This window comes from Aythya ferina, assembly GCF_964211825.1.
Source record: "Aythya ferina genome assembly, chromosome: 6".
Taxonomy (NCBI): domain Eukaryota; kingdom Metazoa; phylum Chordata; class Aves; order Anseriformes; family Anatidae; genus Aythya; species Aythya ferina.
This window is the reverse complement of record NC_140303.1, coordinates 16,935,229-17,079,407: the sequence shown is the minus strand read 5'-3', so window position 1 is coordinate 17,079,407 and position 144,179 is coordinate 16,935,229. Positions and strand designations below refer to the sequence as shown.

The 144,179-nt window shown below is 37.7% G+C and overlaps 3 protein-coding genes across 5 annotated transcripts; 1 reads left to right on the top strand and 2 right to left on the bottom strand.

The window, feature by feature from the left end:
- Positions 1-33,857: 33,857 nt before the first annotated feature.
- On the top strand, positions 33,858-71,221 carry ITGA4 (integrin subunit alpha 4). The gene is made up of 28 exons (XM_084524825.1): positions 33,858-34,285; positions 34,371-34,492; positions 41,405-41,511; positions 41,606-41,735; positions 42,976-43,043; positions 43,721-43,850; positions 46,578-46,663; positions 46,982-47,041; positions 47,133-47,270; positions 47,761-47,872; positions 50,046-50,140; positions 50,507-50,597; positions 51,917-51,962; positions 52,327-52,481; positions 54,146-54,300; positions 56,935-57,084; positions 58,258-58,334; positions 61,061-61,211; positions 61,816-61,914; positions 62,347-62,426; positions 62,733-62,819; positions 63,950-64,040; positions 64,739-64,846; positions 65,597-65,716; positions 67,101-67,220; positions 67,728-67,826; positions 68,025-68,144; positions 68,930-71,221. Exons 1-28 carry the CDS (start codon positions 34,095-34,097, stop codon positions 69,020-69,022), a joined length of 3,081 nt encoding a protein of 1,026 aa, XP_084380951.1. The 5' UTR covers positions 33,858-34,094; the 3' UTR covers positions 69,023-71,221.
- A 1,095-nt stretch (positions 71,222-72,316) lies between these two features.
- CERKL (CERK like autophagy regulator) lies at positions 72,317-129,402 on the bottom strand (the record flags this gene model as incomplete). 3 transcript variants are annotated; one of them, XM_084524843.1, is made up of 13 exons in its annotated part: positions 72,317-73,078; positions 73,837-74,012; positions 75,283-75,379; positions 78,518-78,626; positions 78,709-78,737; positions 79,126-79,194; positions 79,420-79,597; positions 81,191-81,265; positions 86,343-86,485; positions 90,431-90,494; positions 96,228-96,359; positions 102,123-102,365; positions 129,221-129,402. In XM_084524843.1, the coding sequence occupies 12 exons, from the start codon at positions 102,319-102,321 to the stop codon at positions 72,997-72,999; spliced, it is 1,353 nt and encodes a 450-aa protein (XP_084380969.1). In that variant the 3' UTR covers positions 72,317-72,996. The 3 variants fall into 3 exon arrangements, with proteins under 3 accessions (XP_084380969.1, XP_084380967.1, XP_084380968.1); XM_084524841.1 differs by lacking the exon at positions 129,221-129,402 and adding an exon at positions 125,124-125,343; XM_084524842.1 differs by lacking the exon at positions 129,221-129,402 and adding an exon at positions 113,211-113,235.
- Positions 129,403-133,372: 3,970 nt separating this feature from the next.
- On the bottom strand, positions 133,373-136,187 carry NEUROD1 (neuronal differentiation 1). Its single transcript, XM_084524586.1, has 2 exons — positions 136,123-136,187; positions 133,373-135,732 (listed from the first exon to the last, which is right to left on the bottom strand). Exon 2 carries the CDS (start codon positions 135,717-135,719, stop codon positions 134,640-134,642), a length of 1,080 nt encoding a protein of 359 aa, XP_084380712.1. The 5' UTR covers positions 135,720-135,732; positions 136,123-136,187; the 3' UTR covers positions 133,373-134,639.
- Positions 136,188-144,179: the final 7,992 nt, after the last annotated feature.

The following is a 144,179-nucleotide window of genomic DNA, read 5'->3' as shown; positions in this document are numbered from 1 at the left end:
TTACTTTCTGGAGATTGGACTGTCTTAGAAAATAAAGGAAAATAAAACTTTCATATTCATAAAATAATCAGGTTGTAGTAGAAGGATAAATGCTTGGAGTTGATCAGTTCTGCCCTCACCAGCAGAGCTGATAATAATCAGTCACTTATGTGCTATTTCACAGCTGATACCTCCTCCAAAAAAAATTAATTGCAAAAGTTTCACAGATGTCTGCAGCAGTTGACCAGAGCTCTTGGGTTATTGCTTGTCAGACTATTAATGGGTTTGGCTAACCATGACAGTCATTACTTTCCCCCTCCTGTGAGCTACTTTCTGTGTAATTTATGCATAGGTTTTGCCAAGATTTGACAACTTTCAGGATATTAACATAAAATTAGACTGCAGAGCTGAACAATGGGTGGCATTAAAATTAGCAGCAGTGGAAAACAATCAAAGAGAATTGGTTTCTCTCCTGCTTTGCTTTTAAGTGAATATTTTTTATTTATTTTATCTTATTTCATTGTAATTTTAGAAGGAGAGGTAAAAGAATAAATGCTAAAAGCAGTTTTGTTTTCCTGGGGAATCTTCAGAATGGTGGAGAAATTTCAATGAGACAAAATGCCTGACAGCATCTTAAACAAGAGCTATCCTGAAATCAATCACAGAGGACAAAAAGTTAGAAGTTTGTTGTTGTTGTTGTTATTGTTTGGTGCATTTTCTGTTGTGTTTTTTTTTTTGTTTTGTTTTTTGTTTTTTTTTGAGAGAGAGTAGGCCTTTAAACAGAGCAGAGTCTGCTCCACACAGATTGTTTAGTGAATGCCATTACAGAATGCGATGTGTGTGTTAATAAGTAAGGACATCTGGTAACCAGCTTTTTTCTGATTCATTAACTGACTCTGCTTCTGTGGCCACAGGGCTTGATAGGGAAGGCTGCAGGACTTTTGCTCCTAGAAAATGGGACTTTGATGTATGCTTCATTTCTTTGACCCAACCATATCCTTTACATTTCCTTTTATGCCTGCATTATAAATATTTAAATTTTAAGTCTTGCTGGAAACACTCAAAATCCTAGAAGAAGACATCCTCCTATTTAACTGTACAAAGTAAGAAGTTGTATTTAAGATTCCTTCATCATTCCTTTATAACAACTCCTCCCACCAACACACATCAGTAAGTGATGTTCTTTACATGTTAGCATTTACCATGGCTACATTTAATTTTTAAGTTATTCTCCTCTTTCTCAATGTTTACACTTCTTCAACCATGATTCATGACAATAGAAGGAATCTTTCTGGAAAAAAAAAAAGACTTTGAACTGATTCCTTTTTTTTTTTTTTTTTTTGAAGACTAAAATTTGTGCCAAACTGGTAGCATTTTTTTAAACACTCCATGAGATTAATGAGCTTGGACAGAGAAAGTAAAAGCATCACAATGCTCATATCAAGTGCTGTTTTTCTTCATATAATACAAGTGAAACAGCTCCAAATGCTCTAGAGAGAATGATTGAGCAAAAGAAATCTAACTTGATAGTACATGTTGAGGGATGAAATGGACAATGAAGTTTCCATATGTTGTTTTTACGCAGTAATTAGAAACTGTCACACACCGTTTCATTTTTTAGTTTCCTTGGGCTTATTTGCATGTATGAGGCTTTCCTTAGAGCAGAATTGTAAGCATCAAACTGGCACCCAGTTGAAATCTGAGGCAGTGACACGTGGGCTTCTTCCACCTCATGGACAAGAAGCCAGCGGCAGGTACTGTGATGGCCCAGAGCACTGCTCAGCAGAAGCCAGCTGCAGCCTCACTTACCTCTCTGCCTGTGCCAAATTTTCCTTTCCAGGTTGAAGCAGTGGCCGTTCCTGTGGTGTGAGTCTGTACACACTTGGATAGGCAGTCTATCTTTCATTTACAATAGATAGAAGGATTTAGGCATATTAACCTGCATGTGTGCTCAGTGGGAGTTTGGTTCCTCATTCTTTCAGTTCCTTTGAAAATCCTTGCACAGTTTCTCAGGAACAAGACAGGAAAAATGCTCTCGTTCTCAGTTTATTCTTCAACTTTTCTCATGTATGCAGACAATTGCCCACATGGCTTTGACACATCTTTCCAGCTCTTTAGTAGTGACTTCTTTCCATAGCTCAACAAACAGCTGGTTCTCTTAAAACATCTGAATCTGGCCTTCAGAATCACACAAGAGCAGAATGACCAGTAAAATAAATAAATAAATAAATAAATAGATAATGATTTGACTTTTATCTTCATTATTCTGATGGCATTCTGATGATCAAGGACTTTGTAATAATTGATTTGTTGTTGTTGTTGTTGTTAAATGAAGGCTATACGTGTACATTTTCAATGTCTGCTAAGGAACTAAGTCAGTCTGTATGTGTGTTTTCAAGTGGGCTGATGTTTTCCATCTTTGAACTGTTTTCCAAGCCTGTGTAAAATACCAGAAAGCTGGATGCATATATCTCTTGTCTATGCATGGTAAGTTAGCTCTCTGGATTGTTGTCTAATTAAAGCTCTTAAATGACCTATAACCCCAACAAGCATGCCTCTGAAAACCATCAAAAGGCATGACTACATTCACAATTACAACCAAGAAGCATATTTCCAAGATCTACTGCAAAACTACTTTTTTGTTGTTTTTGGTTTTGGTTCTGTTTGAACACTGGAACAGATCCTTGATGTTACTGATCCCCTTTTGTTCAGTCTTGGCTAAGGCAATATTGTCTTTGTTTAAAAAAAGGCTGAATAAACATTCACTGTAATCAGTAATTGTTTGTAATGCCATAGCACTGAAACACTCCCCTGTGCCAGCTACTGTACAACTTCCTAGAGACCTTCATCTTCACACTTGATCCATAGAGACGGCTCCAACATCTAATTCATCCATGCAAGAGAGTCTTTGAGGAGAATAGGTCATGACATCCTTCTGCTTACTGATAGACACTTTAAAGTATATAATATAGATCTTTGCTTTTATGTGTATTTACTGAATTTTGTTAGTTATTTAAACTATATTCAAACTGTAATTAGAGGTTGATTTTTTTTATTATTATTTCTTCATTTTTTTTCTGAATACAAGAGCAAATTCTCAGGAAGCAATGAAGATAAGTTGTTGGTTTATACCAGGAAAAAACATGGACATTATAATTTACAGAAACTTTCAAAGGCAGTTATAGTACCTTACTTTATTTTTGTGATTGGAAATATAATGAAAGAAATGAAGAGAAGAAAATGCTCATATGGAAAATGATATACAGCTAGATTGAGAGATAGAGGTGTTATTGGTCAACACAGTGGAAGGCATGTCATTGGTTATAGCACAGCTGCTGGAGGTGACTGTGTTGGTATCTGTAGCATGTTGATGTGTGAAGTGCAAAAATGAATCTTATTCCTCAGGAGAGTCCTGCATATGTCAAGTATATTGTCTCATTAAGCCAATCCATTTATCAACCCACTGAATGCCAATTAAATTGCACAGGATGGTGCAGGTATATGGTGGGCTGATGGTGCCAAACTTTATTACAGCTGAGCTTTTCTGGCTCAGTACATTCCTGCATAGCAAAATGGCAGACATATCAAAGCCAAATTAAATGTTCTTGAAATAATGCCTTTAAAGAGGAAGAAATGCCACAGTCTGGCACAAAAGAGTATGAAATGTAATGTCACTTCTTAGTGTACTTTTAGTTCCAATGAAGATGTCACGGCTCAGATCCAGCCAGTGCCAAATGTCTTCACAGCGTGCAAATTAGATCAGTGTAATTTCATCAGGATGATGATCAGATTCTGTTGTAGTTATATGGCTGCATACACAGCTTCTGCTGACTGCTGCAGTCAGACTGGCACAGCTGAGCTAATGCTGCCATCCTCAGAAAGAGACAGAAGTTGATTTTATAGCATTCTCCTGATGCCAGAGTCCAAAGGACATTTCTAGATCCCGGGAATATATTGCATTAGTATCTACTCCAAAGAGTAGATTCAAATAATTTCCCTTTAGCAACAGTAACATGAGCATCTTTTTCTAAATACATTATTGTTACATATTTTCAGATGATCAGATTTTGATTGAAGGTTTTTAATCTGTTAAAATGTGAATAATAACAATCTAGAAAATAATTTTACTCTTCCTTTCTGCTCCAATACACTGTCCAGTTCTGGGCAGTAGAAAAGACCTACTGCCTTAGCTACTTCAGCATAAAGTCTATCATAGGAACACAAACTTATCTTCTTTGGCAGTAGTGACTAAGGATTCTAACAGATGTTCTCTGTTGGATTTAGTATTAGCCACTAAAACATTATTGCTCTGGCTGTCCACCTCACCCCTTTGCTGGAGGTTGCAGACTGCATAGCAGTGGTGGGAGAAGTAAACATTTCCCATCTTCTTCAGTTCACAATTCACAATTCACAATAGTAGCTTGAATTAACTGCTAAAGCCAGTGTCTCTGGCCTGCTGAGTCTTAGAATACCAAACCCTCTTCTAGAACGGCTGGTGCATGACCGTGTTTTTGGTTTGCTGATGGGTCTGGTCACCACCAGCACCATGGAAAGACAGATGGTAGAAGAAATACTGTCCTAAAAGGTTTAGCCTGCCTGCTGCCTTTTTGTATGCTTAGTCTCCAGGCATGCAAAATGGGCTTGCCTCTTAGAAATGCCACTATGGTGCAGAAAGATTAAATCTACTAAGTCAACAAATTGCTGACAAATGCATTCAGAAGCAGGAACATGCTGTTTAATACTAGATTTCAGCACCAGGTAAGAGGCATACATATGATGTATTGAAGGTTTGGTTTCACTTAGTTTTTTGCATGGAGGATTTTATATGTTAAATTGTTAGATTTGGTGATTTTTTTCTCCCTAAAGCATTTGGTAAAGAGCAATTACTTACACATATAACAGCTAAAATCCCTAAACACCATGGCACACAGCCATTTGAGGCAAGTTGCCAAGTCCGTAGCTTCAATTAACCTTCATATATCCCCCCCCAAACTTGGAACACTATCAGAAGGCTATTATGTTCAAGCCTTACTCATGTGGTGAGCACTTAGACACTGAAGTTGAAATCAATAGGACTGGTGGATACATGACTGCTCATGTATTCGGGCTTGCACAAGCAGACTTGAATTTGTGGCAGTCTCTTCCAGATCAAAGCAGGGAGACATAGAAACTTGCAGACACAGCCATTTCTGGATTTTGCCACAAAGATCAAGTCCTTTGTCTCTCATACAGCATCTGTCCATCACCAAGCCTATTTTGGCTCTGATAGCAGCTACTGAAGGTGGCCTGCAGTTAAAGGGAAGGGAACACAGCAAGATTCAGACATCCCATTAAGCCTGTGAAGTAGCCACTGCTTCCAGTAATAGCTGTATGTTCATCAGAGGTACCGTGCAAACGAGTTGCTCTCTCTGGAGACTGAAGCAGAGTCTCTATGCATCCCAGATGTTCCTAAGTGATTTACTTACCCTCCCTTGTGTGCATTTAATTCTCAAGATGGATGGAAATGGAGCAGAAATGGGAAATGAAATAAAAAGTCAGTTTTGGCTCTAAACTGAAAATGTTACTTATGCTCACATTGAAAATGTAAAGCTTCACTAAAAGCAGATAAACACAGTTTTTATGTGGGGGCAGACAAAGGGCTAGATGCCCAGCTGGTATAAACTGGCATAGCTTCACACTGAAGTTGATTAAGCATAGTGAGGTTTGTGCCAGCTGAAGATCTGGCTTACAGTTACTGTTCAGTATCCCTATTGTGTGGGTGACATCCTATCTGTCTAGGACATAATAATGCATCCAGCAATGAATATCTTAGGTACAAAGGCTACACACACCTCATAAGATTATCTGAAAACTTACACAGTTTTTGTACCTTATAAATACTACTACCAATTGCTAGAAAATGCAAAAATGTACTACTAAACAGAGCCTGAAATCCTGGAAGAGCTTCTATCAATAGAGTAAATGAAAATTGTATTTAATATATCTATACAACTTTATATTTTGTGAGAAATATTTACACTGTGGTGCTTCTGCTCAACCATTTCACATTTGCAGTCTACAGGATCTGCAGTCTGAAGCAAATTAGATCTTTCAGCTGAAACAAGAAGCAATTCTTTCTGTGTGTGCACCTACCCCGATGATGGGGATAGCACCCCGGGCTGTTCCTGGGGTGTGCCAGGACCCAGATGCCAACCTTGGGAAGGCTCTAGCAGCAACATCTGGCTGCACGGCAAGGTCTGAAGGCACTTGTGCTGACAGATCTGGAATAGCCTCTAGGTTTGGGCTTGCTTGCACTCTCCTAGGATACGTTTTCCTTCTGCTCACCTTTGTTTTGTCCAATGCACAGGATTTTCATTTATTACACACTAGGGTAATATGGAAAGACTTCATATACTATCAGCAAGAATTTTTTGTATACCTCTTATTCTCCACCAAATCCTTGCTTCATTATCTATAACCTATACAAGTTCATACTACTTGATTTTTTGCCTCTTTCATTTTTATAATGAAACTCTTTTTAAGATCTGATTGCTGATTGGAAAATTATAACAAGAATCTTTCATCTTATTTTTAAGCAAAAAAAAGGGTGTTTTTTTCATTTTGTTTTGTTTTTTAAATCCATTTGCTAAACGTATCAGGTATACTAATTATCTTCTGTTTACACTAGGGTCAATTTGCTGGTGAATTTCTTCAAATTGCTTCTAGTAACACAAAACCACAAAAAAAAAAAAAAAAAAGGACATGAAGTTTTAAGAGTCCCTACAACATTTGAGAATTAAACTCTTTCATATTATTTTTCTGTCTTTAAGCCTTTATTGTACATTGTATGTGCAATGCAAAACTTATCATAAAACAGATCCTTGCATCATTAAACTGATGAAACCTACTGGAAACATTGTTCAAAGACCATGAATTCTATTGCATCAAGAATTGCATGCTTTCAGAAATAGAGAGGTTTCTTTGTGTCCTTTATTTTAAAACAAAAAGTTAATGAACTTGGCAAACTATTTTAAAATACCGTCAACTTGGTTTAAATAGATCACAGTTTAGGAAGTCACGGGGTAAATACCATCTTGAAAACAGAACACTAGTATTTGGCCCTGAACTAGAAAGAGTCATTGTGCATCTATTATTCACTATCATTTAATAAATGAATTTGAACAGAAAGATATTTTTTGTCCGTGGCAAGAGTGTAAAAAGAAAGATTATGAGATGGAATTACACTAGTCAGTGTGCGCTGTACGTTGCTAAAGGTGTTCAACCAATTTTTATACAAGATGAATTTTTGTTATACACTTCTACAAAGCAAATAGATAAATAAACGTTAGAAAAATAATGCACTAAGCATTCTAGGTGTTTAATGGCAAAAATTTGTTTTTGTCTGGTTTGTTTTTCTGGCTTCATGGGAATGAAATTACTGCAACAACTACAATCCTGTGGAACTAAGGAAAATCTTGTTCTTCAGGGATTAAAAAAAATCACTCAAGAAAGGATAAATCCAGAAAATATAATCCAAAGAAATCCAAAAGGACATGCAGATTAGTACAGAGAAAAAAATAATTGGAGCATTAAATGTTAAAGAAAGCATGAAATGTAAAAAGGAGGGACTCTAATTTATATGTTGCTCAGGGATTTATGTGTGACTCTGCTTAACTGCAGACCAATTCATGGGTTTCTTTTGAGTTTAATCTAATGCCACATTTAAGAACTCATACTAGGGTTACAGCAAATGTGAAGTATAAGAGAGCTGGCTGAAGCAGTACATTTAAAGGACTGTGGAATTGATGATAGAGATGATGCAGCAATAACCAGTGCCATGATATTACACTGTATTTGAAACTGTCTCATGGAAACTCAGTTGACCATGCCAAACTCACTTATTCAGATTTACATCAGAGCTAATTAATAATCACAAGTGAGTTATCACTAAAGCCAACTCGGGAAAGACTGAAAAAGAGTTACTGATAGTCTGTAAACCATATTTACACTCACAAATCAGGACCTTGGGAAGGTACTCATTAACATCCGAGTTACTACAGATCCCCAACTATTGTTCCCCTGCATCACAAGAAGGAATGTAGCCTGCTGTTCATAGTCTCCTAGTACATCATATACTAAGCTTTTCTATTTTTTGTATGCATCTGTGGGTGGGTAGAAGGCTGAGAGAAGCCATTCCTTCTAAATTAATTCAAAATGACTGAAGCTAACTTCATAGGGAAATGAGCTGTGGAAAAGAATTTTGGCAGCAAAAAAATGGTAAAATATGTCTGACAGATTTTTCTTTAATGTCCAACCACAGCTGAATTATAATAGGGTGAGCGATTAACTATGATTAAGAGGTGATGTCATTAATTTTTTTAGCATATAGGAAAAAACACATTTACTCAAGGCAAAGGAATTTATAACTGACTGACTGTTAGAGTCTTGCCTGTCCTCTGCTGCAGAAAAAGCATCGAAATAACTCCAAAAGTGGAAGAATAATGATGAACAGTCTACCCTAAAGGAGATTTCACACCATTGTCCCTTGATGAGAGAAAGCTTACTCTCAACATGTAACTTGTTTCTCTTCCAGGAAAAACAATGAAAGCCATTAGCCTAATGTCCCTTCTGTGACATATTGAAGAAACAGGGCACCATCCCCAGGGGCCCAGCCCCAGGGAGACAAGAACAGGCAGCCCCACTCCCTGTGGATCAAGAGTGTTTAAATCTGCCTCTTGTCATTATCAGTGGCATCATCTAGGAAATAATAGATAAGAGCTCTGTAAAATAATATCACCTCACTCCCTGTTCTCCATATTGCTAAACATTATTTTTTTTTAATAATATATTCCAATCACAGGAATTTATCCAAGTCTCTTTGGAGAACAGTGCCTAGTTGTTGGCATTGCCATAAGCTCAAAAAGGGCAAGTAGTCACGTTTTCTTTGCTGGAAGCCAAGGATCAAATAAATACATTATCTGGCCCATAGCTTCTTTTCTTCTTCTATAAAGATGACACACCTATCCCAGCTTGCATGTGTTGAGTGGCAGGGGTAGGGACAGAGTCCAGGATCACCCGTAGACACAAGAGCCTCATGTTCTTAAGAGATCACTGCCTCTAAACTTCATAACGAGGACACACAGCAAAGTCCTACTTCAACTTTTAGCATGTCTGGATTGTTTAATTTCACTTTAGGAAGCAAAGGATAAAATAATGTATTCCCTAGCCCTTGATTATTATTATACTTCTACTATTCTTCTCACTCCTCCTATTACTTCTAACAGCAGAATGTGGCCTGATTTTTTGAAGTTAAAAGAGTTTCAGTAGATCATAAGACTAATGAAGACATGAGCAAAGCCTGTCCAACTTGACAAGCATGGATCCTGTATCTATAGCTTAGGCACATCACAGATTTACATGGCTGGAGCTAAGAGGGCACCATTTCTGCCTTTGATGTGACTGCTCAGGGAATCACCTGAGAGCACAATCCAGGCAATTCTGGAGAATCTGTCACAAAATCTTTCTTCTTCCCAGCCACACATTTTCCCAAAAGTTACATTTTATTTTTTTTCCCAAGAAGTTACAGTTTTTGAGCTTTCTTACCTTTTATCAAATACAATAGATACATTTCTCCTAAAAAATCAGGCTATAGCATTTGTAGCAGAACACTGCTTAATTAATACGTAGAGTGAATTAATATAGTTCACTGACTGACATGCACCTTTTGATAACAAATTCTATATTTACAGTCTTACATTTGCTAACAGGAGTGACCTCACTGATTCATCTGGCCTTTTATTATTGTTTTGTTATATGAGTACCATTCAAGTTGCAAATTACTCTGGAATGTTACATCATGTTCATCTTTTCTAAATTAACGTCCTTCAGTATGGTTCTTTGGTTAATGCAAGGAAAGCATGGATTACAGTCTTTCCCATTGAGTATAACAAGGGGAATACTCCATCATAAAATATCAGTCTGGAATGTATTTGGCAGATTTATGGCAAAGGCTTTGGAAAATACTGGTTTAGAAAAGTCATTTCTAGCATGTCCTTTAATTCAAGCAGCTTGGCTGCTCCTGGGAATTTCCTTGTTAGTACTAGTCTTGACTGTATGAGCTACAGGGAACTTGGAGCAAATTCTTGGATATACAAAAGTGAGGTTTCACAAAGGCCGTATAAAACAAGCTATTGACACTTTGTGATTGTAAGTAATGGCATCAGATTTCATATTTATTAAATATGCTAGATCCAGGGGAACTACAAATAAAACATCCTTGAGGTTGAGTAAGAGGACAACTTTGCTCTTTCTTTACCTCAAGGCCGATTTACACAGGCTCTATCTATGTGACAATTTATTCAAACTTGATGGCCAAGAACATCAGCACTGTGGCAGTAATAACACAACTATCATTGCTAAATGCTTTTTTTCCTCAGGCATTGCAGCCTGGGTGGATGAAGAAATTTAAACAAAAATGCTGACTTCTTGACTTTCCAACAGCACTTGGGTTCAGGTCAAGAAAGGAAACGCTGGAACAACAAAAATGCTGCATCAGACAATGATCCCCTTAAGCAGAAATGGTAATTTAAGCCTACACTGATGCTAGCCTGCAGAACCGAAAGAAGCAGAACGTGTTGCATTAGTTAAGACAAGACTTTGAGCTTATCTGTTTAAAATATGTAACTGATATCTGAAATTGTTTTGAATCATGCAAACCAAAACTTTTCCATGGCACAGCTAACTCTGCTGGGAACTAAACCTTGTTTGGAATTACTAAATTAACCAAGCTGATTCTTTAAAAATACATATATTGTTTATAGAGACTTGAGTGTCATATTTGGTTACTCTTAAGTTTAAAGACAATCTGCAGAGGCTTACCACTGCAGTTCTGTCTGGGGTTAACAGAAGTCTGTGTGGTTAAGTATCATTCATTGCTTTGACAACATATAATGCCCTTAATTCTTCATACACAGATCAGATGTTGGTAGTGGAAAACATCTGTTTCTGCTCATATATTATAAGAGAAAACAACACAAAACAAAAAAGACAACAATGAAGATTAGAGATGGGTAGCACAGTTGCAAAATTCTGGCTCAGAATTTATGCAACGATAATGTCAGGGGACACTCCTTTCCTGTGTTGCCCATGCTTTATACATTTTTTTAATATTTTAATACTGATCTATTGTTTAATTCTCTTTTATTAAGCACAAAAAGTTTTCCATGGTAGTACTGAATAATACATATTTTTTGGTGGAATTGTTTGAAACTTTGAACAGGAAAATAAAATAATTGAAAGTCATGGAAGTCTTCATGATGTGGGGGGGATAAGCTGCCATAAGGGCTGAGGTGCATGTCGCTAGGGCAGCCCTTGCCCTACACCAGCTCCACAGAGTGATCACAGGCAAAGATTCACAAGTCCAAGGAACTGTATCTTTGATTTTGATCTCCACGGTGAAAATAATCATGAATGCTAAAAATTGTATTCCACTTGACTGAATTAAATTTTACTTTTTAGCAGAAAAGGATTCTGATGGAAAATTTCTGGTCAGATCCAGAAATTTCTGTTTGTTACTAGGACAGTTTTTCTTTCTAGCTTTTCCATGTGACTTCTGAATTCCTTTTTTTATTAAGTTCTTCCTTATATCAGAGTAAAATTACTCTCACAACAGCATTAGTTTCATATTACATTCTTCTCCACATGCCTGTCATGGATACAGATTTTCTAAATTAAGCTTTTTCAGTTATAGACTAGTCTCTTTTGAATGGGAAAACTCCAGTCTTACCATCACTATGTACGTGGATTTTTTAAACAATTCAAATCTTACTACTATATAATATATGTCCTATTTACCACAAATGGTGGTAATTTAATTTAATACAGTAGCTATCCAGTTTGTGTATTTTTATAAATATTTAAAAACTTAACTTCACAAAACTGTTGACACTGTTTGTTCTCATGAATGTTTCATCATTACAAAACTGTTAATGAACATAACAAAACAATTGTTGTTATAATAAGCAAGAAATTAAACATATTTTATTACAAGTATCTTCTGAGAGTAAATCACATATTACCTCCTAGATAGTAATTTGTTTGTGGATAAAACACTTTCCTGTGAAACCTTTATTCATTTTTCAACCTAATGCTACTGTGTAGTACTTCCAGGAAGAAAAAAACCTGCAAAAAATAATTAAAGGAAATAGTGGATCAACCTCAATATTTTCTGACCTTTTTCTTTGTCTGCGTTCAACTCAGTACTAGAGTCATATTTACAGCAGATGTCATCTGGACATTTTTCATGTAAGGGAGAAGGTTATCATGTAGATAAGCCCAATTATGTGTAATAATGCACATACCTCAAATTATTGCTTATATAATGAATTGACTTCAGAGAGAAAATGGTAATTTTCATAATTGGTAATATCTCCTGGATAAATAAGCTGCATTCTTTTATTCTAGTTCAAAACCAAAACGATCTGCAATAGCTTTAAATTTCGTACTCATACATATTGATAACTCCATGCATTTTGGAGGGCTGCTAGTACTGAAGGCTAATCAGGCTAATTTCACCTTGTTCCATTTCTAACATGGCGGTATGTGACATGACCACACCTTTGGGTTAGAAAATCATTCCTGACTTTTTTAGACCATGTAATTTATAGCCTTGTTCATACTTATTTCTGTTGATAGATAGCATCCATAATCATATCAAATATCAACTTTAACATAACCTCTGAAAACACCAGAAAAAGACATTATATACCAGAGATTCCGAATCTCTACCTCATTCTCCCACTTATTGTGTACTCTGTCCTTCAGAGATCAGCCTGCTTTAACATTTATATATAATAGTCTCTTTGTTCTTCACATACATGACTTTGCATATAATTTTCATTTATAACTATTATTCCTGCTTAGTACTATCTAAAAGATTGTAAGCCTGCTTTTCCCCATGCTCAGCAGGAAATAATTTTTGTACCAATTAAGATATATCCTCAATACTTTTATGTTCTTATCCAAGACCAATAAACAGCGTAGTGGTTACATTTCTTTTTTCTTTCTGTGTGATAAGAGAATAATCCTTCAGAAACTTCTAGTAAAAGTTTCCAAAACATATGTTTGTGTGCTATTATAAAGTTTTCTTAACATGTAAATTACACTATAGATACAGCAAAGAGTATATTAAACACAAGATTTTCAAAACCACTCAAGGGAAACTAGGCTGTATCTCTAAAAAGCTTACAAGACCTGAAGTGGTGTAAAACAAGTTAGGAAATTTTACCCTAAGTGTGTAACTAGAAAGTAATTGTCCTTATGAGTTGGAATATGATATAAGATAGCAGAATTCTTCCTGTTATACAAAATTAAATAAATATAAGTAATAGAACTTAATTGTCTTCCTGAAATGCTCTAACCTTTTCCAACAGCCTTTCTTTGTCTGTCAGAATCCAACAAAGTATTTAAATGAAGACCGTCACAAAGCTCTTCCCCTTTTGGGTTTTGTTTACATCTTCTGGTTAACAGAATCTCAATGGAACAGTTTTGCGCAAAGCACTGCTGTTGGGCTGTGAAAGAGAACTCTGCAATTGCATTAAACTGATACTAATATAAAATATAAAGAGAAACAACCAAAGGAGAAAGAAACATACCTTGAATTTATCTACTTACATGGACTAGATTTTATACTAAAATATTCTTGTGAATTCAATGAAAAAATTCAACTAAAATAAGATATGCAACTAAATTTCTACTCATCTTAGCTCTCCTAGGCCCATTTGGAGTTTATGTTCCAGAGAATATCAAAATAAAATTAAAATCTGGTAAAAATATTTATTTCCTAACAAGCCACCCAGATTTATTGCAATTTCATACAACCAAAACCTCTAGAGTTCTCAGTTACATTCAGGTGCCTTGCCTTCAGGAAATTTTATCCCACTCTTGAGGTGTATAGGAATGAGAATGCTACCAATCTCAATCCTCCAAATCTCCCAGGCATCATGGAACAGTGAAATGATATTTTTTCCCTGGATTTTCTCAAGAAGAACTCAGCTATGCACACTATGGCACAGCACAGTTTAGACTATCTCAGGTCATAGTTTAAGGTAAGTGAGAAGATGGTAGGAACAAAGAGTTGCTAATAAGAAAGGTGAAGAACTAGTAAAATTGATCTGCAAAAGGACATACCATCGCTTCTACTCCTTTCCCTTTGAAAATGACTATAAAACTGGAAATATAACTTTTTTTTTTTAACAAAGACATTTTGAAAAAGATGGAAAATGAAAATGATGTTGTATTGTTTGAAAACAGCAATACTCCTATTGTATAAATATTGCTATGCTCCTATATGCAAATTTTGCTGAAATTTACAAATATAACTTAATTCAGTAAATTCCTTGTTTTGGTTCTGTTGTTTTAAATCTACTTTGTTTAATAATTTTTGAGAAAAATATTGCATGTACCAAACAGAAGATACAAGCTCATCTTTCCTTATTCTGAGCCATCGAACTGCTGAAGCCCGAGCTAAGATAATAAATCCTTTTATATTTCCCATACGCATAAGATTTATTTATTGTTGTAGCTAGCTTATGAAAATTCCAAAATGCCTTACCTACCTGGTGTTGCTGTTTTATGCTGTATGGTATTGAGTGCAATTATGATACAATTCTGTTATCAGGGAAAAAAGAACATTTGCAGCAAAGAATGTATCTCATAAATGTAATAAAGAGGAAAACTGCTTTGTTTTCTGTTTCATACTGTACTTTAAGATCAAGAATTTCCTGCATTGAAAAAAGATCACAAAATTGAGGACTGTTTTAGTATAGATCAATGGTTTAACAGAAAACACTCAGTATCTGAAGCGGTGCTTTTAGCTTTCAAAGGAACTTTCTTAAATTTGTTCCACTAAAAATTTGTATCAGGTGCACTAGATTATAAAAATCAGTATATAAAAAAAAAAAAAAAATGGTCAGAACTGGGATAGAAAAGTGTATTAATTCTGAATTTCTTAAATCTCAGGAGACGCTGCTTAAAGAATGACAGACATTTTGGAGTGTTCTCCAGTTTACCTTACTCATGAAAACAGAAACTTTTGGGAGATGAAGAGTGGAACCATAGTGGAACTTACAAGAAAAGCAAACAGTAAAATATTATGCATCCATCTTTTTTGTTTTGGTTTGGTTTTTGTTTTTCATAATAACATCATCAAAGAATGCTTTATTGTACACGCAGCTAGAGTTGCGTGGAGCACATTCCTGACTTGTTACCCATGAGTTATTCACAATATATAAATGAATTGCTGAAAATGAGAATAGAAATCTTACCATTTTTTCCTCGAGAAGCCTTTCAATAGAATTGGATGAACCATTCAATATTAGCACTGTTTGCTACATGTCATTTTCCTTGTTAGAACTGAACCACAAACCACTGATCTTGCAGAACTTTGTTATTATTCATCACTGTTCAGTGACACTTGTCCAAATTACTGCCTATCAATTATGGAAGGTTATTATTTGCTTATAATGATAAGTGATAGATCATTCAAGTCACGTGTTATTTAGATATTAAATATTTAAGAAGAAGAAGAAGAAGAAGAAGAAGAAGAAGAAGAAGAAGAAGAAGAAGAAGAAGAAGAAGAAATATAAAAAATGTATCTGGTTTTTACTAGTCTAGGATTTTCCAATGGCTGAGGCCCAGAGTCCTGCTGGATCCTTGGGAATACCAGACAGTAGATATCAATCTCTTTTGCTGCCAGTGAAAACATCAGGACAAAAGAAGGGGAAAACCTAGGTAAGATTCAGCTTTAAGATTCTCTCTATAACAAAATAATATCCCCAAGCTTGGTTTTAGTGATGAATGGCTGAAGACTTTTCAGTGACTATTTCCTGTTTTCAGCTATCACCTTGAGGATGGGGTTTTATTTTGGAGCTGCTACACAGATCTGAAAGGGTTACATAGGATTTTCCCTTGGAGTTCCTCACAGCTGTTGGACATTATATTTATTTTAAAATTACTGTAAGCAGTCTGTTTCATTAGGCATTTTGTCCTGCTCTGTTCAACTTCCATCAGTTCATGCAAAATACTTACTTGAGTCAATGATACTTTTGTGGAAGAACTAAAAGTATGAGCCCAACATGTGGTTTGATGAAATTAGACTTTCTTCCAGTATGTTACAATGGTGTATCTATACTGCAGATGTAAAAGAAACACAGTTTTCTTTCTTCTTGTTATGAAGAAAATAGAAGTCACTTTGTAAAGTTCCTTAATATAAAATAATGCAGGCCAAACCCTAGTACTTAAATGACTACGTCATTTAAATCTTTTACAACCTTATACATAGAGTTGATGTGATATTCACAATCTTTCCAACATGATTTATATTAGAAGTATTCTGATTGAAATCTTTAGATTTTGATATATTTCTTTAAGTATCCTCTCTCTCTAATGTTTCTTCTTTGCAAGATAAAAGATTCAGCTGCATGCTGTGGGCATTTCCTCTGATTTTTCACTATCCTTTCCAATGCTATATGATTATTACATTTGTATGGGATAGTGATTATAGCAAAGTGATTACTGAAATACAATTATTTTTAGACTTTAGGGAGTTGTACATTGTTCCTGAATGCATCTGTTAAGACCCTGTAAAAACTGAGCCAGATGCTGCGTGGTATGCAAACACTCTCAGTTGTAGAGATCATATGTACAAAGACTATAAAAATACTCTCTATAAAGTAACTGTGATTATGATCACATAGCTGATAGGCAGCTAAAATTGAATTATGTCCATTTAAATTCCATAATCCACACAAATTTATGGGAAAACTTCAGCTGTCAATGAAACTGGCCTTACTTGTGGCAAAATTGCTGTAAAATATCTAACGTCAGCACCCACTGCTGAACAGAGGCAAGAGGAGAGGAAAATATTTTAGAAAGATAAAAATACCTATCTACTGCTCAAGGAGCGATTGGAAACAATTCACCCCACCAGATTCTCAACTAGCATAAATCAGTGTAATTCTACTGACCTCTCATTCCCCATCATCCCTCAGGTATATACTATTCAGCTTTCAGACATGGAATAAGAATCTACAATCTCCCTAAAAAACCTGCATTGCTACATCTTAGAGCTTTTAATATATCATCTGCATGATTTGCTATTATATTTTTCTCTACAAGTCACAGCTCATTGGAAGTTCTATTGTCAGTTACAACCTAAGATGGTAAAGAGTTACTTATGCCTACACAAGCATCTATTGAAGTCAGATCCTGTACTCAGCTGATTAGATACAGAGCTGCAGTTTTTATCCAAGTGCAGGAACTATGCACTACACTTCCCTTGTACTCATGAATCTTTCCTTCAGATATCAACCCAGACTTAAACAGGCCTTTTCCCACTCCTAAATAGTGCAGTGTTTTCCTGCATTCCATCTTTTCAGGGATTAACTGCTACTTGAAATACACAGTTTTATTGTGTCATAGATTTTAAAAGATGTATAGGCACCTTTGAAAGGTCTGTATTTTCTCTCTCAGGGTGGGGTGGAAGGTTGTGTATATATCTGTATCTATAGCTACATCTATATTTACATCAACATCTGTCTTCCTGTATTTAAAACAGTGATTACAGTAACAGATCACAAAGAATTAATGTTTGTAAATGCTTTTTTGCTTTTGTTTCTAGATGTCATCAATTTTATTGCTCTAAAATTTTAATGCACTTTGCTTTGACTCATCTTATGTACAAATTAACATAAAAACTGAGGGAAAAACAATATCCCTTGTGAATAATCACCTCTTGCATATACTGAACAGCTAGCAGGCATAAGCTAATATTAATAGGGGAAAAAAAAAAGTTCAGAAAGCAATATTTAGAAGAGTAAACCAATAAGGCAAGTTTTGTGGAACACTAGCTTTTGCACAGGGTTTTCCATCAGTCAACTTGTTCCTTTAAACATGAAAACACTTCAAAAGCTACAATTCTTTTCCCTTGTGGAAGTCAGCTTTCTACTACTGCTAACTTTTGGGATTGTTCCGTTCTTTTCTACTCATCTACCAAAAGTTTTAAGTCTAACAATCATTGCAGTCTCCTAATGATTTCAGAAGAAATGGATCAACTTATCTGTGGAAAAGTCTCATGAAGATTTCTCAAAAAATATATATATTTGGCATTTTATGGACATATCAATGAGAATGACCACAAACATTGGACCTGAGTATCTTTTTTGAAAAGGAACTCTACTACTGGTCTGAAATAGCTTCCTAAATTTCAAAACATAAAAAATATAAAAATATTTATATATATATATATACACGCACAGGCCCCTTGGCAATACATAAAACCAGAACTATTTGATCTCAGTCTTCATAAATTGCATGTAATGACATTTTCAAGACCTTAAATGTGAAAGATGAACGAACAGGCAACACAATGTGAATATTCAAAAAAATTTTGAAAAATTAGATGACACAGGTCTAGGTTTGGGGTATATGATTTCAAAAGTAGATGTTACTGGCCTTGAGAACTACAAGTAAATATAAAACTGGATCTAGACAAGAAGAAGAAGATGTAAATAAGAAAGATGGAATACTCAAACTTTATTCATGCAGAGATATACCCTATTCATAAGCTTTCTGATGCATAAAAATCTGATTGATTGCCAGGTTTGCTTATGTAAGCCTTATTTACAGTTCCAAGTAAGCTATAACTGAAAATGGTTAAGTGGCAAAATGCTCAAAATGGTCTTGAACAGATAAAATTACACAAGCAAATCCATCCTTTATCTTATTTTTGAAAACATTTTTAACTCTATATTTTAACTTTTTAACTCTGTATTTTCATACATTTTATGCTTTTAAAAACATTTACTCTTGACTTTGAAAGTTTTGCTGTCAACACATGGCTATTAATCACTGGGACAGGAGGGGAGCTGTTTACTGACTTGTTCCTCATGGTAATTGTTGTACATATATGGCAGAAAAAAGAAATACTCAGAAAAAAAAATACAATATTGTACTTAATTCTAAGTTAATTACTTAATTCTAAGTAATTAACAAGATGAAAAAATGCAAATTCTGTTTACAAAACAGGAGGTTGATAATAGTGATCTGATAAAGTAAAGACATCCTGACACACTATATTACTTCAGAATAGAAAGATCTTGGGCAAAGTCAATTAAATAGATAATCTATTTTTCATATATTTTGCCAAGTTTTTATGTAATAGTATTTTAAGTAAATATATCAGAATACTTGTATGGGTTTTAATTAGAAGATCAGTTTTCATTACCCAGAAAAACTGAAGAATGTCCACTGCAAAGCACATTATTCTGATTCAACGTAATGATTACACTTCAGCCTCCATGCAGTCCCAGACAAATACACAGATGGGCAATGACTGAAAGATTATGGCCCAGATGAAAACAATGGAAAAATTCCATTAACTATTAAAAGAGCTAGAATTTCAAACTGAATTTAGCCTTAAATCTCTAATAGTATAAGCAATTCTCTCCACTTTATGAAGTGAAATGCCAAACAGCTTTCATGAACGTTGAATGTTACAGAGACGTGGCCCATTGCTGAAGATGTTTAGAATTTAGTAGCTCTGTATCAGAACTTAATTTTCTAAGAAACATAAAATTTTGTCTTAGCTACACAAAATACATATTCAGCATCTTACTTCTACCCATCTGTGATGACACTTAAATTCTGTTTTAGTTTTCTCTGAGCTGCCTTCTGTGATCTCAGTAAGCACACACACACACAAAAAAAAATAATTAAAAAAAATAGATAAGCAACATAACCATTTTGCAAAACAGATATTATGTCTTATTATCCCACAGGCATGTCTATGATGTAAACTGCATGCTCATTTGTGGGCCGTTTGTGTACATGAAATAGTCTTGACAGTGAGAATAAAGAGAAAACTGTGGTTCAGATAGATGTGTCACAAGAAAGAAAATAGCTCAGTTATTTTTGTTCTCATCTTATGTAGTTAGTTAAAACCAATATCACTTTATATATAATTTTAAGTGCTATCACATATGGCTTATAATGATACTTAAATATACGTGTTTTGTGTGTTTGTTTGTTTGTTTTTTTCTATTAGTATATCTTTTCTCTTACTCTAAAGTTATAACAGACCATAAAAAGAAAATTGTACTCTGCCCAAAATAATGCAATCCTTTTGTTCTTAAAATTGTTATTCATTTTTATTTCTCTACTCATTATGTAATAAATACTGTTTTGTGGTTCTGGTAAGTCAGTAGATTCTTCATTCACTTTATCTAATACAGATGCAAATTAAAATATTTAGGACGAGATCCCTTTATGAATTCTTCAATCATACAGAAGTCCTCTGTCCAGCCCAGGAAGGATTCTCATGGGGTAGGAAAGGGTTATCAGAGGAAAGATCACAAACTATAATGTTGATTTTTTAATAGATGTAAACCCTAGGGATGTAGGGAGATACTTGTGTAAGCAAGAATTGTGCCCCTTACATACAGTATGAGAAATTCCAACTCACTTTTAAGCCTGGAAAAAGTAAATAATGTGTAGTTTCTTACCCCATTGTTATGAAGAACTTGACTCTTCTGCAGGTACTAGATGTTGATTAAGCCTCCTTTCCTCATAGTTCTTAAGAAAAAGAAAAAAAAAAAAAAAAACGAGAGAGAGAGAAATCAAGTTTTAGGAAACAGGAAGAGATAAAGAGAGAACAATTTAATGATATTATCTAAACCCATGATTCACTTATACCTTGAATATTGCCCTGAATATTGACTATACCTTGAATTTTACAGCCCGTATCCCCTTACACCACAAATGGTACGGTGACATTGGAAAATGTCTAAACCTTAGCAGTGGGTTAACCTTGGCAGGCTTCTAGACGCCCATTCAGCTGCTCTCTCACTCTCCCTCCTGAAGTAGAACAGGGGTAAAATAAGATGAAAAAGCTTGTAGGTCAAGATAAAAACTGGGGGATCAATTACTAGTTATCATCTTGGGCAAAACAGACTTGATGAGGAAAAATAATTTATTGCCATATTGCCAGTTAAAATAGATTTGGAGTAAGTGACAGACAAATTAAAACACCACCTTCACCACCACCAATGTCTTTTTCCCAGGCTTAACTCATCCCTTCATACCCAGCTCCTCTATCTCCCTCCACTTCCTTCTCCTCTTCACCCCTTCCCCCCCCCACCCCACCCCCCCATGCCCATGTAGTGCAAGGGAGAATGGAGGGTTACAGTGGGTGTATGTAAGTTCCTCTCTGCCTCTCCTTCCTACTCACATTTTTCTCCTGCTCCAGTGTGGGTCCTTTTCATGGGCTGGAGTATTCCAAGAAAGATGTGCTCCAGCAAGAGTTGTCCATGGTCTACGGTTATTGTCAGGAAAACATGCGCCAGTGTAGGTTCTCCACAGACCGCAGCCACATCAATAAAAATCTGATCTAGCATGAACTCTTCATGCCACAGTTCCTGTCAAGAGAATTTGTTTGATCTTGTTTGGGCCCTTCAGGGCCACAGTCCCTGTTAGGAGAACCTACTCCACTGTGGACACTCAACAGGTCTCAGTTTAATCAAAAGAGATAATGCCACAGTATGGATCTTCTTCATCCACAGCTCCTGTCAGGAAAAAAACTGCTCCAATTGTCCAGGGCTGCATTTACTCTCAGGAGAACTGACACCAGCATAGGATATCCATGGGCCACGGTTCATATTAGGAAAATTCTGTTCTGGCATATGTTCTTCAGGGCCAAGGTTCCTGTAAGAGGAATCTATGACATTGTGGGTCCACTCCATGGCCACAGTTTCTGTCAGGAGAACTTGAACTGATGTGGGCTCTCCATGGGCCACAGAAATGTCTGATCCAGCCTCAGCTTTCCATGGCTGCACATTCTGTCAGGAAACTCCTGTTCAACCAGGGCTTCTCCAAAGCCAAAAGTTCCTGTCAGGGAATGTCTGATCCAGCCTCGGCTTTCCATGGCTGCACTTTCTGTCAGGAGAAGTCTGTTCTCCTAAGGACCCTCCAAAGCCAAAAGTGTCTGTCAGGAAATGTCTGCTCAAGCCTCGGCTTTCCATGGCTTTCCATGGCTGCACTTTCTGTCAGGAAAAGCCTGCTCAACTGGGGCTTCTCCAAAGCCAAAGTTCCTGTCAGGAAATGTCTGATCCAGCCTCGGCTTTCCATGGCTGCAAATTCTGTCAGGAAAAGCCTGTTCAACTGGGGCTTCTCCAAAGCCAAAAGTTCCTCTCAGGAGAACCTGCTTCAGTATGTGTTCTTCCTGACCTTTAACTGGTTCTGGTCTTTCATTGGCTTTCTGTGTGTGCCAGTGTGGATATCTGCTCTACCATTTTCCTCTCCAAAAGCTGCAGAGAAGCTTTTCCTCTCAAAAGCTGCATCTTCTCCATGGTGTCTGCAGAGAAATCTGCTCCAGTTCCTGGGGCACCTTCACCTTTCCTCCTCTGGCTGTTGTGCTCACAGTGCTGCCCCTCACTCTTTTTTCCGTCACTGCCTGTGCAGCATTTCCCCTTTGTTAGATGTCTACAACGAGGCACCATGAGCTGCGCTGATTGGCCCGCCGTGCTGGGGGTCCGTTAGAACCATCTGGAACCATCTGGAAATGGCTGGAAGTGGCTGAGCCTGGCACAGGGTTGCCCCTGAGAAGCCACCCTGTTTTGTTGTGTATTTTTTGTTTGTTTGTTAGAAATTAAAAAGGAATACATTTCAGTTCATAAATTAGCCAATACTCCCAGTGTTTTCTGTGAAATTCTCTAACCAATACCAACTTAGCCAGTGAGTCTCTGATCGATATATTCAGTTATGAACTAATTTTAAGTTCACTAAAATTCAAGGCTTTGCTGAATCTGAACACATGCTTCCATAGACTTTTGGGACACAAGTAACTTTCTGAATCCTTTGTGTTAAGGGGGTTATTAAATAATCGTTTACACTGTCCATTCTGCTCTTATATAAATATTTATGCATTTTGCGTAAGATAACTGATACATGTGTCTTTACAGTCCTCTCCCACAAAGAAAAAGATTAGCTTGTTTAGTTGGAGGCAAACCACAAATATGTGGAGACAGACACATGGCCTTTCCTTGACTTTTGGAAGTACTGTCTCATTAAAAAGGGAAAAAAAAAAAAAAAAAATAAAGGTAGATGCTATTCCTTTCTTATTAAAGTGCTGATGTTTTACTACTATAATATACCACTGTTTGTATAAGAAGACACTTTGGAGAATCTTTCCTTTGTTAAAGCATCCTGTTTCTGGTATTGTAACACTCAATGGCTTTGCAAATTATATATTATAGTAACAAATAGTTGAATATCAATATTCTTTGATAACAGCAGGAGTACTGGAGTCAGTATTTTCTCAGTACAGGCTGTACTGTCAGGCACCTGCTCATGTACGATAAGTGCTCAATGAAAAAGAACTTTTTCATACACTATTCCTACATATACAGGCTGTGTAAATTTTTCAATAAGTTAATGAAAAAGTATAACAGTATGCTACGCAATATCTGTGCCCATTATGCAACAGAAGACATACCTATGTGAATATGGGATTAAAATATGTTAATACATAGTTCATATGTGTATATTGGGTGTTGAGTCTGTAGAATTTCCAATTGCCCAGGAGTTTACATACATCTCAAGTACATCAAGCTATGATTACACCATTTAAGAAAAAAAAAAAAAAAGAGAGAGAGAGAGAGAATTACAACACATCAAAATCAAAGTTCTTATAGAAACAAGTTGCAACTAATTGCTTATGGTGCATATTATGTAGATCACTACACAGAAAAAGACCTACTTCAGCAGAAGAAAAAAAGACTACTTCAGCAAAACCCAGGAACAAGGACAGATATGTGATATGTTTACCTTTAAGTGGATGAATTCTTAGTAGTATATTCTCAATTTATTCTGTTTTCTGTCTAGTTTGAATATTCCTTGTATAGCTGTAACTTTAAAAACCTCTCTTCCAGACTACATGATGATGAGACTCAAACTGGACATGTTTTTGCAAGCTCTACGTCTATATTTCTAAAGAAGTTCTTTAAATTTAAAATCAGAGGGTCTCAGATTTTATTGGACCTGATTGCTTTGAAATCATAGATATACAGGTAGCAAATAACTAATTACAGAGGTTATGTCAGTACCAATGACATTTTAAGTCAATATTTTAACAATAAGAGCTCTGAGAGACTGCAAGAAAGTTTTTATTTTCCCATTTTTTTAAAAAGGCTAATAAATCCATGAAGATATATTGTGAGGAATGTATGTTTTTTCTATTCATGCTAAGAGCATACATGGAGGGAGCACTAGAATAATATTAATAGGTACATAAAAAGGTAGAACAATCTTATTTCTTTCTCTCCTCTGAAAAAGTCCAAAAGTCTCAGATTGCACATAGCTGTACCAAATCACAGAATTTTCACTGCCTTCTACCGTAATTCTTTCTTATCTTAATTCTGTCCTGGATTTAGCTGTGGCTTGTCTTTGCAACTCTGCTGACATCTCAGAGCTGATTCTGGTTAGAGATGTCTGGTCCCACCCTCACATAAGTTCAGAGTTTGTGAAGTAATCATTTTTGTGTGTATCTAGGATTCCATTCTAGCATCAAAATAATGATACAATTTCTCATGAATGGATGAAAAATATTCCTGATTTACTCAGTCAGGAAGCAGAAACAGACATAACAATTACCATGCTTCATAAAGGTGACCTGGAGTCCATATTCAGAGGTATGATCTCATTGTCATGTTGTCTGATGAAGCACGGTATCAGATCCTGGAAGATGTAAGTTATGGTATTCTGAAGACAAGACTGAAATTGGAGTGGCATTTCCTCCAGATGTTTTCCTTCAACAGCTCTCTTCCAACAACTGATTTATTTTGTTTTAGAAAGAAGGGGGTCTTATGAGTTCGTTTCCTATCTGAAACACAGCCGTTGTCACTGCTAAAAGAATACGCTCCAATTGACAGCAGACACACAACCAAAACCTTCATAATCTGGGGGCTGTTTTCTTGTGCTCACATTTCCTGTGAAGCCAAAGGCTTTCAGCCTCAGCATTATTTGACCTACAGACTCAGAACTATTAATTGTCCAGCTGTTGCCAATCATTTATCATGCCTATTTTTTTGTCACAAATAAGAGGGAGGGAGGGAGGCAGGGAGAGACCAAAAGACACCTCCACTCTCCACAAAATCTTTAGTCATTTGCGTGTCCTTGAATAGACACCTTTGGAAAACAGCAACTATTACAGTGGTCTTGTGTAATATGACAGTCTTACTGTACTGACATATGCATGTATTCAAAAGCTGATACAATTGGAATCTTTGATGTATCCAAGTCATTTTGGTCTAGTGATGATAAATGTTGCATAAATTCATATCTGAGCATCTGTAATACAGAATTGATATTTCCTGCCAGCAAAACTAATATCTCATTTGGCTAAATACCCAAAGCTTATGCTTTTTGTGTTCACTGGTTTTTCTTGCCCCGCAGAAGAAACAGACTGTTATTTAACTTAAACCTGCATTGCAGCCAGCAAAGTTCTTTTGAATTCAGTCCTTTCACATTGCACACAATTTTGTCATCAGACACTGCATAAGAACAGAAACAAGTGAAAAACAGAAGTCTGCAATATCAAGAGATGGTTGGGAATTTTTCTGTTGAGAGATTGGAATGGAAATGGAAATTAATTTGCATGAAAGAGTTGAATTAAAGAAATTATTCATTTTGAAAAAGAATGAAAACTAAATAATACTTCACATTGAAAATCCGTGAACAAAAATATTTACTTTTCATGCCAAAATAACAGTGTCAAACCTAAAATACTTGCTTTAAAATGTGAAAATAATGAAAAATGCTACAGCTGTGATGACCCACACTTTTGCAATGGAAAACACAGAGGTAGTACATGAAAATGCTCTTTGTTTGAATTTGGGATAGGAAAGTTTCAAAAGCTCAGCAGTTCCTCTAGGATGGGAAAAGGGGTTACTGCCCAGCTCTACTCAAAAGTAATTACTTATGCTTGGCCCTGATTTTGCAACTCAGAAGTCTTAGAAAAAATATTAAGGAAGAAATTTGATATACAATGCATTTATCACACACATATATATTATTATTTTCCAATCTTATGTATCTTATCACTGTAAATCAGAATGTAGTCAGTCCTACCTGATTCTGGTTATAATGATCTATTATTTGATTATTCTGATTATATATAAAAATATATTAAAATATACTTTTATATAACTATACAATAATATATTTAAAATATACCAATATATTTTCTATTATTATATAATTTGTATATTTTATTTTGATTATCTATTATAATGACCTATTCTCCTATGAAGAAAGGCTGAGAGAGTTGGGAATGTTCAGCCTGGAGAAGAGAAGGCCCCGGACGAGACCTCATTGCAGCTTTTCAAAATCTAAAGGGGGCTAATAAAAAAGATGAAGAGCAACTTTTTGCTCGAACAGATAATGATAATAAAAGGGGGGATGGTTTTAAACTGAAAGAGTGGAGATTTAGATTAGATGTGGGTAGGAAATTCTTCACTCAGAGGATGGGGAAGCACTGGAACAAGTTGTCCAGAGAGGTTGTGGATGCCCCATCTCTGGAGGTGGTCAAGGCCAGGTTGGACAAGGCCCTGGGCAACCTGATCTAGAGGGTGGCATCTCTGCCTATGGCAGGGGGTTGGAACTAGATGATTTTTAAGGTCTCTTCCAACCTATGCTGTTCTATGATTCTATGATTCCATGATTGTTTGTTTCTTGTAGTCAGGATGCCACAGACATTATCTGTATTACACCATTATAAGCTTAAATATTGGAAAGATCATTTAGAAAACTTGTCTTATACTTCACCAACACAACTGTTCATGAAAAAACTTCTTTGAAATATTCACTGAAAAGACATAATATGAGCTTGAAAACACTATTTGTCAATTAAGTGAAAAGTTTCTTCTTTAATTGATTCTAAATGAAATTCTCTAGAGAGAACAAAAGGATGATAAAAATTAAGACCCTTGCTAATATTAAGTTTTTTTGTTACCTCAGACATCTGTGCTTAATTCTGCTTGTCAGTGGACAATATATTCTATTTGTGCAAGCTCAGATATAACTTTCTGCAGAGGAAAGATGAAGTTTCTTGATGAGAATCTTAGTGGTAAGTGTAACAGTATATTTGCCTTCTATAATTTCTCAAGTGACAGCATATGAATAATTGATTTTTTTGGTCCAATGCAATTGTTAAAAAAAAAAAAAAAGTTAAATATAGAAAAACAAGATACATTTCTGATCTGACCAAAACCCTAACTTTTCCTAGTTTCAGTGAATTATAAAGGTTTAGAAAATTTCAATGTGAAATACCAATGTTTAAATACTTTGACAATTTCAAACTGAAACTATCAAACTTTTCTAGTTTGGAAGAGGAAATAAAATGTTAATCATTTTTATTTCTAATTGAGATTTGATCTGGTGACACTCCTCCATGGGCAGAGTCAGGTTCACATGAAACAGGAGAGCAGCTACAGACACAGCTGGAAGCAGGCATATTCATGAAGATTTTTAGGAATGTGTGCTTTCCCCTGTATTTGCAACACAGTGAAAAAATTCATGTGACCAGTTATCCAAGTTCAGCCCATACATGGGACTTAATTTAAACCAAATGCCTTCCAAGTTAGGGAATCAAAAAGTGAGTAGTACAGGTTACACAAAAGAAAGCTAATGACAGACTTTCAGAATGAATATGTTCTTCCTACAGCATTTTTCTCTCTTCTCACTAGCAGTGGGATGCATTACACAAAAGCAATGTTGACAGAATGATTAAAGACACAAAATATCATTGCTTTTCTCAAATTGAACAGCTTAGGGGAAGACAAGATTTATTTATTTTTTTCAGTGACCTCCTTTCAAACCCCTTCAAAATGCAATGAAGTAAGAGATGAAAATCTTTGCAATACTATCTCAATACTCTTCTCCTGATATAGACCCCAAGTCTTCTCATTGCTTGTTTCCTCTAACAACTCATGAAATTAGGATATATGCATCTGGAAAAATGAAATCATCTCCATATTTTCTGATGAAAGATACTCACATGTTGGCAGACATTTCCTACTGGAGGTTTCTCAGTTCTCTCCCCGGCACACACAGCCAAAAAATATGCAGGGTGCTGATTGTGTGAAGTCTTATCTGCTGATTTCCTATGGTTCAGGCTTCAAAACCCACAACAGCTACTCTGTGGAACAACTTTCAAGTTTCCAAAGTTCTCCAAAAATCATTATAGTGTTAAGAAGGCAGATCATTGTAAGGAAATTGAATTTTTCATTATACATGTGAAAAAAAAAAATAATAATAATAATTCAAAGAGATGTACTTCAGTATTTCTGTATCTAAACCACTCTAAATTCATACATGCTAAAAGAGTATTGAAAATGGAAATTTCTGTAAGCTGCAATGTCTCTCTCTCTCCTCCCCGGATGACCAGCATGACCACCTAATCCTAAAGGCTTGGTCAAAAATCCATTTGAAAACTATCTATCCATTTGAAACTGGATTCAGATCAGTATCTCTTTAAACAGGTCACAAAACCTAATTGTCAGGCAGTATTAGCCTTGTCTTGGATAGTTATCAGGATGTAAAATGCCCCATATAATCCTCGGCAACTTAACAGACCTCCTAGACATCTCCTATAACATAAATTCTTTGTTAAGATGGGTATTTGCCTGCCATGGACAGTACAAATGTAACTGCGAAGTTCAAAACTAGCAATGTGTAGTGAAACGGCCTCAAGTTATGCCAGGGGAGGTTTAAATTTGACATTAGAAAGAATTTGTTCATGGAGAGGGTGGTCAAACACTGGAATGGGCTGCCCAGGGAAGTGGTGGAATCCCCATCCCTGAAGGGGTTCCAGAGACGTGTTGATGTAAGGGACATGGTTTAGTGATGGGACTCAGTAAGCCAGGTGGATGGTTGGACTTGATTATAAGAGTCTTTTCCAACCTGGATAATTCTATGATTCTGTGACCATTTCCTGGCTGCTAAAAGTTTACTGGAGACTTGGTGGGACTAAAGAAAATCATGGTATTCATATGAACTGAGTTCCTACTTTTGGCTGATGCTGAAGCTATCCAGCTAGTTCAATTATGGAAAATTTTCCATGTTTTAACACATAGATATATTTTTCCTACATTACTAAATTAGCTATTAATGTGCCATCAGGCACTGTCTGTGTCATTTGTTAGGCACTGAAACTACCATGTGTCCTCATATTTCTGTAGGAGAGACAACTATACCACAGGTATAAAGATTAAATATATTTAAGCTTTAGAAATTACTCTGTCAAAAAAGCTCTACATTTTTAATACATGATGCAATTGGGTATTAAGTCAGAGAGTAAACATTTAAAGAAGAAAAACGATGAAAGAAATTTAAAACAGCATCAGAAAAACAGTAAAAGTAGAATCATGGGACTTGTAGCCCAATCTGTAATTTATTATATTAATAGACATGAGGGTTCTGAGCTATGCCGGTGAAACACAAGTCTTTGTAATAGATTTTTAATAAGTTCTCTTGCAAAGACAAGCCAAAATACCACATTCATAGACTGATGGAGGAAAGAGAAGAAATACTAGTGACTAATGCTATGTTACACAATACCTTCTGGAGAGACACAAGCAGCTGAGACATGTTGATAATTAGACAGTTAACATCATGGAGACTTGTCACAAGCGCTGCCTCTAGCATATGATTTCTTATATGCTGCTATTTATGCATGTTCTTATCAAAAAGACTTTCTTTTTACAGATTTAGGCATTTATGCCTTAATGTACTTTAGTCTACTATGCCTTTAGCTGTCTGTATCGCGATTTTGAGCCTGTTAATAGACTATTATAGTCACAGTATAGCCCTGATACTCATAGCACCTTGTGAGAACAAGGCTTGCAAGACAGAGAAATTACATTTTGTAGACTTAGTACACCTGGAAAAAGCAGATAGGATTTCAGTAATCCAGGCTTTCTTCAGGACTGGAATGGAATTTCAAAAGTAAATTCAAGATGAGGAAAACTGCAGTTTAATGAGCAGGAAATCATCAGGGAGAAAGATAGCTGGTACCTGTGGATTAGAAGAGCTCTTACTGTAGAGGAGAGAGAAAATGCATTATATGTTGAAAGTCAGGCTAATTATTTACAGCTTGTGGAACCTGGGGGGCTGGGGAATGAAGAGGTTCTAAGATTACATAATACACATATTTTCCATTAAAAGTTGTATTTTTTATTGTCCAGTTGGATTATGAACATAATTCCCAAATTTGTTTTCCAAAGGTACACCAGAGGTCTCCTTGGCATTAGGGGTTTAAAGCCTAGAAGCAGAGTGCCAGAAGTTGTTGCCAAGGTTATATGGCTTCTTCTGGTTATGCTTACATTCTTCTCACTCTGCCCCGACAAACTTCTCCATAAATATCCAGTGTTCATAATTGCATTAGGAATATTAAATCTTGAAGAACCATATATAATCTTATTTAGAAACTGATGGTTACTGTGATCGCGTGATGTTGTATGTTGACATTTATGGCATCAGTAAATCAGATTTATTCTAATATAACTTCTTTTAAGCTGGATGCCTCAGGGCATAGGCAGAAGAGTGTTTGGGCCAAGATACCTGAGCTCCAGCAGGAGGTCAATGCTGGGGAAGTGGACTTCTATTTCCATTTTAAAGTACATATGTAGGCTTTAACCTTTCAGATTCTTGCCACTTCCTTCTTAAGGCTGTAGTCTTAAAAAGCCCTTACAGCTGCAGCACTGGCCGAAACTACCCTACTAATACAACTCACCCAACTGGGCAGCCACATAATACATGCACTGATCTAGATCTGTGGGGGTGGCTGGGTTATTTTTAACCCAGATCACTTCTCTCATCAGGTTCACTGCTCAGTCACATAACAGTACCAGTGTAAGAGACAGCAGTATGATTCAAGCATGAGCAGTGAGAGATGAGGACAATCAGATGAAGTGCATGCATCTGCCATAAAACATGCTTGCCAAGCTCTGGCCTAATATACTTTCTCACGTAACAAACCATCCCAACAGCTTCTTTGAAATTGCCTTAGATGGTGAACCAACATCAAGCAGAAAAGCAAGTCACCGTGATATTTTGCTTTAGCGTTATTAACTCACAGAGAACTATGGGAGATAGCTTGTCCAGATAGCATAGTGGCAAGATTATTTTGGGAAGGATTTATTTTCATTATTTCAGGATAGTTTCAGTATCCATATTTGTGAAGTAAATACAAATGTGTATTTTCTTTGTAAATACCAATACTTGGCTTCCAGTGTTAGTTGCACCTTTTCTGCAAGTTTTCTGAATCCTTGAAACTCAAATTCTCTCTTACACCATTTTGTTAGTTTTGCATTGATGTTTTATTGCTTCTGCCTGGCCCTGCACCTGACCGATACTGAAAACCTCAAGTATTTCTCAAATTACTGTTTTCTCACAGTCCAGGAGATTTACCTTCCACAGACTTCCTTGATATTTGGTGAATCCTGACTGCATCTACTCTAACACAGTCTAGGAAAAAACAGATATCTCTTTCTGATAAGCAAGGTACAGTAAGTTTCTCATCTGCACCAAGTACACAGCTGTTTATGTACTAACAGCTGAATCCCATGGCTTTAGGATCCACCTCTTCTTGTCATGTAGCAACTGTGCTGCCAGTTCCATGCCCTCTTTCTCTTTAGCAGCCACTAGACTGGAGGTTCTACAAAGTCACTGTAACTTTCAGCTGCACATCTCTCTTTCCCTAAACTCTCAGCCACACCAGTCTCAAGAGACTAACTTGTCTCTGGTTACCACAAACAGCTTGTGTACATTTATCCCTTTTCTATGACACCGGTTGATAAGACGCAATACCTAGTGTGAGGAACAAATCACATATTCAAGGGTTAGGGTGGGGTCCCCCCAAATGTTTAGAAACACAGCTGCAAAGAGATTGCTTGGTTGCATTCATGTTTTCTGCATCAGCTATATTCAAAATGATAGACATAAAATTGGTCATGAGAGAGAGCAGAAAGGACAGAAATTCCTAGACCATAAAATTGCCAGGGTAAAGGAGGCTGAGAGATGGCTCTTCCCCTCTCTGATTTTCAAGGGATAGAGCTTTGTGTCCTTTTTTGTGAACAAGAAACAAACCCAAGAATTGTAATGATTTCTTGGAGAAATGCCTGGAAGTCCCCAAAACCAGACTAAGTGGTCAGAATAGTGGTGAAATGGTGGTTCAATTAAACCACAATTTAGCTTTTCAGATTTGAATCATGCCTGTTCTGCTGCTTTCAGAATGACAGTGAAAACCTGCCTAGTAGAAATGCAGATTCACAGCTGCTGTTGATTGTCATAACTCCTTTGATGTCAGTAGTTGGAAGGAAGATGAAGGGCTGCTGAGGGGCTGTTTAGCTCCTTTACATGAAACAGCCACTGCTCCACACCCGTGCTATCCAGGGAAGCCCTCTGATGGTTCTAGACATGAGTACTTCAAAAAAAGACACGGTGCTGACTGACTGACCGCCTGTCAGACCTTGCAATGCACTAATCCCATTACAGGCATTATACACCTGAATGCTCTTAGAAGGACAAGATGTATCACTCAGTGTCCCACTCTGGTAGTTGCTCTGCATTTAGCAGAAGTGTTATTTTTTCCACACTTTGATTAACTGACTGGAAATGAGAGGGGTTTTTTTTATTCCAAGAAGCTTAAAATGCCATGTTCTGAATTTCTATTTGGGGTTGGTACTCTACCATCTCACAGTTATTTCTAATGCGTGTAATATTCAGCAGTTGAAATGACAGTGGATGTCTCCCAGCTACAGTAAATAGTCTTTGCAACTAATTTTTCCTCTTTGAAGAACTGCTTATGCTCTTGTACCTGTAACTGAAACTACCATAGCGCGTAGCTGTGCTACTGTAGTACTGCAGCAGTGGGGAAGCCCTGCTATTCAAGGGACTTCAGCAAGGCAAGGTTTATCTGTGGAGTAACAGCCTTGATTTCAACACACACCCAACCCAATGTGAGCTAAATCGAGACTCAGTGACTGACTCTGGAAACACACAGAACCAAGCTCCTTACTAAGATCAAGGGAGCCTTTTACAGGGCCTGCTAAGCATCAGGTCTCCTGCATGATGTTCAAGTTTTTCTTTATTCCTGTGCAGTCCAGCAGACCGGATGGTAACTTTACCAGCTACTCAGCTGGAATGCAAAACTGAACAGGAATGTGAAATTTCATTTTCAAATGTGAAAAAAGTGCCAGGGGTTGTTCTGATTCCGTCCCACAGGGAAGGAAGTCATCGGCAGGGAGTGGTCCTGTGCAACACGGGCGGGATGGGGCTCAGGACCGTCCTCGGCCGTTAGGACGCTGTTTTTGGGGCTCTGGTACCTCTGGTACCTCCCCACCGAGAGGGGGGCCCGGGAGTACCCCCCAGTGCAACGGCCGAGGGGCAGGAAGGCTAGCAGCACAGACACGAGGACTTTTTCAACTTCCAAAAGGAAGGCACAAATCTGACCGCAGTTTCCCTCCCTGAGGACGGACCCGGGCTTGGCTGGATTTCCACGCCGGGACTCGGGGCAGACGCGCTCAGGGGAGCGGGAAATCCAACGCGCCAGGGCGAGGAAGCCGGCGAGGACATTTTGGGAACAGCCTCCCTCTATCTCCCAACCCCATCCCCAACCCGAACACCGGGCAAGGGGCTCCCGGGGGCCGCGGGGAGGCCCGAGGGGGAGGCTCGGAGGCCGTGCCCCGTCCTGCAGCACCCCTGTGCGCGGGCGGGGCGGGGAGAAACCCGATCTCCGCCGCCTGAGGAGGGCGAGGGGCTGCCGCGGCACGGGAGGAGGCGGCGGCACGGCCGAGCGGTCCCCCCCCTCCCCTCCGCAGGGGACACCCCGCACGGCTGCGGGGACTGAGGGAGGGAGCCGCCCGGCCCGGCTCGGCTCGGCCCGGCGGGGAGCAGGGCGCGGGCTGCCCGGTGCCGGGGCAGGGCAGGGCAGGGCAAGGCAGGGCGGGGGCGGCGCTGCCCCTCGCCGAGCAGAGCGGAGCGGAGCGGGGAGGCGGGCGGCCGGGTGCCTGCGGCCGGCAGGAGCCATGCGGAGTTGCGGGAGGGCTGCGGGCCGCGCCGCCCCGTTGCTGCTGCCGCTGCTGCTGCTGCTGGGGCAGCGCCTGCCGACGGCGCGGCCCTACAACCTGGACACCCGGTACCCGCTGCTGTTCCGCGGGGGCACCGGCACCTTCTTCGGGTACTCGGTGCTGCTGCACAGCCACGGCGAGGAGCGATGGTGAGTCTCGGACGGGGCTGCCGGGGGGGGAGCCGGAGCCTGCAGCCCCCCCGCGGCCCCTCACGCCGCCGTCTGTGCCCCGCAGGCTGGTGGCGGGCGCCCCGCGGGCCAGCTGGCCGGCCAACAGCTCGGTGGACAGCCCCGGGGCCATTTTCCGGTGCCGGATCGGGAGCAACCCTCACGGGCAGTGCGAGCAGCTCCAGCTGGGTGAGTGAGGGATGGAGGGAGGAAGGGAGGGAGTGGGCGGCGGGCGGTCTGTCGGTCTGTCTGTCTGTGCCTCCGCTGCCGCTCTGAGAGCAACCGGCGACCACCATGGGACCAAAGGCGAGCCCGGTGCGGCTGCCCCATCGGGCCGGACCGTAGGGGAGTCCCGCACCTCCCAGAGCCTCGCTGGGGAGTCGGTGCCTCCCCTCACGGCTCTACGTTAAGCGGCCGCAGCTGGCAGAGGGGGCTGGGGCTGGCACCATGTGCCCGGCCATCCCTGCGCGAAGCCGCCCTGTGGGAGCCCGGGTGGGCGCAACCCGCTGGGTAAATCCTCTTTCTGGGCACCAAAACTACTCGTGACCCAGGCAGTTTTTCCAGCTCCTGTGTTAACCCAACTGCTCTCTGCTGCCACAGTCCCAGAAGGTGTAACTGGATGTGTTTTTCTGGTACTTGCTCAAAATGAGCACGCTTTGCGATGGGTTACCGTGAATATGCCTGAATTGCCTTGGGGTCTGTTCTTGTCCTCCTTGCATATGGTACCTTCACTCTACCTCCACGCTGCATGTTAAAAGTTTCCTGAACTTTCTCTCCCGCTGTAACCAAAACTATCTAAGCCGTTAAAACCATGAACTTGCTGCCCAGTGAGGATAAGAAGCGCGGGAAAGAGTTTTCAAAATATTTGAAACCAGTGGAAATGATAACGCACCATGAACTGATGTGCTTTGAGGACAGAATGCAGGATTCTGTTACAAAAAAAAAAGTTACAACAGTAATTTCTCTAGAAAATTAGAATTGGTGGGTTCTATCAACTTTTTTTCTACAGACGGAAGCAAGAGTTATATTTTGTAACTGAACTACAGAAAACTAAGATACAAGCAGTTGCTCGTGGAAACTGCAATTAAAGTTATTCCAGCCCAAACCTCTTTTTTTTTTTTTTTTTTTTTTTTCCTGAGTGATTTCATTCCAACATCAGATCTATTGGAAAAATAATATATAAGAAAGAGCTTTCTTCTCCAATTGCTTGTTTAAGAGGCTTGGAAAAGCCAAAGAAGTGACTAAATGGGTAAAAGAGTATATGCTAAAAAGGCATTAAGGCCCTACTGGATTGGAGGCTAAAACAGCCCCTCACTGTGATGAGGCAAAGGGTAGTAAGGTTTTAACTTCTTTGAAAGCTGCAATACCTCTGCAGTACTTGACTTATTCATTTAGCCAGTGGAGAGACAAAAGCCTCTAACAAAGGAAATTGGTAGGCTTTTCTTCAGTAGCTTAGGGGTTTCTAAATGAAACGGTGCAACAGGTGAACGAAAATGTTTATGTGGTACCAAGGGCTTAGTTTAACACCACTTCCGTCCCTGGATTTAGAGGTTGTAGGTTGCGCAACAATGTTTACTCTCTTGTCCTGCACTTCTAAAAACAGTAATACCACAAGACGTTTTTTCAAAATGTTTGTTTTCATTAGTGATAGGTGACATCTTTATAACACTAAGGTACATCAACAGTATTTCTGAAATCACATGGGTCCTTCAAAAGTATTTCTGAAGTTGCATAGGTACTTCAGAGAAGTGTTCCACTAAAACAAGAAGTAAGGTCAATAAAGAAGCCAAACCATACTGTGGTGCATGAGATGTAAATGAAGTAGATTAGTATCTGAGCTTCGTTATGTTTCTGTCATCCTGCTGAGCGGTCACAGAAATACACAAGGGAATTTGCAATTGCAAAGCTGAACTTAATTATCTCCTGTCTAACTCATTCAGGCTGTCAGCAACTTTGGGACATAATGGTTTTATCAACACCATGTCTTTCTGTCAGTGACCTCCTTGTTCTTTTTTCTGCTTGGATTCTTGCCAAGTTTGGATTCTGAGCTCGTAGAAAAGGATATTTTTCTGTGAAAAATGTGCAGGGATATATTACACTGCTGGGACAGGCAAACTGAGAAATAGCCATTTTTATCTTTCTCTTAAATACCTGGATTCACATTTCTTTCAGTAAAAGAATCTCTGAGGTAATAAGTTTCTGATCCTCTGTCATAGAAATATAGAGCTGACAACAGGCAACAGAAGTCTTATTTGTTTTTTTCCTTCTTCTGAATGTCAGAACTCTGTAATAAACAGATTTGAAGTACTTAGACATAAACATGTTAAAACACTTTGTTGCCATTTTTCACTAAAGTAGCCTTGAAACTGGCTTAACTAATTAATGAAGGATTCATGCACAATTAAGAAGCCTCTGATCACATAAAACTGTTATTATGTTTTCTATGTCACACGTTTCTATGTGATTGCTCAATAGAGAAAGACTTGGTTGGAACAGTCTTATGCTACAGTCATCCAAGCATCCGAAAATAACTCATCTAGGCATACTTTAGAGAATTTTACTGTTGTTCAGAGTGTCACAGGGATGTGGGCTGGTTTAAGAACCAAGGGGAGTCATGAGATACACTAGTAAATGTTTGTCTTCACAGACCCTCATTGAAACTTTTAAATCTCACTGTGATGGTTGAACAGTGGAGCGAAGTTTTCAGTTGCTTTTCTAGTTCTAGTACTTCTGTCAGTGGTTTCAAATATTCAAGTCTACTGATTTATTCATAATTGGAGTATTTTTCGGTGATGGCTTATGTTAGATGCAGAGGCTTGTAATCCATCTGTAGGCACAAATACAACATAGAATGCCTCAGGTATGTTACTCAGAACACCATCAGTCTGCTAGCTTGTGTTTCAATTTCAAGGCCTTGTCCAGGTCAGTTTGGGGGTAGTAATACATTACTGCAAGGGGACTTGCGCAATGTTCTTCAGATGTTTTGACCTGTTACATTTTGGACTTGCAAAATGTTACAGAAATTCTTCAAGAAAATTGCTCTCGTATTTGTAACTGAGAATGATTAACTGGACAGCAAACTAGTTACAAAAATTGCCATCAAGTGTAAACAAAACAAAACAAAAAGTTTCAACTACAAATACATACAGTAAACGCAGTGCATGTTTTTTTAAAATCAGGCCAGCAAGCTCTGCCCACAGTATCAGCCTTCCACCCTTCCAAGAAGTCCCAGCTGCAATTAACCTATGAACAAATTGCCCTCTAGCTCCCCCAGCTGAATCGTTACAATGGAAAAGTGAGCAGTTAATGGCTTTCTCCAAAAGGCAGACCTGTGTTTCTTCAGCTTTGATTTCAGTAAGTTTTGCCTTTGATACTTTGGCTTTTTGATCTCACTTGCATCGATTATACTCTGCCAGTGATCTACTTGGAAATGTCCTTACTGTGGAAGGAGGACAGGACATTCTGGGCCTCAGCCTGTTACAGAGTAATAGAAGCAGTTCTCATGTAGCTGGTGTGTTTTGGTGGAAGTGGTTCTGGGGGCATTGGAAGAATAAGACTTAGCAAATCGCTGAAAAGAGAGAAGATTGCCTTGGGCAAATGAAAAGAGTCTGGTGAGGCCCTGACACCTAGGAGCAGGACATCAGGAGGCCTGTCATCTTTGCAGTAGACTTTGTAGTTTAATCAGTTAGCATTAAAGGAGTTCTGGGAGGATAAAAAGGATCATGGGAGGCTGTTTGGCATGGAAGGCACTGGAGCGAGTTATATAAACCTGGTTTCTCAGATGACATTGCAGACATCTGTATTAGAGTCCTTGAGGCCAGAGCTAGAAGTGGCTTTTCAAGTTCTGACCTTATTTGTATGCGATTATGCTGTTTCTGTGGATGCGTGCAGCAGGGATTATAGCAGAAGTGTATCTTCCAGCTGTGTAATGTACACAGACTGGGCAATTACTTATCTCTCAGTGACTTTATGACAACGCGTGCTCCTTTTCCCTGAGGCGATCAAGCTGCTGTGTCCTTCTGAGCTTATGCAGTGCTGCTCTGTTGCTTGTGCAGAATGCAGTGTTTTCTCTTCTCATTAGATAAAGCCTTTGCAATGTCCTACACGGAGCAGGGGCTCATCACCATGTTGAAGATGCCAGGCTCACCCTTCTCTTGCCCATAAAGGCCTAACATTTTTAAGGTGTTTGAATACTTGCCAGGCAGAGGAAGAGAGGAAACATAAGGCAGCAGATCAGCTGAGGTCCAAAGGGAACCTGCATCAAGAACATGTGGTGGAGCCCAGGGAAAAGGGAATATAACCCAATGAGCAAGAGTGAATGGTGGTGCTTTTTTTGTTACGGGCCTCTGAAATGCATATGGGAATGCATCGGACACTGGATCAAGCAAAGCTTCCTTCTGTCTTCGACGTTAGCTGGTTTTGCTTGACTTTCTGACAAGAAGGCTCATAAACCCTCCAGAGATCTAAACTTATGACACTGGTCTGCTTTCATTTTTCATTTCCTACAAACTCAAATACACTATAAAACAAATCCCAAGTAAGTCCTTGTCATAAGAGGACAGAAAGTATTGCTGGAAAGGGAGTTGCCAGAAGGGGCTTTTCTGATTTAAGGGTATATTAATTCCTGCATGTGGGAATGTAATGGAATTTTGTTTTCTGAGGAGACTTCATTTAGATTAACATGCTTTGTAATTCATGGAAACCATGGAAGTCACCTCCCTTAGGAAGTGAAGTATTCTAAATGAAAATACCAAAATTAAATTCCCAAACTAAATTCCAAAATTGTCTCAAAATTGCTGCAGGATGGGAGGGTAGAGATGTATTCAGTATATGGAAATTCATGTCCCTGATGTTAGCAGTGTGGGAGAATTCAGAAGCTTATCACTCAAACCTCAGTAACTGATGGCCTGCGGAAAAATCAACTTCTTTGTAGTAGATGCTTAAAGTAAGGCATTTTACTTCATGCTTGTTTTGAGTAAGAGCCCACATGTTAGTTACCATTGCTCAGGTGACCTACAGATATTCATTGAAGTCCAGCAACGTAAGTTCTCTTGGCCCAAAGACAATTGAATGTGATGTCATTGTAAGTGCTGAGCTTGGTTCCTATTTACAGGGACTTCACATATGTATATCCTCGGTGTTGTGGGGAAAAGCACATGGGGGAGGAGGAAGTGGTAAAGAGGAGATGAAGAAGGGTCAGGTGCCTCTTCATCCTGTGAAGGGAAGTGTTTTAGGAAGAAGGTAGAGCACAGTTGTGTTGGTCAGTGTGCATCGTCCTCACTGCGGTGTGATGCAAGATTTCTGACTGCTCTGCTTTGGTCTTTCCACCAAAACAGGGTGAAAAAACAGTATTTGGAAAATGAAGTAGAGTAGAAGTAGCATGGAAGAAGAAAAACTCCTTGCAACAGTTTCTTCACACAGCTGTTCAATGCTAGGCCTGTCACAAAACTGTAGGGAACAAGCTCCGAGAGAAGGATGACTGTTGGCTTTTATTCCTGCAGCTGCTTCTCTCCTGAGTGTTTTGTTTTGGTTTTGTATTTATTTATTTTTTACTGTGATAAAGAATTGTCTTGATACCATGAATGGGGTATTTTTGGTTTTAAAAAACAAAAAAAAAAAAAAAACAAAAAAAACACACAAACACACTCTGCGACATCCTGGTACAAAATTATTTAAAACAGTGTTAATTTTAAGGATGTGTACAGCAAAGTCATTCATCTGTCCGCTGGTCACTGAATAGACTAGATAGATGCTTTGTTCTGTTTCCATACTTACTCAATATTGGCAGTTGTGTCTCCTCCAAAAGAATTTCAACAAATCCACTAAATTAGGACTGCATTTATTTAAAGTGTCAAATGACAATAATAAATTTCAGCTCTGATGGCAGTGCAGTTTGGGGGATGGAGGTGGATTTTTTTCCCCTCTCAATGTCACCTGTAGCATTGGTCCTCTGATCTGTATTGGCGCCATCTTCTGGGTAACTGCAACAAAAACTTCAAAAGTTACGGTTCATCACTAGCTGTATTGAGTCTAGGAAAGTCTTAAAAGTTGTACAGAACAACTTGTTCAAATGACATTATGTGTTTCCTTATTTTATAAGCATTTTTTTCATAAGCTGTGTCATGGAGATGCATAAAAAATACCGTTCAGTGTGTTTATTCTCCTGAGCATGTAGTAGGTACTACTAAGAATGAAAAGCTTTCTTTATATAACATAAAATACTTTTACATGTGTAGCTTTGTCTTACCATAGGTAGTCCTGATGCATTCTAGGAGGAAGCAAATATTTACTAGCTTGGTAGTACTGTAATCTTTTGGGGGAGTTCGAAGAAATTTCACTATGTTCTCTAGGGTTTTAAAAATTGACTCTCCTTAAGAAGAAGAAGAAAAAAAAAAAAAAAAAAAAAAAAACTATAAAACTAGCAAATAAAAACTACTAAAAATACAAAAGAAAGAGCTACTGCTAAATAAATGCAGCAGTGCAAGGTGTACACAGGGCAAGTAGACACAGTGATTTTATATCCCCTGTAAAGACTGCAGTGGTATTACAGCACTTTACTTGATAGCCATTTGCGGTAGAGATAATTTTAAGATCTGCTACCAATTGATACATAGTTTAGAAAGAAGTTGAAGAAATGTTTGTTTTAGGCTAGTTTTTAGGGGTACTCAGGGGTACTACTTCTGTTTATAAGAAACCTTTAGGCTGAAGAACACTTGAGAAAACAACCCTAGGATAGTCTCATTATTACATAATGAATATTTCATTATGATATAATTTATGAAAGAGAGGCTACGTAAGAAAAAAAAAAATTCTTAATCAGATTGAGTGTAACATCATTTTCTATCTTCGTTTCAATAATGACAGAGAAGCCAGTCCTCACTTCCTAACCTGCCCTGTTCAGAACCAGCACGCTCCCTTTGGCTTCATGCAACCCTACCTTTGCTCAAGCATGTGAAAAGTATATGCAACCAATGCAAGACAGAGATGGGGTCAGGTCCACCAAACTGGGACTGCCTGAGTCTCCCCATAGAGCTCTCCTGTTAGCCACCACGTGGCCTTTCAGCTCATCCTCTGTTCAGCACATTGGTCTTTGTGTCGTAGGCAACCCCAACGGAGAGCGCTGTGGGAAGACCTGTGTGGAAGAGCGCGATAATCAGTGGCTGGGCGTCAGCTTATCAAGGCAGCCAAAAGAGAACGGATCTATTGTTGTATGTATTAACCGTTGGAGCTGCGAGTCCATTTGTCAGACCACCTTCATAACTGTTATGCTTGTGTGTCAAACGTCATGTTTTTTATCCATAGGCTTGTGGACACAGATGGAAAAATATCTTTTACATAAAAAATGAACACAAACTGCCGTACGGTATTTGTTTTGCTATCTCTTCTGATTTTCGAACTGAACTGAGCAGAAGAATATGCCCGTGCTATATAGGTAAGCAGAATGCTTGGGTCCATTCTAGGGAAGGAAAAGATACAAAACTAAGAGGTGCAGATTTGTGAGAAGCCTGTGTTACTCTGGGCAGCATTTCTGCAGCCAAAGGCTTGAAGACAGTGTACTGATGTTATAAACCCAACCTGTGATATAACTTTGATAGTAAGATGTTTATCACTTTTAGGAAAAATTGCTTTCAACAGGCAAAACAAATAGTTTAAATCAAGCATCAGAATACTTGCTGATGAATACTTGTGGTTCCTCAGCACAACACCGTGTCCCGTGTCCAACACTGTGCATCCCTGTTCCTACATCTCCTCCTGCCAAGGCTACTGCCATGGCACAAGACCTTAGGCAGTCCTTCCTCAGAGGACTGCAGGAGCAGAATAAAAGTCAAAACCATAAACTTTCAAACAAGGCCATCCCTGCCTTCCCTTGCATGCATCCCTCCCATCCAGGAGAACAGTCTTGTGACCCTGTCCCTTGCCAAGGCAAGAGAGAGCTGACAATCTGCCTTCTTCATGCAGACCAGTAGAGTAATGCCATCAGACATCCCGCTGCTGGCTTTGTGGACTGCTCGGCATGTTGGTGAAATCATGTTTTTCTCTTCAGCAGTGCTCAGGTGAACAGATCTAGGGATGAGACAAAGGGAATCCTGATGGAGGCAGTTAGCAAGGAGAAGAAGGAAAACAGAGCTGGGCATGTTGGATGTAAAAACAGCTACTGAGGATATTAGGTGCCAATGTTTCTAAGATATCCATATTACAAGCCCTTCAAAATCTTAATGGAGCACTGGGGCAATTTCCATCAAGACACGTAAGCCTGTCAATCAGATTGCCTGGATTATACACTGAGTGGAAGAGAGGAGTTGAGTTTATCCATCTGTGCTGCTCAATTTATACTGTTTCACTTGGTGTATTACTTACTTGGAATCATTTAAAAAGAAAACTATAATCTTTCACAAGATTTCAAAGGCAGCTGTGATCAAGTGATACATGGTGCTTTGCATTTGTTACAATAGGGTATTGAAGCTAAAGGCTATACCAGGGAAAACAGTATTTTTACTTTTATTACAGAACTGAAAACTGATTTTTTGTTGTTGTTGTTGTTGTTGTTTTTTTTTTTTTTTTTTTTTTGGTTGAGTTTGGTTAAACTTGTCTCAACTTCTCTTTAAGACTTAGTACTAAATTCTGAAACTGCATGTTTCTCATCCTCTTTAATATTTCTTGCCCATACCCAGATCATGTGCGAAAGTTTGGAGAAAACCATGGGTCATGCCAGGCTGGAATATCTAGTTTTTACATTGGGGTGTGTATTGAAGATACAAAATTTCTCACAGATGTATGTAAATATACACATATGTTAAAGTTGTATGTGAACACAAACATTAGCACTGCCTTTGTTGTTGTTGAAGAAATAAGATTCATCTCATTTCTTTTTAATGGAATCTTAATAATACTTGCATGATAATTCCCAAACTAACCAAGAATACTTTTATATTCAAAATTACTTTTATTCTGGAATTAAAAGTCAAAATTACCTTTCAGGGGTAAAAAGCATGCATATAACAGAGTATGAGGTTTTATTGTTCTCTTTAATCTATTTCATATAACAGTAATGCTAATAAGGCTTACCTTCTTGCTTTGCAAAGTAATATTCTGTATTTAATCAATGCTGCACTCTAAGCACTCTAAGTTTATGATTTCTAAAAAAAAAAAAATAAATCATTTTGAGATGAAACTGTACAGTTTGATGCTCTCTTTCAAAATGTTCCCAGATCAACGTTTTTCAAGAAGCATATTTTTAGAAAGTCTGAAAAATGGTGTCTGTGATCTGGTGGTAATCTTGGAGCACTGAGCTATATACATCTCCAGTATCGTTTCACTGAGTTCACAGGAGATCTAAAGAGAAGCATTTGACTTGTTTTGCTATCTTCATGAATACTTAAACGTGAATAACATAGCTATGTTTTATTTTTCTTTTAGGACTTAATTATAATGGGAGCCCCTGGATCATTTTATTGGACTGGTTCTGTTTTTGTATACAATACAACTGCAAATACAATCCATGCTTATACAGATTCAAATAACCAAGTGAAATTTGGCAGTTATCTAGGTACTTCAAACATTTAATACTTTATAAATATATAAATCAAAGTCTAAGCTAAATAGTTGATCTTGAAGTCAGTGCACAGTATTTCTCAGTATTTGTTATGTTAATCCCAGGAGTGACATTTCTATAGACATGCTCTGATTTTTGTTAAATATTGTAAGGCTTCTTCTGTTATTTTCACATGGAAGCTTTTCAAACATTGTTTCTGTCTCTATCATCTCTGCACTGACTTTCCATCATTTCTTGCTATAGAAGGGGGAGAGATGCTTCTGATTAGTAGCAGTTTGCACTTGGCTCTTAAGTCTGAAATACTTAAATGTTTTTATAGCAAAAGATGTGCTTTCACATGTAACAGAAATGTAAAAAGTTTATTACAGTGAAGGCTGAAAGGAAACAAGACCTAATTATATTTTCAATAAGGGGGAAGCATGCTATGATCTTAAGAGACTGACTTGCCTCCAATCATAATTTATTTTTTTATTCCTGCCATATCTTGGTCTGGATACATGGGAATGCAAACCTCACATACAAACATTTACAATGAAGGCCACACAGCTCCTATACATGTTCCTTTAACCCAGTGGTTAGCTGGATTTAGTGCTAGAATTTGTAGGGTTGTATGCCAGAACCATCAACAACTTTAGTTTTCACACTACGCGCTAAGACTATCTGTCCTTCTTGAACTGTTAAGGAAGACTGCTTTTGCCTGTGGCCTTTTTTCTTTTTTTTCTTTTTTTTTTTTTTTGCGTTTTCCCGTTCATAGATCTAGTTCATGTGGATAAACATTCCTTTTTTTTAGTCTTTTGGCAATAGGAAGCAGGCATAAATTATGAAATAAATATTGGGAAATATAAAATGTCTAACATTTTAGAAGTCAGTACTGAGCCTTGCAAAAGCTGCAGCTGGGCTCTGAGGAAAACTCAAGCAAAAGATGCTGGGTGTAAAAGGTGATTAGATACCCAGATCAATAAAGTTAATCAGTAATGTTTCTAACCTTTCATAGGACAAATTAAAAATTTTAGAGGGTGCCTACCACTAACATTTAGTGGCAAAATATTGCACCTGTCTGGGAAAAAGCTTATCCAGATTTCTCTCCTGCAAATATAAGGGTGAGAATCTCTGTAATGAATGAATAAACTCTTTGACAGCCAAAAACCAAATATAGGCAAGTGGTTAAAAGCTTGTATAAGAACTTTTCTGGGGAGCAAGTGGGGAGAGGATTAGATAAGTTGGTTTTACAAATCAGCTGGGCCTGATGTAAGAGTAACCTGAGATACTTAACAAAATCCTGTAAAGAAATCACAAAATAATTGATAGTTTCTTTTAGGAATCTGAGAAAACTGAGAAGTCAATATAATATCTATCATTAAAAAGGGAGGCAATGAAAAGCCAGAGGATTTTAAGGTAGTAAGCCAATCTTTAGTAATGCAGAAGAGGAGATAATACTGGGGTTGGAAATAAAATCTTGTTGGATTATGCCTTTAAATTTAAAGGGTCAATTACGTGATTTCCCCTCCTCCCCCTAACGTTTGAATGCCACAATAGAAATCTGTGTGCTCTGATGACGACAGTTTCTTTTGGTGACTTTATTTTTTTAAAAGTTCATTTATCAATAACAATTATAAATATTTACACTTCAGTAAAACCAAAATAACTATAAAATAAAGATCAGAGGAGGTAAACGAAGGTTCATCTAGTCAAGCTTAATTTTTTGGTTGAGTATGTAAAAACTAGGTATTGACCTCTAAATGATAAATTGTCTTGTTTGCATATTTTAGCTTAAAATATGAAAATAAAAAGCTGGCCTTAAGAAAGCTTGAATTCTAGACAGCTGTCTTCACAGATGAAGGATTTAAGGCCCGTTCTTATCTGATCTGATATGATTTATCCATTTTCTCTGTGTGCTGTGAAAATCAACAGAAATTCAGTAAATGCGAGAGTAGCAGAATATGTTAACTGTCTTTTCTGTTTCAAATTAGCCTTAACACATTTTGGAAAGAGTAACAATGACTGGTGTGGCTACAGATTAAGGCGTCAGCCTTCAGTTTGCAATTCTGTGGCTGGACAACTGAACCAAAATATGGTCCCGGTTGTCAAGCGCTGTCTCTACGCAGACAAATACTTTATGTGGATCCAGTTAAAAAAGCTGATGCAATGTTTTCTTATTACATAATTAGACTTTGCTGGAGACATATTAATATGTGAATAAAGACAATAAGCTGTGTTTGTATATATATACATATACACATACACATACAGGTGTATGTATATGTGGACACATAAGTACCCCCGCATTTCACCTCCTTGCAGTCCGGTTATAAGAATAATTGAGTGAGAATTGAATAAAGTGCATCCCTATTGCACTGTATGGACATGTGATAGTTTTTATTTGTATTGCAGTATGAATAATCACCGAATGATTGTAGAATATGAATTAACAAAAGATGTTTGCAATTTATTTTGGAGACTTTTAAAGTATAGCAGATAATTTAGATCCTGGGAAGAAATAAGTGTTTCTGACACTTGTTTCTGCTTGCTGGAACTTACTGTTTGTATTGACCTTTTGTTTATATTTAAAAATGTTCCTTTCTGTTTTCATTGCTAACTTGCATGAGTTCTGAATGTCAGACTTGCAATAATTTGTGGTGTTGACAGCTTTTATACGTCATGTTCCCATTTTTTTCTTTGTATGGTATTGACAGTATTGAATGGTGCATTTGTAATTTACAGGATACTCTGTTGGTGCTGGACATTTTCTGACATCAGACAGTACAGAAGTAATTGGAGGGGCTCCCCAACAGGAGCAGACTGGTAAAGTAAGAGATTGTTTATAGTGTTGTTCAACATTCTTCCATATACTCACACATGTTTTTTCAATCTAAATTAGCATAATAAAGGCAAGTGTCAGGTAATGTGGTTTTCTCCCAGGGAGAAAAGTCGAAGGAAGGAAGGAGGGAATATAGTCTAGATAACACTGCTGTGAACTATGGTGTTAAAGAATGGGAACAGATGGGAAAAGCAAGTAGTGGTACCTTGTGATAGCTGATTCTGTAGCACATACTGTAGAGAAAGCACAGGACTGTATTTCATGTTACTGTTTGCTGAAGGAAGCTTTTGTTTTCTTTTCATTTTAGGCATACATTTTTAGCATTGAGAAGGACCTAAATATTCTATTTGAACTAAGGGGTAAAAAAGTAAGTCTTTCTTGCTACTTTTCTGCACCTTAGAACTTCTAGCATGTCTTCCCCAAAGTCTGAAATAACAGGATTTCTTGTTTGCACACAGCTTGGTTCTTACTTTGGAGCTGCAGTTTGTGCTGTGGACCTGAATGCAGATGGCCTCTCAGACTTGTTAGTTGGTGCTCCAATGCTAAGTACCATCAGAGAGGAAGGACGAGTTTATGTCTATATCAATTCAGGTTCTGTAAGTATTTTCTCTTAAAAAATAAAAAAGAAATAAAATCATAATAACACAGTTATTATAGTGTAACAAGCTAAAAGAAGAGATTTCTTCTCTCTTATACAGTATTTCAGAATAAAGCAAAAACGTTAGAACCACAGTGACAATCTCAGCAGGACTGTGTAGCGCAGCTGCAAAGGGTAGCTCAATGAACCTCAGTGCACACAGGTTTCTCAGAGCAGTAAGCCCTTCTACTCTGATACAGGCCTGCTGCTGTTTGTAGCTGTTTGCTATGGGAACACATTGCTATTCTCATTCTCAAAGAACAATTTTCTTATTCTTTCTTGTTCTTAGGCTAAATATTGTTAGAACTCTTTGATAATGCTGACTTCTTCGCTACAGTGTTGATTAGGAATACACGCTAGCATTCAAGATAGTTCTAACATTTTGAGCAGTGTTGCAGGTCACCTGGAAGAGCCTCTGTTAATTTGCCATTGACTCTGTTTTCCTTCAGGAGGCAAAGATGGTAGAACTGGACATAGAGCTCAGTGGGAGTGACTCATATGCAGCCAGGTTTGGAGAGTCCATAGCCAATCTAGGAGACATTGATAATGATGGTTTTGAAGGTAAATATAAAAATTAAACACTTGGTTTTAATTCTTGCTGAGATGTGGACCGTCACTATAAACAAGTGGATTATTGAAGGCTAAAAAGACTGAATTGCTGACTTGACCATTCCTTTCTAGGCCACTGACTTGAAATACAGTTGGGTAACAGTCACTGATGTGTAATAACAAAAGATTAGCTTTTGTCTCTTTAGTATAGGTGATAATTTATTCTACAAATTTGGGTACTAGTAGAATCCCTAATGCAGGATCAGGCCCAATGTTTTTATCCATTTTGTCATGGTTTCACACAAATAAGAAACGGTCAGTTTGTTTGGAAATGCAGCATGTATTCCCCTCCAGCAGAGGTGCAGGCACAAAAAGGCTGTGCAGGGACAAGATAAAAATACAGCCGGCATTGTCTGCTGTTCAGAAATTCATAAATGGTTTCATTTTTTCCATCAAAAATTGGACTGGATGCAGGGAGCTATTATCCTGTGTGCAAAAACTGTCAGCTTTTACAGGGCTGTGTCTTTACCAAGTTCACGTCTTTCTTCACGTTTATGAATAACCCTTTATATTTTCAGTTATCATCCAGGGTTCTTCTTTCACTCTTCACTTTGTCTTGTGTTCTTGATCCCACTCTGGAATCTGCAAAGCTTGTAACAGTCATTTTCTTCTTATCTGGTCTCCTTTTCTCTAACAGAGTCCACTTTCTCCTTTAGAATCTGTTTCTTTATCTCTTGCTAGAATCCCTATCTCCTGTTTTACAGTTATCTTGACAGTTTTACACACAAGTTTTGGGATTTGCCCCCCCCCAAATATTTACAAACTGTAAAGGAAAGTAGTAGCCAACAGTATGACTGGGGAACAGAGAAGTAAAATCAAATTAATAGCAGCATATAACAAAGTAGATGTATGAGAGAATATAATGTAAAAGGGGCATCGTAAAACTGCAGGGGCAGTCGAAGCAAGTGGATTAGCTTTTGAAGAAAGCTAAACATTGAAAAGAATAAGTGGAAGCGATATTGAGAGTGGCAGTAGGAAAAGAAATTTCCATGTAAGAAAAACAGCTGGAAGCAAAACATAAAGAGAAATCGGGTGCTAGAAACCATTTGTCTATAGTAAGTAATAGAAAAGCACAGCAGAGCTTCAGTGATGTAAGCCTTTTGTATCAGCCCTGTGAAGATAATGGCGTGCATGTTGGTGTAGAATCTGACCACCCCCAAGAACATATGTTTAGTTTTAATTAGACAGCACAACTTGGCTGTCCTATTTTCATCTCACCAGTGGAGAGACATATTTTGTGTGTTTTAGTCACCCAAGTTGTGGAATCAGTCAATGTGGATTCAATCAGAGAGCTGTTCAGCTAAACCAAATCATCAGAGCTTTGCTTTTCTCGTGATTTTGGTTTGGTGCTCTGTATGGAGTATTTATTTGTAGATAGTTCTGTTTTATTTGTAAATGAAACTTCACAATTACTGATTCATATGGGTGAATTTTAAGATGTAATAACGCATTTCCCCCTGCTTTCTGGTGAATGTACTATGGCTATTTGAAACCTGAAGCTTTTTGAAGTTTTCGCAAGGACTATTACAAGCACTTTTTTGCATATTTGTATGTTGACACACTCTGCAGGTATTAGATCATCTAAGCATAAAACATACTCCTTTGTACAAATGGACCACCTTCATTTCCATGTTAAATGCCCGTTCAAGCCTGTTATCAGCTGTTAAGGACATTTCAGAGAAAAATAAATGGTTCATTTTAGTTAATGTAATAAGAGCACTTCTATTCTTCTAAACTTCAGTGTTTAGTCAATTTGGGAATAGCAGAATGCAGGAAAATCGTCATAGTTTCAAGAATAAAAGGCAATTGTTTTTCAAGACCACAGTTGTTTTAGCTACTCTCCATGATAGCCTCTTAAGGGTCATATTCAGAATTTATAGGAACAGACTTTTTATTGCAGAAAATTAGTGGCACAGGATCAGTTAGCACTTACTCTCCAGAAACACAGTACTCCAGGCAGTCAAATTATTTAGTTGATCTGTATTGTTTTAGATTTCCTTAATGTTTAGCACTTGCTTTTGAATTCAGTCAAATGAGTTTGGTCTGGTATGGTGTGCATTGTGATTTGGATTTCTTTAACTGCACCTTGTTCAACTGTTTACTGTAAAATTGGTTTTTTCCACAGATGTAGCAATTGGGGCTCCACAAGAAGATAATCTAAAAGGAGTTATTTATATATACAATGGTAGGAAAGATGGAATAACCCCAACATTTTCACAGGTATGCTTTTTCAGTGGAAAACAACCAATTCAGAAAAACCTTAAGTTTAGATTGAAGAGGGTTTTCCCTTAATTTAGCATTCAGACCATTGGATTTTAAAAGACTTCAGAAATTTTTACACAGTCTGTGATTTCAGTCCTAATATAATCTTTAATAGAAAAATAAAATGTTTTAGAGGCCTCAGACAGGGCTTCTGGGATATAGTGTTTAAAATTCTGGAGGAATATTACTTTCAGAGGTATACTTTCACAGGTAGGCATGTGATTGCCTGCAGAAGCAGGATGTTTACACTACCATTTTTCATTGGATATTGTAGCTGAAAGATTAACTTTACAAGAATAATTTTATCTTTTTTTTCCTCCGTAGAGAATACAAGGACATCAAGTCAGTAATTCTTTAAGCATGTTTGGACAATCCATAGCAAGTGGCATTGACGCAGATAACAATGGTTATCAAGGTGAATTAAACAATTGTGATTATTTTTAATTTTTAGAGGAGTATAAATTCACAGGGAACAATGTCATGGTGCTACTTATTACTCTTAATGGAATAAAATCTGTTATTAAGATGATGTGTCTTGCAGTTTGGGAAGGAAAAAAAGGTAAAGTTCAGGTGAGCATTTTTTTTTTTACAGTCATGTACCTATTACTGAAGGACTCAGAGAGATGTAATAGCAAGATTATAGTGCTGAAGTGGAAGAAAAATGTACTTTTTTTTTTTTTTTTTTTGTGGTGGCCATCTCATTTGGTAGTGTCACAGTGAGCTTATTTGGGCATTTAAAGCATGCTTACTGTCCAGACTAGTATGCTAAGCTAAAAATCTCACAGGTCTTCATGTAAGTCTGGATCTTGCGAGGAGTCAGTGAGCTCAGCAGCCCTCACGGTCTGTGTGAATGGTATGTTAACCTGCCTCACAGCTCATGAAAGTGGATTAAGACTCTTGTGGAGTGCTTTTGGGCATGGCAGAGAAGTGCTCATTTGTTGTAAAGTGGCTTAGCTGGTTCTAAAAACATACTCAAATGTTTTGCTGTTGTACAGAAAAGGATTATGTCAGATCATACTTGTGTTAAAGCATAACGTTACCATTAACTTCATGTTGTAGGCTCTGGCTGTGTCCATAGAAATCTCATCTGGGTTGAACCCATTAGGCTGGGTTAAGAGATAGTGTATAGGTAGTCTGCTCTTCGGTCACCTGCTCTTTACTGTTTAGGGAGTCGCATCCTCTGACCATTATACCATTGAGACTTATCTGACAGATTTACTTTTGCTACCTCATTTGAGGGGTACATTTCTTTCCTTACTGCATCAGTAGTTTTCAGATAATTTGGAATAAAACATTTTTTCTGTCTGTTTCTTCCTGTCTCTATGTATAATGTGATACATGTAATACATATAATTGTTTTTTATATACACATACATTTGTGTGCATAGCAGAGCAAAATCAAATATCTGGGTTTAAAAGAATGCCCGTACCCTCCATTTAGCTGAATTGTATTTCAGTGTCCTTTGCTTAAACTTGTAACAGAAATCAGATCATCATGTTACTAATATCTGCAAATCTAGCAAATTAGTGTGTGGTATTAATGGACAGGGGACAACAATTTAAGGAATCATCTGTATGGAGAAGTGCACCTCTGAATATTAACATATACCTTTTAACAAATAAAGGGCATGTAGTGGTTTAATGATGCCAAAAGGTGAATATGTTGCAAAATGCTTGTACCTGAAGTAATTCCTGTTGACAAATTATGCGTATTGATCTGTTTTTTTCATACAGATGTAGCAATTGGTGCATTTCTGTCTGATTCTGCTGTGGTGCTGAGGTGAGGTTGCTACATTTCAGTACTTTTAAAGACCATCCAGTTTAACTGTACTTTTAAAAATGTAATTTAAAAAAAAAAAAAAAGTGTACTTTAACCTCATGATAATCTTCTTGGGTGTTTTGAGCTTTCACTCACTTGTTTCCAGAATGCTCTACACCTGAAACATTTAAGTAAATACCTTGAAGAAAAAGAAAATACCCTTCTGAAATTTTTTGAGGCAACAAAAATATTGCATTGAACTACTTGGATTCTTGAAAATGCAGATAACCTAAGAATGATAATACTAATATAAAAATAGATTGTTAGAGATTCTGTAAGTTATTTCTGAATCACTTTGTGAACACTGACTCTTTTATATTCTTAGAACAAAACCAGTAATAATTGTTGAAGCTTCTTTAAAACATCCTAATTCAATAAATCGAACTAATTTAAACTGCATGGAAAATGACCAGCCTGCCATCTGTATGAATTTGAAGATATGCTTTACCTATACAGGACGAGAGGTACCTGATTATATTGGTAAGCTACTTCCATTATATGTATTCATTTGAAATGCACACATTTGCAAAATAAAGCTATTGGTGTTTAACAAGTAGTTGAGTTCACCAAAATGAAAATGAGTTTAGTATAAAATAAAAAATTAAGACATACGGATACCTTTTTTTTGAGCTCCTGCAACATTGAGCCATTACACTTCTATTTAATTTAGAATAAATGCACATCCCAGCTAGGACTAAGTGAGTTATATGTCATGCAAAAGGTAGTGATGTTAAACAGGTGAAAAGGCATTGTGGTTAGGATGGCACCCTTGTAGATTCGCTATTTCCAGTACCTGAATTAGTTTAGATAATAGTAGCGTCATAAAATTCACTCATAGCTTCAGATGGTCCCTTTCATAGCATCATAATAACTTAATATATAATTTTAATACATTTTTAATTAGATAGTATGTCACAAGGGATCACAAAAAATACAGTGCACTTATTCTATGAACACTTTCTTTTTTCTTTATTTCCCCCAAAGATTATATTCAGTTTTGCAGAGGATTGTCTGTCAAGTTTGTCTGAACTTTCCACATGCAAATATGTCTGAGCCGTTGCTTTGCAAATAGAGAGGGAATTAATGATGGATGAATGTCTTTTCTTAATGTAGAATCAAACAGATTATTCAGCATGATATTCAGATGTCTTCTAAAAGCAATCCTCCTAGACCAAGACTGCTTTAGCCTGAAGTCTTCCACTTCACAATAAAAAAGATGTTTCTTTTATAAAGCTGCTCAAGTACCTGATTGTAACACTATACCATTATGTGAAAGAGAGGGAGTCCCATAAAAAATACTGAAAAATACATCTTGTAGCTATCTTGTACATAATGAATATTTTGCTTTTGGCAAAAACTTACTTTGCTTGAAGGAATATCTATGGGAGGGAATATATTCAAAATAATTCACTGACTATATTATAAAAGTAAATTGTTTAAATATTTTCTATGTGAATATATGCTGTCCTTTAGGAACACATTACCGAGAACACATGTAAATGGAAAACTAATGTTCCAAGTTCAGATCTTCCGAAATTCATATTTGAAATGAAAGATGAGCAGTCAAATTGGACTACCCTTGCTGAATTTGGACATATTACTTGTCAACTTAGATAGAAGAGAGTAGAGGAAATTCTAGGTATTCTAACTTTTGGAAGAAATGAGGAAGGAAAGTAATAGGTCGGTAATGCTTTGAGATGTTTTTGCAATTTGTTATCATAGCAGTTCATGCTTTCCAACTTACATAAAAAATAATTAAAAAAAAAAAAAAAACAACACTGAAGTGAAGCTGTATTTGTCAATGTCTGGTGACTTCATTGTTTCTTGAAATTTAATGTCAGCCCAATGAGGAACTGAAGAAGATTTTCTGTAAACAGATTCTGGTAGAAAACTGTAACTTGACAAAACTATCACTGATGTAAAAGCATGTATCAGGGATCAGTCACTATGCAATTATTTTCAGAGGTCTAGAAGCTTTTCAGGTATGGACTTGTACCAGAGACTTTTTAAGTGGAGCATTTTGAGACTGATATTATGGAACATAATTAAGGGAATGAGTCAAAAGATAGATAGGATTTCTATCATTAATTCATGAAAATTATTATACTTTTTATAACTCATTTTCCTTGGTTTTTATTTTGCAGTATTGTTTTATAATCTTAGTGTCGATGTGAATAGAAAAATGGATATGCCAGCAAGATTTTACTTTTCTGTCAATGGAACATCTGACACAACCTCTGGAAATATTAAGATTAACAGCAAGAGCATTGCCTGCAATGACCATCCAGCATTTATGAGGGTAATGTAATTTTCAACATGTATTGCTCTGTAAATCCGTTGTTCTCCTTTGAAAGCACACCTGCTGCAAAATAACTTGTTTTGTTTACAGTTGCATCACATAATTTCTGAAGTAAAATATTTGTGTTCATAACTTCTACAATTAATACCTTGTAGTTCTGATGCCAATTTAGCTTTCTCTGGGGAAGTCGGTGGGCCTGCCATCTCTTCTGTCAGAGAAAATGTGCATAACAATAATAATCACAGTGATAAAGTAGGACATGAGCATATTTTGACTTCTTTTTTCACTTTGTTATGGATGACATCATAGACTGAAGCTTAATCCTGGACCAGATAAGTAGTGAATGTAGTTTCCATTCTGTCCGTGAAGGTACAGAAACAACTTTGTTGTGGAATTTTTTTTTTCCACAACAACTTCGTGGTAGAATTGCTTTGCAGGAGATGGCACAGAGGTAGCGGTGCTGCCAGCAGAAGCGGGTGTTCAGCAGCAGGTTATTGGAGACCTGTGAGCTGTCAGCCAGGCAGGGAGACATGTACCAACATCAGTAGTAGAGATGACGCCAGCCACTCTGCATCAGGAAGTCAGCTGTTGGTTTCCCAGAAGTAGAGTTTGATCCAACAGCAGCCATCCTTTGAATTTAAGGATGGTTCTGACTTGGAAATAGGTTAGTAAAAATGTAGTCAGTGAGATCCTAACTCCAATAGTAGCCTTTAAGTCACCTAGAGCAAGTGAAATGCAGTATTCATGCTTGTTGTATCCCTCTAAAGGATGAATGAAGGACTTGTCTTGAACATAAAAATAGATGCTGTCTGGACAGAGATAATAAGACCATTTACTGAACAAGAAAGAATAAAGTGATTTAATATATCAAACATCTTAGAAACCCACCTATTCCGCAAAAAAAAAAAAAAAAAAAAAAAAAAGGAGAATAAATTAGAAGAACTTGAAGTCCTAAAATACAATCGAATGAAACCTAGCGGACAGAGAAGAATCACCTTTTATTAAACTCAGGAAAAAAAATAGATTTATCTCCTGTAAGGCATTATCTAAGGAGGAAAAGAATTCTTTAAAGAAATTCTAAGGACAGGGAATATGAAGTAGAAAAGAGGGTAATAAAACAATGTGTTAGCTTGCCTGTCCCTTTTTTAAAAATCTTCAAGTAGCAATTCTGTGACTTTTTAGAACAAACATCTATTAGGATAACTGGTGCAATTGATCCTGAGCAGAGGCTGGGAAATAGATGTAATCTTCTACAGCTAGAAAGAAACAGCAGGGAAGAAGTCTTCCATGTATTTTCTTCCTTTCCTTTACTTCTGTTTTGCTTATGACATCATCAGAAGCCAATTCTTCAAGATAAAGCTTTGGGTTAGAATGGAAAGCCTGTGTTACCTCCTGGAAAATTGCCCAAATGCATCTCAATTGGTAGTTGCACCTAAGTGAATGTTACTTAAAGGAGCAATGGCAAATTGCCCACTTCTTTACAAGAGTTGTGTAAGCTAAGAGAGGTCTGACTGACAGCTGACCTTGTACAGATTGCCATAGCAGCATCAGCATGCATTTGTGTAAGAGGAAAGATATGATTTGGCACATCATCTCCTATAGTCTATCATTACTATTTTTACTTCCATATAGCTCAATTTTATTTGTAATTGTTAATTAACAACAGTATAAGCATCTTCTTCAACCCACTGAGGTTTCTGTATGAAAGCTTGTATGAAGCTCCTAAAGCTAAGTGTAAATGTTGAATACAATCCTTACGAAAAAAAAGCATGTACGTTTTATGTATTTTAAGTAAATAGTAATTAATGGCTAATTAGTATAGTGAAAATAATATAAAGCAGATGCAGAGAAGACCTTGTGGAAAATTATGAATTACATTACACGTGATTTGGTCAAAGCACACTTGCAGATAAGAATTAGAACAGTGGCCACGTGGAGGGACAATCAGTGAATTGTACAGTGAATCTGTCGTACATTCTTAGGGAATAATTCAGTCAGGTTTGCTATTGTTAGTGCGCAGTGCTTCAAGCTGTTCAGATTTCACAAACAAATAGTTTGGGCTTTGAGCTCCCACACAAGTCAAGGTTTCATATCAAAATGGTCACTTATTGAATTTAATCTTAATACAGAATTAGAAGTACTCAAAGGCAGAAGAGTAAAATGCCATCATGGAAAGATTTAGTAGTACCGTGTGAAAACTCCTTTTAATTTGATATAGGGAAAAACCCATTGTTTTTGTTTGGAATTATCCCACTGTTCAACTTTTTACCCTTTTAGCCTACTTTTGCCTATTTTTGTAATTGGGCAGTACAACATTTCATAGGCATGTTAGGGCAGTATTTTGGATGGAAGTAATATAGATCACTATCCAATCAAACATTATTAATAAAAGAATTTGTTACAAAATTCCTGATGTTGTCACTAAATGTATTACGATTTTCTGCATTTCTGATTACCTCTTTCAGTAACAAAGATGTCTGGAAAAATATATGAACCATATGGCATAGGAAATTATTTTATATTAAAAAAAAAGTTTCTGTTTAACGTAGTTCTAGGGCTCCTCGTAATTTTTAAGACATATGCATACATGTCTTGTCTTATATGATTAACTCATTAGGTTTCCAATTTTCATAGAAAGATGTAAGGGATATCTTGACTCCTATACATGTTGAAGCAAGTTATCATCTGGGGCAACATATTCTACAGAAAAGAAACACTCAAGAATTTTCTCCACTTCAACCAGTTCTTCAAAGGAGGAAAGAAAAAGATGTTATAAAAAGCAAGGTTAGTGTATGATTTCTTCTTTCAAATGTAGTAAGTAAGTATTCACTTTTGAATCTTTAGTTTCAAAAAAAAGCTTCCCACAACAATAGCTTATGAAGGAATGCATTTTCTAAAACATCACCTAATCTTTTGATCTTAATAAACCAGCATGCTAAAAACATGGGTAAATTTTCACTAAAATTAATTGTAGCACTGGTAATATACCTCAGAACAATATCAAATTTCAGTATGAACCTCACTTGTAGAAATATTCATTCTTTTTTGACTGCAGGAGTTACTTTCCAAGATAAAACTGTCCTTTAAAAGGAATTCTATGTTAAGTACACACTATTATGCTGCTATTAATCTTGAACTGTTTCAACAACGTTGCTGACATATTCTTTCTGTGAAGGTATTCCCAATTCTCAATGGAAAGTCGGGGGGAAAAATGGTGTATGCTGTATCCTTAAACGAATATGAAATCTACCATTTTAATTTAAAAAAAAAAAAAAAGATTATTGACTTAAGAAATAGTGAGGATAATTTGAGTTATTAACTACCATATGTTCATAAAAATATTATGACTTTTCACAAACAGTAAGCTTTATGTAATTCAGATACAGTTGACTGTCAGAACTCTGAGATATTTGAAAGCTCCTTTTAAATGTCAATGTTTTCCTTTTCATCTTCCAAAATTTTGTTTTAGGAACCACAGAGAGACCATTGCTGGATATAGTGACAAGTGATATCAATGTGCTCTATGGCATACTGATAATCAAGGCATAGACACATGGTATCTCATGATACCTACAGTTTGCTAAGTAAAATTTGTGTAATAGAACTCCCTTTCAAAAGTTACTGTCGTATTTTATTGTCATATTGTATTGATACTGCAGGGACCTCAGTTCTGGATCCTCTAAAATGCTCTGCCCTTTTTTTGTACTCGTTTTAAAATTAACTGAACATACACCCACAAGTCTGACAGATTAAGCTCCAGCATGGAGGGCCTCTCTGTAGTTTTTCTCAGAATGTGTCTGCAAATGATTAAAAGCAATTGTTCCTAGGACTATTAGTTATTAGCTAATTCCAGATACTTGGTAACAAGGTGATATGTTCGTTTCATAATATGCATAGTATACTAAAGTGCTTTTTGTTTTTGTTTTTGTTTTTTTTTTTTCCTTTGGTCTTTTATAGTTTGTTTTTGCAAGATTTTGCTCCCAAGAGAATTGTTCTGCTGACTTGAGAGTTTCTGGAAAAGTGGCTTTTCCAAAGTAAGTATGGTCTGGCTTTCATTTGCAGAAAGAAGTTCAATAAGATTTTATTTAAATTGTTACTTAATCTTTCAAATATAAAATGAATTTGCAAAAGTAGACAATGGACTCCCAGAAACGTATGAGGAAGAAAAACCTGTTTAGTTGAAGAATGGTTTGTAAATTATAAATGTTTCAGGAAATGTATAAGAAATGTAAATATTTGTACATATGTTCTTGCATAATTAGAAGACTTTACAGCTCAGAAAGTACTACCAGCTTGACAAAAGGGTAAACTTGTGTTCTGTGGTTCATACGTTAATGTGCTAAGATATGGAGTACAATGCACACTCAATAGGTAGACCTTGTAACTGCCAATATTTTGACAACTCAATTATTTCTGCTGCTTTTATGAAGGTACTATACTTGCACTGTACAAAGAAGATACTTAAGTTTTCTACTAAGACATTGCTATGTTTATCCTTTCAATTATAAATAAATAAATAAATAATTATTAATTAAATTAAATAATAAAAAATTAAATTAAAATAAATAAATAAAAAATTAAATAATATAATAAATAATTAAGTGGTTCCTTTTCTTCATTTACTTAAAAAATATTACATCTTCATTTTTATACTGCTGATTGAGACACCAGATAGTTATTATGCAAGGTTGTGACTCTTTTTCCTACATGAATTAGCTTGCGTTTTTCAAAAAATATTTTTGGGAGCTTTTTTTCATTTACAGCCCAACACTTTTCAAGATCCCTTTTAGGGTGTTTCAATTTTTTCCATTCCTTCCAATTAGGTTTTGTGTTTAAATGCTTTTATTATGTAAGATCATTAAGGCACTTTAAAAGTATTACAATTATTACTGTCTTGAAGAATCTCTACTACACTAAGCAATGTTTTGTGAGAGATACTTCCATTTGGCATCATATTTAGAAAGTTTTAAGCCATGTACCAACATTTCAGCATACGTTTTAATGATTTGATTATAAATTACATTTTATCATCACAACCTTTTTCTTTATTCAATATTATACTTTGAAGCAAGAACCGTGGGCTATTGGTGTGCAAAGACAGAAAAGTTGTACCTCTTGTGTATCTCAGCTAGTTTGGTGCTTTATGTGAGGCCTGGATTTTCCTATGTAATTTTAAGTTGATTCTACTTTAATCGAGATACTGGGTTTATCTCATATGAGGCACAACCTAAAACGACACCAAAAGATGATAGCAAACACACAATGCTGATTAATCACACCTGAGTGATCCTGAGCATAAGCTTTTTCATCTTCATAGATTTCAGAAGATGAGCATCTTCCTGTCTACTTTAAGGCATAGCCTACAGCATGAACCTTAAGCCCTTTCATTTTCTTACACTTTCCATAAACTTTTCAGAAAGAAAGATTGTGCAGCATTTCCATTTGTGATGTTAGCAATGCAATTTTGTAACTACTTCAAAGCTCTAAGAAAGGAAAATAGATTATAACATACCTGCTTGGCATTAGGTATTGGTAGCAGCTTTTCAGCCTTAATAAATAGGCTAAATATCTTGATAAAGTGTGAAGTATCACCTTAAATTACATTGTGCCCCTGGTATCTTGATTAAAAACTAGTTAGCTGTGAAGCATTAATTTATTTTGTCTAGACAGAATGCATTCATTATCCTTGAACAGCAAAGCAAACACTTTCAGTCTTAAAAGAATGAAATCAAATAGCAGTGTCAATGTAATGCTTTACTTACTGAGTTATGAGTCTTCATGTATACACTATCATGTTCTGTTTAAATAGCTCAGATTTTGGCCTGCTCTGTAAATTTCTAGTCTTCATCATGCATTTTTTAATGAAGAATGAAATATGATTACCAGGGTAAAGCTCTGGTTCAGCTTTGTTTAGTCCCAGATGTGCACCTGGTGCTTTTGTGTACTTGTGTGTTAAGCTGGGAGGCATCTTTATGATGGTGTCTTGTTAATGAGCTTGGCTTTAATGCGTATAAGAGGACTGAATGCTAAGCATATAAGTAGTAAAATAACTTTAAAATGTAACCTAAATTTAATCAAGCTACTGAAATGTTAACATTGTGTTTCTCTTTAATTCGCTTTTGTCTTGGAACCTATCTGCTTATGCAGTGCTTTTACCTTCTGTTGCTTGTCTAAGTGCCAGCTTCTTTCCCAAAGGTGTTCAGTGACTAATGCTTTGGTTTCGAGCCAGAGTATCTGATAAATGTCTATTTCTAGGCAACCCTTCTACAAGTCTTAATTAAACTTTAATGTCAAGCTGAAGTTTACTTTTAGACCCTCACAGGGTGTCTGGACTTGTAACATGATTACAGAACATTACATAGATCACAAGATAGGCACGATCATTTACCCTTCTTGTGGCCTGTGACGTATTAATTTGAACAGATTTTGAAATAATATCTGAAAATACTGCAGCAGTAGCATATTGCTATTCTCTTCTGTAAAGGAAAGGCCCTATGTTGTGAAAGCCAGAAGCATGATAGGTCTGATAACACTGTTCACATTAATAACCTCAGGCCTTGAAAGGCACAGTGCAGCAGTTGACCAATCATCTGTTATCATAACTTCAGTTAAGAGGAGTGAATAAATGCTTTCTTAGTGATTTCCAGCTCAGCATTTTCAGAACCAGATGATATTAACTAAAGGAACAGGAGATTTTTTTTTTCTTATATTCTGTATAGAGAATAATTTTTCACTGATACTATGATCTTTATTTTTATAGACCTCATGATAAGAAGACCTATCTTGCTGTTGGAAGTACGAAGACGTTGTTGCTGAATGTTTCTCTGCACAATGTCGGAGATGATGCATATGAAACTGTCCTCCACATTCAAGTCCCTAAAGGCCTTTATTTCATTCGAGTTTTAGAATTGGTAAGTACAAGAAAATCTGTCAAAGAGTAATCCTTTGATATTTTTATTTCTCAACCAGACATTTTCTAAATATCATAATGGATTGTTGAGTTTCCTTAGATACTGAGAATTAACCCCTCACATACCCTAAAATGGCTGACAAAACCACTTTTAATGTTCTTAGATGCTTAGCTACACAAACCACAGAATAGGTGCCATTTAATCAGTATCAAGATATAATGGTAAAAAATACAAGAAAAAATTGTTTTCCAGATGTGTTTCCAGTGATCACAAAGATCTTGTTTAATCTGACCTTTTTCACATACAGTCTTATGAAAAAGTCACAGATCGAATTGTTCTCACTTTCCGTCTTTTTAAATGATCCCACAGTGCTCTGTGTAGAATGTCCATCACCCACACCTTTCAGACATTGGATTTAAAGGGATGCATTAGTCAATGTAAAGATATGTTAAAGTAGTCATGAATATTACAGATATTCTCTATATGTCATTAGTGAAACACCTATTTTAGACAAAAAAAAAAACAACCAATTTTAGTCTATGCATGTAACTGGAAATGTCTGAAAGAAGTAATTTTAATCACTAGTAATTTTCCATCGTTTTAGGAAGAAAAACAGATACATTGTGAAGTAGTAGACAAAGAAATTAATGTAGTGAAACTTGAGTGCAGCGTTGGCTATTTGTATGTCGATCAAAAATCAAAGGTAAGGTATGCGTGAAGTTCCTGCTTTAAAACACCTTAAGTATGTTACTATGATTTCACAAAAAAAAAAGTCTTGCAAAATCTCCCTCATTCCCAACTGATATCTGTTATTGTGTTGGTATCTGAATCTCCCTGTTCCTTTTAAAATTAGTTACGTGAACATTTCTGAATTAATTAAGGGACAATGTTCTTTGTATTGTGTGTCACGTGATTGTGGTTGGCGTTCTAAACAAGTTGACCTAACACTATGAACAAATGTGTAAAGGTAATAGAAAAGGACTGGAAGATGCAAAAAGCAAGTATTTTCTTAATCTGGATTTTTTTTAGAAAGAGCGAGAAATTCTAAATGAATTTAAGAAAATATTTTGATTAAAACTGTGTTAAGACACACTATTATTTAATATAAACATTTTTATTTTTTTTGGCTCTGCAGCTGGATTTAAGTTTCCTCTTGGATGCCAGCTCATTTACCAGAGCAGATGACGACCTCAATATCATCATTAATGCTAGCTGGTAATGTATAATAAGAAATGCTCATTGAAAAATACTTGCAGCTTTGGAAAACAGAATAGAGAACACTGGAAAGACTGCAAGAAAGAACATCCATTCCAAAATCTGTAGAGAAAGGGAAATTACGAAACAAAATAAAAATTAGGTTTCTGCCTGTATAAAATCTTTTAATGTATTTTAATACGTTGTTAATGATAAAATGGTTTTGTTTTAATAAGCTTGAAGATAAATTTGGAATTCGTTGATAGAAATAATGCATAGCATACGATAATGCATTTTATATTAATATTTCTCTCACCATTTTTATAGCAAAAATGAAGATGGAAACATGTTACTGGATAACACACTAACCTTAGCTGTACCTCTGAAGTACGAGATTGAATTAAATGCTCATGGGTAAGTCAACGATTGTGATACTTATGTCCATAAAACTTGTTTTCTTACTATTCTGAATTCCCAAAGCTCTTAAGCAGAGGCATAGAGTAGCTGAAAAATCCTGGGAGTGAGATGGCACAGCTATTCTGCAGTCTGCCCCATCCACTTCTTAGGTTTTGTTTCCAGTATTGTGGGATGAGACCAATACTATCAGTGGTGCTTTGGATTTGTCTCTGTCTAGTATTTTTTGAGAACTGGAATATTTTAAATAGAAGTAGGCATTTCTTTAATAACAGCATAGCAGTACTAATTCATTTCGTTTTCTTTAAACAAATGTTTTTTTCAAAACTGAAGAGCTGGGCAGGATGTTTACATCAGTTTCTTACAAAAAAAATGTGTGAGAAACCTCACTGAAGGACTTAATCACACGCACACACAAAGCCACAAAAGAATTTTGAAAAAATGCATAAATAGGGTCTTACACACTGAGTATGATAAATGAATGCTAATCTAAGAACTAAAATAGATATTCTGTCAATTACTCCAGTAACAGATGGCATCAGTTACTAATTCTAACACAGTGAGTTTTGCAGCTGTATTTTACTTGACTATCCAATTAAATATCTCAGGAAGAAAACAAAGATATATCAGACTTTTATAGCAACTTTCTCTAGATGCCTTTTATTGTTCCTCTGGAACAAACAGTCCTGAAAAATGCAAATTAATTTTGAAAACTTAAGATGGAGATGAATATAGAACTGAAAGCCAGTAAGGAAACAAGAGATACCTCGGTTAGATGTTGAAGAGAAGAGCAACTCTTTCTCAAAACATTGCTCCTTCTGCTCCAGAGATGCTTTTCTCAATGTGAAATTAGACTGTTACATCGCATGCCTTGCTTACCATGAACCATATTCTGGGTTTGTTGTGGTATGTTCATGGATATTAGTTTTTGGTTTGTAACTTTTGGTTAATCTGCCTTTTTAAAATAAACTGTACAAAAATAGAGGCCTTCTACTCTGTTCCAGGCTTTACGTAACTGCAAACTCAGGTAATTCTTTTCTTAGAATTAACCTTACTGGAGATAGTATGGAGCAGAAAGTTATGTTAATGCTGTATATCAAATCTACTACATAATTTCTGAACTGTTTTAGATTTGTGACACCAGCTTCGTTTGTTTATGGAACAAATGAGAAAGAGTCACCGCTTACTTGTATGGAGGAGAATATCAACTTCACTTTCCATGTAAGAGCTTTTCTTCATAAACCTTATTATCCTCATTTTGAAGATTAATGCTTAGATTTTCAGTGTATATAAAAACAGTCTGCATAGTCAGTAAGGTCAATACGTTTTTAGAAGTACAAGGGCAAAAAGCAATTTTTAGGCATTAATGATGGAAAGTGGCTGTTAATCCCTCTTAGAATCCTTTTGTTTGGCCTGGACACTCTTCCACTGAATGGTCAGAAAAGGAAATACACATGCAAAATTGAAAGTGGTAGAGCAGTTCTGACTTGCCCCTGTTTCCATTAGGAAACGTTTTAAAAGGAATTATGTTAGAGTAAGCAAAAGAAACTAGGAGCTACTTATAAGAGGATCTATAGGTATCAGATTTGTCTCCAATGGATTAAAAGCAGGAGATAGACATTAATCTCTTAGTTCTTTTTGCACGTTTTCCCGGAAGGCAGTCTGTATGACCTCAGGGCAGTCATCAAAAGTACACACCACTCATTTGGTTCAGAGAAGTGAAGTATTCAGTAAGTCTGTAGAATAAATCAAGCAACTCATCTTTTTAAACAGCTCCTAGCAGAATTCAGTTTCACGTCAGCTTAACAATGCAGGTGCTACCCACTTCTGTAAAGTTCATACATTTTATATAAATATATTTGTTAGTTGAATAGCTACCGTGAATTAAATCTAAATTGTTTAACTTTCTTCCTCACAAGGTTATCAGTGCAGGACCAAGTATGGCTCCAAATATAAACTTAGAAATAATGATACCTAATGCTTTTCCACCCAATGACTTCAAATTATTCAACATATTGGATATCAAGGTAAGCACAGGTTATTTAGTATTTTATTATCTCTATGAAGTTCTATGAAAACATAGCATAACAGGACTAGCTACAAAGTGTGTATTAAATTTCTATTTCTATTACTTTCTTTCAAACCTACCTAGTAGCTTAGGTTCTTAGTAGAGTGCCACTGAATTCAGTGGATCCATTTGTGCAAAGCTTGGTCTTTGGCATGCATCTGTGGTTTGTGTTTGCCAGTTTGTTCCTGCAAATAAGTACCAGAGTATAGTGTATTTAAAAAAAAAAATAAAAAATGAAAATAAAGTCAAGGTATTTCTGCATTGGATAATTCTTTAAAGATTAGTTCATCACCCTTAGTTATTTCATATCAAAACAGACACTTATTGTTATGCAGAACATACAGTACACAGTCCTTCCTTTGTATAACATTAATATATTCATAAGAATCAGCTAAAATAGGGTACAACAGATGCCTTATGTCTATATATGCCCACAGTAGTTGACTCAAATGAGCACAAAAAACCTCAAGACCCTTTCTAGCTTATTATATTTCCTTCCCAAAACATTCTGTGCAACAGGGAAATGTAGAAGTATGTTAGCTATGGTGAAGCAGAGTGAACAAGATTAGGACAATCTTCAGCCCATGTATTTTAGAATTCTGAAAGTAAATGTTGCCTTCTTTTTAAGCTCTTGCTTTTCAGAAACTTGTCTTCTGTTTATTACATGATGTTTAAAAGCAAGCAGTGATTGTGATATTTTTGTTTCCAGACAACAGGTGGACAATGTTCCTACAATAAATATCCCAGAAACTGTAATGCAACAGAAAAAGCTAGAAACATATTAAAGGATGTTGTCACCTTCTTTTCAAAGGCTGCTAAGAGACACATGGTAAGGTCTATCTTTTAGCATCAGTAGCAACTGAATGATTGTATGAATGAGCCTAAAGATACTGGTATATCTTGTGTAATGAGGTCACCAGAGCAGTCTTCCAAGGATTTGTGCTGGGACCTGTGATATGTTCAGCATAGTCATAAGTGACTTAGTGGAAGAGGTGAGAACTGAGGAGAGGAAGTTGATTAATGCCATGTCACTGAAATGGGTATGGATGACAGGCACCTAGAAAGAACTGCAGAAGTGTTATGTAACCAAATGAGTGGGCAAAGAGAACAGCAGATGAAATTCAATGACAAATGGAAAGTTATGTATATGGAAAGAGTCTTTACTGTGCAGATGATGCAGATCAAACATTCATTGCCTTTTCAACATCAAAAAAGTATCATGAAAGGCAAGCAGTACTCATGGTAGAACTTCTTACTAAAGGATGTTGTGAATGCTAAAAATAAAAGTGAATTTCAAGGGAGAACATACAAGTTAACAGGACTGACAGTCATTGAGTATTACAGAATATATAGAAATCATTTTTTGGCTCAGAAAGCTCCTATTAAAAATAATTGGGAGGCTGAGACAGTATCATACATACCTGGCCTGTTTGAGTTTATCCTTGCTTGGTGATCAGATACTTGACTATGTAGACCAAACAAGAAGAACTGTTCAAGTGGTACATTTCCAAGGGTTTGTTCTCATGGAATTTTCAATGTCCTAGAACTTGATAATAAAGTACAGCTTTAATACTTTAATCTTAAAAGAAGCTAGACATTTTAAAAATACTTTAATGTGGGGCTTCAGGTAAGCATACTACAGGAACATCAAACACTGCTTGAGGGTGATCCTGCCCTAAAGTATCAAAAGTGTTTCTTTCAAATGAGAACTTTAGGCTTTGCAGTCTTGGACAAAGAATATAATCATGTAAAGGCATGTGTTGTTGGTTGTTTTTTTCCTTCAAAAGTGTGTGAAATAGTGCTAGCTGTCAGTGTATGAATGCCGTCTCACACTGCAGTATTTAAGAAATAATCAATTATGCTACTTCTGCTGTGTATCATAGTCACTGTCATACATCATTCTTAGTATAAGCTAATTTGAAATAACTGTAGAAACATATAAACAAATTATTACAATCACCATTTTTCGTCCCTTTTTAAGAAAAAATGACCTGTTATGTTCAATAACAATTAGCTTGGCACCTTGTACTGTTTCTTTAGCACCTAGGATGTAACAGTTCATGGGTTGCAAATGGGATGACAGTAAAGAGCTACACTGTGACCTTTAAAGAACAAACATAAAGCTTTTGATTTAATCAGTTCCTGAGTGTCTTTAATCTTAACAAAGATAAAATTGATAAACTTCAATTGTAATCTTTCCCTCCCCTCTACAGTACTGCATGAAAAATGACAGTCTTTGCTTACAAATACTTTGCAAGCTTGGAAACATGGAAAGTGGAAAAGAAGCAACCATTCAGTTGCAGCTGGAGGCTACTCCTTCACTTTTAGAAATGGTAATGTGAATTTTTCATACTTACAAGGCATATTTCAAGGCGTATTTGTATTGTCTGCATAAAAATTTCTTTTTTTTTTTTTCTTTTGTCAAACAGTAGCATTAGAATAATGATAGGTAGTACATATTTTATCTTTTTCAATGCTAAATTTAGAAGTGTTATATGAAAGTGCAAACCACCAAAAAAGATGTATTTTAGATTATCACTTAATTTTATAGTATATATTACTTTGCCTATTCTGGCTGGGTTATGTAGGATTGGGATTTAATTCCAACTCATAATTATGATTTTCTAAGAAAAGCAGCATGGATGTGGTATTAAGCAAAACCCAACTGGGCTTTTTTCCAGGTTCTGGTACTAATTTGTTTTGTGATCAGAAAAAGGCATGAAGCCATGTGTGCTTGTGTGAGATTCTGTTTCTGAGAGCAGCTGTGTTACCATTTTTGCTGGGTAAGAATTAATGTGTTGAAAAGATGTGTGATTTTTGTTGTTGTTGTTTAAAATCAGGATGATGTATCAGCACTGAAGTTCGAAGTCAGAGCAACAGCCTCACCAGAAAAAAATGCGAAAGTTATTGAACTACACAAGGACAAGCAAGTAGCATATGTAAGAAATTTCTTACTGAATCCATGATAAAATTGTTAAACTAGAAAAAAAAAACAGCAATGGTGGAATTCTGTACATATCTATATACAGAGAATGAACACAGCATTAATTATTTGAGAATTTAATTCATTTTTCTAGTTTGTTTTAGCATCATTTAGAAAGAAAAAAATAATACTAAACTTATTTTCCACTTTACAGGTCTATTTAGAAGGAGTGCACCACCAAAAGCCAAAATACCACGTTACTGTGCTAATTATTGGAATAGGCTTAATAGCTGGCGTTACCTTGTTTTTGCTTCTTTCATTTATATTATGGAAGGTAGGTTTTCAGTATTTCTCAGTTGCTCTCAAGTAAGGAATTCAAACTGTTGATGGATCTGTAGATCTGTTAATGCAGCTTTAAAAGATAAAACAGTATTTTAGTATGATCTGTCCTTTCTATAAAAACCTAAATACTCCCTCATTTTCCTTCATTTTAGCACAAAAAAAAAAAACAGGAAGAGGTGATATCTATTGTTTGTAAATGATTCATATAATTTAATATCAAATGATTAGTTTTTGTGGGGTGGTGCTCCTTGACACATGATCCAAAATCATCTACAAAATAGTTTCTTGCCAGAGCAAAATGTTTTAAACTGATGCATAAATAGTAAAATATCCTATGATAGTAAACAAAGAAAACTATGAAGGAAGCAGCTTCTCTAGCAAATAATTAAGAGCTTGCTGCCTTTACTTACATGCAGACTTTCTTCATTCATTGTTTTTCCTGGGAAGTATAGAAATGAAGCAAATTAAACTGGAACACCTTTTTACCATTTCACATTAAAAAAAAAGTAAAATAAAATTATATGGACAGTTCACAGTCCACTTTTTCTTACTCCTCACAGCAGGAGAGTATAACCCATCCCCGAATGTTAAAATTAAAAACAACTCCTTTTTAATTGATGAATAACAATTGATTACTTGGTAATGACAAAACAATGGCATATACCATCCATTTGAAAGCACAATATGCTTTTTATTTTAGTTCATGTTATACTGTTTATATTTGATAACAAAGATCTGCTGACATACACTAACAGATTCCAAAATTATGTATTTCAGATTGGCTTCTTCAAAAGGCAATACAAACCAGTCCCTCAGGACAAGAACGAAAGAGACAGCTGGAGTTTTACAAGTGGGAACAAAGACAACTAAGAGGGCAAATAAAAGCTCATTTTGAAATGAAGAATTAATTTTCAGGTTAAGTCACAGAAGAAACACCAATGAAATGAAAACAGGTCATGAGCTCACTTGCTCTTACAAAATACACTTTATTTTCTTGATCTGTATGGAAGACTACACCTTAATGTACAGTTATTTTTCTAATATGAAAATGATAAAACAGTTTCAGTTTTGAAGTCTTAATAATATTTGAAATACCATATATATCATCTCTGGTTTCAAACATCAGAACACTAAAGATAAAGGAAAGAATAATTAGTTACCAAAACGAAGAGTTCTTATAAAGTAAAGTTTGACCAATCTTAGAAAATTGGATCTCAATCATAATAGCATGAATTATTCTATTCATTTTTAAGTTTCAATAGTATTTTGTTTAGACATTCAAGAAGAAATCCCCCCTCATCTTGCTTTGACAATTTTACAAGGGTAAGGTAGCTTAAACCAATAGAAGGACCATAAGTAAGTAGAGTGCACAGATGTAGAAAACAGCTATCAGAAGCTCTCTTGGGCTTCTAAAAGTAACCCCTCATAAGCTTGACTTCACAGACACAGCTACAGTATTGCAGAGACTTAGACAGCCAGGCAAGTCAAAGGTGGATTTAGAGCAGGGAATTTTGTATGGTTACAGTACACAATCCTCTCAGCTGTAGAAAGAATAATGTATTGGACATCATAATTTGTAGCCATTTTCAATGAGGTACTTACAAAAATGACAGAATTAGTTGTCCTTTCCTTAATTATCAGCACCATGATGTTTTGGACTTCTGCAGTGAAATAGTTCTATCTGAGGTTTGTTTTTTATAAGCAAATATTTATTTTTATTTATTTGAAGATTTTCTATAATACTTAGCATAGTAGTGTTTAGTACTGTTATTCTTCCAGTATCTGAAAGAAAGACTTCACATGGTAGAGAAACATACGTACCCAAAACACTCCAAATGCCAACTGTACTGGGCCAAATGTTATCTTTCAATCCTCCACCTGAAAGCATTTAGTAAGTCATTTGGAGAGCTAGCTTAGGTTCTTGTGAAGTTTACAGATAAATACCATCCAAACCAGCATCCTCAGAAGCCACGCATTGGAAAGGCAAATGATGGAATAGAAACATGGTTCAAATCACTGCTCTGCTACTACAGAAAGTTTCTTCAGCTGGATAAGTTTGCACTGCCACCTAGCTTTGGTGAAATAAATAGTATAATCCAGGAAAAAAAAAAAAGTGACTGCTCCCAGTTCAACTGGACAATGTACAATGTCATCAATAGCTGGATCTATTGCAACAGCAGTATGCAATATGGCCTTTCTTGCCTTGTCTTGATGAGTTTCTGAACTGCAAGGAGAAACAAACGTAACGTGTACGAACACTTTGAAGCTGCACCACCATATGGAAAATAGCCTCTAACTCAAAAGCAATACTTTGTGCCTTCAACAAGCAATTTTTCTAATGGAGTGTATTTGGTGCCATAAAAGCCAGATTGTCCACAGATTCTGAAGGTATTGGGGACCATTTTGGACTTTCCTTTCACTTGATTTGGTGCCAAACTTGTGGTTCTAAAGTATGCTAAAGTAACTTTTCTCTTTAAAACCTTCGGCACATTAAGGACAAATGAATGTTTATGTATTTAAAAAGAAAATCAAAATAAAGTGTGAAGAATTAAGTATTTTCTTGCAAGTCTATGAAACATATACAAAATGTTTATCCTCCGAATGGCTTTAGTGAATTTTTGCACTTTAACCAAAATATCTTTGAAGAGAAATTTGTTTGATATTACAGCGTATAAATATACCTCAAATACTGGAAAAAGCATTAAAATTCTTTTTAGTACAAACAATGCAAAGAAACAAAACTAAAGCATCTGTCTTTGAAATAGTTTACGTAAGTCAGTAAACGGGATAATGTTGCCTTGGAATGTTTTCTATTCAGATTTGATTATTAATGTGGAAATGTTGGATGCCTATTTTTAGCCTATAAAGCAAAAAAATCAATTAGCTGTTATAAACAAGATTGACAAAAAATGAATGTACACTGTCGTGAGGAAGGCAAGATTATAAAGTATCACTCAGTTTCACTTGAATAAAGAGAATCCCAACAAGTTAAGCACATGAATGCTGCTGTTGTTTTTTTTTCAAAAATTTTGTTAATTTTCAATTATGTAATAAAAGCAGTTAAATCTACTGCATGTAGTTGGAATATTTTTCTCAGCTTTATGAAGTTTAGTTTGAATTGACACAAATATTAAAATATTTGATGCAATATAGTATCAATTATAGGAGCATAATTGAAGACTACTCACTGTGACTTGGAGAACGGGTATCAACTGAAATGGGAGGCTCCACCTGGATGTCATGAATGTCTTCTTCCCCATGAGGACAGCTTGGCTTTGGAGCAGGGGCTCAAAAAGATTGTGTCATCATCACCACCCTTGGAGGTTTTGAGACCAGACTAGATGAAAGCCCTGAATAACCAGGTCTATCTCATAGCTGGACCACTTGGAGCAGGAAGTTGGGCTAGAGCCCTGATGAGGTCTCATTCAATCTGAAGGATGCTGTGACCCTGCTCTGTAGTCACTAACTCCAGTGCAGAGAATAAAACTGTAGCAGCGAGGTTCCTGTAACAATTGCTTATGAAGCAAGCATTTTATTGTCCGATTGCAGACTTTACTGCCAGACACGTTTGTCCACAGGAACTGTATGAGATTTCCAACAAGTAACAGCTTGTTCTTACAACACAAGTAACCATCTGCAATACTTCAGGAACACCGCATGTTCATCAAGCTTATCACCAGTAAAAATTTTTCACAGGACTTAAAATCAAGTAAAATACAGATCCCCTGTAAAGGCTTACACCCTGATTTAACAAAATCTTAAAAAACTGGATTTCACTTATGCTTAACTTCTTTCCAAAGAACTTCAAGCAACTTGTTCCAGACATGAGATAGCACAGCTTTCACACCATTACGCATCAGCCTTTTTCTTAAAAATTCACATACAAGTGAACACTTGCTTGTGAATATTTAACTATAATAATAATTTAAAATAAATAACCAAAATAATAAATAATAATAATAAATAATTGAAATAAATAACTACATGCATTACCCCTGTGGCCCTGCAGACAGACAAGCTCAATAGGCTGCTACTTTTCATCATCTCAAAGGAAAACAGTTTCCAGAAACAGTCTTAATTTGCATTCATCTCAAACAGTTGTAGTAAAGTTACCTAAAAATCACTTATAAAAATATTATAAAAAAAGTTATCCAAATAACTCAGTTATTTATCATAACTTTATTCTCAGCAACAAAAAAAACTATGCTTAATATCCCTCCAGTTCTCCAATATCTCCCTTCAGTATACATTAAACATTGTTAGATATTTATCTTGTACAAAGAGTAGTCCTTAAAATAACTTTCACCAAAGAAAAGCTGTGTAACTCATCAGCATATCATTTTTTCCTTTCTGTTTGACTAGAAAAAAACTTGAAAGCAAACATATTAAAGCAACATTAAAAGCGATACCTATCCCTGATCAAAAATCCGCATTTTGACTGCATTTCTGTATTTCCACTCACTAGTTCTATTTGAACTGAGTAACCTGATAACATGAATAACAGCAGCCTTAAAAACACCTCATATTATATTTATTGTAGAAGCTTGAACAATTTTAAAGAGAAAAATCACAGTTTTCATCTATTTTGATGGACATTTTTAGAGCCCCAAATTTATAAAAGAGACCCATATAATTACTTTTCGTTTTTTCTTGTTAAGTCTAATAATGCTTCTTTAAATATATTTTGATAAAAATATATATATATTAATTGATAAAAATTTAAAGCCAGAAATACTATAAACTTTTGCTACAACTGAGTTCAATGAGTTCAAAACTGAGACTTTAGAAAGACATTCATATGGATAAGAAAAGGGTTCTAATACAGAATGTGCAGTGTGTCCCTTCTATATGCAATTGCATGTTGCTTTGGAACTCTCCAGGTCATCAGTGTTCACTCCATAGAGATTAATAAGTTGAGGATGCACCCTGTGAAGGGAAGAAATCAAACTATCAATTTCATCAGCTCTTGCAATGGCTTTTTTTTTTTCTTTTTGGAAAACAAGTATGCCTGAATTGCGATATGGAATAAAATCAGGTGAATTACATTTTGAGAGTTCCTACAAGGTAATCTCTAAAAGTGTATATTATTTTCTCAGTCACCCTATAATATGATCAGCCTTTTATTTTACAAAACGTTACCTCAACTGATCCTTCAACTGATCCTTTGTACACTGCAGAAAAATGAGGCGCCTGTTATTTATTTCTACCGATAGTCCTATTTCCCCATGTATTAATATTCTTTTTTTGATCCTACATAGGGACACTATTCTCAAGCAGCACTATGTTTCCCACAGTTGAACAACTACATGTTTGCATTGAGGTTGCAAACAGGGCTTGCCAAGCAGCAGTCCTCATACCCAAACAAGCTCCTCCCAGGACTCACCAACCTTTACCTACATCTGTTCCCCTCAAAGAAACAGAAGGGTAAAGCAACTTGCAGAAAGGGGAGGAGAGGAGCTGAAAGGTGCTGAACCACCAGAAAGGAGAGGTCTCGAGGGCATAACAAACCTTTCCAGAGATAGGCACAAAGCAATACGGCAGAGGTTCAGCACAGCGTTAATACTACTCTTACAGTATTTACAATACCCCATTTTGGTGTCATTTGTATTTAATATACATTTAAGTAAGATTACAGTACTGATCTATTATAGGTATACTGTCCATAGCATAATACTTCACCTTACCGAACATGAACTTCTGATGCTTCTTCCATTAAATCCCCATCTATATTCCAAGGGTAATTTCCTTCTGCAGAAGTGGCATTCAAATACGTATTTTCTTTGGCATCAAGCCCACTTTTACGTCTTGGTTGCAGTTTTACTTCTTGAACTGTGTAGGTCTCAACAAATGGAAAATTGAACTAAACCAAACACAAATATATGTCAAACAAAGATGAAACCTGTAGCTGACGGTTTAGCAACAAACTGGATTACTTGAAATTAAAAAGATTTATTTTTTGGGGGTGTGCACTTAAGTATATGAGAACACAGCTCTAGCTTTGACCACGAGGCATTATATATTCTGGCTAACATTTATGGATTAACGTACTATTTTTATCCTAAATAATGCCTCGGGAAAAAAAAAAAAAAAAAAAAAAAAAAAAAAGTTCCATTCCTCTATCATACTTGCTCAATTTACAGGTGAGGTGGTATATTTTTCACATGCCAAAATGGCATATGCTTTCAGAGTACATGAAAGCAAAAGGAGATTTTTTCCTATCATCTGTTCATCGTTGCCAGTAAACCCAGTGGCCACTGAGGCCAGTCAGAATTCCAGTAAATGGTGATCTTTAAAGATCTAATCTCTAATTTCTAACTATAATCTCTAATTTCTAACTATAATTTTTAACCATAAAAGCAAAGAAAAGCAAAGCCACCTTCCCCAAAGACTGTAGCTATGGCATAACTGGAAAACATAATCTATTTCCTAAAGGCATCTGTTAGTGCTGTCACATGGAACTACTGCCAACTCTCCGCCAAACTCTCTGACTGCTGGATAGCTATCTAATCCAAACCTACCTGTAAAAGCGAGCTCATGTAATCCTGAAACTTTTGAGTGACTACAGGATATTTAGACTATACACAGGATATTTATGACTACAGTAAGGCACTGTATTTCAATGCTTCATTTTTTCTTCCAAAATAGGATGACCACAACTTTGAAGTACAGTTCTACAAACATGCATAACTACATGGAACGCATCTCTGCTAAAATTCATGTTCATAACTTGATGTTGCCAGCATAACATTCAGTGACATGCAGAAATTAAGGACTTCACCTATTTCTTACAGAGTTGCATGATGCCCTCCCAGTCTGCATTCTTGATGCCTGTACTACACAAGATATAAACACAGCATGTATTTCCTCTATTGTTCTGGAATTGCTTTACAGCCATAAAACAATGGGTACAACAAAAATACAATTTAAACCACAACAGATGGGCTGAAATAGGCTAATCGGTATTAGTCTAGTGATTTAAGAAAGAAAAAAAAATCAGACAAAAAGGGGGCTAATGTATTCTGACAGGAAGCTAAGTCTCCTTATGAGGATGCTAACATTAACTCTTACAGCATGTCTATCTTCACGATTATCTGTTTCTTTTATAATCACCAAAGAGAAATCAACAGTACCTGATTTTTTACACTGGCATATCTTTTCAGGTGTTTTATAAACTCAGTTCGAGAAGTATTTTGTACTACAATAAGAGCCATGCTTCCATTGTTCAACCTGAAAAGCAGACAGACTTAGTTCCCAGAAATAAATTAATTACTGGAAGTTTAATAGCCTCTTCAAAAGCCTAGGAGCAAGAGCAATTTAATAGAATAGTCATAATTAAAAATAAATACTTTTTTTTTTTTCCAAAACAAAACAAAAAACATACCACTCTAGATCAATTAAAATGTTGTAACTGAGGTTATTTAGCATCTCTATATTTATAACACACACTGTAGTAATAAAATTGTATTTCCTTATCAATATGTACAATTTACTGAACATAATGCATATTATTTTAAAAAAATGCTTTTCTACTTAAAAGTGGAATTCTTAAAAATCACACATTTATCTTTACATTTTTCACTCAAACAAATAACAACAATCACCACAAATGTTGTGAGGCAGAGATATGCCACGTAGCTGTTCACTTGACACATGCAAGCACATTCCTGTTTTATGACCCAGTGCAGATGGACTCACTCACCTCCACTGTTAGCACTCAGGCTGCCCTAAGCAAGACGCTGTTCTCTGACTAGGATCTCTTAGAAATTCTCTGAAAAGTTCTATTTACATGTTTCACATTGAACAGAATTAAAAAACTGGAAGGAATTTTGTGGAAAACAGTTGTTGTACACTAGAGGTTAATCAAGAAGAGACTGTAATGACAGTGGTCTCTTACTCAATGGTACGAGGTATCCAACTGCATTGATATTTAGCACCTTTGAGAATCTGAATCAATGAGCTACTATTATTTCACAGACTCTGCAATGCAACTGTACCTTGTCACAGAAGCTAACAACCTGAACCTCACCACACAACCATTCCTAAGTCTCACTGAAGTTACGGAAACAAACCAACTTTTAACAAGCCTATCCGATGAACATGCCAATCACTGCTGAGACGATACTTCATATAGCAATTATGTATTTTATATCTTCTGAATATATATATTTATTTATTCAGCTGGTACACTTGGTAAAAAGGCTAAGAACGTTTCCAGAAAAAAGTATTTCCAGCCTACTACTTCATATCTCCCCACTCACAGGCCCCTGACACCTTGACAACTACAACCGGAATGTTTTCAGACTGCAACACAGCTCCACCTAGAAAGATAATTTTTATATAACCATTCATCAAGCCACTCTGCATAGCACTAGTTTACTGACTTAGCAAACAGCAATGGTGGAATTGAAAAAGTCATCTCCTTAACATATTTGTTACCAGAAGAGACATAGCAGGTTACTAGGCAATGCATTCCCCTTTATGAACTTGTGTTTCCTGAGATGACTAAGAATTCTCATTAATTCTTTTGAAAGTCCAAACTGCAATGAGGCATAACACACTGTGAGACACAAACATCCTACATGGCTCATATAGTTTAGACAGTTATTTATATTTCTGCAAATTTAAGGTAGTATAAGTAGAGTTCCATGCCGTAGTAAAAGCCTTCAAACGTCTTCACATGGCAAAAAGCTCTCAGGGAAAAAATAAGACAGAGTAAAGAAATCTAGCTGAGTTTAGCTGATGCTGCCATAACAGGTCTTGCATCTCCAATAATTTGTGCAACATTTGTCTCCTGTGTTGGAAAGCTTTCCAGTCAAAATATTATTCACTATGACGAATAATTTACCTGTCTGAAGCATCAACTCCTTCTACCCTACCAGCTGCCTGCACTCCTAAGATTATTTTTAAGAGTGTAAAAAAGGACTTCCTTATATATAAAAATAGAGGGATCCACTGAACAACTGTAGGAGAAAGACTCATTCAAACCTGCAATAATTGCATGGACTCGTCATAAAATTCCCCATCACTGAGAAGAAGGTGCCAGAATAGATGGAAAGAGAAAGCAAAGCTTAAAAAGACTATTCAATTCAAGATTGTTCAAACCTATTCAGGAAAAGGATTTTCACCAAGAGGGTGGTCGGGCACTGGAACAGGGAAGTGGTCATGTCACTTAGCCTGCTGGAGTTCAAGAAGCATTTGGACAAGGCTCTCAGACATGTGGTCTGATTTTTGGGTGGTCCTTTGGGGACCTAGGAGTTGGACTTCATGATTCTTGTGGGTCCCTTCCAATTCGGATATTCTATGATTCTATGAATTCTTCTCAAAATTTTTCTACTGACTGTAACAGTAAATGCTGAACAAAGTTCCTAAGAGGGGATAACAACACAGCACTATCTTGAAGTATATGCACTTCTGTAGGACTCCTGTAGCACAGAAACCTTCCCAACAAGAACTTCATCAAAACAACTTGTTTCTGCATTGTTTTCAACAAATCAAATCCTACCAGATCAGCAAGTCATTTCGAAGAGAAATACCTGATCAGTTCCAAGGCATGTGTATTTTCACTTAAGATAATCAAATGTAAACAAACCACAATCATTTCATAGTCTTTTATGCATGGTTCTACATATGAAGTTTCTGAATATATAATGTATAAGAAAAGATTCTGAATTCTAATATGAGGGAGTGTGTTGCATTTCATGTATATGTATTTCATGTTTATGAAGTTCAAACTTGCTATTCTGCTTACAATCCACTGAAAACATCAGCTGCAAAGATTTATCACCTGATAGCTGTTTGATCACCACAAAGCATGCTCTCAACAATGAGCTGAAGGCAAAATGAATCAATGTCAACAACCAGATTACATACTCATTTGTTTTCCAAAACCCTACATGTAAAGCTGCATTTCCCAAGTTTGGCAAAATTAAGGCAGAATACAAGTGTGAATTTCAGTTCTTCTTGACAGCAGAAAGACTCATACTTCATTTTTTCCTGGCTGTAAAGCAAAAGATTAATGGCACCTTTATATTGGAAAAAGTAAAATAAAATCCCAGAATGAAGTTTCTACATATAGCCAGAACCTATGACAGATGACTGACTACTGCTTAAGTCGGACTTGCCAACTAATTTAATCACAGCAATTATCCACTCATTATTCTAGTTAGACTACTTGACCTTATTTGCCTGATCCAAAAACTGATTACAATTTCTGGGATTATCAAGTCTGCTGCAGTCCATGCTCCCTCCCCCATTCCAGAGGGTCTAGACTACCTAAACACACGCTTGTATTCTCAGAAAAGCCAAGGTCTTAAGGTAAGATGTCAGAATTTATAGACATGACTAATTCTCTAAACCTCTACTGACCTCGTATTAGGTGCCAAGCCTCTTGGTGCCATTGAACACAGACAAGGGATTGCCATAATGCTCACATTCAGGAAGTGACCCTGAATTTTGTGCCATTGATCCTTGCTACCTAAGTATAAGAGTAATTCTATATTAATTTAGTTTAACCAGCCACAGTTCATTTTTACATAATAATAAAAGATAAGGCTCACCTTTTTTTTTGTTTCTCTCTTTCTTCTTCCTAAAAGAGTGAAAACATGTAGGTAAAATAATTTAAAGTAAATTCAGAACATATATATAAACAATATTAGTTTCGGAAAAAAAAAAAAAACAAAAACAACAACAACAAAAAAAAAACAGATCTCAATAGAGGAAAGTATTAATGGAACTGAATAACAGAGGAATATTTAGTGAAAGACTGCTTGGCAATAAATCCTCTGTAGTCTCACAAACAGGGACCATTTCACAAAGTATGAAAGCACACGGTTGTCAAAATAGATCTTTTTTATTTTAAGATATTGTTTTACCTGATATAAAAAATTGAACAAAAATGAGGATTTGTACTTCTTTTAATCTTCAAAGATGCACGTTTTTGTACATTTCATATTGTATGACTCAGTTTTACTTACCTGTCGTTTTCATGACAGTCTTCCTGTGGAATTTGTAGAGGTAGAAATGATAATTCACATTCCTCTGGCCTAGTAAAATAGTGACATTTATTGTTGGGTAATCCAATGTTCTGACTGCTACACAAACTTTTATTCAGTTAAAATGATTTTAAGATGTTGAATATAATGAATTTAGCATCTCTAATAGATAATAAGATAGCTAAACTACTGTTCTCTATATTTTACCACATTAATTATTGGATTTTCCTCAAGAAAATTAGAAATATTAGAAAAATATAACAACTTATGGTATACTTGAGATCTGCCAGTGTTTTGATAAAAGCAAAATCCTTCCGCTGATTGGAGGGCATCCAACGGTGCTTTTCAGCCAAAGCTAGAGTCCTTGCACCAAAACCAAACATAGCTGAGAACCCAAAACGCAAAAGCTTGCTTGGAGTACTGAAAGTACAGACATCTACTGGTTGAATATGACCTAAGATTTCACAGACAAAGATCAGAAATTACAAATAACATCTGTGTTTTAACTGAATACAACTTACCATTTCCTATCCAGCTAACTTAACTGAAAAAAACTCTAGACTCTTATCTCCTTAGGAAGTCAAGTTTTACTAATGAAAACTGAAATCAATTTAGATATTATCAAAACTGGAAAAGTACGCAATTCAGAGAACAATGTTCTGATGTTTCAAAATGTTAAAATTGTTATTGCAAAAATCCAGCCAATTCATCAGGCTGAACATGGTCTGGCTTTCAATTACTCTACAACTTTTCAAAAATCATTATCAGAGGAAATGTAATGTTGCTACATAAACACATTTGAAACTTATATTTAAGAGATCCTGAAACTCCTCTAGTACAATGTTTACTCATTACAAATATTTTGTGAAAAGGCTGCAAATGTTGGACAGGGCCTTGAGCATTCTGGTGTAGTGGAAGGTGTCCCTGCCCATGGCAGGGAGGTTGGAATTAGATGATCTTTAAGGTCCTTTCCAACCCGAACCATTCTATGATTCTATGAATTGTTTTTAAAGTTAGAGATTTTAGATATCTAATTCTGTTCAAGACGGGGTACATAGTTTTTTTTCTGCAGTAGAACCTGTGTGGTTTCCATTAGACTGAGTATCTGATTTTAAGAGACAGGTTCAGATTTTGCATGCAAATTCATGTATTGCTATCTAAACAACATAGCAAAGAGTTCCACTGCTGTCTGCAAAAGTATGGAAAACATTCAGGCTGAAACTTCCTTCCCCATTGTTCTCTGTTTTTCATTTAAAAAAAAAAAAAAAAAAAAAAAAAAAAAAAAGTGCCCTAAAGAAAAAATGCTTTAGGAAGAATATTATCATCGCTCAACTAAGCATTTCATACTTTCTAAGTCCTGAAAACAAGGTTTCCACTGGCAACTTAGTTTTTCCTTTTAGCATAATTGCATTTTCACGTTTGAAAACCTATTTGTTGTGCAGACTGAATGGCAAGTAAGACAGTTTTTCTACTTAATAAAGCTCTCTTATGGAAACTATTCATTTTTAAAAGAAATGCACACAGAGCTAAATGATAATTTCTCATAAATATGACAATACTTCCCTGAAAAGTCCAATCCTAATCACTTTGTCAAGCAGAAAGTATTGCATAGCTTCCTATTGTCAGCAGCAGGTACATTAAATTAAAGTAAGCAGATGAATATGCAACCAATCATTGCATAACATACAGAGTAACACAGTTCACACAATCAAGTCTGGAAAATGTTACTTTTTGCATTAAAAGAACATCAGCAATAGGACACAAATGCCAAAATCAGACATTATTCCATGGCAGATCTTTGTTATCAGAAGATGAGGTCCAGAACCATTGTTACTGAGCTATATGCAAAAAACTTTCCACATAGGTATACAGGTACTTTCTAATACCCTGTAAATCAGGATAAAGTCATTTGGGTTTAAAATTCTTACAATAGAGTTTACAGCGCTATAGTATAACACCATGTGCTTGTTAAATACCTAGTTAAGGCAAACTTCTAAATGCTGCTTTCTTATTTAAAAGCTGATAAAATGTATGTAAAAATATTTACCCATTACAATGTGCAGCGTTGCAGTCACTGCATGTTTAATACCATAGAGAGTATGGGCCAAAATATTAGTAGTACCTGTAAATGTAAACACAAACTATTGTAAAAATAAGAAAGATATATTGAGGATGACAAGAAGCATATATTATAAATGTATTAAAAAAAAAAAAAAAAAAAAAAAAAAAAAAAAAAAAACTCCCAATTATTTAGTCTTGGTAACAGCAAAAATGATAAATAGTACAAATTAAAAGTATAAAAATTTCCAGAGGTCTATAAAATCTGCTCTGAAAATTCTTTAATAAGTGCCATAAAAAAAAACAAGGGAGGGGAGGGAAAGAGTTTAGTAAATATTGCTTTTTAAAATTTTAACCAATCCCCCTTTAAAAATGTCTCGTTTTATACCGAAGTGCAATACTAAGGAAGTATAATAGAAAGCAGATTATCTAACAGGATGCATTTGCAGAATGTTTTCCCAAGTTGGAAGAAGAATAGAATGCCCTGCCAGTGTAAAACAACAAGTTTCCCAGAAACAATAAATAAATAAATAAATAAAATCTACAAGATCTAGTCAAAGATAGCTAGATGTTTCTCCTCTTGCAGGCTACCTCTTAGGCTCTTAGGGGCACCCGTGAATATGGTTGATTATAGCGTGTCAATTTTACATATGAGAACAACACTAATGATTGAAAAACAGCTTTAACTTGGCCAAGTAGCAGAGCCACAGGATCCACTTTTGCACAAACAGAACACCAGGGCCTGCCGCCAAGCAGACAGGATAGAGTACTGAGTAAAGCATGAATAATTTGATAACACATTAATTAAAACTACAAAAATTACAAATGAACAATTTAGAACCTAATATTCCATAAAGGATTGAGTTCACTTACGCAGATTTTCAAATCGTTTTCTTGTTGCTTGAATAATTTAATATGTTACAGCAGCAGTAGACAATTCTGGATGATAAATTTGCCTTAAATGTTATGGATGCATTTAAACTTTGTCAAAAGTAGGGGGGAGGAGGAGAGAAAATCAAGGAAAGGGAAGAGACCATTACATTTCAAACAAGAGGCTGTCAATATTTAAATCAGCACTTTAAAAGTATTATGTACCAGACTGAAAATCTATGTCTCAAAACATCTTTGATGTCCCATTAGTGGTAGAAAACAACAGTAAATATGGAAACATTGATGTATGCAGTTACATAGCTGTAAAGGCATCTTGTTTTTGTTATGCAGCACTACATGCTTTGATTTCTTTTCCAGTGATTTGTAAAATAACTATGAATTTTATCTCAGTATCTCACAGGGTACCTGTTACTTCCCTCAGGTCACCTGAGTCTCTGAAAGCAATTCGGAGACTCATGGAAAGCCTTCACAACCTCAGAGAGAGAAGCTCTGACTGAGTGCCTCCAGGCTCCTGTTATGTAAAGGAAATAAGCGAGGTACATCTCTCAGGATAATAGACATAAAACATTCTTTGAAATTTACATCTTCAGTGGTACACGGAAGAAATCAGATTACATGCAGTTTGATTCTTTGAACAATTCAAACCGAAATGCAATTTAATTCACGTATTTCTCTGAATTTTACAGGTGACTATACCATTACATTTACTTCCCCTTTTCCTAATCTAAAAAAAAAAAAAAAAGAATTTAAATAAACCCAGCAAATTTGGCTTATGAAGTACTTTGAAAGACGGATAAACTCCAAAAGCTAAACACGAATCTTCACTTTTTCAGTCCAAAAGAAAATTTCTCTAAATACACTAGCAGGAAATGCAGTTTATTATGTATTTGTATGTTACTGAAGATCAGGATAGTAAAGATTAGACTTGGTATCTCTTAAACCTGGAATTCCTCATTTAAGGAAAAATAATTCATCAATATAGATGGCAGCAAGATAACAAATGGTCAGGGCTGAAATCAATACCAATCTTCATGCTGACTAATTAGAGCTAGATCACATTCCTACTTACCACAATAGCACAAGTAATTGCACCCTTCTCTTAAATCTGTGGAGCTCATTAACATTTGCAGAAGTAAACAAGACAAAACCCTGCCCTTTCCCGACTCCCAAGAAAAAAGTCATGCCTGTGTTCAGAAATGTAAGTGCTGCATCCATATGAGCCCTTCCACAAGTTTCAGATCCAGGACCAGCACAGTAATATTGCAGTAGCAAGCACTACCACCTACTTCAGAAAAAAACTCTTAATAGACACCTAACAGCATCTTGACCTCAATGACAACTGAATTATGCATCTCATTACCTATGTCCTGTACAAACAGAATGCCACAAAGAAAGCTTATAAACAAGGCCATAACAATAAAAGTTATCATTCAAAAAAAAAAAAAAAAAAAAAAAAAAAAGAGAGAATACAAGCTTTCAAGCTTTGCTGACTTAAATGGTGAAATCATGACTTTAATACCATCATTCATCTTTCCAAGTCAACCATCCTTTTCCAACCTTTCCTGCCCTAGGTAAACTTGGAATATTATTTAGCAATAACAAGATGGTTCCCCTGACCCCTGTTGTATTACACTACAAAGACTAATAGCCTTCTTTGATGCTCATGTATGGGCTTTGCACTCCTCACAAATTAGAGAGGGTCACATTTTTAGATCTCATCCCAACTATGCAATTTACTGTAAAAGAGGTTTCAACTGTACAACTCCAGCATCTCAGTCACCAGCTTTTTATTTATTTATTTATTTTTACACAGAAACAAGATTTTATTATTCCAAAACCACAATTCTGCTCAAAATACTCACCCAGTTTCCTGACATTACAACTTCCTACAACACTCTTCCTACGAAATGCACAAAAGTGTCACAGTAAGGACAAAGTGTCTGCAGGTCATGTAAAGCATGACTGATGAAGGTAGCAAACAGAAATTGTAGGGAAAAAAATTGTCCTTGGAAGTGCAAGCACTTCTGCAGTACAATTAACTTAATTAACCAGACAACATGAATATTCATAAGGCTGTTAATGTCTCCCCCATCCAAACAGATAAATGTGATGTAATGACTTCCTAGTCAAGCATAGCTAAAATTCTGATGAAAACTGCACCAACATTTTGGTTCTTTGCCTGAAATATCACAGAAATTAACAGTCCCTCAGTAATATTTTATTTCCCGAATTAATTGGAAATCATGAATTTATTTAAATGAACCATTTAGGACTAAAAGGCTCGCAGTCATCAGATACGGATTGTCTCTTGTTCTATAACAACTGGATCGCTTTTTTAATGCCCTTCCAGTTCCCCCTCCCCTGCCTCTGATTCCCCCTCCATACAGTTCCTTAGCAGTAGTTCCCATAGCAACAAACACTCTTGCTATGGCCAGCAGTACCTCTGCAGGCTTCCCCACATCTCATCCATTTGATTTTGACCAGAATAAGGCAGCTCAGTCCGCTACCTCAGTGGAGGATTTTAGTAAAAATGTGCCCTTCAGACCTTTCTGTCCAGGAGGTGAGAGTTTCAAAAGCAGTTCCTCCCCATCAACTGTTCTGAAACTTCAAAATTCTGCTCTAACTACTAATAGTAGTGGCCAAACCCAGATTTTAATCCATTTGAGGCATACAATCCCATAACATGGCTTCTATTCTTAGACATAAAATCCTCATGATTTGGTTCAATGGATTTATGGGGATGGAAAGATTAACTGACCATTAAGGTACATCATCTTCATGTACACAAGTATCACACTTACCTATTTCCTAACTACTTTTTGAAATGTCAACAGTATTGAAATAAAGTAAGCTTCAGAACATTTTTAAGAAACTACTAAGAAGTTTCTCACACTATCATTATACAAATTGGTCTCAGGCTCTTTCAAGAAAGTCTATTCCAAGGAAGTCAACGTGCCATTCTTTTGGGTCTACATACCCCTTTTGATTACGGCACTCATCTGTTGACAAACTGAAGACAATAAGCACTAGTGATGATGCACAGTGACCTGAGTACAGCCAGTGTGCATGGAGCAAAGAGCTAGAGAGATTCCATCTCACCACCATCAAGACATTCACAGCACCTAAATTGATAAGTGATGGTCAAATTGCTGATATAAAATTCATTTGCTTCATTTCTGAGATCATTGCATCTTTTCCCAAGACAATTTCAAGTTTGTTTGTTTGTTTTTTTTAACTTGAAAAAAAGCTTGTAAAATCTTGCATTTTTAGAAGCCACCATTTTAGATGCTGGTTTTAATGCTGCTTTCAGAAGTGCAACGTAAAGCACTTAAAACATGCTTGCTCTGTCTGGCAGTGACTTGCTCCCTTTTTAGTAAAAAGCAGAAAAGAACAATTTACTGTTCACCTGGCTGCAGGGCTTTTTTCCTTACTAGTTAAAAATGTCTGAGAAATTACAACAAGCAGTCACATCAACAGCCACACCACGGGGTACTTTCCATGCAAAAATACTGCTCCCCTTTCAAATGGAAGATACCAATGCAGTATCAGCCTTGCCTCCACTAATTCTAGCTGGTCCAAGTAATACTGAAAAGGGAAAATTGGAAATGTTGGTGGAGAAGGGAAAAAAATAAATCAAACACACAAGATTTAAGTACAAGTAAAGAAAGGAATAAGAGTATTTTTCAAAAAAAAAAAAAAAAAAGCATTTATTTTATGTATTTTCAGATCTATACAAATAAAGAAGAGATAAGCTGTTTTGAGTGCACAGTATTTTTTTAATATCATCTGAAAAATGTATTCATAACACACCATTTAAAAATAGACTGTAAGCATGAATCCAAATGAGAATCTGCCAAGAAAACTAGAGTGAGAAGCAAAATCACCATGGCTTATGTTAAAGACATTCTAGAAAATAAAGTTTACATTTGGTATCATTTCTGTTGGCAAATAAGGGCAAAATGTGATCTTCTCATGGATCAACTGAAGATGATTTTAGTTTTATTCTCCCAGAGCTACTTCCTTTAGGCAAAGAGCTCATCTGTGCCATTACTATAAATTATCATAATGATTTAAAATCTAGTCATTTGTAATCAATCTAAATCACTAATTTAGGTCATTTATCCAATAGTTCCCTTAAGTGACTGAAGCTTTAGCACCAAGAACTGCCTTCAGTAGCCAAAACTATAAAACATGCCAGAGGGATTTAAAACAGATGACTGACAAAATGTAACAGTACTGTTTAGCCTCACCTGCTGGTATTACTCCAAGAGGAACTGACGCTCTGACAGGTGCTGGTATATAGTCTGTACCTTTTCCAGCATCTATCTGGGCTTTAAGTAGCAGACCATGAGCAACTTCACTGACAGATCCATCTCCACCAACACAGACTACCCTATTACAAAACAAAAATGCAAAAGCTGTTTCGTAACTGAGCAAACAAGGACAGTACAGCTACCACACCTCGTCTACATAACAGCATTGCAAGTAGCTAAAAACCATTCTTTCTTAAAGACTTGTTAGAGTTTTACTGCCAGATCAGTGAATATTAACTAAGATATAAGAATCCTTATTTCTGCTTCTTTCTATCCAAATAGTAAGAAGTGTGTTTAACAATTCATAAATTACAACTCACCTTATCACAAGTTATGTGAGCGCACTGGAGCCACAGAACTGAACAGGCACAGGAATTAAGCACGTGCTCAAGTGCTTCAATGGAGAAGTTCTTCAAACCTTTCAGTACTGACCCACACAAGCACTCTGCTGCTTTTTAATTACCATTATAATAACAACTCACCAAATATTACAATAAAACTAAAAATACTTGAGAACAGTTAATCCTGGATACTATGCAGGCAGTTGAGGGATTTAGCAAGGTATAAAACCCTAGTACCAGCAATCCTTTGCATGAAGGTACTTAATCACTGCTTCTGGAGCATGTAATTAAACTCCCACCTGCTGTGGCTATAGAGAGGAATGCATTTGTCTGTAAAAGCTCAGTTACAGCAAGTGTCTTTTTTTGTTGTTGTTATTTTTAGTTTTATTTAAGTAACTTAGAATTTGATTCTCCAAATCTGTATGATTGAAAGTTAGAGGTTATTAAGGTACACATTAAAAATAATATACTCCAAACCTTTAAAATATACATAAGTCAGGTTTACTTTAGGAGGCACTTAAAGTATTTCTTTCATACATCTATATGAATGCAGTTGTGAAATTGTCTGATAGTTCAACCACAAAACAAACAAACAAACAAACAAACAAAACAGTAAGCTTTAAATTAAAAAAAAAAAAAAGTTTCTAAATGTTTAAATTCAACTATCACAGATTCTATTTTTTAATTTAAATTCTCAGGAATATTTCCACTTCCTTCTATCTAAACACTGCTCAAAGGGAATAAAAAAAAAGGAAGGAAGAAAGAAAGAAAGAAAGAAAATTTGGAGCCCATTCTCTTCCTGCTTGTAATCAGGAATCATCTTCTTTTATCTCATTTTTGGTTTAGTTCTTGTTTTATACCTAGGCTTAAATATCCCTGCCACAGCAACAAAAACATGATAAACTGTACACCTAGAGGGACTTAAATGTGGATGCTGGATATTAATACTTTTTAAAACAGATAAATATTCTTCTAATTTTGGGGGGCTGTGTTTGTTGTTGTTATACACAGATGAAGAATCCACAAAATTACAATAACAAAAATATGCAAACTTTGTGTGTGTGTGTGTGTGTGTGTGTTTAAATTAATTTAACATAAATCATCAAGAGTTGCTTTTTTGGCCAGAAACAAGAGATACCATCAGGCACCAGGGATTCCAGACCTAATCAGCAAGAACCTGCTATGCATAAGGAGTAGAAAGCCTTGAGCAAACAGATTTCACTAAGACCATGAAGAAGCCTTCTTAGAGGAAAAAACATCTGTCTAGCCATCAGACACAAGTTTCTTAATCAACTGTTCCCTAAAGTCTGACTAACCCAAGCTACTCTAAACAAAATCCATAGTAGCGTAGGCCCCTAATTAGGGAAGAAATACCTGTATATACCTTGCATATTTCTGTAACTGTACAAACAAGAGAATGCAACTCAGAGGCATCACAAATGCACTTTATTTCTCACCACAGCTTGGCCCCAAGGCAGGGAAAAAGCACATTGCCAACATGGGTAATTTCAGTACAAAAAAAAAGGGGGGAGAGCAAAAGAGTTGAAATATGCAAGATGCATGACATATGTCTATGATCTTGCAAAACATATTGGGAGCTGGAGAAATCAGAGAAAATAAATGACATATAAGCCAGACAAAAACAGCTTTGACAAAGAATTAAAACACAGCAGTATTGCTTACAGAAAGCACCGAGATACAAATACAAAGAACTTCCAACACCCTACTGCAAGTTGAAAGCTTCTGATTTACTTCATATACTGTTTTAACATGCAGGGAACATAACTCTTTTGGAAAGAAATTCAAGATCAGAAGTTGTATTTTACTGTACTTCTTACCTAATGTAATGAATAAAATCCTGTTCTGTCTTGGAGGCAGGAAAGCACTGTTATCCTGTTTACATTGTAAACAGGGAACTAAGGGACAGATACAGTAGCTGACTTGAACAAAACTGGACAGGAAGCCAGGGCACAACTGAGAAGGACTGGAATCTGCCAAGTCACAAACAACACTGCACAGTATATGAGTAAAACTTCTCAAGACTCACTGGAAATAGTGAAGTGACACCATGTCAGGTGGCTACTTGAATTGCTAAAAGGGTGGATTTTCATCTGCAGTATGATTTCATGGCTATGGAGTTAATTTTCAATTCAAAACAGATCCCATACATTTTCTGGTTTAATTTTAAATAAACTAGAATTATAATTAAAATTTTATTTGGGAAACACCAAAGTGTTTTCTTGAATAACCCATCAAGATACCTCCAGCTACATCAGTGGAAAAAATTACCCTTGCAATTCATTTTCCCTACAACCTTGCATCAAAAAAGCATCCCAAGTTAGATATTGAATAGGATGTTCTTATTGTGCTTTAGTGAACAAGTACATGGATGGAAACCAGGCTTTTGGGGAAGTTATAAAACTTTTTTCAAACACTTCAGAAATTTACAAACAAAAAACAAACACTTGAACAACCAACTTAGAAAGGATGGGGATCTTTTCACCTCAGACATCCAGTCACCATGGTATTTTCTTCCAGCTTCTTCTGTTCCTATTTCCCTTTGTATCTGGCTACTAGAAAGATGCCTCACACAAGTACTCCAGTAACTGCACCCAACGATCACAGACAAAACAATAAAATGTGGCTCAGAGCAGAAGGGGGTTGTGCAAGAGAATACATGATCGGCTTTTCCTTTTTGCCTTCATATCTGCTTCCCAGGACAAACTGGTTCCCCAACCATCACCCCAAAAGACAGTTATGGAATTGAAATAAATTATCCTCAAAATTTGAAATACCTAAAATACACCTTCTGATAAATTTTCTAGTGTATCTCTGTAAGTTTCTAGAACTACTAAAAATTGAATCAGTCTACAAAACACTTAAGCCTTGTTGTGTAGCTCACAGCATATGCTTATAACAGCTCTGAGAAATGCAGTTAGACTTCCACAGCACACAAACCTATTCCAATTTATTACTGAATATGCTCCCATAAATATGAATATGTTCCTTCACTGGAACAGGCTGCCCAGGGAAGTGGTGGAGTCACCATCCCTGGAAGTCTTCAAAAGACGCTTAGATGTAGAGCTTAGGGATATGGTTTAGTGGAGGGCTGTTAGCGTTAGGTTGGAGGTTGGACTCGATGACCTTGAGGTCTCTTCCAACCTAGAAAATTCTGTGATTCTGTGATTCTGTGATAAATGTAAAAATAACTAAGATTGCAGTATTAATCCACATAGCTGCAAGGTTTTTAAAAATGATTGAACAAAAATTTCATTCTCAACTTGAAATAAGCTTGAATGATTTATTTTTAGAATTTTTAATGGGAACAACAAAAAAAATCAGGTAACTTTTAGATAAAACGTTCTCCTTAAGAGGCATTTGAATGGATAGAGTGAAGTACAAAGCACTTGCTTCATTCCTGCAAATACAGAATGAAGTTTTCATGAAATGTATTTAAGAAAGCTTTATGTTTATTTGCCATTATTTATCAGTCTAAAATATATATTTTTTTCAGTAAGTAATAAAAAAAATGAAGCACCTAATTAGAATTGATTTTTTTCCATCTGACAATATATTTGAAATGGAGTAACTCATGAAATACCTACTGGCATAGCTTTGGATGGAATACAAATAAAAACTAATGTTATGAGGCTTACTAACATTCATTGCCACTAATCAACTTACCCATCAAATGCCTGGAGTTCACATTCTTTCAGTACTGAGAGAGCATGTCCTTCATATTCAGTTACTGTGGAAAATGACATTATTTGTTATCAAAATATTAGATAAAATAAGATTTCTTTTTTTTTTTTTTCCTTCTAGCATAAGGAACACACCGTAATTTGGTTCAGAATATATTTTTGGATCAGTAAATGCATTTGAAAAGGTAAGTTGTACAGTTAGACTAGCTAAAAGATAAGATATCAAAACTCAGCTGGTATGAGACACAGGGCACATTTAGAGACACATTTAAATCCAGAAAACTAGAGAAGATGTTTGTTGCATCAAAATGGAAGTTTTAGCACTGACACAGTTGGTAAAGTTCAGGAAAATGTAAGCGTATCCTCAGTTAAGACTGAATTATTTCAGTATCAATCACATTTAATTGCCTTTGTGTTAGGATATGCAAATTGCCAAGTCAAAAATATGAGTTAAACACAGAAGTATGAAATCAAGCCAAATACCAGTGACAACAGAATATAACACACAGAGGAAGGTGGCACAAGTATACACCAGAGTTCATAGCCTCTGGAGGAAATGAATCTGTCACTCTACATTGATGTCTCTGTGTTTGCTGATACCCTACATAGTACCGTAAATGCCAGCGAAGACAGGATAAACTGGCATACTACAGATGGCACAAAGCATCATAACTACATTTAGCATTTTCTAGGCCAGCTTTGCCAGAAGAGACAGCCCAGCTGCATCCACCCATCAAAGATTTTTGCTGACTGACATGACACTTGCAGATGGATTTTTTGTGTAAGAATGTGCATGATTATATGCAAAATTACATTAATCTTTCATGCTTGTCTGTCCCTGGTGCTAGCATAGTTCGAGGCTTTTCTCCAGTGTTTCTAAATATTGTTAAAATTATTAGTCGTGGTGTCTAAAACAATCACTCTATATCTGTACCTGCTATAACATAGTATTTCTACAGACTACTCAAATGCTGCTTACAAAAATAGAAAATGCTTCTCTCTCCAAACACACATATACAATAGTGAGTATCTAATTTCTTTGAAAAAGAAAAATCAAAATGAAAGTGATAAAATCTCTACATTATGCACTAAAAATTGTCTATCAGCACATAACTTCAAATTTTGCAAAGTTCTAGTACTTGGTGTTTTGGAAACTCTTAATGAAAACTTAGAATTATTTTGATATGAAAGTTAGAGAAATATTTTGCTACATAAATGCATATTAATAAAATAACTTTCAGGTATTGCTTACAGAATTTCTTTCATGCAGGACCTATTCTGGAAGATCAGAGCACAGTATTTAAGCTATCACTGTACTCAGTGTTGTTTTTAAAGATGGTAACTCTATGTCTAGCAGTATGTGGAGCTTGTGAAAAATAAAAACCAATAAAATTGTGTGCACCATGCAAAAATGATGCAGAAAGACTCAAATACCTTACCACTACTTCAATGAGAAAATAAAATCTTCCTGTGAAAACACACAGTTGGTTACCAGGTTAAATGCCTGCTTTTTAAATGAAGGTAATGACATTTAGAAAGTTCTGCGTACAATCTAATTAAAATGGTATGGCAAATAAGATTTTATATTGTAAAGGAAAATATGCTCAGTAGTTTCCTAATGTAACGATATAAGTTACGTTTATTATTACAATATTAATTCGCTCAAAGAACAAGGACATGAAAATAAAGAAGGCACAAGTCTACAGAGAAATCAGTAAAGGAAGTTAAAAAGACAGTCACAGATTGATGGGAACTCCATCCTCTTTGCTTCTAATAGCTGAAATTTGGAAATTACAAAGGCGAACTACTGCTAGGCATAAGTCTTGGGATGATTCCAATAAATTTAAAATTTGATGAGCAAATGGCAGAGGAACATAGTATCTGTTTTGAAGCACTGTGACAAAAACAATAATTAAAAAATATATGAGATTTCCAATAAAAAACTTGATGACAACTTATAGAATACCTATCAAGTATAAAAATTAAAAAAAATCAACACAGGCATAAAAAGACCACGTCTAAAAGTTCTCTGCAGGCTAGACAACCTACAGATGCACATATAAAAGTCATTCTGATACATGGAAAAAAAGATAGATGTTTGAAAATTTTGGTGCTTGTAATTCAGGAGGAAAACCAAATTTTGTTAAGAGGAACAAAGAACATCTTTCACAGTTTAAGGATTCATGTAACATAATTGGCATAGATAGCGCTGGCTTTTTTTCAGTGATTTCTAACACAGAATTTAATTGAAAATGTTTTCCTTTTTCAAGACATTTTGTTCCAAAGCTCTAAATTACGGTAGGGAAAAGAAGGCAATTGAGTGATTTCGAGTTGAACAGAATCATATAATCCAAAACATTGTAACACCATATCTCATGTAGCAAAACAAGAAACTAAGGCTTCAGTCCTCACATAAAGAAAAAAGTGATATATAATTGGTTCAATGCTCCAAAATGTGGGACACTTCCACATGACATGCCTAAATGCTGGAACTCATGTCACAGACTAGTGCCAATAGGATTAAAACTGCTAATAAGAACAACAGATTAACTGGTGTTAACATTGGAGGAAAAAAAATAATATTAATGTTATTTAGCACACTGCAAGTTTAAACCAATGTTATTTGCCCAGTTCTCAATCATTCTCTTTTCCTTTGTGATTCTGCCTTAAAAATGATGGGGGTGAAGGGGAGGAGGCTACTGTTTTTGCCAAAACATCCAGCTTGTAACTGTGCATAAATGGAAGCAGAAGACTCAAAGCTAGAAAGAGAAGACAAACTAGGAGCCTGTTGGGTTTACCTTTGTTTTTGTTTTTGTTTTTTAAGTTTGTGTAGGATTTTGCAACATGTTTCTAAAATAATAAAGCCAATCATCAGTATTTGCCAGTACTTGTAGGTGTCCCAGATTTGGGGGAAGATTTTGTTGAACTGGACTTTTAGAAGAGGCACCGTTCTTCTAAATGTCATACCCCAACAGCAGCACTGTTAAACTCTTAAAAGACTGTATAAGACTGTATAAAAATACATTACCCTTTAAGACCTGTGGTCAATCTCAGTAAAATCAATGTATTTTTAGTGTGCAACGTAATATGGAAAAAAAAATAAAAATTAGAAAGATTATTCCAGTAGAATTAACAGTGAAAATTAAGTCATGAGAAGGTTGATCATGTAAAAGCCAAAATCACTACACAGTAACACCAATAGCCAGCTACCAAAACATGAGATGGGATGAGCAGAGTTCTGTCTTTCATCACTTCATTGTCCAAGTTTCATATTTTTTGTTGTTGTAGTTGTTGTTTTTAATTATATTTAAAGTCTTGCCTTGTATATGCACTCAAAATCACTTCAGAGATTCAAATTTGCTTTAAGATTTTTGTGTATGAATTTTAAGCTTTGAAGAAGTATATGTGTAAAGACTAGAAGTAAACTATCTACAATATAAAAACTGTAGAGAAGCCTTTAATTTGTAGTACATAATACACCTTTGTACACTGCTATGGAAGTAAATGGTCATGTTTCAGAAAAGCAGTAATAGTGAGATGCACACTTCAACATCACAAATAAAAGCCATAACAATTATTGGAGGAAGAAATCTGATATATTTACTCGAAATGAAGCACTTAAGAGTTTTATTAGATGTCACCAGTGAACAAGACTTTCAAGCGGTCCCCCTGTTTTTTATTTTTTTTATTTTTATTTTTTGTTATTTTTTTAATGCATATCTCTTAATTATTTAGTTCTCCACTAGCATTTAAAACCCTAATGTAGTTTTCTCATTTTGCCTGTAGGAGGAGTGTTAGGCAACTAATAAGCACTTCAGTATTTGGATATTAGCAAAATAACGTTATTTTTAAAGATAAGCAATTAAACATTTATCTAGCTAAAAACAGAAGCTTCTTTTCAGAATTTAAAAGAAAAATAATCCAAAATAAACTTTAAATTGTTTTTCTTCAAATAGGAAAAAGCTTTTAAAATTCACTAACAGCGATAATCATAGCTAAATTCTATGAATTAATCTTTAAAACTGTTGGCGCATATTTGATATATTACACTTTAGGATTTCAGATGACATTACATAGCTAAAAATGTAATCTTACACAAGTTAATGATAAATCTGCCTTTAGCTGAGTTTTACAAACAAGGTTATGTTCACAGCAAAAATAAAAGAAACACTAACCAGTAGTAAGGAATTTTTTTAAAGGGTAATTTTATTTAAATAGTTGTTTAAAACAGCTAAGTAATAGTTAATTTAAAACATGACATAGTTATCTCTTACTAAAATCTGCATGATAATATATTTATTTATTTATTTATTTTTAAATTGTGACCAAGCAACATTATGCTCAATTTCTAAGAAGACAGCATTATTAATAATTTGTTTATGCTACTTTGTCTTGCAGGTGAAAAATGCATCTGTGAGAATTAAAACTCACATAAAGCTTTTAATATTCCTTTCTCAGTTAAGAGAAGTTAAGAAAAAATCACTACATAATTCTAACAGATTGAATTCTTTTTCACACTTTTTGTGTCTTTAATCTTCATTTGATTTTACTTTAAATTGTGGGCTAAATAATTTAAAAATATATAGAAACAGGTAATAAAATTAGCAAGACAAATCTCATACAAACACGTATCGCGTTATTATATTCTTATACCTAAATCAGATTTTCTCAGAGTGCTTTCTGGCATGTAGCCTAAACTAGTCATGATTTCACAAGAAGTTTAGACAATAACTACAAGACAAACCCCATCTCTTTAATCTGGAACCAATTATTTTTGCAAACTAAGTACAACAGACACAGGAAAAATACATTTTGATATTAAAATGTCTTGCAAGAGAGTTTACACTTCACATGGATATGAAATGTGTAACCAAAGAACAGCAGTGTATTAAAGGGAATTATAATGCTATTAATATAAAATTATTTGGAACAGGAAATACTAATACCATTTCTCTGTATGCTTGGAAATTTGGGGAGACGACATTTGATGCAACTTAAGTAACTTTCAGTCATTTCACAGAACGGGGCAGAAATAATAACAAGATCATTACTGTTTTACTGCACTAAGAAATCTGTTGTTTGCCTGCTCAGTTTCTTACAGAAAGCCAATGAAATAAAATAGCCAAAGGGCAAATTCAATGAAAGCCAGAAGGACATAAAGCAGAAGTCTGGCAGAAGTTTGAGCTTTAAATCCAAGCCTGATATCAAGAACCTATTAGTGAGCAGAAGGTAGCATCACTACAACATTAAACTTGTACCTTCATGTTCTCCAGACAGCAAGTCATGCCCGCCAGCCTGGTGAGAACGACCCTTGCCATCCCATTAATCACTTAGGCTTACAGGTTATCCCTGAAACTGAGTCAGACCCTAGAAATAGCATGTTCTTCCAATCAGCCCCACTCCCATGACCAATAGATCTTCTAGGAAGAGAGGTAATATTTTAAGACGTGTCTGTCAGAATGCAGGAAAAAATCTCAGCAAACGTAGGCAAGACCATTAGACATTAAATGCTTGTTTCCTTTTATTCAATGTTTGGTTTAAAAGTATGAAAGATATATTACTGGTATTGATGGCTATAGGGGAGGAAAGCTATTCAATGAAGAACAGAATTACTAGAACATTTTTTTCATGAAAAAATACATTGCATTGTACAACTACATTAAATAAATTATAAATATAAATTCAATACTTGCAGACAAAGTTAATAAAGATTCAAATTATCTTTCATGCTTAAGTACTTGTTTCACACGAGATTAAACTATGCTTTTGAAGCAACTTACCTGTGACATCAGTTTTGACGTCAGCAAGCTTAAAAAGTGGTGCAACTTTTTCATAATAAACATGAGTGGCTTCTCGTTTGTGGCTGCTTGGATTAACAAATACTTTTAAGGATTTTGGTCTATTTTGAAAGCCTAAAAAGAAAACACAAAACATTTCATATTGCACACAGCTATTCATACAGCTTAACTGCATTTTTAATATTAGAACCAATATAATACTTAAACAGGACATGTGAATTAGAGTATTAAAATGAACCAGAAAAAAAAAAAAAAGTATATGTCATAACCTAGTAAAACCCTGAAACAGGAGCATGTTGAATGTGGAGAAGCTAAAAGACAAGTGGCAAAAAATATCAAAACATGTTGTCTTTGGAATTTAAGGTGAAACATTGCCAGCAGGCATAATGACAGTAACATCCAACAGAATTGACAGCACAATTCACTACTTTTGTTTTCTGGGATTACAAATCAAGCAACACAAAGGAAATTTCCTCATCTTGAAAGAGGTGAGAAGAAATGCAAAGAAACAGATTACTTGGCAATACCATTTGGAAATCTAGTAATTATTGTTCATTTTATTTTATTTTATTATTTTGGGGGGGGGGGGGGGGGGGGGTAGGGATTTGTAAACATTTTTATATAAACACTACTTTTCAGGTTCCCATTTCTAGAATTCCTGTGGTTGCTGTTACTGAGTGAGGATGGTTTACCACAAAAAGCAAATGATGGTGCAAAATACTACCTGAGTTTTGCTAGTTACTTACAATAAATGATTGAACAATTTTATATTCAATTAATTCATTTATAAATTCTCAATTTACTTTTAGTTTTAGGTTAGATTACCACTTGTTTAGCCAAATGAAAGCTAGGTCTGATAAAGTATACTGCTTTCAACATTCAGGAAGAAAATTAGCAATAGGCCTCAACTCCAAAAGGAACCAAGAGTGAAAAATTTTTCCTGCCCCATATAGAGTATTACTTCAAACTATACGGCCACACAAACCTTAGAAGTGTTGGCTGGGACTTCCTGAAGTTGTTTCCCCACTTCCTGTACCTCAAAAACTGAACAGGAGTAAATCTTCTGAGAAATTATAACTAAATACTGTTTTTAGCATCAAAGGAAAAGTACTCCTTAAGATCAAAATATAATGATTATAAGAGTCCCATAAATTATTCTTTCACTCATTTAAACACATCAAAGAATCTGCAAATGAAAATTAGCACTTTATCCAATTTGTGCTAGTAAATTTTAGACGATTTCTTAAAGATACTGAAAGAAATTTAATGTGGCAATGTACTCCCAATGCATTGTTAATGCCTGATGAATCCTGAATGTCTTCAGCAGGAGGCCTGAGTACCTACACAAAGAAGTACATCCTCAGGAAACATGCCATATTGTGCACATGAAATAAAACACCACTTAAGTAGAGATAGGTTCCCCATTTATGCCAAACCACATAATATATTAAACACTTTCAACACTATGAGTTTGTTGCTAACCATCACTGATTTTCAGTTCGAAATCACTGGCTGCTTTGTTTCTCTCCAAGAAGTACAAAATCCATGATAAAGAAAAAGACAAGGCAGTAACTTTTCAATCTTCTTAGTTACAGAATTTCCCTCCCTCTCATATTTAAGTGATATTAGCAGAAGACACACAGACTGTTTAAGAGTAAGGCAACAACACTTTTCCCCTATAAATGGTATGCTGATGAGTTCTCTCTGATGTACCACCACTGCTAACTTGAAAAAACCCTAAGATGAAAAAGTTTCATTTTTCAATGCCTGCTGGTAAGTTTTTATAAAAAAACATTTTGAGTATATGAAGCAGTATCTTGTATCGCCAAAAAAGCAAAGCATCATCATACAAAGGTGACAAATACGATCATGAAAGGACACAAGCAAAGGTGCATTCCAAAGGCTCTTGATGGAAGACCAAATCTGTACTCATTTCTTTTTCATTTCACCAGTGGCATTTGAGCAGAGAGATGGTACACTACTCATGTGGTTTCATGCCAAACGATTGCCAACAGACATGAATGGATAATCTTGACAAAAATTATTAGTTATCATTCACAGAGTGCAATGATCATGTAACAAACAACTGGATGTAATGAAAGAAAATCCAACCCTAATCAAAGACAAGATTTTCACACAATATAGTATGAAACACATAATATATAGTGAAAGCTCTTAAGTATTTTTAAATAATAATCATCTTTTAACTTTCTTTAAACAACACTGTGAATGAATTGATCTTATTTACTAGAGCCTGCAACTGATTTCAGTCTGTCAGCCTTTTGGTGCTGTCCTAACTGGTATTCTGTTATTGTTTTCTGTAGCTGCTCCATTTGAAATTAACCTGCAGCCTAAAGCAGGAAGGCCAACTGTTCCTCTAGTACTAACAAATGTGCTAATATGCACTAGTTTAAACTTGATCTATCAAGTGAATCAGTGAACCATGAAGGGTGGTGGGTCAATCAGGGTGTTCTGAAAACAAAGGCTCGGAGGGCAGCAGAGACGCTATGCTCAGACATACATCTGTGCTGCTTTCAGTTCTTAGTTTTATGAAAATGGGTTTATGTTACAAAAGTTAAGAGCTTGGAATCACATTGTTATTACATGCATTTATAAATACTTTATACAGCAGTAGCAATATTATACATGAGGAAAACTAATAATATGAAACATTTGTTAATGTAACTATGGAGACACCACTGTTAATATTAACTAAGCAAAGTTAATGTTTAACATTAATGGTTTAATTAAAACTTCATGCATGAAGTTTCAGACATTCGTATCAAATCCCAGAACAAGAGAGATACTACAGAATGGTACATAAAAATAAAATGTACTTCATGTACTTTTACTTACTTCATCATTTATTCTTAACAGTATTGTCTTCTGTTAACTTACAGAGATTTTAAGTGAAACTCTTTCAAATCAACACTGTTAACAAGAATAAGACTCAACACAGCTAAAGAAATTAAAAACAAAAACAAACAAACAAAAAAGAATAGGTAAGCATTGCTAATTGTCCCTTTTCTCCCATTTCCAGGGGTGTTTTAACCCTTTAAGTAGCCCTGGGCATTTGCATGCAGAGAGGATTCCAAATCAAGCAGTGAATTCTACTTACACAGTATGTCTACAGCACATGCCCATAAGCCCAGCACAGAAAGATGCAATGTATAAATGGAAATCACTGTGAGTCAGGTGCACAATAGGTCTGACATACAACACCAGACTAGAAACAAATGTCTAAGCTGCCATTTGGGGCTTTCCAAGAGCCAATGCAGAATCTGGGCTCCAAAGGTGCATGCCTAAAGGTAGAAGCAGTCATTTTACAACAGTTTAACAAATAAGCAATGATCAAAAAACGGGTCAAAGTTTTCTTGAACATCATATCATTGAGCAAGCTCTTAATATCTCACAGGCGTGCGTCTAGACAACAGCACTTATATGTAGAAAATAAGAAATTTTTTTTAGAAGTGGGAAGACAGTAGAACGCTTTTTACCCTGTAACACACACACACAGAAATGATGAATGCTTAAAAAAAATAATAAAAGAAGGTAATCAAATAGAAATTGTATTTATTTTCAGTTGTCAGAGATGCGCCTTTTAGTAACATTTAGCCATTCTGACAAATGAAAATACGTATTTACTGACAGCTGTACCTAAGCATACAGACACTCTACTTCGGTAGATCACCTGCTTTTAATTTGCTCCATCCTAGAGGCAATAAAAATCCTTCAGGTAAATAGTTCAGCAGTTAATGAAAACTTACTTTCTGACAAGACACATTAGGAAAAAGAAATACAGTTCAATTTTGACTATTTTAGAAGGATGGACTTTTAATTTTGTGTTGCAGTCTGTAAGGATATATCCTTAAATATAAGGATATAGCAGGATTATATAGCAGAGCTTATCTATAAGCAGAGATATATCAATGCAATGCACCTTTTGAGACTTTAATTACTGAAGAAAGAACAGAACTTGATCTGTTGTATGCTACTGGGGCCTTCCTGCCAATGTTTGGCACATTTTAAATTAGAATAAAAAATTTTCCCTGAATTATATTGTTAGTATATCAACACTGTTTGAATTAATGATAATGTCTCTCTGCCACACTCAGTGTAGAAATGTTGCTGTCAATTTGCTGATTTTCTGAAAAAGGCAGAAAGGCAGTTTGAATACCTACTCAGTCTTCAAAATCTAATAGTGTGAAAAACTACTTTTACTACAGTTGCAGAACTCAGAACAATGTACACTTTAGTAAACAGTATTGTGGGGTTTGCATTTGGATATTTTTCCCAACACACTCTGAGTCCTGATTATTCCTGAAGTAAAAGTAAAGGAGAAAAATGTACTGAGTAGACATCCAGAAAAAGCGGCACGAGGTTTGACTTCTGAAGAAAGATGAAAGCTGAAGGAAGAACCAGAAAGAGCAACATGGCACAGAATGCTTTTTTCAGGTTCAGGTGGCTTGCAATTACAAAGCTATAAAACAGAGACTGCACCTCGAAGTCAAGGCAACCTGAGCAAGAGATACTGCCTCTTTTTTTCTGTGAACATATGGTATCACTGCTCCTGATGGATGGAGGGTAATCTGGGAACAAAACAGACATTTGCTCCGTATGCAAATGTCCTTGCCTTTATGGGTAGCTAGAGATCTGCAAGAATCTTGGCACTTCTGCAGATTTAGATATTTACTGATAAAGCCTTTCAAGAGGGGCAAGGGGGGACACTTTTTAATATACAATTTTGTTTGGAAAATCCAAAGCATATTGGAAGTAGTGTATGTATGCACACTTAATGAACATTATTTCGTTTTCTCTATTTCTGCTTAACTTTAATAGAAGAACGCTATAAATCTCTACTGGAAGTGCTGTTACAAACAGTACAGATGTGTAAAATTTGAATTCTGTAATCAGGCTCAGTATTAACAATTCGGCTGAAGTTTTAATAATCTGTTATAAGAAGGATTGTTTTTCTTCTCTAATGAAGAAACTCATTTGCTATAGTCAATAAACAGACACAATTTTGAGATAAATCAGAGAGTTTGGTTTGTGTTTTGTTGTTGTTTTTTGTTTTAAATCACAAGTGTACTATATTCTGTGTCTTCCCAAAATTCATAGCATTAAATTACAGTGAAAGGCTTTGGCTTGTTTTTGTTTTGGGTTGCTGTTTCCCCCCTACACACACACCCTAAAAAGTCAATATTAATTTCTTAAATTTGATGCAACTTACATGAAAAATACAACTTTAATGGGTTAAGAAAGCATCCTGAAATTATTATAGCATACAGAAAAATATTTTTAAATAAAGAACTGCCTCTCATCACTAACTAGTATCAATACACTAGTATCAAATTATACAGTAAGAGTTCTACAGAGCCTTAAGAGCCCTTTCACCTGTGATATTATGAGGAGGAAGCCTCTCCCATTAGCCTCTACGAGTCTGTGGGTCTCAAGCGGGAGTTCCTAAACAGGTTCTGGGCAGTCTCTGAAGAGTCTCCTGTGCTGCAACAACTCCAGTACCATTACATGTGCAGCAATTCCAAGTGAAAGCACCAACATTGTATTTTGTTTAAGAAACAGATTTCTCAAAAGACTCTTCAGTCAGAAAGCAATCGGCTACTTATTTTCAGTGTTTGAACACTTCCAAAATATAGCATCAGCTTATTTTTTTAAACATGCTTTAGTCATTGTCACTTTGTTAAATTTTATACTTCACCACGTCAAACTTTGGTAGTGTACAGCATTTTCCAACAACATTATTCATACGTTTGTGTTTTAATTTCTACAGGCAAAATATTTTTTCTAAGAATCATTCAACCTTATGCATCACCAATAGAAAAAAGTCTGAAATAATAACAACCCCGATTAAGTGCTTACCATTCAAAATTTCCTTTAGATGTCTAAACCATGAATTACAGTGATCTTCACTTAAGTTGTTTAAATGGACAGCACAGTCCGTTAGTTTATTTTCTTCTTTATGCAAGCATTTAAAAATAGTGATACCCAATAAAGTACCACCTTTTTTCTGTCCCACAAAACGACGGCGTTTTAGTTTGACTGAAAATACATCCTTCATCTCAATAATCTCCTCTTCATCCTGTAGAACCGTACTGGAATCACCTGTAAGGAGGAAAAAAAAGTTACCAACTAAGAGTAATATCTGATCAAAATAAGCAAACAAAAAACAATACTGTTATGGCCTCACCTCTAGTTTCACTTGTTGCATCTGCTCATGCCTATACTGAAACTTATTGCGTATCACATGCGTCAATCTCTGATCTCATATTTTACCAACTCTATTATTTAGGTACCCTGCTATACAAATAGCACAATCTCAAAGTGGCTATAGTATCCCTTTTTAATTCAAACAACTAAAACAAATTTGAGGCTCTAAAAAAGTGACACCTCCCCAACTTTTGTGTTGCTATTGAAGTCACAAGGCAAATTTTTCATTCTCTTCTTCAGAATCACCTCTCTCAGAAATCAGAAAGTGCAATAGGACCCAAGCTGACTATACAAATATAGCTAATTATATATATATTTAATTTATTTTTCCAATTGATACTACAGCTGCCCTTTGGGTTTAGACTAGAAAGAGATCAGAAAACGGCTGTGCAAAACCAGAAAAATACACCAAACGCACATCACCCATTTCATCTTTCATTTTCAAGTTACACGTTTGATTTTAATTTAGAAGACAAGAAAAACAGTTTCAAAAGTGCTTGTGACAGTTCAAAACCCTCAGCCCCAGAGAGAGTTATGTCAGGCTGGAACATGAAATGAAGGCTTTCTTGTATTGGGGTTGACATACACACAGATCCCTGGGTTGCTGACGGTGTCATGCACTAGTTGCAAATGCCTTTTGGAGGTGTAATAATTAAGCCACTGTGGTATAGGCTTATTCTGTTCCTTTTCTGCTCTCTTAAGCTGTAAAACACCCAATTCCTCAAAACCAAACCCATTCAAATACACAGACTGAAGGAAAAAAGTCAACATTCTTATAGGAGTCAGATATTCTGAACAGGAAAAGCAAACTTTCTTTGCTATGTGTTTACAGCAGATGCAATGTGATATAGAGACCAATAAAGAGCCCCTTGCAGCCCAAGGCACCAAACCAGAGAGCTGGATTCTTACCAACTCTACATCACTCCTCTAAAACACCTGGGGAGTCTTTGTAGACCTTAAATGAAAGACTTCACAACATCCCCAATCACTTTTCTAGAACTACAGATACAGACCCATTTAAGACCCATCTTGACTATAAAAACAGCATTTTCAAAGGGGAGGTCTACTCATCTTTTTCCAGAAACACTTGTCAGACACACAGACCACTGAACATTCCAGCACACACACAGTGTTTTAGGAACTTGGGTAAGCAGACATATGAAGTATAATAGCAGCTGCCCAGCAGTTATTCACCAAGACCAGTACAAATAAGCTAAATGGGTTTGCTTTTTAAATGTTTTAAATTAAGTAACATTTTGGAATATTAGCTTTGCTGAGAGCATCACTAATTTTGTTGTGCTAATATTATGCGTACAAACCGTAAATAGATTACAAACATTAGTCTATTTGTCCTGCATGAAACAATAAAATGAAGGCCTGCTCCAATACTCTCTTTCTGCTAGCAATTTCCATAATATAACCTTAGTTGTCAGTCAGCTAAGGCCCATTTCATCTTGTCTCTTCATGCTACTACTTCAGCCAGATATTTATTTGCTTTTAAACCTTCCTCTTCCTCTACATTTGTCAAAGTCTTGCGTTGCTTAGATGCACATAAAAATTTTGAAAATTAAAATAATCCATTCTTACTAGGCAGCATTACATTTTCAAAAACAGTATTTTTATTCCAGCTGTTCTACTGAAACACATTTTCAAATACAGCTTGGAGAAGTATATAAACTATAAAGAAGAAGGATATAGAGGTGCTCGAAAGAGTCCAGAGAAGGGCAACGAAGCTGGTGAGGGGTCTGGAGAACAAGTCCTACAAGGAGCGGCTGAGGGAGCTGGGCTTGTTCAGCGTGGAGTAAAGGAGGCTCAGGGGCGACCTTATTGCTCTTTATAAGTACATTAAAGGAGGCTGTAGAGAGGTGGGGGTTGGTCTGTTCTCCCACGTGCCTGGTGACAGGACAAGGGGGAATGGGCTAAAGTTGCGCCAGGGGTGTTTTAGGTTGGATGTTAGGAAGAACTTCTTCACTGAAAGGGTTGTGAGGCATTGGAACAGGCTGCCCAGGGAAGTGGTGGAGTCACCATCCCTGGAAGTCTTTTAAAAGATGTTTAGATGTTGAACTTAACGATATGGTTTAGTGGAGGATTGTTAGTGTTAGGTCAGAGGTTGGACTAGATGATCTTGAGGTCTCTTCCAACCTAGACAATTATGTGATTCTGTGATTCTACAGGAATACCGAATCATACAAAAGCATCATCCTCAAGTTTTACATTGTAAAGGAAATATTGAATGTGTTAATATGATCAGGACAGGCAATTTTTACTACAGTTGAAAAGTTTTCATGCAAGGCCTTAGGCCTACTGTACAATTTTTTATCTTCCATTTTTACTGAAAATAAGATCATCACAAATACAGTAAAATTTTATTTTAAAAAGAACTCAGATGAAAATTTAAGCCATGAGTTATATGTATATATTTTATATATTTATGAATATGTAAATATAAGTATATTTATAAATATATTGCATATGTTATTATGAAATATCTCTAACAGGTAGTAACAACCAAGTTTACTTTAAAAATAAAGTACATAATGCATTAGACACTTCTTTAAACTTAAAAAAAAAAAAAAAAACACAATCAGTTTGTTAGTATCATATTGGTTACTGCTAGCTGTTTCAGGACATTAACTGTCCTCTCACATTACTTAGAAAGATATTGGGTACCATCTGTTCTTGCAAGAGATTTAAGTATACATCTATTAGATATCATGCTATTTATTTAATTCAGTACCCACTTCCCATTGTTGTATCTTCTGAAAAAAAAAAAAAAAGTCAATTTAATTACAAGGAATAAAGATAATCTCTTCTACCAGGCTACCCTGTCATCATGAGAGCTGAGAGGGAACCTGTATAAAGTAGGTTACAGGCGTTAGGAAGAGTAAAACTAACAGCACTTAACATTTAACAAAGACCTAACAAAAACAGAATATATGGCACTTAAAAAAAAATTACTATAAGCCAAGAGCTTGTCTAAATCAATCTCAGCACATCTGTCTGATGTAGAGCGTAAACAGGATTAGAGTTGGATTTATCTGCTTGACGCTAATTGTACTCACAGTTTCTGCACATGTCCACTTTTTTTTCCTCCCCAAATACAGCATGAAAAAAGGCCTGCCTGATATACGAATTTCTAGGAAGTTTTATGCCTCAATTTATCCCATCTCTGTTTCTCTGTTTTCAAAAAAAAAAAAAAAAAAAAAAAAAAAAAAAAAAAAAAGACTATCCTACATTTTTTTCCTATTTACAGTAATCTAATCTCTTATTTAATAAAAAATTAAGTGTTAAACTAAGTTTTAAACAAATAGAGTATCTCATGTTTAAAACAAAATTGATCAAAACATACAGAAGAAAAAAACAGCACTATAGAAAACAGAACAATTTGCAGAAATGTGTCATTAAAATACAAGCGCCAACACTTCAACAACGTATCATTTATCAGACTGTTATCTGACAATAGAGGGCCAACATCTAGGAGTGGTATCTGAGGACTTAATTTCTGTAACAAATATCTGAGAAATATGTATGTCAGGTGTCTGTATAGTTCAACTACAAGATTTGGAAATAAGGAACATAAGATTCTACTCCCCTGGTCATGAATTCTTTGTATGACCTTTGGCAACTCACCTAGTCCCACTTGATTCTATAGATAAAACTACTACACATTTTGTCCTATTAGGCTCTCAAGCTTACTTCATTGATAGTTCATTGCTATACCTGAGTACAGTGTAACATAATAGATAAACAGAAATAAAACCATCAAGATTATACCAAAGAAAATACAGTAGTTATTGCAGTTCTTCTTACACAGCATAAACACTGTTTTCAACACTATTATTCCAAATATACAATAAAATATAGTCATATTAATATATTTTTTAAAAGGAAATAGAATGAAAAGTGAAAACGGTTTTGACAATATGTTCACAAACTTATGCTAAGCAATATTTATTTTAAAAATATAATTTAAAATAATTTAATAATTAATTATTAAATAAATAATTTTAAATAAATTCTGTATAAAACACCAAGTACTAACTTGAGCCCATTCTTCCCATCAGTGCAGTAAGGGCCATGCAACTGACTCATGAAACCACTCCAGAGTTTTCAGCTACTACTTTGGTTATGAAGGACTAGCAATGCAAACTATAAAGGTGAAAGTATGATCATTTTTTGCCAAAAGAGCTAAGAATCACTGTATAGCTCACGTCAGACTATTCAATATTAATTTAAATACACAAAACATAAAACAGAAAAGCTACTTTCAAAACATCTGAATTTTCAATCTATTTCAAAAAAGATCAGTCATGCAACACCTTGGAAGGGGTGGGGGGAACAAAAAAAAAAAACACGATATTATGCCTCCTACTCTCCTTCATAACCAGAGAAAGCAAAACTTCACTTACTGCTTGGCCAGAATATTGAACAGTGAGCTGGGGAGAAGGTGGTAAAGCATGGGCCAGGCTGGGGAAGACCTGTTTCTTTTTGTTTGTTTTTAAGATCACCTTTGTGCTACTCAAGTCCTTTTAAATGGTGTTATAAAGAGATACATAACACAGCCAAGACCATAGTTTAGAAAAATATTTTCCAGATTGTGTGTAATGACCTCCTAGGGAGCTCAGGAAGTATTACAAAGTACTGAAGAGATGCATTGTAGTTCCTCCAGAGCTCGAGAGTAAAAGCAGGGTGCAGCTACTACCTTCATCTTTTAATGCCACCTATTTACTTGCAGCAACAGCTGTAACCCTTCAGGGCAGAAAATTGAGCTTAAAAGCATCTGACAGGAAAACAACCGATTTTCATTCTCCTTTAGAGAATCTCAGGGTGAAGTGATGTATTTTGCCAAGCCAATGCAACACCGTGCCATTAATCCCCCTTCCAATATAGGCACCTACCACAACTGTGTAGTCCAGCCTTTGTTTTGTGTCTGGCACTTGACAAAACCAAGTTGAGTCAATTCAACTCTCTAAAGTAGCATAGATTGTCCATTTTATTTTATTTTTTTGCTGGCTTAGTCTTCTGACAAGTTAGTTAATGCAGTCATTTCAACACGAGTCCTGCAACCAGAAATGGCTCAAAGTCATAAGAATACACATAGCAGGGAAGGAGGAAAGACTGGAACTGTCTCTTTTCATCAGCATGAAGTCAGTGTGGCTTGGGCCAACATGCTGTGCGCATTAACTTCTAATTGCTAATTCCTCAAAGATCATCAACAAGAGTCAGGAAGAACTGGAAAAGATGCACACTGATTTTTTAGAACTCTATTTACGTGTTATTAAAAATATATATAATACTCAGAATAAAACTCTAAGTCTATAATGACACAGTGTGTTGGGCAAAAAATTACACATTATTTTAATACAGCAGCAAAAGGCATCATGATAATTGTTTACTATTCATGTTCAGCAAAGTTACCCCAAAGAAGGAAGCATGGCTGAAATTACCAGCCAGCAGGTCACTCTTCTCTATACAATGCTTTATTTCTGTGTATATCCAGGAGTACATTCCTGTATATTCATACAGGCATAATGTTCCTAGAAATAAAAAGGTTATGACAGAATACTTTCATAATGCATTAGGATAGTCACCTCAAAAGTCCCTACTTCCATAAGTCCCTCCCATGGTATTTTAGCACAACTAGTTTAATATAAAGCAGTCCAAGAAGCAGAGGCAAGAATCCTTGACTCATGACTTCAGTTGGTTGCTTCCTCCAGCCTTCTCCCCTCCTTTTCCATCTCTCTCCATGTTCCAAACCTCTCTTTCCACAGGACTCCTTCACCAGTTGATTCTGATCCCTGCCCTCCACCACATCTTTTAAAAACTAATCATCCTTGTCTTTCCAAATATCCTAAGGCCTTCCTTCTTGCATGAGGCTCAGTACACATCAGTCCCCAAAGCTTTCACTCACAACATGTTCCATGAGCAGCAAAACACCTTCCTCTCAAACTACAAGGTAACAGTAAAACTTTGTCAGCAAATACACCAAAATTCATAGTTTGAAAGGAAGCCCAATAGTTTCTTGAATAAAGACCTGAGCCGAAAAACAGCTCCACCATTATGTGATTAAAACTTAGCACAAGACCTAGCATTTTTTCAGACAAGAAGCTCCGCCTTAAGGAAAAGTTTCCCCATCATTCTCCAACAAAGGATTTAAAGGAGATTATGAAATGAAAAAATAATCTCCAAAGAAGATCTGCTGGGAATGATGCTGTAGAGAACAGGGGTAGCTGAAAGGAAGGGAGGCAGAGAGACATTCTGAAACTAATGCACTTGAGAGGGGACATGCGAAGTCTTTGCTTTTTAATAGTTACATTTTCTCATTAACATCACATTAAGAAAGAGGTCACTGAAAATAAATTTACTATAGAAAGCTCTACGTTTTACATTAAGAGTATGGCCCACATACTGCCTAATTTCATAATACAATTGGAAAAGTAGCAGCAAACCTTTCACAAAGTGCCTGAAACTCTGTGGTGTTTACTGTAAGAAGTGGAAGGAGTTGTGTGACAAACGTCCATGCAGTTTGCATCCTTTCGTAAAGCCTCTGCAGACACAGGCATCAGATAAAATGGATAGTTTTACAAAGACCACTAGCACCACTATCATATAATGGAATTAATTAAAAGAGAGAGATCTGTGAAATAAAACAGAAGACTGGGATCTAACGACATGTGATTTAATACAACAGGCTAGCAGAGCTGAAAGGTACTAAAGAAACCCCAAAGAGGAAACATGAGCTTCATTTCACACTCTGTTGAAAGATCTCACATATACACACCATTTTGTACCTCCTAATTTGTGTCATAATCATGACAATTACTTCTGCCATTTCAGAAAATAATGATGAAAAATTGAAATCACCTCTTATGCCCATATGACATCACCAGGTTTGATCAATTGCAAGTTAATAATTAATTCTACTTGCACTCTTACTGGCAAGGTATTTGCTTCAGCCTCAAATACAAATTTACAAACCATCCAATACTGCTAAATACCAGTGACATTCAGGAAATTCAGCATGCCTCAAATATCTGAATTTTCATCTTTTCTGAAAAGATTTTTAAGTTAACATTTTTTTAAGAAACAAAAAAAAAAAAAAAAAAAAAAAAAAAAAAAAGAACAGACACATCCCATTCTAAACACCAGACAATTCCCTTCCATAAGCTATTGGTAATTAATGCATATTAGCAATTCATGCTTTTAGGTACTGAAGCACAGCTATCAGCTGCTAGATAAACTCATCCATGAACCTCTCATTGATTAACAGCTACATGTTCGGTTTTATGCTCATTGATCTTTAGTTTGTTTTTCTAGGAGATTTCTTCATAAACTCAGCCATCCTTTGTATCATACTGCCTGCACCTTCCACACTCGCCCAAGGATAGGAGATGGCAGCAGCACCACCAAAATCCTCTGGCAACCATAAAACCCTTCTCTCGCCCCCAGTTCACTTCAGCTCACTTGCCACATAGGAATAGGAAGAATGTAAGACTACACCACTTTGCCTGAAGGGATGAATGAATCCCATTTTGTTCATGTAGACCAGACTTAACAGACTTAAAAGAAACGCAAAGAAAAAAAATAAAGTTAGATATCTTTATATTTTTCCCCTTGCTCTTAGTGAAAATGTTCATATTACTCTAATTAACCTTGCAAAACATTTTTGGCATATTAAAAATATATTTTATACAACATGATATATGTTTAGTATGAAAAATAATTGCTTAGAACACAATACAAAATTTAAGGTATACTTAGTCAAGTTTTCAGTATACAAATGAGTCCTTTGTACAAAGAAGAAAGCTTTCAAAATACAACACTCTAGAATCTTTCTGGTATTACTGTCATTGTTAGTACAGGGAATTTGCTACATTTACAGTGATGCATAATCCTGTGACTGAGGAAATTACATTCTCAGACTTCATCAATTCTAAGATTTTGTTTGTAGCTTAACATGATGACAAAGCTCTCACAAAAGATTTGATACCAATATGATGTGACACAACTGAACCAAACCTTAATTTCACTCACAGTAAGAAATCACAGGATTAAGTAACACTGTGCAGTCTTTTAGAAAAGTTTATTGCTTCCAGATGGATGCAAGTTTCCTTTCAGCACTGATTTTATCTTCTGTACACAGGGTGCCAATGCTACTATAAATATAGACAAAATGTAGTTATAAAGATAAATTATTAAAATATTGACATAAACAGGCTTATACAATACTGCCTCTTTCCACAGAGGGCAGCTACATTAGAGTGATGCATATATTACAAATGTTCAACATTAAAACATGCGCACCCATTTCAGAAATTACAGCCCATGTATGAACAAGCACAAATTTACAAGGTATCCATAAAATGACTTCTAATTCAAACTGCGTGCTCTTTGCCCCACGTTGTGTAGTGCCATGTGTTTCACTGCATGGTGCACACTACCAAGATGTCCACCTGTGCCCATGTAACTGTGCAGCAAGCTAAGTATATGCTTACTTCATTTAGCAGCAGAACTGTTGAATATACACCGTAATAATACACGTATGTTGAAATTAAACTACAATTGTAAATAATAAATGTATGCTCATTAAATTTCAAACCATGTGCTCAAGACACTGGCAAAGTATATGAACAGCTCTATAAAATATTTTAATGAAAAAAATGAATTGTGGGGAATAACTGATTGGACTGTAAGAAAATCATATACAATGTTATTTTGGAAATCAAGATAAACTAAAAAATTATGGGGGGGGAAGCTGGTACTTTGAGTTGTTTTAATATTTTATGTTGTTACACTGTTCAGGAACTGTAAGAATATTGGTAACAAGTTATTTAAAATATTATTTGAAATTATCACGAGATTCTCAAAAATCTAAAGATCTCCATCTTTCTTTAGATTTGTGTAATAAGCACTGCATAAATTTGAATAAGATAATTCATTTTTAAATAACAAGCAGGATCCAGGAAATGCTTTATGAATAATATTTTAGCATTAAGTACCATGAAATTCAAAATTAACAACCAGCATAAAAATAACTTTCACTTTTATGTCAAACTGCATTAATATACTAAGTTACATACGGAAATGTATGCATTTTCAGGCAGGCATATCAACTGACACTAATTAAAAAAAAAAAAGACACTAATAAAAAATTCTAAATAAATAAATAAATAAATGAAGCAAAAAACACCCCACAACAGTCCATGACTTATGCTTCACATCTTTGCATGGCTGGTAACCTCAAATAAGTCATCTCCCATGGTTTTTAGGCAAATTGGCAAATTCCTTGTCATTTCAACCTATTACTCTTAACTTTGGTATTGTAACTGTAGCTACATACCACATTTACATATGTATTCCTAATCATAGTCACTAAAGGTGATTTGTACCAAAGCATGGAAACCTAAGGACATTTTCATAGTCTTTTGAATATATTTGGGGAGATAAGTAATAATCACACAAAGAATCACAAGAATGCAGCATGAAAGAGTACCAAGAATTACCAGGATCAAATGGAAATACCACTAATGAACTTAAAATACTCAATTTCTGATGAGCTCTTGCTGTTGGAGAAACATGCATGTCAGATAACAAAAATACTTTTCAAACCTCTATTAAAAAACATGAATTTTTACTCCTCCAAAATGTGAAATGTTAACACCATACCAAATGGTCACACATCTACAGGGACTACTATCACTGCAAGGTTTAAGTAAGTATCTCACTTGGAGATCCTGAAAATTTTACTCTTAGCATAAAGATCCTGCATATGGTTGCAGGATCAGAGAGAGATTCACATTCAAAGTACCCATGCAGCCACTAACAGATGCATCTTCAAACTGGATTCAGCCAGAGCTTAGTTAATCCACACCGTTACTTCAGAAACACGTCAGCTAGCTACCCCTATCACTAAAACCAAGCTACTCTACAGCCTTTGCAAAAAAAAACTGAGACTAAGAAAACTCAAGTAATGATGTCTTTGACAGGATCTTATGCTATAGATTACAATAAATATGACTCACATCTGCCCTCTTTGCAGAAAGCCTACTTTCACAACCAACAAAGCCAAATGATGATTATCTTAGAGTCTTTACAGCTCTTTCTACGGGAAAAATAAAAATAAAAGTTTGTTGTAAATTTCTTTAAGTAGCTGCAGCTTAGGAAGAGGCATATCAAGAGGGGAACAAATCATCTACTGCTGAAGAAAATACACAAATAGGGAACAACAGATCAGAAAGAAAAAAAAAAAAAAAAAAAGAGTAATTCAGAATTGGAAAACTCCAAAACCTGGTGAAGACTTCCAGCAGTGTTCAGAAAAATTCTCAGCACCACTTACTCATCTCCCTCTTCTAAAATAGACCATGTAGTTATCAATAAGGATGGAAAAGTTCAGAGTCTAAAATGGCTGACAGAGAACAAAAGTCTTCATTATGAACATAAGTACCTTGCAGATGGAGGCTAGGCAAACACTGACATACAAATTCTACCAAGAAAGCTTGCTTAATAGTGCAAATACAGGTAGAGTTGCAGACGAGCGATGTGTGTTCTTTTACATAAAATATAGTTTAAATATAACTTAGCTGTTTTCTGGTACATAAGACCAGCAATATCAGCTCAGAGTAAGAGTCCATCTGTCCCGGTATCCTGTGTCAAACCATAGCCATAAGCAGATGGTAAGAGAAGAGAAGGAATCGAGCAAGCATTTTTTCTATGTCTCTCTAATACTCTTCTACTCCCCACCTGTTTTCATTTGGGATACCCAGAACTGACTGTGGTTTCTAGGTATTTAACAGCTCTCAAATGAGGCCTTCAGTCTCCGGCTGAATCCACAAAATCTTTTAGCATCACCAATATCCTTTGGCACTATGTTTCACAGTTCTGTTGTACTCACTGCATCCTTTTGTTTTGAGCCTGCTTCTTCTTATTTGATACACCTGACTTATTATATTGGAAGGTAGAAAGCTATTGCCATCTGCTCCCCCCACACCCTATCTCAACTGCCTCTCTGTCAGACCAAAAAGAAATAATCCTTAACATAATAATACATACAACAGTTTAAGTGATAGATGGTATTTTCTTCAGAATAAACTTCTGATTATATACACTAGGAGCAGTCTAACAACAGTTCCTGATCTTAATCAGGATGATGTTAAATAAGAGATGAACACATTACAGTATTGTAATTACTGTTAATTGTATCAGCTCTTGATTCACTGTCACATCTGTAAAATGGACATGCCTCTGAAGTTGTGCTGTAGGACAGGACCAACAATATCTAAATGCTTTTCCATTTCTATTTTAACAGTCCACAAACATACAAACTCAATGTTTCTGCTTCTCTGTGTTTGTCCCATGACAGCTTTTTCCCTTCCATACCCTTTTCCAACCACACTGTTAATACCAAAGGTACTATGAACTTTTCAGGCAGCCTTCACTCCATGCATTAGAGAAAGAAAACAAACACCAGAAACATAAAACAAATAGAAACGTATTTAAAGACAGCTTTCTTTTTACTGTAAGTTCATTTCATTAGTCTGCTTCTGCGCACAAACTAGTATTGTTAAACTTGCAAATGCAAAAAAAAAGCAGTATCTGCTTTAAGCAAAACGAACAAGTGTGTATGTATAAATCACACTCTTGGCTCAGTACTGAATTTATGGGTACATTCCACAAGCAGTTTCCATAAAATGAAACCTAAGGATGAAACTTCAAAAAGACCACCTGCTTGTTTCCATCATATTTTAAATAATTAACTCTCCAACAAATGTAAGTGCAAAGAAAATGCTGTTTTGTTTGTTCTTCTGTAAGAAATAAACATTAAAAAAAAAAAAAAATCCCACACCCTTAGTTGTTACTATTCCTCCATCACAAAAGATGTATGAACAGAAAAGGACCTGGAGCATCTTCCCAGTTTAATCACAGCCTCATTTAATAAACACATTGCTGTTAAGTGACCAAGAATCATTGCATTTCTTGTGAAATATTCATAAGCATTCTTTTTCCTTCAAAAAAATCAGTACCATGTTAAAAATACATATCTATGTAAAATCTTTTCCTGATTATCGGAACATGTTGATGGTTTTGTGGGCTTACCCCAGAACATACTAACTGCAGAAATTGCTACACAGCACCACAGATCAGTTCAAAGTCTGAAGTCCATGAGTTACCACCAGCTACAGCCACCTATCTGTCTGTGTACTATTGACTAGTGCCATGACAATTTTGATCCCTTGCTAATTACCTCTTCCCCAGGTACATTCACCTTGTAGAGGCAGCAGAGCAGGCCCTCGAGAAGTCCAGAACTACTCAGGTCTGGATCCTTTCACTGCCCTCCCTGGCAGGGCTGCGATGAGCAGTGCACCAGTGAGAAGAGCTGGGAAGGAACAATTTCTTGGTGAACCATATTCAATACACTCAACAGACCAGCCAAGGAAACGTGTTATTTTCACATAAAATCCCAGCCACTCATCTAATTTTTTTTTCCATTTTCCTTCTACTTTATTCACATGAGTTGTCATCTAAGTCAAAATACAATTGACTTTTATTTTAAAGCCATTTTCATATGTTACTTTAAGTGAGAATATTTCACTTATTCTGCTTCTGCTATACTAAGCAATACAGAAAAAATATAAAGACAATTTTTAAACATCTGTCAAATAAGTGTTTTTAATGTAATGATGAGCATTTAACTACTCAAACTCAGTATCTGCAAAACAGCATTATATTTAGTCATTAGTATTTATTACTGTTACCCTTAGCATGATCATTTGTATGTGAAATTTTGTTTTTCCAAGACTGTCTGCACTGTGTAAAGCTCTGTTTCCAGGATACGTATAATAGTGCAGCACACAACATCTGTTGCTTTGCATTTTCTGAGCTTTGCAAAGCATACTTTCCTATACTCACTTGAGTGTATGAGCTGACAGAAGAGATATATGGTCACAGTTCAAACAAACCGACAGCTACGACAACTACTCCAAACTAAAAAGCCTCTAAGTAACTACCATCTTACATAGCCTGCCTGAACAGACAAAAGCTGGGAAATTCAGAGTTCAGCACTGAATTCTGTTCATGAACTGACCATTTGTTTAGAATTGCAACACACAGTGAGGAAACAGCCACAAGCTAGATGAGAGAACTGCAGGGTAAACCCAGTTACCATACGCTTATGTCAGATTTTATATGTTCTTACATCTACAACTGAATGAGAAGCTGAGGTGGGAGGAATTGCCACCAGACCTTAAACATAAATAGAATTTTATTCCATCAAATCCTTAGAGAAAGGCTATTATAATGCAAGGCTCACATGAAAATTCATACCTACAATTTTTTAAATGCATTTTCTTTTTCAAGCAAACATATTTGTCTTGAGAGAGCTCCCGTGCTACTACTAATGAAAACTAACAATTCCTTATAATGTAAGGAAAGCAAATGGTGGGCCTGGAAAATAATTTTTAATACCTCTACAAGTTATCTTGGGGTCATGTGAATAACTTTTAATACACTCTGGATTTTGAGCTCCCATTTTACATAAAATGAAACACTGTGGTTTACAATATTCTACAAGCTCTGGCTTGCAATCACATTACAAAACCTTCAAATTAGTATGGCTTGAAGCCTCTTCTTGGTTTTTGCCACTTAAGGACTTACATATTTAATGTATCAATCCCAAAGTTTCTAAGAACTACATCATCATACATAGATATAAGATCTGTGTTTTGATTTTGTTTTCTTTAATCTCTAGCATTCATAATATACTGTTCAATATTTGGAATTTACCATACACACTACACAGAAATACTTGTTAACATTCAGCTAGGATGACAAATACAAATCACAAGGAAAAAAAAATCATAAAACAAATACCCACCTATGAAAAAAAACAAACAGGATATTCTTCAATCCTAAAAAGACACACACTAGGAAAACATGGGGAAGGAATCAATTCAGAAGCCCACCCTCAATCCCTACATAAACATTTCAAAACACTCCCACTTACAAGCATGATAAAGATACACATACAGCTCAAGAGTTTAAACAAATGTGTTCGTCTCCAGGCACCAAACTCATTCCCAAAAGATAAACCTATAGACTACTTTTCTATATCAGACATGAACAACTCCTGAAAGCTAACTAAAAAATGGGGATTTGTATGTTGTAGAGAACACAGCATGGATTCTTCTCCAAAGAAGAAATGGCACTGTTGGCAATTCTAGCACCATAAAAATTCCAGGTTGGGGGGACATTTCTTGTTTCTCCACTGGACTTTTGGATTTTTTTTTCCTCTCATTTTTAATCACTCCACAAGGACGCACAAATAGCAAAACAGCAATGTTGAGACATTACAAGGAGCAAAAGGTTCTCATTCAGTAGAAGCAGTGCATTTTTAATCTTCACAGTTTAATAATAAGAAAATACATTAGGTTTTTAGGTTCAACCAAGAAAGACAACTGCATGTTAAATGAGTTGACTTTATTTTTCCACTGGTAAATTTGTCATTGAAAAATACGAAGTAAATTACTTCTAGCTTCATAATCACTTTTGGAATTAATACACTTCTGAATGAAAAGGTGTAACAAGGTGAGAATGCATGTCAATACACAAAGCCAAAGAAATACAAGAAGACTAATTATCTTTCAGAATATTAAGTCTCATACATGTATTTAATTTTTAAAACCATGAACAGTGTCATGTGAAAGTGAATGCTATCCTCATACAAACATACATCATACATTGGAAGCAAAATAATCAGCCACTTATCCAAATAACACAAGTTCAACACACTTTTTTTTTTTTCTTTTTCTTTTTCTTTCTTTTTTTTTTTTTTTTTCCTGCAGAGGGCCACAGCAAAACTGTTTGATAATAAAAGCTGGAGTCCCATGTAAACAGAAAATAACATTGTCTTCAACTCTTTATCATAACCTATATAAAATCCAGTTACCCAGACCCATCTACATGTGAAAGATCATTATAAAGCATGCCTATTCACCCAAGAGGATGAGCTTCCAACAGGCTAAGAACCCGTTTAGGCTGCCTTTACAGGATCATGACTACACTGCCAGTTGCAGCGGCACACCACAGCTGAGCTTCAGCTGTATTTGCTGCTTCGCTCATTCAGCTTCACTTGCAGATGTGATCCTAAGCTGTTATCACTGTGCTTAACTGAACAGGGGAAGGGTCCCCAAACTGTGCGAAAGGATTTCCAGAACTTCTTCCCTAGTGAAATAGTTTGAGAAATGCTGTCCTTGCACACTGTCTGCACACACAAGTATTTTTGAGACCACCTAAAAAGTGGGAAAGGGGAAGTTCTAGTAATCTACTTCAAGTTGACATACAGTTAAATAATAATGAAATTCTATATTAAAAGGTTGATTTATCACCTTCACAGCTGCACTTAACTCTATAGCATGCCAGAGTATGATGAAACCCAATTAAATCAAAAAATAGAGAGTTAACGTCTGTGAAACAGGAATCAATTTAGAAAAAGATCCCAATGTAATGCAATTCTATAGGAGTCCCAGTAGTAAATGACAAAAAGGTCAAATTTTGAAAGGAAACAGCAGATACCACCACAAAACTAGCAGATGTTCCTAAAGGATCATCTGTACAAAAACATAAGCATATGTGAGAGAAATCCAACACTATCATGAAATCAGTTGGTGTCTAACATAATAGCAGTTCCTTATGGCAATATGGTAATACATGTATCAGATACTCAACACATTATGGCTTTTTGTCTGCACATACTGTTACAACATAAGTCATAAAAACCAAGACCACTGATTTTCTTGAAAGGAAAACATTAGATCCATGATCCACAAATGTTAAGGTACACAAAGACTATCCAATCCTTCAGGTTTATGCTCACAGATTTGCAGCTATTTAGGGTCATAAATTGTCTAAGAAAGATACAAATATTTCTTAGAGTACCACACATACTGAAATAGAAATATGCCTCTAAAAACAGGGCCTAATATAGTTGTGTATACCTAAATGAAACAGCAAGAAAAAAAAAAAAAAAAAAAAAAAAAAAAAAAAAAGATTCCTTGTCTCCAGTGCCTGTTTGCTTGTTTTGGCATAAAAGTGACAACAGCCATTAGATACCTGCTGTTCTCGTTTTATGTAACAAATATACATTTTTAAATAAATATATGTAGTTAACAAGGCATCTACGATGAAACAAAAGTTGTTTTCCTAAGTTTTGTTTATTTTGACTCCTATAAGGACAGACTTCCCTGCTTTATTTCTGTTTCATATTTGCAAAAGAAAGGCAGAAAGGCCTTAATCTAAGCACATCTTTTGTCAAAATACAAAATAAGAAACTGCAAAAGAACATCATATCCTGAATTCCAGCGTGATCAGGGAGCACAATCCCCACTGCTGTTCCATGCAGGTACTCCAGAACCTCACTCCACACACACCAAGGAGAGAAACAGCTGCAGGCAAAGAAAGCAAGTGGTGGCCTCGGGGTCTGAATGGACAAGCTATTTGTAAGATTTTGTATTTATTTACTGCAGACATTACTCAAAAGAAATATATATATATATATATATATATATATATATATATATATAGTTTAAGGCATGTTTTCCAGAGTTCTGATTGTTCTGTAGTTTCTTGGACATTTAAAGAACACTGCTCCTAAATGAGAGGGACAACATGAAAGAAACCACACATTGTCCAAACATTTGGGAAGGGGTGGCTAGTGCTCCAGACAGACTTGAGTGGTCTGATCAGAAAGAACTGCTGCCATGTGAGTAAGCTACACCTGAAAGTCAAGATAAGCTGGTAACGGGGATGATATGATAAATAGGGATAAATGGGGATGATATGATAAAAATGATGACCAAAAAAAGATTGCAACAGCATCTAGAATGTGAACAAGGCAGATAAAATAGCATTTCTCGAAGGCTGAAGAACAGGACAATTGAGAAACTGAGGTACAAGACTTATGCTTAGGAAAGGAATTTGTGAACTGTTTTTAATGGTTAGAAAAGAACTTTAGTTACCAATGAAGAAGGGACACTTAGCCCTGTACCACGGACATCAAAACAGCATTAGCATGGATATCAAAGACTGGTGAATATATAAACATTTTTTTTTTTTTTTTAATGTATACGCCCAGATTCTTCCAAAGGAAACAGTTAACTCATGCACACCTTTGCACAGAAAGCACAAAGAGTTAGCAGTTATTCTCTGAACAGGAAACTGATAAGTTGGTTTTTTGTTTGTTTTAAAAATATTTTAGCACATGAATTTGCATCCTACCTCGTTTTACCTCGCCACTTTATTATGCTTCCTCTGACTTTTCCGCTTTTCCTGCTCCGTATTTCCAGGCCCTGTACCCCACAGCATGATCCTGCAAGCTGACCAACAACTGTGGTTTCCCCTCCATTTCCTGGTGTCCCCCTACATTGCCCCTAAAGCCCCCCCACACACCTGTGTGGCACCTCAGCTCGCCAGGCAGGAGGAAACAAGGACGAAAGCTGAGCTTTGCCTTGCCAACAGTAACAGCACAGCAAAACCTAATTATTCCTTAGAGCAACGGGAGAATGAAAAAATAAACAGAAAACCCACCACCTTTGGCAAGTCGAAAACTCTCCATTTTATGGGCTACCGGAGCTCTACGATAACAAAACCCACAATATCAGCAACAGAAATACATTTCTATTAAAACTTAAATGCCATGAAAAAGAGTTATTACTTATGTGAAAGCTGAATGACTTTGGGATCCTGTTAGCTCAAACTCACGTCACACTGTGAAGAAAGTCATGAACACATGCTGTTTAACATGCATGTAAACCCAAACACACAGCAATGCAATTTGCAAGACCTAGCAAAGAAACTTATTTTCTGGAACAAAAATTTCAATATCTGCTCTTTTTGGATAGAGAGAATCAAAATACATACAAAAGCCCCTATTAGATGTCCAGGGTATGTTAATCCCTTTTAACATGTTTAGAGAGGTGCATAAACATGTGAAGTATAGGAAAAACAGCAGAAAACATGAAGCAATGTAAATTGTTCCACCAACAGCTAGCCATGGACTCTCCCAGACTGACTGGCTGATAAAGGAAAAAAAGACACACAGAAAATCAAGACATTATGTCTAGAAGTAGCCTCAAATAACAAATGTATTTGCGAGACTGATAATATACTCAATTTCCTTAAATAGGTTTTTTTTTTTTTTTTTTTTTTCAAAAAGTTAAAAATTAACATTCTTCCTAAGGGATATACATTTTATGGACTTCCCTGAAAAAGATTTGAGTCTCTTTCATGTTTAGACACTTTGGGATTGTTTAAGACTGTATGATTTTTTACTTCAATTTATATCTTAAAACCATATATCCATGTGATAAATACACATCACACTCTCAGTTATACTTTGCATTTTTATGCCTTTTCCTACTTGGACAATACATAAGCAACTTAGAGAAATTATGTTCTCTACACATCAGGCAGAGAATCAAAAGCTTTCAGTTTGACCAACGTACAACTTTGGTAATTCACGTTTTGTAACAGCCAGTTCCCATTTCCATTATTCCTGTCTGACCAATAGACTGACAGATGTCTTACTTTAGAGATCCCAAACAGACTATTGGTATCTATTTCACCCACATCTGTTCCTAAATAGCCTTGGCAGCAGGCCACTATGCACTCGGAATTAATTTTAAGTCCTTTATTGCTAACTCTTTCACTGTTTCAATACATCAGTGATTTTTTCCTTATTGCTGCACTTACATAAAATATTTATAAATTCTTATTTTAAATGCATATCAAGAAGATTATACTATATATAAACTACACATTGATCTTTAACTCATGATAAAAATATATAGTCAATAATACGCTGACCTCGTGATTGCTCCAGAGATATTACTTCCTTGTCAGTCAATTAATTTAGAATATTGTATTCAATTACTCATATTAAAAAAAAAAAAAAAAAAAAAAAAAAAGTTTTTATCTGACAGGTTTATTACCCAACTACTCAGTCCAGCCTACATGTTGTCAGTCTGAGAGAATGGATTCATATACCTTTGAGTCAAGTACACTGCACACACAACAAGCTACACTTATAAAAAGGTTTTTCATAATTATCAAAGGCCTCCATGCTTCCCATACTGGTGAAAAACTGAGTCAGTGCTGTTCTCATTCCATTTCACAGAATTGTCTAGGTTGGAAGAGACCTCCAAAGATCACCTAGTCCAACCTCTAGTTTCCTATCTGATAGAAATCTGCTGAAAAACTGCAATTGCCACTGAGTTTCACAGTTGAAAAGTCTTCAAAAAGATGCTGCAGGCTTTAAGGAAGTATCAGGATTAAAGTTCTCATTCACATTCAACAGGAAAAAAAAGAAAAAAAAAAAAGTCATATTGGAAGAACAGAATAAAGAAAGCTGACCTGTTCCAAAATATATATAATACCCACATCCACCACTGCTAATCCCCTATATTTTCTTAGCTTTTAAACTTTAGCCACAGTGAAAAAATACTGCACTCTGAGCATCTCTTCTTAAATGCAAATAATTATTTTTTCTGTCATTCTGTCAAGTGTATTATCTCCTGGAAATTTCTAAAAATCACAGCTAATATTTGGATCTGTTTTTCATAGAATCACTTAGGTTGGATAGCTTTCTCCGCTGTTGCTTTGCAGCAGCATCCAGACTCAGAAGCCCTACAGTTTGAGCTGGATTACGAACGCAGAGAGAGGTCTTGCCTTTCCTTAACTTCAGTGATGACTTTTATGGCATAGGAAAACCACGTGGAAAGAAATGAGTAAAAACCAGTAACGGCTGCCTGCAAGCTCTGCTTTTCATCCCAGCATCCAATGCATCATTAAAAGCAAGTGACCTGGCAGGTGTCAGAGAGCAGCAGGCTGCTGCGAGAAGGGGCTGAGCTGAGCACCCCCGGGCACAAACAGCAGCCTCGTGGTGGGGCAGCCAGGCCCTGTACCACGCTGCCCCCTCGACCATCCCCTGCATCCTCACCCTCAGGCCCCAGGCTCAGGCACTGGCCCAGACCTTGCTTCTGCCCTAGGCTTTGCTATCACAGAGGATGCAGGAAACTTGCAATGGATCATTCTTATTGGAGCAGAGAGGTAACAAAAACCCTCTAGGAGACAGCTGCTGCAGAAAGCAAGGGGAGAGTAAAGAAGGGAGTTTGCTGGGTAATCACATTGGCCAAAAGCTCCACAGAAACAGTGCGGTGGGGCAGAACTGTGCTCATGTCAGGGTTTACATGAACAAACCCAGGGAAAGCAGATGTCATGTACTCGGGAACATTAAGCTGCATCTCTGAGCTGAAAGAGCCAAGGCAGAACAAGCTGCCTTATAATGGGAAACAGAACTGCAGATAACCAACAAGGACTTCATCAAGACAGGAGTACTCTTGGCAAACTGCTGAGGTGGGAGGGAAGAGAGGAGAAAGAGACTACCTGGCACTCCTCTGACTTGACTGCCATAGAAGAAAGGTCTTGTCCTAAAACAGGAAGAATTGGTACATACAGGACTAAGCAGGAGACATTTAGTGTCAAATTCAGGCCACCTGGCAAAGCATGTTTTTGAGCCTAAGGTAAATTACATTATGAAGCTTTTGGTCTGGAGAAAGTATGCTTAAAGCAAATCCCAGGGGAATGGACCACTGAGAGTGATACATGCTGTTCAGGCAGCCGTCAGCCATCTCTTGTACCTTCACAGCTCAGGCCATGCACCGCACCACTGCACCGTGGTCACACAGAATGAGGCAGTCACAGGCAGCTCCTGCAGCACCAGCACGACTCCTACACTCACGACACCCCCTAGTAATTGCTTCTGAGATACAAGAATGTGGGAGAGAAAAAACATCCAAATTACAAAATCCCTATTTGACCTCAGCAATTGCCAAACAAATACCATCCTGGCCTCCAGCATCCAAGATAGAAGGCAAAACAGACAAGCCCTCCACTGGATCCATCCCTGCAAGGGCAGCAAGCTCAGCACAATGAAATCCTCAGCTACAACTGAGCTCATCTACAGACAGTCAGGCATGCACAGAGCTGTGCCAGCCCACGGGAAGGAGTCTCAGGTATTGGCATCTATTTAATGCATGTGCACTAAAAGTCCAAATCCTGGTATAATTGACATCAACTTGTCAATGCTGCTTAGTTCTGCCATCTGCAATATGTTTGACTTTATACACAGAGTACTTTATTACTTCACAGGAACTAGGAAAATCTCCCCTTGTCTGTGTAAGCAAGCTCAGGCTGAAAAGTTCTTACACAAAGTAGCAGTTTAGGGGGATTGACCTTTCATAGAAAAACAAAAAAAGAACAATGTATTCCCATCCCTGTAAGCATGAAGCTTACTGAAGTTCATTTTTCTTGTTTGTACCTTAAAATCCACCACTGGTAACAATTTAAAAACAATCATGGACTTATAGTTCCTGATATATGACAATTCAAGCTACATTAAAGTAGCTAGCACATAAAATGGCAATCAAACTAGAGCGTTCCACATGGAACTAAATAATTCACAAATTACACTTCAGATCATGTACATAGAGACCTGTAGGTAGTCCCAAACAGCGAGGAGGAGAGGCTACAGAGTTGTGCGTTACTGAAACTGCCACACTGGCTGCACAAAAGGAAGGTCTGTACAAACATCAGCACAGACTAAAAACTGAACAGCCCTGCAGAAAAGCAGATATTTGTGTCTTTGCACAACACAGCATGAATGTGGTTACACTGTTCAGAGGCCAAGAGCCAGCAGCTGTGCATGGCACCACATGGCTTGGTTTGAGTAGCTCTGCTGTCCCTACATGCTATGTGAAATGAAGTGTAACCTCAGCTCTGGGTATTTGAGTACTCCACTGCAGCAGTAGCACAGGAACAACTGCCTTTCACACAGCTCTGGAGCCACATCTTACCCGTATGAAGTTTTAAGATCCTTCAGAAATAATGCTAAACTGAACTTGGAGTTTTAGGCCTGGAGAAGCTAACTGAGCCATAACAGCACACAGCTGTGCTGTCTGGAAACTGCATTGCTGAAACACAGCTTCAACTTATCCTTCACGTAAGCACTGGGAGGTCACTGCGGTACACAGGCACTGCTAGGAGTACGTGCGCAGTTTTGAAAGTGACTATGTTTTCAGAGTTTCCAGTAGAAAATAAATAAATAAATAAATAAATAAAGACTATCTGTGTAAGTTTGGGGAGCGTTCCTTTCCTTCTAAGCTTTGGCACGAACTTTGTTTCACTTGACCACATCCTACAACGCTGTACCCTCAGGGCACGTCACATGTCGGGGCCAGGGAAGGCGCCCCAAGCCCCCGGGCACCCCTGGGCGAGCCGATGGCACCCAGTCCTCTCACCGGGCTGCGGAGGGGCTACGGGCACACCCCGTGCACCTCGCGTTTCTGCACCACCCGCTAAGCAGCACAGGCTCTCTGCAGGATTAGGTGCTTCGGGTGCAAGCCGCTCGTTGCGCTCTGAGCTATTTTATTTCTTTCTTTTTATTAAGCACCAGGACAAGCCCAGGGGGAAGAGGAGCTCGGAACCCCCTTACAGGCGGCGGTTCGCGGTAACCCCGTGCCGGGAAGCCCCGATGCCCTGCCCTGCGACAACGGGCTCGGCTCGGCTCGCCCCCTGCCCCTGCCCGACAGCCCCTGCCCGTCCCACCTGCGGGGCTCTCGGGCACGATGGGGCTCCAGCGCAGCCGCCGGGCGCTCAGCACCACGTCGCAGCTCCTCTTGCCGATCTCGAAGATGCCCCGGAGGAGCGGCTCCTCTCCCCGCTCGGCCGGCGGGGGGCTCGCCGCCAGCGGGGCCACCCTGCGCCGCCGCTCCTCGGTCCCTGCCCGCCGCTGCGGCCGGAGGAAGGGGCCCGCGGCGCCCAGCATGGCGGCCGCGTCCCACCGCGTCCCGCCGGCTGCCAGGGCAGCGCCCGCTCCGCTCCGCCTCCGGGCGGGGCCGCCCAGGGGAGGGCGGCAGGGGACGAAGCTCGGCCCTGGCCCTGTCAGGAGCCGTCCCGGGTCGGAGGCAGCCCCTGGCCGCGTCCCGCTCCGGTACGGAGCGAGTGACATTGGGCTGCCGGGCGCCCTAACGCAGCCGGCCCCCTCCGGCTTCTTCGTGCCCAGCTGCTTTCACTCCCCTCAGGAGGGCCACAGAGATGCTCCAGCTGCCCGCGTTCATGTAAGCCCCCTCAGAAGTATTTCTGCTTCTGTGTTACCACCGGTATTGCTATCATTTGGCTTTAGAAAAGTGACAGGAACGTGTAACAGCCCTCTCCTGCTACGAGAGGTCAGGTGCCTCCCAGGTGCTGCCTGTGGGGGCTTCGATAAATCAGGTCAGCACCACAGCAGAACTGTGTCGGCCTCAGTGAAAGCCTCAGGGACACACACACACACCCCTGGAGCACCTCCCGTGGGACAGTGCTCATCCCTCGGCCCCCTCACTTAAAGGCAGGGAAGGGAGACACACTACTTTACTCCCACCCCCTCAGTAAAGGATAGATGTTACTGCCTGCAGGTGTGACAGCTTTACTCACAGCTGCTCTAAGATCCACTGATGACAGTCACATTAGAGCTCCTCTAGCAACCCCAGTTTCTAAGGTGCTTCTGAGCCTGCCAGGGCTTAACTCAGTGGAAAACAGCAAGGTTTTTTTTTAGTTGTGAGTTGTATAATATCATGCTGGCTTACTAATGCTTGGGAAAATACACTTAAACAAGCAGCTTAGTAATCTTATTACAAATACATAGGACAAGATAAAACCAAGAAGTAGAGCATTAAAATAGAAATACTGCCTTTTGTTGACCATGAGTGATACAAACAGCTCAAGCTATGTTGGGATATCCAAGGTTCTTTGTAGTGGTTGTCTGTCTAGAAGAGAAATACTGTTAGAGAGAGGCAAATCTGTCTGCTGTCAAACCAGCTGAAAGTCTCCAGAGCCAGTAACGGATTTCATGACTATAAAGCTGCCTTTGTTAATAGTTCCATAAAAACCTGTACCAAGTGCTAATTGTGTAGCCAAGAAGACCATTTAAAGAATTGTGGTACAGGTTTTTGATACTCATTTCCATCTATTACTTTGAGTTTAAAACATGCTCTGAACATTTGCTAAATACACAACCTGTAAGTGCTTTTGAATTTGCACCAAGCCATTGATTCAGCTTTAATTAAGTAGCCCTGACAAACCTGCCTGTCTGAGTCACATCACATAAAGCTTCTGATTGCTTAAAGCTGCTAACAATTGTCTTGTTACAACTTTGTCGTTATCCCTTAGATTTCCTTTGTTGAAATACAAATATCTTGACTGCAGAGTGATCAGATAAAGTATGAACAATTTAAAATGTGCAAACCACAAAAGTTTTGCATAGTATTTTTTTCCACCTAAAGGTGATTGAGTTACAAGGCAGGAAAAGCAGCAAGTGGAAAAAAAAAAAAAAAAACACTTGCGTTACCAGTTTATTACTGGCAGAGCTGTAGATGATTCAATTAAAATTGCATCTTGTTTTGGACATCAGTAGTCTCTAATACGTTTTCATTCATGTAATTTAAAAAGAAAGCTAAACCATTAAAATGGAGGCACAATTTAAAAATGGATTTAGTTGCATCTACTTTGAGGCAGTATGCTCTTTATAACCTCTACTGTCATTTGTATTTGTTTCTGGGACCATTTACTAGCTTATCCCATCTACAAGTATTATATATTGTCACTAGATTTATCATAAGGTACAGGAAAGGATGAGCTAATAACTTTCTTACAGCCATAAAAAAACTACTCAGAGGAAGACCATTACAGCTCATAAGGGAGTTGCAACATCCTTCAACTAATGTTTTTGAAAGTTCTAAAACTCCAAGTAATGGCAATGGAAACATTTTCACTTAGTAACTTAATAAAAGGTAGTAAATTAAAACAAACAAGTACAGTTGAGAGAATTGCATGTTCCTCCCATGATTTGTCACTGTGCAAGTCTGGTCACTCTTGGTTTACTAACAAAGTCCTCAGTCCCTACAGTCCCTTAAGTAGGAGGCAGACCATTTTTCCTGGAGAAAATGCTATTATATGCAAGTCATATATACTATACACTACTATACATAGTCAATACTATTATATGCAAGTCCCCCTGTATTCAGCTCTGGTGAGGCCGCACCTCAAATATAGTGTTCAGTGTTCGGCCAATCATTACAAGTAGGACACTGAGGTGCTTAAGCGAGCCCAGAGAAGGGCAACAAAGCTGGTGAGGGGTCCGGAGAACAAGTCTTATGATTAGCAGGTGAGGGAGCTGGGATTGTTCAGCCTGGAGAAGAGGAGGCTCAAGGGTGACCTTATTGCACTCTGTAGATACCTTAAAGGAGGCTGTAGCAAGGTGGGAGTTGGTCTATTCTCCCACATGCCTGGTGACAGGATGAGGGGAGAAGGGCTAAAGTTTCACCAGGGTAGGTTTAGGTTGGATATTAGGAAGAACTTCTTTACTGAAAATTGTTAGGCATTGGAATGGGCTGCCCAGGGAAGTGGTTGTGTCACCATCCCTGGAGGTCTTTAAAAGACATTTAGATGTAGAGCTTAGTGATATGGTTTAGTGGAGGACTTGTTAGTGTTAGGTCAGAGGTTGGACTGGATGATCTTGGAAGTCTCTAACCTGGATGATTCTGTGATTTTACTTTTTGAACACTACAGGTTTCAAATTGTTATATTGAATTTGGAAAAAGACAAACAACAACAAAACACCACAGAATAGGCCAGCAATATTTGAACCATTTTTACAAAACTACTACTAGAACTTTCACATGTAGAACTTTCTTATCCTTTCATGTTAAGAGGGTTGTGTATATTGCTGATCCCATGTAACATCCTGGGAGCTGTTCCCATTTTAGATTAAAAGAGATACAAGACAAACAGTAAACCTGTAGCAGTAATTGCATAGTAGGCAGGCAAATGCCAGTCTAGTATACACCACTGAATGTACATGTAGGGCCTTGGTTTGTTCTGCATCTTGGAGCATGGACAGAATTTGGGAGCAGAGCATACAGGTACTTCTGATGGCAATATGAAAGGGACAGCTGGAAGTACCACATTCCACATAAGGAATAAGGATGATATAGAAGGTATTGGAAGTTGCTCAAAGCAGCTAGCTTTGTTATTGTCTGCTCTCTCATGTGCCTTTTGATTCAAATAGTATAGATAAAAGAATGTAGATACACAATAAGTCCTATGCACCTCTTAATAAGGAGTACATTTGCATACATTTGACATAAGAGTCCTTCAAATTAATTTTGCAGCTCTTCAGCCTTCAAAAGCATTCCAGTATTTACAAATATTTGGTGTTCTCCAGACAAAGTAACTATCTTTGAATTTCATGTACATCCTTCAGCTTTAGGGTGACTAATTACACAGCACACAAGGACATCTAGTTCATCGGCAGTTCTGATGATGACAGAGCTTTTTTTTCTCCAGTGATAATTACAGAAAAATATACATTTTTACAATATACCATGAAACAGTTTTGTTGAATGCTTTAGTTTGAAGCCACCTTACTCTATTTTACTTTAGAGCCAGTAGAGCTGCCTTAGAAACTTAACACACATTTATATTTTTTTAAACAGATGGCTCAAGTAAAAGTAGAAAGAGCAGAAAGGAGGAGGGCACCACGGGAAGGGAAGCAAGACCACTGCCAGGGCACAGCAAGGGCCAGCTGCTCCTGGGGGACAGGGAGCCAGGGGGACCCCAGGGTGAGCACAGTGGGGCTGTTCTGGGCAGGGGCCAACACACAGTACCTGAGCAAGGCCACCCAGGCAAGGGTGCCAGCACCAGCTGAAGCACAGATCACTGGCAGGCTCGCTGTGAAGAGGCAGGGCTGAGGCCAGGGCAGGACATCAGGCTGCATGCCTGGCTCTGCACCAGCAGGGCTTGGCACCAGTCAGGGCTGTGACTGAACTGGAGGCCAGCATCCTACAGCATGTCTGAGGCAAAGGGGTGAGAACCTTCCAAGCTGAGCTTAAATAACTCTTGGGCAGGTTGCAGGTGGGGCTGGTCAGGGTGATTAAGGCTAGTTAGTGCCCTCAGTGCCCTAGAAGCTGAAATCAGAGGAGTACTAAGGAGCAGAAAGGGCAGCCGAGGGAGACCGCAGGTCGGGCAGGAGCCCCATGTCCCTGAGAGCAGAGCCATGTGTAGCCAGGTTCAGCCAAAAGCCCAGATGGCTGGGCACATCCATTGCTTCGAGGCAGGTCCAACATCAAGCTGGGAAGCAGAGTCAGTGGGGGCAAGTCTGGTGGCAGCAAACACAGCCAGTACCAGTCCGGCAGCCACCAGGGGAGTCCGTAGTGACAAGGCAAGTCCAAGGTCAAGCCAGGATATGAAGTCTGTTTGTCAGGTAGGGGAGGCCTTTGTGGTTTCTCAAAGCTGGCTCTCCACAGTCTGGACCTAGAGGGGACACTGTGTGTCAGGGTGCTGGCCTTGAGGACATGCAGCTAAACCACAAGGGGGGAACATCCTCTGGGCTCAGACAAGAAGCAGCAGAAAACAGGGAGATGATCCTTAACTAACAGCATTCCTCACTGCATGAAGGAAGTCATCTCTTGCTGTGCTAAGAACCAGTGGATATCTCAGAAATTTCTTTCAGGAGAATGTAGTGAAGGGAGGAAAGATAGGAACAGAAAGTGAGGGAATTAAGGCTAGTGGTTACTGCAAGAGAGCAACCGGGTAAAGCAAGCTATTGGGAAATAAATCTTCTCCCTCAAGACAATGAGTAGAAAAATGCAATGAGGTGAATAGGTGAGAAAATGTAAAGCCAGTTTTTGATTCATGGATGGTATGATACTGAAGGTAGGGAATGGAAATTAAGAAGGGATAAGAGGAGGCTGTGAGGAAATATCCATTGCCTGATCTGGAGAATTTGACTGTATGCTTCTGGTAGCTGGCATGTTTCAGCTATTAGTAGAGATTTGTTCTGGAGAAATCTGAATTCTGAAATTGGCAGCCTGTCCTTGTCAGGTGTTTTTCTGGCTACAGTGTCTGTTTGTGCAATAAAGGCTTAGTGTGTAGTCAGTTATACTTCAGTTTTTAATTCCCAAATATTAGCTCTTCTTCTTGCATTGCTCCTCTAGAAGGAATGTATTCGAACTATCAGCATTAGTTCATCTCTGTTGTGTTGATTTTCCTTGTCTTCAATGAAGAGATATTAAGCAGAATATCAAGCTTTTTACACAGTCAATGAAGTCATAGATTATTTTTTCTGAAGAAAAAATGGTAGCAACAGTCTGTAGAGAGCATTACTGTTACTACATATTATTCTGTATGCCTGAAAAGGAGAAGGAAATCATTAGGGGGAGGGGCAGGGGGGGTGCAGGGAGAGAGAATGAAGATCAGATAAGGAAAAGAAGGTCTGAAGTTGTAGAGATGGATAAGTTAGTTTAGGACAGATGTCTGCAAAGAAAAGAACAGGAAGGAATGAAAAGGTTGTGCAGGGATGGAGTCTGAAGTGTAAATCATTCCCAAGAGCATCAGGAGATGAAACCAATCTTAATTAAAAATAAAATAAAATAAAGAGGAAAATTTGATAATGGAAAGGAATATAATACAAGATTTTATTCACCAGAGGACTTTTTTTTTTTTTCTTTCCACTAAGGTCGATAATGCTTTCTTTTAAGATAATGAAGTTTTAATATAAATCTTCTGTTGTTCTGTCACCAAAATGTTAGCAAATAATGTATAATGTAATTTCTTCTATTTTATTTCATACAAAATGCAGTAATTATGCTGCAAACTGCTACAGTCTAGGAAACTGAAAGGCGGAGCTCTAAGTCTATGTTTTACATACCCTGTAGGCAACCTAAATACTTAAGAGAACGCTTTGAGAGCATTGTCAGTTTTAATTTTGTATTGCATAGCTTCTGACAGTTTGTTAAATACATATATGAATTATTTAAAAAACACTTATGTACATATTTAAAGAACAGTCTATTTGTAGGTCTTCAGATCACTGGTTCAATATGTATTCATGTATGATGTTTTTCAAGACTTTGTAATTTGGGATTTTCAGCTAAGGAATGAGTGTAGAGTATTTGTTAATTTCTGAAATAATTACTATACAATCTGTCTTGGTGAATAGAAGCAAAGACCAATTTCTGCATGTTTTTCCTGACGGTTCACCAAGCAAATTTTGATTTATGTGAGTTCTTCCTGAATAGGAATGAGTGAGAATTGAGAGATTATTCCTCTACGTGCTGTATATACACAGCACAAGTGGACTGTAGCTCTGAAATTTCTAAAACTATCTGATAAGGTTCTTCATTGTGAAGGAGCACTGCACTGTTAATAACCCTTTCTTTCCAAGAGGAGGATGAATTATATTTTTAATATGTCAAAAGCCACCATTCAGGTCAGGGTGAACCCGGTTTTGATGAGCTACAATGCTGCAATAATTGTAGGAATTGGCACACTTGTCGATGTGACCCATCGTAGTCGGGGGCCTTGGCTGTGCCACAGGCAGCGAGGACCAGCAGCCCCCAGTCCTGGCCTGTTGCTTCAGAAAACCCAGAAGGGTGAAACCATGGGCTGTGAGTGTTGTGCACACTGCTCCTGCAGAGATGGCCCCGGTGCTGCCTTCTCGAGCATGCACCAGGGGCAGAACAATTTCTGCTGTCCAAGAAGCGTGGCAGAAAGAAGGGGAAGGCCACTTGTCTCAAAGACCTGCAAAAATAGCGTTCTAGGCCTCCGCTGGATTACCCAGCATGTTTGTGGGGATGACTCAACCCCTCGGTTTCCTCCGCATGAGGAAGTTAGATAATCCCACTATAGCCTTAGTTAATTAGAGATATGTTCATAAGAGAAGAACGGTGTGAGTAATTCTTTCCTTTGAAAGAGACCTTGATAGACCTTCCTGTGGGAGTCATGAGCAGAGATTTCAGGATTTAGCCTGATATTAACAGTAAGAAAAAATAAATATCATGGAGGCAGCAGGAGCAGCACCGGGGGGGGGGGGGGGGGGGGGGAAAGATCTCCAGTATTTTATAAGGGGAAAAAAAAAAAAAAAAAAAAAAAAAAAAACTAAACTAATTGAAATAACAAAACAACAAAACTCACAAGTGATTTGTAAAGTGGAGCCTCCAGTTACCAAAATGCCTAATTAATTTTCCTTATTAGGTTGCTCATAACATTAAAATATTATTTCCTCTAAAGTATTGCCATAGCAGACACTCAGATAGCCTAGCTAGATCCTTTAAGTAAATTGCATTGGCTAGCGGAGTTGAATTTCGTTATTAAGTATGGAAAAGGAAAAAAAAAATGAAAAGAAAGAAAGAAAAAGGTACTTGAAAAGGTTTCTTGTGGTTTGGAAATGCCTTCCAAATATTCATTAAACATTTAAGCGACTAAATTCGCAGAATATGTTCCCGACGTTGGCACTGGTTCTGCGGTATTCCTCTCATCAGATGGAAGTGGTGCGTGTTGTGCGGAGCGCATTCATGCATAACCAATATCATTTTCATAAATTAAAACCTCCCCTGCAGAAGGAACATCTGTGCCTGCCTTTGAATAAAGACGGGGGCACGCCAGTGGCCCCTGCCCGACTGCAAGAATCCCCGAGCGGCGGCGGCCGGGGGCCGAAGGGCCCGCCGAGCCCGGCCCGGCTTCTTCCGACGGGCTGAAAACCGGCGGCCGCGTCCCGACCCGGGGCCACCACTCCGGGCAAGTCGGTCCCGGTGCCGGCGACCTGTTGGCAGCCGCTGCTGCTGCCCGCCGGGGAACGGCGCGGCCGCCCCTCCGCGCTCTTCGGCCGCGCAACCGGCAGCGACCCCAGCCCCAAGGCCCCCCTCCCCAGTCCCGTCCCCTAAATCCTCCCCCCTCTTCTTCCTCCTCCTCCCCACAGCCGTGAGCGTTTGGCCCCGGCCCCGCGGGGGAGGCGAAGAACGCGCGTCCCGCTCCCGTGCTGGTCGGTTGTTTTTAACGCCAATTTTATTCTACAAATAATAAGTGGTGCACCTTTCATGAGCTATCCCAATAAAACAATAATCCCATAGGAATTACACTAAGAAAAAAAAAAAATCACATTTAAGGAGAAATGCAACATTCGACCAAATGTTCAATACTATGTTGTTGCAAAAGGACGGATGTTCTCTAAAATCCCAGTGTGCATTACACCATAATATACAGGATTACAAACAAAATTACAGTACAGATTGATTCCAGTTGAACCAGCATTACATTTCAAACAGCACTTATTCTGGACTGCATTGTACATGCAATAGCTATTGTTCTAATTACGGATTAAATGGTTTGAATTTGTTTCAAGCTACCGTACTAATCGACTACAATAGGTATATAGCCCAACTTCAACAACCTGATTAGTTTTAGGTTCCAATTTATAAGATGAATATATGACAACCACGGATCGTGTGAATATGTATAAAATCATGCATTTATATCGTCCGGAAACATTAACATCTTCAAGTTCTCTTCAGAAAAAAAAAAAAAAAAAAAAAAAAAAAAGGAAGAATGAAAAAAAAAAGAAAAAAACACCACGGAATGCAGAGGGGTTCAAAGACTGAAAAGAAACAGTGCAAATTGTACGTGATAGTCAAGCAGCTTTTGATTTAAAAAGGGTGTTGGCATTTGCTCATAATATTTATATACAAGTTTGTGCAAGTCATGTGTTGAATTGATATGTTTTAATAGAAAATAAGTCTCTCGTTCTTATATCTTCTCAAGAGCTAGGGATCTGGTTCTTATTGTCAGGGGAAAAGGAACAAAAAAAAAAAAAAGAAAAGAAACAAAAAAAAGGAAAAAAAGACTTTCATGGGAAAGAAATTGCCCGGATTGCGCTTATTTTGTTTTTCTTTAACTATTCGAAAGGAAAGAAGTGCTAAGGCAACATAACTTCTCTAAGCACTTTTCTGCTGGTTTAAATTAGTTAAATTATTTTGTATAAATTAGATATAATTCTACCTTTCCAGTATGTATAAAAATCGATGAAGCTGCATGGTTTAAAATAGGAAATTCACGTTATAAAAAGTCATTAAAAATTCTGTACAAAATCACAACAAAATAATTCGGCATGGGAAAGGTAACAAGTAGGAAAACGTTGGTTGAAAAATAGAGATCTCCTATATACTTCGTAATTGGCCCATCGCTAGGTTAAAAATTGCATAGATCCTAATTATTGCTTGCGGTTTCGGCGGCCCGGGCGGGTGGCGGGGGTCAGTCGTGGAAGATGGCGTTGAGCGGGGCGCTCAGGACCCGCTCGTGGGGCGGGTGGCCCTCGTAGGGCGCCCCCAGGCCGTCCAGGGGCAGCTCGCAGCGGGCGGCGGCGCCCGAGAAGACGGCGGCGGCGTGGCCGGGCGCGGCGGCCAGGGAGGCGGCGGGGTAGTGCATGGTGAAGGCGTAGCTCTTGTCGAAGTCGGCGGCGGGCTCGTGCTTGAAGGAGAAGTTGCCGTTGATGCTGAGGGGCGGGCTGAGCGGGCCGTCGAAGGCGGGGCTGGCGCCGTCGGGGAGGCCGCCCTCGAAGAAAGGCTCGAGCGCGGCGCCGTAGGCGTGCGGCGGCTTGAGGTGGAAGAGGTGGGAGCTGTCCATGGTGCCGTAGGGCGGGCTGGGCAGCCCCGGCGACTGGTACGGGTAGGGGGGGGCCGCGAAGGGCGCCCCGGCCGCCGGCATGTGCGGCGGCACGTCCGGGCTCTGCTCGGGCAGGAAAGTCCGCGGGTTGAGCTGCAGGCAGCCGGCCACCAGGTTGGTGGTGGGCTGCGACAGGCCCTTGCACAGGGTCTGCACGAAGGAGACGAGGTCCGGGCTCTTGCCGGAGCGCAGGATCTCGGAGAGCGCCCAGATGTAGTTCTTGGCCAGGCGCAGCGTCTCGATCTTGGAGAGCTTCTGCGTCTTGGAGTAGCAGGGCACCACCTTGCGCAGGTTGTCCAGGGCCGCGTTCAGCCCGTGCATGCGGTTGCGCTCCCGGGCGTTGGCCTTCATGCGCCGCAGCTTGAAGCGCTCCATGCGCGCCTTGGTCATCTTCTTCTTCTTGGGGCCCCGCCGCTTGGGCTTCTGCTCGTCGTCGTCGTCGTCCTCCTCCTCTTCCTCCTCCTCGTCCAGATCATCCTCCTCGTCCTCCTCCTCGCCGTTGCGCAGCGGGTCCTCCTCGGCCTCGGCGGGCAGCGCCTCCAGGTCCTCCTCCTTCTTGTCGGCCTCGTGCTCCTCGTCCTGCGAGCTCAGGCACTCGTCCGCCCAGCCCGGGGGGCCCTGCGCCGGGGGCTCGCCCATCAGCCCGCTCTCGCTGTACGACTTGGTCATGGCGAGCGCCTGCCTGCCGGGGGGACGGGGATGGGGACGGGGGGGACACAAGCGCCGTGTCAGCAGCGGGAAAGGCACCCGGGGGACGTGTGTCCCGGCACCGTTACACAACGCGCCGGGCGGTTTAAGCAGATTATGCTTTAGGGGGTGACACCGCCGGGCACCTGCCCTCCCTCCCCGCCCCGACGGCGCCCGCCGCCTCCCGCCGGGGCTCCCCCTGCCCGGCCACCGGCTCCCCCGCGGTAACAGGTGCGGGGCCGGCCCCGCTCCCCGCTCCCCGTTCCTTGGGCGGAACAATGCGGGGCGGCAGCGGGATGGACGGGGCACCCGCGCGCCCTGTCCGGCGACAAAGCCCCCCTCCCGGCCGGCCGCCCCGACGCCGCGGAGCGCTGCCCCCCGTTACCTCCGCTCCTCAGCCGATGCAGCGCGGCGCCGGTCGCATAACCCCGCCGCTGCCGGCGCCCGCTCCGTGCGAGGGCGCCGCGCGTGTTTCCGCGGGGCGCAGCGCCGGCCGCCCCGGTTATATAGCGGGGACGGCGCTGCGCGGCGGCGGCGGCGGTGGCGGCGGGCGGGGAGCGGAGCGGGGGGGGCCGGGGGCCGGGACCGCGCCGCTCGCCCCCGCCCCCCGCCGCGCCTCGCCCCGCCCCGCCCCGCCCCGCCGGGCGCCGCCATCTGCCACCGGGGCCATTGTTCCGCCCCCCCCCGGGTGGCCCCGGGGCTGCGGGAGGGGACCAGAGGGGACGGGAGGGGACGGGAGGGGACGAGGTGGTGGCACCGCGCACCGGGGCGCGGGGATGCGCGACGGCTCCGGGGCTCCCCGCCGCGCCCGCCCCGTCCGTCCCGCCGCGCCCCCCGCGCCCCCGGCCGGGGTTCCCCCGGCAGCCGGCGCTGCCTCCCCGGCTCGGCCGTCCCCGGCTCCGGGGCTCCGGTTCCCCACCTTCCCGTCCCTCCCCGGCTCCGGCCTCATGATTGCATCGCTCCAAGCGTCCCTTTTCTCCCCCGGACCCAGACTCCTCCTTCTCCATCTGGCTTCTCATTTGGCTTCTGCTTGTTTTGCTCCCGAATCTTTTTCCCTTTTTCTTTTTCCCTTTTCCCTTTTTCCCTTTTCTTTTTCCCCTTTCACTTTATCACCCTTTTTATTTTTCCGTTTTTCTCTTTCCCTTTCTTTTTCCTTCCTTTTCTTTTACTTTACCTTTTCACTTTTTCGTTTTTCCTTTTCTCTTTTTCGTTTCCTTTCACTTCCTTTAATTTTCCCCTTCCCCGTTTCCATTTTTTTTTCTGTTTTCTTTATTATTTCTCTATTTGTCTTTATTATTATTATTATTATTTCTCTTTTTTTTTTACTTCTTTTTTGTCTTCTTTTGCTTTGTCTTCCTGTTTTCTTTCCCTTTCATATTTCTATTTTTCCTGTCTTTTCCCTGTTCCTTTATTTTCTTTTCCGTTTTTCTTTTCCCCTTTTTCTTTCTCCTTTTCTGTCGCTCTTCCCCCGCCCCCCCGCGGCGCGACACGCGAGCCGCACGCGTCCCAACCGAGCTGCGCCCCCCCGGCCGCCCCCAGGGCTCTGCCCCCCTCGCCGGGGGCGCAGCCGGGGCCGGGCCCTGGCCCGGGGGGGGGACAGGGGGGGAAGAAGAGCCCTGGAAACGCCTTGCGGCTGTCCGGAGCGTCGGAGCCGCTCCCGAGGAAATCTCCTGGGTTTGCGGCATTATCTTAATTAAGATAATTGATTCATATTGCACCTGCGAGAGTGCGGGGAAAGGATGCGTCCCCAAATAGCTCAAAGCTATTGGAGAGGGGAAGCCGCGCTGTGATTTAGCGAGTGATTTACTGCCTGGGCGGCGCGGGCGGGCCGCGCTCTGCGCTCTCTCTCCCCAGCCAGGCACTGCCCGAATGATCCTAAAAGCAAACCCCAACCAACCCAAAAGTGCCGCCTCGCCTGACCCCGGCTCCGCACCGCACCTCGGAGCCGCGCTGGGAAAGGGCGAGCGCGGCATTGCCCTCCCGGGGGGCTGCCCCTCGCCCCTCTGCGGCCGGGAGCTGACCGGAGGGAGGGGAGGGAAGGGAGAGCAGGGCGTGAGGGAGGGCAGGGGGGCGAGGGAGGGCGCCCCGGAGCCGGGGGTGTCCGGGGGGTGCGCGGCTCGGGGCCGCGGAGCCGAGCTGGGTGCGCCCGCACCGCGCCAGCTGCTCCCGGGGAGACGCGCGGCGGTGCTGGAAACCGGTGGGAAATGATAGAGGTGCCGTTTCTGCCTTTTTTTTTTTTTCTTTAGAACTCAGTTTATTAATGTTATTGAGCCTTTTTTTTTTTTTTTTTTTTTTTTTTTTCTTCCCGTTAGATAAATGCTGTCGTTGTTTTAATTCTATAAATGTGAACTTCTATTTAGTTAATGGAAAAGACGTCGCCACCAAGGTTTAATTATCAGCTTTTTAAATGACTGTTTTAGGCAAGCACACACAATTATGAAATCACAATAGATTTAAAATATCGTTCAAATTGATTAAAAACCAAAAACAAATCAGAGAAGTACGTACTATTAAAGCAAATGTCTAAATCGTATTGGTAGGCCAGCTACTGCTTGAGCTCGAGTTTAAATAACATCAACAGCCTCCGCTATTGGTGTCAAACCACCTCTGTTATTAGGAAAAAGGTTTCTTATCAGGCGGGATTTAGATGCTGTTATAACTGCAAAATTTAATTATTTTTGATCCAGGCATTTACCCCCAGAGTCCCACCTTGTTTAAATAAAGTGTTTTCTTTCCTCTTGAACAAATGCATTTCCATTTGAATTAAATATTGATAATTTGACCTTTTAGTTCCTTTAACTAATCAAAAGGAAAAAAAAATCCGAATGTAGATCCTAGTGCCTTGCCCTAGTGGGTCTTTCCGCTTGAATAGACACTGAGATTAAATGAGTCAAACTTCCTCTTTCATTGCACTCTCTTTGCACTAATTGCTTATGCAAAAATGCAGATTTGTATTAATTAGTAACTCCGCTGATTAGTTCGGTGGTATTTTCACGTAATAAATCATGCCACAGACACGATTTTTGGCACGTCCCCAGTAGTGGCTCAGGATGCAATAAGTTTTCCATATTAAATAAAATCTTAGACTAAATCTACCTTTTCGTCGCAGGTACACTGTGTACCACCTGCTGTATGCACCTGCTACGGGAAATTACCTTCTGTCCCTGGCAAGCCTCTTTCCCTTCCTTAATAATGCACTATTCTTCACAGGGTGTAGACTTTAAAATGTGAATCACGAATCACAGAATCAAACAATTAGATAAATCTGATGTTATTCTTAACCCTTTCACATGAATAATGCTCATTTTTAAGGGTATGAAACCTATTTAAGATGCATCAGATATAGAGTTTTTTCTTTTCCTTCCTCTGCCCTGCTATTTGAGCTCCTTTTACAGCACCATTCCCTGCGTTGCCCGATTTATAATGCAGAATAACATTTTTTTTTTCTAGTTCCTCCTCCTTCTTTGAGTTGCAGAGACTGACCTTTTATAAGCAGGACACTGTTTAGCTGGTGTTTTTGTTGGGTACAGAGGCCTCAGCAGAAAGAAGGCTTCACAGCATCAGTCGTGGCATCTACACGGAACTGAAAACGTCCCCACTTGCCCACATCGTGAAGGCAGTGTGAGACTTTGCAGAGTACACACAGGCTGATGTGGCCGGTATCTTAGATCTACAGCTGAAAAATTTTTTTCCAAATTATTTCCCAAATTACCCCAAATAGTGCCTGTCTGTCTGTTCCCCTCGGACAGGGTTGTTTGTGCTTCACACCTTTTCCCAAGCCAGTCAGCACAACAAATACCCCTGCCAGCTCAGCCCTTGGAAAGAAGAATAAGAGCTTCCAACTGAATACAAACGAAGCAGACGCTGGTATTATTTCCTTGTAGGTGACAATTTTGGGCGCAGATCCTAAAGAAACCTTTGCCTTGCTCCTGCCAGCCTCCCACTTGTGTGCAGGGCTGCTGCTGCAAACAAGCCTGCAGGATCTGGCCTTTGGCCCCCAGTCTAACCAGTGCGATGGGGTGGAAGAGCAGCACGCACAGGTGCCAGCAGATTATCCAAAGCTTTGCTGAGATTAAAATCTTGTCTCAATATGAGTTATTGCATATTCTCTAAATAGAAATCTCCTTAGTGGTGGCTTTAAAGGGTCTGCTTTTGTTTTCCCCTGAGAGAAAATAATGGTTGAACTGCAGGCTATACACATAATAGCTTGCACATTCATTCCCTATGGCCATGTGAGCTGAACATTTTGCAAAAATTTGCAGTTCCTAGCAAAAAATCTCAGTTTGTTTAGTGTTCCTTTCTTCAAGAGAAAAAGCAAAAGTCAAAACACTCTTACTGCGTTACACTAAAAATGATCCTGATTAATTTCAGAACATGGATACTTATTTTAGCTATATCCCAAGAACAAAACAAGGAAGGTTAAATCAATGATCCAGTGGAATGGAAAAAGAGATTCAAATAATCATTAAATCTTATTACATAATGCGGCTTTGTTTTTACCTCTCAGAGTGAGTTCACACCTGGGTTTGGGCTTTAAGTGCTCCACAGTGAGCTGGGCATGATGGAGAATCAATTGTTTTCCCATCACAGCACAGTGCAGCCTCGACATCTGGAGAACCAAGCCAGTCAAATGAAACACTTTCTAAGCACTGTAAGTGTGTATGAGGATATTCTCCATTCTCAGTGCTGCATTTTGAGTGGTTGCCTTCCTAAGCCATCCCTGTATTCAACCCGAAGTTAGCCACATAAACGCCACTAGCATTTCACAATAGTGCAGGATACTCCCAAGAAAGTGTGTTGTCACATATGACAGCTCCTCAGCAGTGCTAGCACTGCATGGCATGTACTATGGGGTGCAGAGGGAATAGTGATGCTTGCATTGTTGCTCCTAGAAAAGCCTGCAAACAAGCCCATCAAGTCCATGCTATAGTTGCTATTGTCCATGGTGCAAACTCTTTCACAGAACAGGGGGCTGCAACTGAAGAAGCAACTCCATGCAGTCATCTGGTAGTCAGCCTTCAACAACCTGCTCTTCTCCAACTTCCCACCCTGATAAGATTCTTGAACTGTCTTAACAGTCCACTGCAAATATAACCTGTTCTCGTGCAATGTCCTCCATTATGGCATCCTAATATTCATTTAAATCTATCCTAATATTCATTTAAATAAGTTATATAAATATTAAAGCCATAGGACAGTGACCTAGAACAACATGCACATAAACAGCCTGTAGTGACACTCCAAGGACATTCAAAGGCAAGTTTCCTCTAAGATCAAAAAGAAAGCTGAAATACAAAATATTTTATTGTAAATTCTTGTGGAAAATTAACCTCCTCTGATCTTGCAGTAAGGAAGATAAAAGGGGCCAAGCACCTGAGACTTGTAAGCCTTGTTCGGGTGCTCACTGTATAAGAATTGAGGGTCATTGACTTTAAGTAATTGTGGGAGAAAGGTGGGCAAGCTGGGGAAAAAAAAAGAGGGCGACTAGGAATGATCTACACACCACAGGGTGCCAGGTGCCCTTTGCAGGAAGGCTGGCTTTAGTAGAGTTATGGCATGAGTGAATGCCAGGGAAGCAATTGCTAAGGATGTTCTGGAGGGAGTCATCTCACAGGGAGAGGTCCTGAATGCAGCGCTCCAGCCAAGGCTCCAGGAGAGAGCAGACTTCAGAGGTGCAGGGGCTGAAGCACATGCCACCAGGCACACACACACTTCTCTCCTGTGCCCAGGTAGATCTTTCATAGAAGTCACTCCTGCCCAGGAAAGGGCTGCTTTTTGCTAGTCATCTTCTGAGGCCAGAGAAAAGCATGTCCCAGAAAGCTGTAGCACTCTCGTCTGCCTTAGTCCTTCTGTCAGAATTTTCTTCTTGCTGCTGAGCCTTGGCTTGGTTTATGTGGATTCCCAAGAGAGGAAGAACATGCTGGTAAATCACTGTCTTTCTTCCACAACTGAGCTCCAGTTACATGCCACTATGGTAATATAAATATTTACTCATTTTGTCCCTCTTCACCCTTGTAAGAGGATAAGAGCATCTGGCCCTTTGTTAGTAGTCTATTGTCAATTTGCTGGAGCATCCACTTGTTTATGCTCACTTGTACAAGAACACATAAATAACCTTCCTCTCCTCTGTTCTGTAGAGCACAGCCACTGCTGAAAGTCGGTGTTAAACCTACTGTTCTAGCGGGAGTGGAGAACTCCTCTGAATGCGTGCAGAGCTGTGTTTGCCTGTACAAAGCACAAGGCAGTGGAGAGCAAATCCATGATTTTTGCATTTCCATAAATTTATCCTGGCACTTCATGCTACAATGATTACTACAATCTTGTTGATGACACAGAAAACCTCAAAACCAGCAGCAGGGCAATGGAGAAACAGATGTAACATCTTTTCAAATTGACTGGAAGTGTAGTGGAAGCAGAAATATAGAGCCTACCAGTACGATGTATTTCTAAAGATCTAGTTCAGACTGTCATTTGCAGTCCTTCTGTATCCATCTCATCTTTACATAGACCAGCGCTCTGCAAAGCTATCAGTAAATAGAATGACTGTGTATTCTTTCTGAAGTTAATTTAAAGCTTGTAGTTGTCCATGTTGATTTTGATTTAGAGCAAGAAATCTCATTTGAGAATGTAAGAGAAATTATTCCCTCTAGAATTAAAAAGCATCTTTGTTTGTTTGTTTTTGTTTTTGTATATATATTACTTTAACTGCTAGAAGGTTCAAAGGTTCAAAGTTCAAATAGCAAGATTTTCTATCTCAGTAATTTTTTATTTCTATGATATTATATTCTATTTCCATTATGTTCTAAGTTATACTTGAAATGTATAAAATGTAGATATAATTAGAGTCTCTTTGCAATTTCAGTTGGTGTCAGCTATATAATCAAGTCCATGGGTAATTTATAGCCATATCTATCCACAAGTAGTTAAAAGTTTATTGGGTCTACTTGATTTCAAATTACCTGTTGAAGTTTGGCACAGCTCATTCAATAACTAATGTGAGCCAGTGCATGTAGGAGCTCTGATCTCTGTCAGAGCTGCAGAGCAGGTCTGCAGATCCATCGGCAGCACCACTGCTTTCCCATCCTTCGGTGAGAGGCTTTGTCCTGAAAAAAACAGCCTGACTGTGACAATGTAGGTGCATGCTTAATGGCAGGCATGCAAGGGATCTTAATAAAACCAGGGTGGTTGTTTGCACATCTTTGAGCTCACAAATTTACAGAGTCAGAAGCAAAGCAGTATTTCACCAAGCTTTTGAAATGGATATGCACTCAGTTTTTGCTGCCTTCTCATGTGCAGTCAGACAAATGAAACAGCTTGCTGCTGCTCAGAGAGGGAGAGCGCATTCCTTACACCTCCTCTTCCATTTCTCCCTTTCCTTTGCTCTCAGAGCAACCTGCTCCACCTTGTGAGATAGATCGGTTGCCGGTGTGACTGAGCCAAGAGAACTCCTCACCACTACAGGAGTTACAGCTCTTGGCAGACCTGATGGACACCTTCAGGTGCAAGGCGAGGAGTAGGAAGCAAAGCTGGGAGCAGAATAAGGAAAAGAAGAGATGGGGAAAGGGGTGAAAGAGCCCCTTGCTTTTTCTGCTGCAATGAGATGTTACATCGAGTCATTGTGTTTTGGGGAACTGAACCATTTTATTCTCTTGCTAAAGTATCCAGGATGGACCTGCTGAAGTGTGATTGGCAAGCTAGATGAACCTTTGATGTGGCCCAGTATGAGAATTATTCTCTTTTTATCCTTGTTTTCAGAAACCTGTCAGTGGCAGAAGGTAACTCTTGCCATTCCCAGACTTTTGATCTCTGAAACAGCTTCAGTGAGGCTGAAGTCTCTCTCTGGGTGGCTTAAGCCCACTTCATCCTATGCACTGTGCCATCCATCTGCAGTGTGTTGCCTTCTGACTCCAAGTTCACCCTCGTGTGTCACTGCCTGCTAGTCCTGCCTGAAGGACAGACGGCACAAGGCTGCTTAGAGCTACATTCTTAGTTTGAAGAGATGGTAGCCCTCACTCATATGGTAGCAGCATTGTTTGAGTCAGAAACCAAACTAGCAAGTTCCATGGGGAAGAAAATGTCTGCCAAGACGTTTTTTTCACAGCAGGTTGGAAAAGTTTCTGTAAAAGGATTGACTAAGTGTTTTTTGGAAAGAAACATGCAGGAGCTGGTGTCAGACTCAGAGAAGCTGGTCTTCAGGATCCATCCCTGATGGCACATGACTTCTATGCATCTCTGCAGCTAACTCCTCCTTCCAAGGTGCAACCAGCGTGACCAATGTACGATCACTTTCAACTGTCTTATGTTTTGACTGAACTGATTATGATCAGAAGCTTGTTTCTAGCAGTCTTAATATTATTATTTATTTGGTTACAAAAATTAGTATTTTGTGCAAGTCCTTTCTATAAAGAAAGGAAAATATCTTTGTTTTAAACGTCCAGAATT

Coding starts and splice junctions, on each gene's coding strand:
- ITGA4 (XM_084524825.1), top strand. CDS start 34,095: ATGCGGAGTTGCGGGAGGGCTGCGGGCCGCGCCGCCCCGTTGCTGCTG. Junction 46,664..46,981: donor AACAGGAGCAGACTGGTAAA/GTAAGAGATTGT, acceptor TTTTCATTTTAG/GCATACATTTTTAGCATTGA. Junction 57,085..58,257: donor AAGATGTTATAAAAAGCAAG/GTTAGTGTATGA, acceptor GGTCTTTTATAG/TTTGTTTTTGCAAGATTTTG.
- NEUROD1 (XM_084524586.1), bottom strand. CDS start 135,719: ATGACCAAGTCGTACAGCGAGAGCGGGCTGATGGGCGAGCCCCCGGCG.